This window comes from Harpia harpyja, chromosome 4 (genome assembly GCF_026419915.1).
Source record: "Harpia harpyja isolate bHarHar1 chromosome 4, bHarHar1 primary haplotype, whole genome shotgun sequence".
Classification (NCBI taxonomy): Eukaryota; Metazoa; Chordata; class Aves; order Accipitriformes; family Accipitridae; genus Harpia; species Harpia harpyja.
In genome coordinates this window covers 86,440,258-86,582,586 of record NC_068943.1, presented here as the reverse complement: position 1 = coordinate 86,582,586, position 142,329 = coordinate 86,440,258, and the positions used below count along the sequence as shown (strand labels likewise).

General features: G+C 41.8%; 5 protein-coding genes and 1 long non-coding RNA gene across 23 annotated transcripts in view; 2 read left to right on the top strand and 4 right to left on the bottom strand.

Moving 5' to 3' along the window:
* The window catches only part of LOC128141048 (uncharacterized), a 40,857-nt gene extending 8,110 nt beyond the window's left edge, over positions 1–32,747 (bottom strand). The window contains exon 1 of the long non-coding RNA XR_008234879.1: positions 32,556–32,747. This is a non-coding gene — a long non-coding RNA (uncharacterized LOC128141048). The remainder of the gene's footprint in view (positions 1–32,555) is intronic.
* Positions 32,036–52,291, top strand: ETV4 (ETS variant transcription factor 4). 3 transcript variants are annotated; one of them, XR_008234878.1, is made up of 12 exons: positions 32,036–32,588; positions 32,683–32,779; positions 32,988–33,035; positions 38,559–38,612; positions 42,287–42,413; positions 43,042–43,200; positions 43,600–43,844; positions 46,196–46,270; positions 46,370–46,545; positions 46,804–46,973; positions 48,045–48,146; positions 48,808–48,889. XR_008234878.1 is itself a non-coding variant. In XM_052785601.1 (12 exons), exons 1-12 carry the CDS (start codon positions 32,544–32,546, stop codon positions 49,027–49,029), a joined length of 1,416 nt encoding a protein of 471 aa, XP_052641561.1. In that variant the 5' UTR covers positions 32,054–32,543; the 3' UTR covers positions 49,030–52,291. The 3 variants fall into 3 exon arrangements, 2 of the variants coding, with proteins under 2 accessions (XP_052641561.1, XP_052641562.1); XM_052785601.1 differs by having other exon boundaries at positions 32,054–32,588; positions 46,370–46,438; positions 46,801–46,973; positions 48,808–52,291; XM_052785602.1 differs by having other exon boundaries at positions 32,056–32,588; positions 46,370–46,438; positions 48,808–52,291.
* Positions 52,292–59,471: 7,180 nt separating this feature from the next.
* On the bottom strand, positions 59,472–77,983 carry DHX8 (DEAH-box helicase 8). Of its 4 annotated transcripts, none has more exons than XM_052785587.1 (23): positions 77,772–77,983; positions 74,641–74,726; positions 73,967–74,039; positions 73,452–73,537; positions 72,722–72,831; positions 72,298–72,609; positions 71,856–72,000; positions 71,094–71,297; positions 70,485–70,572; positions 70,050–70,147; positions 69,353–69,500; positions 68,785–68,966; positions 68,165–68,359; positions 67,776–67,961; positions 67,057–67,267; positions 66,544–66,725; positions 65,621–65,761; positions 65,164–65,319; positions 64,162–64,299; positions 63,604–63,732; positions 62,375–62,571; positions 62,022–62,201; positions 59,472–61,472 (listed from the first exon to the last, which is right to left on the bottom strand). In XM_052785587.1, the coding sequence occupies exons 1-23, from the start codon at positions 77,806–77,808 to the stop codon at positions 61,253–61,255; spliced, it is 3,504 nt and encodes a 1,167-aa protein (XP_052641547.1). In that variant the 5' UTR covers positions 77,809–77,983; the 3' UTR covers positions 59,472–61,252. The 4 variants fall into 4 exon arrangements, 3 of the variants coding, with proteins under 3 accessions (XP_052641547.1, XP_052641546.1, XP_052641549.1); XM_052785586.1 differs by lacking the exon at positions 77,772–77,983 and adding an exon at positions 75,166–75,416; XM_052785589.1 differs by lacking the exon at positions 77,772–77,983 and adding an exon at positions 75,215–75,311.
* Positions 77,984–84,807, bottom strand: TMEM106A (transmembrane protein 106A). Of its 2 annotated transcripts, XM_052785599.1 has the most exons (8): positions 84,308–84,807; positions 83,399–83,629; positions 82,900–82,963; positions 82,340–82,499; positions 81,691–81,831; positions 81,078–81,121; positions 80,376–80,429; positions 77,984–78,481 (listed from the first exon to the last, which is right to left on the bottom strand). In XM_052785599.1, exons 2-8 carry the CDS (start codon positions 83,610–83,612, stop codon positions 78,361–78,363), a joined length of 798 nt encoding a protein of 265 aa, XP_052641559.1. In that variant the 5' UTR covers positions 83,613–83,629; positions 84,308–84,807; the 3' UTR covers positions 77,984–78,360. The 2 variants fall into 2 exon arrangements, with proteins under 2 accessions (XP_052641559.1, XP_052641560.1); XM_052785600.1 differs by lacking the exon at positions 81,691–81,831.
* Positions 84,808–85,679: 872 nt separating this feature from the next.
* On the bottom strand, positions 85,680–105,519 carry NBR1 (NBR1 autophagy cargo receptor). Of its 9 annotated transcripts, none has more exons than XM_052785592.1 (21): positions 105,275–105,484; positions 102,883–102,945; positions 101,538–101,556; positions 101,127–101,149; positions 100,049–100,267; positions 99,388–99,462; positions 98,025–98,242; positions 96,787–96,951; positions 96,094–96,300; positions 94,652–94,817; positions 93,854–94,141; positions 93,246–93,398; positions 92,703–92,778; positions 92,264–92,374; positions 91,601–91,762; positions 91,344–91,478; positions 90,369–90,735; positions 89,972–90,075; positions 89,335–89,413; positions 88,474–88,579; positions 85,680–88,086 (listed from the first exon to the last, which is right to left on the bottom strand). In XM_052785592.1, exons 1-21 carry the CDS (start codon positions 105,431–105,433, stop codon positions 87,910–87,912), a joined length of 3,072 nt encoding a protein of 1,023 aa, XP_052641552.1. In that variant the 5' UTR covers positions 105,434–105,484; the 3' UTR covers positions 85,680–87,909. The 9 variants fall into 9 exon arrangements, 8 of the variants coding, with proteins under 8 accessions (XP_052641552.1, XP_052641550.1, XP_052641551.1 ...); XM_052785590.1 differs by having other exon boundaries at positions 91,601–91,789; positions 105,275–105,481; XM_052785591.1 differs by having other exon boundaries at positions 85,680–88,083; positions 91,601–91,789; positions 105,275–105,481.
* A 248-nt stretch (positions 105,520–105,767) lies between these two features.
* Positions 105,768–133,337, top strand: BRCA1 (BRCA1 DNA repair associated). 4 transcript variants are annotated; one of them, XM_052785583.1, is made up of 23 exons: positions 105,768–105,894; positions 107,103–107,202; positions 109,331–109,384; positions 109,716–109,796; positions 110,308–110,396; positions 111,310–111,455; positions 112,155–112,260; positions 113,216–113,261; positions 113,731–113,873; positions 114,369–117,752; positions 118,421–118,506; positions 120,061–120,235; positions 122,494–122,626; positions 122,818–122,984; positions 123,458–123,783; positions 125,029–125,116; positions 126,639–126,716; positions 127,208–127,248; positions 128,603–128,686; positions 129,109–129,163; positions 130,386–130,459; positions 130,992–131,052; positions 132,123–133,337. In XM_052785583.1, the coding sequence occupies exons 2-23, from the start codon at positions 107,123–107,125 to the stop codon at positions 132,224–132,226; spliced, it is 5,601 nt and encodes a 1,866-aa protein (XP_052641543.1). In that variant the 5' UTR covers positions 105,768–105,894; positions 107,103–107,122; the 3' UTR covers positions 132,227–133,337. The 4 variants fall into 4 exon arrangements, with proteins under 4 accessions (XP_052641543.1, XP_052641542.1, XP_052641545.1 ...); XM_052785582.1 differs by having other exon boundaries at positions 112,152–112,260; XM_052785585.1 differs by lacking the exon at positions 114,369–117,752 and having other exon boundaries at positions 112,152–112,260.
* Positions 133,338–142,329: the final 8,992 nt, after the last annotated feature.

Genomic DNA, 142,329 nt, shown 5'->3' with positions numbered 1-142,329 from the left:
CAGCAGCAGCAGTAGCTGCTTCCCACTCACCACCCAGCAGGATAAGGAGCTAGCTGTGTTGCTCTATGGTTTCCCACACCATACTGCTTATAACAAGCCTACAACTCTTACCCACTATGAACAAAACAAAACACACACCCCACCCCACCCCCACCCCCCAATGAAAAAAAAAAAAAAAAAAAAAGGAAAACTGCATCACTGATCACAGCACGGATGCAAACATATGTAAATCCTGTGAGTGTATTCACAGAGGGGCATTCCGATTACTTCTCAGACCAGCCAGACAGATATTCAGCAAGTACTGTTACCCCTGGAGAGTCCACCTATCTATCTATCTGAAAAAAAAAAAAAAAGAAAAAAAAAAAAGTGCTTTGTCACCATAAGCTTAAATGAATGCTACATTTAATGCAAATTAACTAACAGTTAAAATAATTAGGAGTATGCATGTCATCTCTCTGAGCTAGGTCTACCCATGTCTCTTCAGATCTTTACGGTAAGAAAGCACTACCCTCAATTTGCTCCCGGGATATTTGTGTGTGAATGGTACAATATTTTGATGGGAGATCTTGGAGACAGGAAGTTATGGCCAGATCCCAGTTACTCCAGCAGCAATAAGCTGAGGTCTACTATGACAGAGCACTATTATTTGCATTACAAACCTGATGTTAATAACAGGTTGATAACCTCACTATTCAGGTTACATAAAACTAGTTCACTAAAAAAATTGCCTATACACAAATGAGAAGAAGCTACAGTTTACTGTAACTTTAAGAGCAGAAAATGTCTATGGCTCTGCTTAAACCTTGGTGCCTTCTGATTAAGCTTCTGACTAAACTCGCTAGTTTAGCTCTTGGCAAACACTGAAGAAAGCTGTTTTTGTGAAGAACTGTGGTGCTAACTCAGACATCCTACCCTCATGTCCAGGAACACAAAACACTGTGGGGCAGGAGTTCTTTGTTACTCATTTCCTTGTGAGCTCTTCAACCACACACTGTACACCACCTCACTGCCTCCTCCCCGTTGCGGTTAGAAAGTTTGCAAGCTGCAGAAGCAGCTTATTTTGTGATGAAAACTTTGGGGCCCTTGGCTACCAACATAAACCAAAATCAGCTCCTCACCCGGAAAGAACACTAATAAATCTTCCCTTTCAAGGAAGCTGTCAATGGTAGTATATTGCACCCTAATTCACTTAAAAGCTAGTCAATGGGATCTCAGTCCGTACCCATAATTACGGCTCCTAAACAGTTCTTGCTCTGGCTTTTGAGAAATAAGGTACAAGTCACCTGTGAGATCATTTTATGCTTAGGCAGTTTCTGCATGAAACCATCTGCTTATTCTAAGGCTTTAGTGTTTTGTGAAGGAACATTTCACTCCTGACATCAAAGCATTTGACCCCTGAACCGCTGGTGCCAAGAATCTTTCAGGCAAAGTCTGTCGTCTGGGAGTAAAATCTCTGACCTGCAATTATTTTTCACAGAAATACACATCAGGCTTTATTCTCCTCACAGAAGGGAAATAAGCTACCTGGGGATGTTTGGCAGTCCTTCCCATGCCTGATTCTCAATAAATAATCCAAGCACACAATCACCCACATAACATCAGAAAGGTCTGGCAGGTCTTCCACAGGAAGCACATGCAGGCAGAGAAGCAGGACTTTCTGCCCATATAAGGCCAGTGCAATAGCCCACAGGGAATGGGGATATCTGTATAAACACAAAAATATGTGCTGTAGCCCTTTGTATCTGAGTTACCTCTTCTAAATACAGGAAGAGAAGCACTTTCCTTAGAGTCATAGATTTTATAGACATTTTATCTACCTAGCCAGATGCCAACATAGCATAGGCCCTAATTTCTTTTACATAGTTTCTGTATCCCATGACTCCTCTGTTGTTGGCCCTCAGTTTCTCTGCATTTTTCTAAGGCATTAAGCTAGTGATTTTTCCAGTCAATGGAGCTACTTGGACAATTTAAAAATAACCCAAAGCTGACTAAGAAAGCATGTACTCGTGTGTGCATACACTTGATGAAGTCTTAGACGGGTCCACAAGCCCACTAGAAAAACTTTAGATGGTCCATAACTTTAAAGAATCACTGATTTGCAATGTCAACTACATCATCACCACCCCTAACCCCTCACCCCTCCAGCTAAATCAGCTTGGTAGAGATCAGGAGACTTAGCAGCAATAGTACGATTTTAGAAGATAATGCTACTATGAATTCCTGATCTAGTTTTCTAGCTGTTGTCTAAGAATAGCATTGCATGGTTTTTAATTGAGTAAACAACAGATCTAGACTTCTGCGATGAGCTCTCCAATTCATACACGAGTATGTATTTACTCATCTGGGGCTTTTTAATGATGTCTTATATGATTCAAAAGACACAGGTAAAGGGGCTTCCAGCAAAATAACATGATTCCCTATTGTCCTGGTTTCAGCTGGGATAGTTAACTGTCTTCCTAGTAGCTGGTACAGTGCTATGTTTTGAGTTCAGTATGCAAAGAATGTTGATAACACTGATGTTTTCAGTTGTTGCTCAGTAGTGTCTAGACTAAAGTCAAGGATTTTTCAGCTTCTCATGCCCAGCCAGCGAGAAAGCTGGAGGGGCACAAGAAGTTGGCACAGGACACAGCCAGGGCACCTGACCCAAACTGGCCAACGGGGTATTCCATACCATGGGACGTCCCATCTAGTATAGGAACGGGGAAGGGGGGGCGGGGAATTGCGGCTCGGGGGGACTGGCTGGGTGTCGGTCGGCGGGTGGTGAGCAATTGCACTGCGCATCATTTGTACATTCCAATCCTTTCAGTATTACTGTTGTCATTTTATTAGTGTTATCATTATCATTATTAGTTTCTTCTTTTCTGTTCTATTAAACCGTTCTTATCTCAACCCACGAGTTTTGCTTCTTTTCCCGATTTTCTCCCCCATCACACTGGGTGGGGGGGCAGTGAGTGAGCGGCTGCGTGGTGTTTAGTTGCTGGCTGGGGTTAAACCACGACACCTATTATTCACTCTTGACAAATTCCCTTGAGAAAGGGGACTGAGTTTTGTACTTTGAGACAATAAAGTAAGAAAAAAAAAAAGGAGAAAAAAAAAAAGGCACTACTGCAGTACAGACAGATGAACCCATGGTAGTTAGTTCAATGCCCTGGTAAGGTAGAAGGGAAGCACTCCAAGCTTGCTAGTTTTGTTATGGGTACTACATTGCAAGGACAAGACTTGAAGTCAATCATTTTTCGGCCAGGTTACATGTTGGAGAAAGTCTCTAGCTATTGCCTGGAGTTAGATGGTACTTATTCAGGAGGTATATTTCCGGAAATTTGAATACCTGAATGAATATAGAAGCTTGCCAAAGATAAAACAAAATATAAAAGCAATTGATTTCAAATGTCCTGGTCATTTTTATTTATTTACTTTGGTCATTTTTTAAGTCAAAATGTTTTCAGACACATTACGGTTGTCTCATGGAGATGACACTATACACCATCCAGTCAAGTGCTTCAGTGAAATTTTACAACAATAAGAGCTAGTATTAATAAAATAGATATGAAGCTAGTAACAGTTAACTGTCAGTCTAGCTGAATCTATGCACAGCTCTGAAATTACTATATTATTAAATTACAATCCCTTTGTAGTTTTCATGCTGGCCTCATCTGTTAACCCTCCAAGTGTTGTTTTCAGAGCTGAACAATAAAGGTTGTCTTTAAACACCTGAGACAAGCTTTATTCAGAATAACTGTTTCAAAAGAAATGATCATTTCCTTAGAAATAAAGTATAATGAAGATTGCACAGAAACAGCTTGGAGAAAGTAACTCCTCAGAGCAGAACAACATTCTGGTACGTTTCCTCTGCATGTGTGTCTTACCAGACTGTTACTATTATCAATTAAATAAGAAAAGGATTTAAGAAAAGGATTTTGTAGAGGAAACCTACTGCATCCTAGATCCAGAGACTAAAACTGGATTTTAAATATGTGCCAAAGTGCTGCTGTGCTTGGCTATATACCATCCATCTCTTGACAAACCAGATGTCTGCAAGGCCTTACTGTCATGCCAGGAACTCCAGCAGCAGCAAAAAGCTCTTCCCCTCTTTTGCTTTTCTGCAGCACAGACCTCTCATGAGAGAGTCCTGTCTGTGTTGCAGGGTAAACCAGTTTCTTCTATTTACAGTCTGGTTTAGTACAGGAGCAAGGAGAAATCCAGCAATAACGAAGGACAGGTATTCTTCAGGAATGGCTAACAGGGTAGGTGACCCATTGGAACATATTTTCAATGGTTTGATGATAGCAAATTCACAGTAATAATTTTGTTTCTTTTTTTTTTTTTTTGCTAGAACACACATGGTTACCAAAGCTCTTCCAGCCCTTGAGAGTTACCAGTCCTATAGTAAAGAGATATTCAGCAATCACTTGTAGTAAAGAATTTCTTCCTTATATCTAATCTAAATCTACCCTCTTCTAGTTTAAACTGTTGTCCCTTGTCCTATCACTACAGGCCCTGGAAAAATAACTCCTGCTGCTGTACATCTCTGTTTCTCTGGGAAGGAGCCCTTCTCTGTCAGGATTACAAGCTGGTGAAAGGCCTAAGGAATGGATACTTGCTCACAACTGCACTTTTCACCAAGGCTGGTAATAAAAGGTGTCCAATAAAAACACGACACTTCCTTTTTTGTAAGGTATTACTTAAGTGGATATGACCGTATTTCATTACGGAGACAGCAAAGCAAAATATTAGAAGCAACAGCTCTGTTTCCCTTCGAACACTTTTTAAAGCTGTGGCATATCCTTGCTAATGTTTTGTTAAACCACCTGCTCGTACTTTTCCCTGACAGTGTAAGAGGCAAAGATTGTGGAGGGAAGAGTTGTGCACCCCAAGGGTGAAACTGTTTGAATTGGCTGGCTGTAACTCAGAGAAAAGCTGTGATACCTTCTACATCTCCTCCAAGATGCTTATTGCAAGGGTTGAGAAAACAAGGCGCTAAGAGAGAGCAAGCAAGACGCATCTAGTGGCTGGCTGTCTGTAGGATTTCCTGAGCAGAACCACTGCTCTTTGTCCAAAGACATTTGTGACCCTTCTGGGGCAGATAATTATTCCCCTCCCCCTGTGCACAGCAAGTCTGAACCAGTTACAATCACACAACTAAACATTCATGACCTGCCTTTGCTGAGCTGCTTTTCCTGTGACAGCTTTCTCCTATGTAGTAGGTACTAAAGTTGTGGAAGATGGACAATGCCTCTCTTTATCACGTAGGCTATCTAGTACCAGCATTCAGAAGTGTTGGGGGTCGGGGAAGAAAGAAACCGGAGAACGGTTTTTGCAACGCATCCTCAAACCTGCACGACTGGGGGTTGAGCCGGCAACCCAGAGTCCCTTTGTATCTGCAGGTGTTGTAGAGGCTACAGCACTAGAGGGCCACAACTTGGCACTAGAGCCTCTAAGCATCTCCTCTTCTAAAGCCAGCCTCAATAACAGGGTCCCAGACAGTTTGACACTTGCATCCTGGGTCTAGTTTAAGATTTTAAAATAATAGACTACTCTGTTTTTATCATTTTCAAGCAAAGTGGAGCTATTTGGGGTTGGAGTTCAGTTTCAAGCTGTGATGTGTCAGCTCCAGCTATGAGATTGCTCCTGCTAATTAATTGCAACTTAGAGACAAATCTGATTTAGTCTGTATGAAGTTGTGAGCAGACAGTGAAAGTATATTAATTGACAAGCAAATTCAGTCACACAAAACTAAATGGTCGTGAGAGGAGCCTGTGTTCCAGTTGGCTTAATCTAGGGAAACACCAGTCATTTCAAAGATGAACAGATAAATGTGGCATAATATATTCAGGATTGATCAGTGGAAGGGTAAGTAGGACTACCACAGTTCTACTATTAGGGCAGTGTATCTTCTAGAAAAATATATGTTGGTGCAGATCCTTATAGCAGACCAATCTAAAGAAGGTCGTAGAGCTCAATACAGCTAATATGGATGGACAGAAAAGAACACACATTACCTTTTTGAAGCTATAATAATTATATCACCATCATAAAAAAACCAGCCAGTCTTAGAATGAGGACAACGAGGCAGTGCAGAGCTTAGTAAGTCTCAGAGAATTCTAAGGCAGTCTCAGGAATTTATGGCAAGCATCATTTTCCAGAAGCCTGAGACAGGTCTCCATCTTGAAAAAGAAGCTAACAGAGATTTGCCAAAGGAAATTTTTAACAAGTCCAAAAGGGCATCCAGAAAATGGTCAAGATTAGCGTTTTGGGTGCATCTCAAGTTTCCTATAAGGTTACGCTTAACTGCTTGCTCTCTAGTTTGACCTATAAAGTCTCTAATAAATCCTCAGGCAGTCTATCTTACAGAGGAAATGAAAGAAATCATACCATCCTCACTGAGCCAGCTGTTCACATTTGGGTGGCAGGCATATGAACTTTAAGAGGTTCTCTCTCTTTTGACATTATAAACAAAGATAAGCAGTATGGGTGAGCATTGCTGGGTACACAACCTGCATAAGAAGCTCAAGTTATCCCCCAGATTGTGACTTCTGAAAATGAGCAAATGGAACTCACACCTCTTCCCACACGCTACTTTGACACATTCCCAAGAACTCCATACTATGCTATCAGGTAGTGAATAGTAGTCACAAAATCAACATAATGAAAAGAATGCCAGCTATGAAGAAAACCTGTGAAAAAAACTGGATGCTTCTTTTTCTATATTTAATAATCTGGAAAAGCAATTTGTCAAAAAAAGTAAAATGCAAGGATGCACAGCAAAAGCATGATACGTATCTATACATAGGTACACATATCTAGAGAGAGCGAGCGCACACAAAAGATGTTTGGTATGTGATGACTTCTGGAATTAAGATGAATCTAATCTGCATAAAAAAAAAAATCAAAATCCATATTTCACAAAGACACCCTTCTTACTAAATTCCCTTTGAATTCTTTAGATAAAAGCAATTAAGTTGGCATTTCAACTGTTTCTTGTGACCTTTAATTTCTAGAGAAACAACATTGCAGCACCCTGTTTCAGCTGTTTGGAGTATAAAGAGATCTTTTCAAGATGAGTTACACAAATCTAGGGTAGCTACCTGCATGCACTTTCCAACAGCCTGGCCTCTCCTCATTATTCAGTGTTACTCTATGCTGGCAGCATTTATCTGCACTGTTTATTGCTATGGTAAGGTGGGTCTCTAGAGATGCACTGACAACGATAGCCTAAGCTCCTGTGACAGGAAATGCTTTGGATCAGGCCTGACAAGGCAGCCTTATTTTACTGAGTAATGAAAAGGAGAAGAGTCCCACACAGGATATGGTTGTGTTCTGTCAAACTTTATTTCAGTGCACCTCTTGGCCGAGACATAATCTAAATCTTCTGTTGTAGAGAGTTACTGTCTCAGCTGTTGCATATTTGGTTTCTGCGTATCTTTTCTCATCGGGCTGGGTGGTTAGCATTGGATAAAATGGTGCCAGCTCCAGCAAAACACACAGCTTATGGTTATACCACAGAACCATGGATTGACACTGTAAACACTGCTAGAAGAGCTATGTCTGAATTATCAGCCTAAATGATAAACATAAGCAAACATGCTATAGCCAACCATGCATGTGCACTGAAAAGGTACAAGCAACCTATGCCTTCTAGAGGAAGCTACCACTGTTCTTTGATTAGCTGTGCAGTATCATGAGATAATGCAGATGCCCCAGATAGCATGTCTAGATATCCCATATAGTTTAGAATATTCCATATTTCATTGCCAAATCCCACGGTCCCTATAAAAGCAATTGTGAGACTGCTTTTTCCATATCCAGGAGTAACACGTATCTTTTCTAGATCTAGCCGAGGGAAGCAGGTGTCTTACACTAATAAACAAATGATGCAGCAATTCTGACAACAGATACTTTACAGCTACTGAGTGTTGTCTGTATAGATGATGTGTGCAAGTGTGGCCAGAAAGGGAAAAATCTTTGGCACATGGGTTGAGTCCGTATACAGACACACACATGTCTGGTTGTGTCGTGAGAGCGCTGTCCTGCAACTCCCCTGGTTGGTGTTTTCTTCTTACCAATTATGAAAGCAATCCTACAGTTTCTTTCAGAATTAGCAGCTCTCCCTTTCCACCTCCTAAGGCCAAGTATGATCATGTCTTCCTGGGTCTAGGGGAGTGGCACCAAACATTAATCTCTGCTGAGATGCTGCTCTGCTGTAAAAACAACAGTCTGTCAAGGTAACATAGAAAAAAAACCCTAGCCTGCCATTTTTCTCTTCTCACTGGATACACCTTATCACATGGCTAGAAAAGCCTAATGTTTTGTTAAGGAGTGCAAAGGTTAACGCACACCAGATGGCAGAGAAACCTATTGCTGTGGAAGCTGGAGAAGCATTCAGCTGAAAATACATCAGGCTGGAAATCTAGGGAAGAACAATCAGAGGTTTCTCAGCATTTTACACAGGAAAAAACCCAACCCTGGTCTGAATGCAAACCGTTGAAAGTCCTACCGCCCCTTAAAGTTCTCTAGAGCTGCCATGTCTCATGGAGCATCACATATGTTTTACATAACACATTGGTCTATGGGCAGCTTGAGAATTGCCATGTGTATGACACACTGTGGGGACATGTAAAGCCCTCACTTAGGGCATTCTGCTAGCTGCTCCGCTCACACGCAGCCATTTTAGCTTTACAAAAGTAGCAGTCGGAATTATGTGCTTGTGTTTAGCAATTACTAGAATTTTAGGGAGAGTGAGCCATTATTACTCACATGAAAGCAGTGGATTTGGGGGCAGCCAGAGCTCCACTTGGTCACCTTTATCTGATGCTTGTATTGTCACCCAAAACAGACTTCCTCCCCTCCTAGCCAAGAACTCCTGTGCTCCCACCTTTCAACAGTTTTTCACACCCCAGCCACTGGGAAATGACTCATTTCTCCCCGTTCACAGGTGAAATGGGTCTGGGGGCACAGAGATGTTGTGTGCTCCCTGCTTGGCGCACATCCCAGCTGGCATGCAGGGTGCTGCAGGAAACGAGGCTGCACCCAGAGCACACAGGTGGCATGCAGGGTGCCTGGTAGCTACTGAAAGTGCACATTTCTTCTCCAGTTCTCCTCCAACCTCCCAGCCTGTCATGAGCTAATGAGGAGAGTCCTTAAAGCCCCCACACGTACAGTCCTCCTGATTGGGGGGCATGGTGTGACTAACAAACCAAACCCTTCAGTTCACACTGTCTGGAAAACAAGAGAGCCCTTTTAGGAAACACTTCACAGCCAGAGATTTTGACTGGGTCATATTCTACATGAGCAAAGCTTACAAATCCTACTTCCAGTAGAATTTCCTACACACAGAGACAAGCACACACAACGGATCAGGGCAGCTTACAGAACAGAGACACAATTTTTCAATTACCCCACTTTCTTCCCCTGCCTCTAGCAGTGTTCATATTAAGTTTCATCAGCCACTATCTCATATTTTGGGTAATTCCCTTCCCTTGAGGAAAGTGTACAGCCCCTTCAAGAAATATTATATGTCTGCGTTAGTGACTGGACTCTGAATACTGGATCCATGCAGCATTTCTAGGCAGATAGACAGGAAATCCATTTTCTTCCAGTGATTACAGTAGAAGGGCTTCTGTCTAGCTGGAACTTGCTTGGTGTGGCTGTAAAATAATCTCACCACCAGGCTATCGCCTTTCAGGCTGTATTTGTGAATTATGATGGGGCAGTTTCCACTGCAGTACTGGGTATGGGCAGGCATCTGCAGGGCCCTACAGCTTTTCCCCACTCTCCCCCCACACAATGCCACATTGTTTTAATTTCTATGTGCAGAAGGGTTTTCATACAGGACCAGACTTTTCCACCACTATTCCCTCTCTCTATACTGTAATTTTTAATTTTATTTATTTAAAGAACTTTTACACAAGGTTAAGCAGCCAGTTGTCTGGAAGCTCCTTTGGGAAAAGATTGCAAAGAGATAACAGGAGTGAGTAACAGAGAGGATGGTGACTTCATACCATGGAGGTTTGAGTCATGTTTCTTTCTTTCCTTCTCAAAAAAAAAAAAAAAAAAAAAAAAAATTTTTTTTTTTAAACCTCCCTCAATCATGCTGTGGGTCCCTGGCTTTGCAGCAGGAAACAGACATGTGAATTGACACTTAGGCTTTCTTACAGCCTTCAGCTTTTATTCCAGTGAAAGATTCCAATGCCCCACACTCATGCCCCATGATAATCTGTCACCCAGAATTCCACATGCAGAGTATTTTCTACACTTGGGAATTTATCACCAGGTGAGCATTAGCCCAGCAACACTACAGTGAAGTTGATGATGGGAGAGACACCAGAAAAAGGATTGTTTCCTCGTTTCAGTACTCACCACAAACATCCTTACAGTTTTATACTTTCATCTACTTTTCATTCTATAGTTCTATATTTTGACCCTTTTCTATATATCTACATTTCAACTCTTTCCATTCTATATTTCTCTCAAGAGAAGCGATGTAACTGATGAGGATCTGTGCACAGCTTCCAATTCAGAAAAAGAAAAACCTATCAGATCTAATTTCATTGCTTCATCCACTTTCCTTAGCTGCAGGGAGGGAGGAGGACAGACCTCCGGTCCCAGTGTCAGGGTCACTAACAAATCTGGCCAGGAAGTTATTTTCCAGGGAAAAGAAGTATCACTCTCCACAATAATTATTCACAATTGTTTCTGTCTGAAGTTAATTGAAAAGGAGATTCTGGGGAAAAGTGTAGCTCAAGAAGCTGTGCTTCATTCAGGTGTTTTGAGATTTCTTGCTCACATCAAGTTCTGCTTGCACCCAAGGTCAGCCCTACTCTTCTTTCCTTCAGTGTGACTATTTTAGGCTAACTTCAGTCTATGCTTGTGTATCATTAGCTGATTTTTGCTCAAGGGATCTAATTTAATGTACTCAGACCTGACTGCAATCTCCAGCTTTACACCTCATTAAGAGAGGAAATAATACAGCATTTCTGTGAAATTTATGGCAGGGAAACTCCTGATTTTCACAAAAAGCTGGAAGCAGGCCTTCAAACAAGACAAGAGCAAGTAAAAATAAAGAATACTACATTCCCAATAGGAAAGACCCAAAAGTTGCATTCCCTGATTATTTGGCTTTAAATGTTCTAATGGTTGCTACCCTTATTTGTGACAGGTAGAGTCCAGAACAGAACCCAAATGCAAGTATGAGAGGAATCTACTCCTACTTTGTCCTCAGGCAGGCAGATTTGTATGCTACCCTCTCCATGTCAGCCCTCAGGGTTAGCAAGCCTCACAGCTCCTCTGAGCTACAATTGCCACCATAAGCACTTGAAACACAGCACAGCCTGCCTCAAGTGCTCACTGGACATGCTCAGCCATGCAGGTATTATGTGCAGTGCATCATGGTTGGTGGGCATCTAAAGATTTGCTTACGGGCATGACCAATGGAGCTGTGTAGAGCCTGTACTAGACACACTGGAAAGAAGATAAGTCAAACAGTGGTCCGATCAGACCTGGCAGGGCATTCTCACATGTTGGGAAGGAGAAAGACAGAAACTTTAAGAGAATTCTGGCGTTACATGGCAATAAGAAAAACTTTTTAAAAAACCAAACAAACTGAACCCTCATTTTCAAGCGCTTACGCTCTGGTACCAGCATATCTCCTCTCCTTTTCTATCTTTCTGCAACAGCACTAGCTCAGATGCTCCCTTATGTCAGATTTCTCATGTACAATTATCAATATATTCTTTTTGTATGCTTCACATCAGTTTTTAAATATGTTATAGGATCAGTCTTCTCACAAGGAGAGAAGGACAACAGTGCCTCTTTCTTTCGCATGGTGTGTGGTTGGCTGCTGGCTGCAAAGACGGTACCTCTCCCCTAACTGTACAAGAACTGCTCATCAGCCCTGCCAGAAAGAGCAGAGGCAGCTGTGTGCAGCTCTAGGAAATGGCTCGGGGATTTAAAAAGGAAAAAAGAATTCCGAAATATACTCTTAGTCATAGAGCTGTTTCAGTTTAAACATTTCCAGCAAACATTGGATACATATGTATCCAATACCCTGTTCTATGCATTCTACCAAGAAAATTACACAAAGTAAAAAATAAGGCTTCTTATTTAAAAGGACTAGCAGCATGGACCTGTATCGGGCTACTCACTGCCTTCAAGTGGCCTTAATTTAGCTGGATTGAGTTATAGCAAAGTTATAATAAAGCTCTTTAAAGTATCACCTTAAAAAATAAATCTATTAAAAAGAGAATGAAATAACGAGATGAGAAATTGTCTGTCTCAGGGAAACATTTTAGGCACATCTCTCCCTTGTTTATTTGCAGAAGAGAACACAGACACAACTGGGTTATGTTTTACATTACACAACATAAGGGTTTGTGGCATTCCTGTCTGCACTGAAGACATGTTTGCACTGTTAGATTCCATTATGAATCTGTTTAATATCCTGTGAATGCTCAGAGTCCTTTGCACACTCAAGGCAGGAAGTCTTTAATGCACATACTGAGAAGACATTTCCAACCATTCAAACATTAGATAAATAAGCATGAATAGTCATTCTATTGCAATAATTAAATACTTTTCATGCTTTTGCAAAATTTCCTTAAAGAACAAGCCTCCCGATTCTAGCAGAGTTGTTCATAATGTCTGAGAAAGCCGTAAGGGAAACAAACTCAGTGGAAAACATTCCAGATCATTTACCCTTTGCATTTTGTAGCACCATGAGACATTAGTTAAGATCAGAGCCTCACAGTGTTCAGCTCAGAGCAGGCCTTGTCTCAAAGGCATTTTGTCATTTAAAATAGGTAAGTATTGAGAGGAAAGTAAAAATAGTCCTATGTACCCTCCCTCTCTAACTGTAAAGTGGGGACGTGTCCAATGCTGGAAGAGTGCTAGTAAGGGAACTGAGGCATCTGGAGCCTTTGTCCAGTAATTCAATGACAATACTCTTCTTATCCTGATGTTATTATAAGGAATGGCTCTACTCATCTTTGAGAGATCAGAGTCTGGCCCACAGCATCTCATTACTGCTTATACATAATTTCTTTTGTAATTCTTTTCTTTTTGCATTGTAAGAATGTCTCGGCCAGTAACAAGTTGAGAGAGCAGCTGGAGAGGAAGTTGTGCCTGAAACTTTCTAGAGCTGAAGATGAAACCACATGTAGGGGTCAAATATTCTGAGGCCAGTCAAAAGCTTGTCCTTTGGAGACCAGCCCCTGGATGTTGAGAAACAGTTAAAACAGTTGCAGAGGGATCTAGATAGATTCGAGCATTGGGCAATCATCAACGGCATGAAATTTAACAAGAACAAATGCTGGATTCTATTCTTGGGAGGGAGTAATGCCATACACAAGTATAAATAAGGAGAGGAGTCAGCAGTGTGCCCTGGCAGCCAAGAGAGCAAACCGCATCCTGCCGTGCGCCAAACATTTGCCCCACCATTTAAGGACATTAAGGTGCTTGAACCATCCAGAAGAGGGCAACAAAGCTGATGACAGGGCTGGAAGGAATGTCCTATGAGGAGCAGCTGAGGACTTCAGGCTTGTCTAGTTTGGAGAGAAGGATGCCGAGAGACAACCTCATTGCTCTCTGCAGCTTCCCAAGCAAGAAACATGGAGAGGAAAGTACTGATCTCTCCTCCCTGGGATCCAGGGACAGGATGCCTGGGAATGGTTCAAAGCTGCATCAGGGAAGGTTCAGACTTGACATTAGGAAACATTTCTTTACCAAGAGAGTGGTCAAACCCTGGAACAAGCTTCCTAGAGAGGTGGTCAATGCCCCATGCCTGTCAGTGTTTAATAGGCATTTGGACAGTTCCCTTAATAATATGCATTAACTTTTGGTCAGCCCTGAAGTGGTCAGGCAGTTGGACTAGAATGATCGTTGCAGGTCCCTTCCACCTGAAGTATTCTAGTCTAGTCTAGTCGCAGTTGCTGCACCATCTTTTGCATATGTGAAGAATATAACTCACCATTTGGAAAACAACACAAGGGTAATAATGTTGGATTTGGAATCTGTGTATAACTTCAAATATGAAAATTGGCTTGAATTTTCACTTTCCTTCACAGTTGCTAGGGCCAACTTGACGAGCATTATTTTTAGAAGAAAAATGAGCTCTCTTTTTACAGTCTTCTCTCCGCTGTAATTTCATTGTGTCTCTGCCAGAATCAAGATGAGATGATGCCAAGAAAAAGGATGAGCTCATTGCATTTAACAGTATGAGGTTTCACAAATAAAAACTATTGAGAAGTAGGCAATGGTATACAACTGGGTTAAAGGCAGGTAATTTTTATTGGAAACAAAAGTAAAATGCTTTATTCTTCAGAAGTGAAACTGGCTGCTAATGCTGAGTGTGCATTTCTTGAAATACCAAATAACCTACCCCACCACTTGCCAGACTGGCACACCACCCACTAATGGCCATATTTATCTGTCCTACAGCTGCTTATGGGAGAATGATGTTCAAACACATTGAATGTTGGCAGCTCTAACTTGCTTTCATAACATTTGTTTCTGTTTTATATAATTTGAAATCAGGCCATTGCTGAAGTCAGTGAAGATATAATTATAAGGGCATGTGAGAAGACGATGCATATATTTTAAAACACACCTGTGTACTTTATACACAGATTAAGCCTTAGAATTTAAAGTCTGGTCATGACTGTAAATGCTGCAGTGCTTGAGATGCCTCCACCTCCATTGCACCCTACTGGCAGCGTTGCAAGCTGCTTTTCTCTTGCTCTGGGGTGTCCACTGGGCTTTTAGGTGCAGAACTGCAGAATGTAGACCATAAATGTATTCCTTAGAATATCTGGGACTTTGCAAGAAGCTGTTCAGGCACAACAGGAAGAAGGTGGACTGGGTGCCTGCCTCGATTGTTTGCCAGGTACTGGAATTAGTGTTTAAGTGCATACTGTTGCTCAGTTCAGCCTCTGCTCTCGTCTCTGAGGATTTCCTGCCTCTGGTCACTTACGTCTTCTGTTACACATGTTAAACATTCTCTTTAAGGTTGGTTGTTCCTATCCCAGCGGGGGTGTAGGCAAATGCAAGTGACTGGTGTTTGCAGAGTAAGTTATGTGTTCAAATCGCTAACTTCCAACTCCCTGTGCAGTGGGTGAGGAAATGTTAGCATACAGCACCGCTGTTGTGCGCCAAGAATTATGTCAGAAAACACAACTATCTATTCACACTCAGCCTGAAATTTTTCTAGTTTTAGGACTTGCATGTAAACAAATTACAAATCCAAAATCTAAGCTCTATATTTCTACCCTGGTTCCAGTTTGCAAAGGCCCGTTCTGCAAAGGCTTCCTTTTTTCCATGCTCTGTAAAGTCTATGCCATAACCAGTAATATATTAATGAAGGATTTTGGTGGTCTGCTGCAGTCTAGGATACAAGCTATCTGCAAGGTAGAGGCATTAGAACTGTTGAACTTCAGAGAGTCACAGGCAGTATAGACATTTCCTTAGCTAGGGTCTTGTGCAGCTGTGATTCAATTCTGCATCTCTTCATCTTATCACATGGACTTTTTATGGTATCTAGGAAACTTCTCCTGCTGGTAGTCCTTAGAGAACTGATCCGATTGCCTTCCCATAGGGATGGATTTTCTGATTATTCACCATTATTGTATTGTTACTGCACTTTTACAACTTAATATTAAATGAACAAGATAAATGTTTTTGCTAAAACAACATAGTGAAAACAGTGAATTATAAGAAAGAGTAATTTGGATTTTCCTGTTCAAATTCAAGGTATAAATCTCAGCCTCTGGAATGATGGATTCAGCACCCTTTCCACACCTTGTTGATTTCTGGATCACACTGAGCTCAAAAAGTTCTTGTTCTACAGAACAATGGATCCTTCTCAATGGTGCTGTGCTAGTTCAGAAGAATCTCAAAGCTGTGCATTTTCTAAGAAAACCAGAGGCACAGTCTCTTATACAAGCTCCATGCAATCTTTGCAGCGTGTTGCATAAAAATGAAGGACTCTTCAACAAGGAAAGACAGTTCCGATATCTATAACATACATCTGCGCTCATGATGTGTTTGACTGGTTGGCTGGACTTTTGCACAACGGTTTGGACAGGTATGACCAAATCATTTTATGCAAGATAGGTAGCCATAGGTGTCAAATATTGCCTCATTCTCTATGTGACCAAAATTTAAATAAAACTTAAAGATATACAGTTTTCCTTTATCCTTTTGAAAATCCTTTAACTATGCTGCCAAGTATCCCATAGCTCCTATTTAGAAAGCAATAGGAAGATATGACCCATTCCATCACCTTCACTCTTCCTGCAACAGAACTGGATCACAGAGTCCCCTGTGACTTTCCCAGTGGTGTCTGCTCCAGTGTCTCACTGACACAGAATGACCTAATTTGTTATGGCTGGTAAGAACTGAGAGAAATGAAATCCAGGCTCTGTAGTTAATTGGGGTCAGGTTGAGATGATTTATGATCTGAGGAATGTACTCACTCTTGACACTATCATGCGAACAACGGTATCAACTGGGCTCAGCAACCTTTGGAATCAAATTAAAATTGGAATTTTCCAGAAAATGAGAAATAGCACAGACAAGACCTGAGAGAGAACGCAGAGTAGTGGGCAGGTGAGGCCATATGTGATCTACAAAGCCAGGCACCTTCTCTTCCCACACTGTCAATCACTTAATCTTCAAGTCCTGATTTATCATGATTCAGAGGACACATGTTGCCAGGAATGGGTCTATGCCAAGAAAATTTCATCCGTCTGGAATCTGATGGGGGGGGGGGGGAAGGTTTGGAAATTTCAGAGGAAGGCGGGATTTGTCCTAGTTACAGTGTCTGTGTTCAGTCAGCTGTCTCATGTTAGCAAGTTAGGCTCACTGAAAAACAGCGTCAAATATTTTTCCACCACTCAAGAACCTTGAGCCTGATCCCAAGTCAGCAGGCTGTGCAGTGTAACCCATGACCCTAAACAGCAGGAGCCTTCAGCAGGTTCCCCCGTGCTTTTTGCTCTATAACTTAAATCAACATCTTTCTTTTCTCTGTGGGCTTTAGAAAAGGATTACAGAAGAGTTACTCTATTTTCAAGTCCAAGGCACTTTAACACAATTCAGAAGTTAAATACAACATGAAAATAAATTCATTCAGTACTGATTTTCTTTGAAAAAAAGTCACTGGTGTTTTCTTTCCTAGTTATGACTCTGCTTCTCCATTCTTGCTAACTTTGTGTCCTGTTCTTAATTACACAAGATGCAACCATTCATGACCCCAGTGAAACCAGTGACTGAACACAAACTCTGGGCATACCCTTTTGCCCTCCAACACCAAGAAGTACTTTAACAAGCTTGGAAAGCCCAGCAAAGAGCCTGAGTCTTGCAATCAATCCTGAAAATCTCTTCTTTCAGGAAATACACAGCATTGCCACCAGAGCAACTACAAATGGCTGTGCCTTGTCATGTCACAGAAGAAAGGTGTGTGCAAGACTGACAGTGATCAGGTTTTGTAAACAGCCAGGGATGCTGTTCAGATTACTCCATCTGCTGCTCAAGACTCCTCCAGACATTAGTGCAGGTTTTAACCTTAATGCATTCTGCGAAGGTCTGGAAATATGTGTTATATTGAGTCTGCAACCATTGGGAATCAGTCTTCTGCGTACTGCTTTTATAAAAGACTGGAAAGGAAGCAGTCACCTCCTGATAGTGTGTTACTACTGAGACCTAAGCACTGTACACATCCTGAAGACTTGGGTTTGTTCCTTTTTCATTGTTTTGGTTTAGTTTTTCAATCTTCATTTTTTGTTGGTGTTCAGACAAAAGTCTATGAAACAAACTGTGGAGAGCAAAAGCACTAACAAAGATTGAGAATCTCACAGACAATGCTTTCCTATGCCTTCCAGCACTCACATACCTCCCAGATAGCAGGAATAAGATGTCATACTGCAGGTCTTGTACTATTATCTTGGGTTCTTTTGGTGTTTTGTTTAAAAAAAAAAAAGTAAAAAAAACCCCTACAGAATATGGAACTGAGCATTCATGTTGCTGTAGCCACCATATTGACTGAGATCCAGAACAGCATCTTTCATAGGTTTAATAGCTTTGTGTTAAATAACATTAGCCTCAGCTCAAAGGATTTGATATTCCATTTAGGAAGACAAATTCACAACTATTCTAGAGCTACAAAGTGCAGAGGAGCACCTTGAACCGGACAAGAATATTACCAGGAGAAGACAGGAGTCACGGGAAAATACAGAACACTCAGAAGACTAGTCTACCTGGAAGCAACCAACACAGCTAAACTCATTGTTTCGGAATCCGTGTTATTCAAGAAAAAAAAAAGAAAATTAAATAAACTCTTTCCAGCATGCCCACCTTTTTCTATGCAACCATTTCCCTAGCTATGAAATAGAAAAATTTAATCAGCACAGAATTCCTTTCATGGGAAAATTTTGTCCAAAGATTTTTTTTTTTTTTTTTTTTTAAACAGAAACTTCATCTCTATTCTGCTAATGTCTATCAAAATAGGCAGAGGAAAGGAAGGAGAGAAAGAAAAATTGTTACAAGCCCAGGAGTGGTGGTTATAAGAACTCTCCCTAGGATCCTGTGCTTCTTACTGAACTCAATCTTGCTTACACATACCTTCACCTGCTGGCTAAGTGGAGAGTGCATTAACCCTTCACCTTCCTGTGCCTTGTGAGGGTCTTTGCATACTATTCCACAGGGATATGAGCCCAAAACATATAAAGCTTGTTAGGAAAATGAATTATCACTATGGAGGAGTGCAAAATGCTGTATAAGGGCAGAGATGACTGACAATGCAAAAAACAGCCTACACTGAATCATCTATGCTATATCTCAGAGACTTCATCTAAAGGCGCATGCTGAAAGAGCAGAAGAGCATGAGACTGAGTCATCCTCTGCCCCCAGTGGAAGCCCAGAGTGATCCAATTCCAGCACAGGGAAAGCTAGGAATGTAACTTTGCCCTTATAAATCTTTCTGACTCCCTCTCATCTGCAAGATTGTCAGTGGATGCAGAGTGTGGCAATAACTGCATTTGGCTGTGCTCTTTGCTACCTGCAGTTTGACTCCCAACCAAGCAGACTGCAATAACATGGGGTATTTATTCAGCTGTGCCTCTCTTGTGGATCCTGGGGAGAAAAGATAGGTTGTGGCCTCATTAATCACTTCATTCTTTGCTGGAGTAAACAGGAGGAGCCACAGGGGGCTGCCTTTGCTCAGGAGGTTCTGCAATGCATAGGGTTTGCTGAAAGAGACACCTTCACTAAAAGAGCACAAAGTTCCTTCACTGGAAGGAGGGGAAGATGAGCTGGGATGACTACAGATGATAAAGGGAGTGCAAAACAGGACTGAGCAATGGTCCAGACAACTCCTTTCTGTCCCTCCCAACAGATCAAGCAGCATCTTGACTGGTATACCCTGCGCTGCACCCAAGGCGGGAAGTGGTTTTTGCCATACAGACGTCGAAAAGAACATGGATCAGCTACTCCCTGCTCTTGTCTGTGTCAGAGGAGCAAGGGCATACTCCCAGGCTGCAAAAGCTTCTGGGATCCAGGAGTTTGGGTGCGGATTTTTTTTTATTTCCTGCTCTAAAGTGCGTATCTTCCTCCATAAGGCACAAAACAGTGCCCCTTTCCATGAAGGCGTCTGACACAGAGGCAAGGACAGTACGGAGTCTTGTTTTTCAGGACCCAGACATACTATAACTTCACTTTTCAGACCACTGCAGGTGCCACAGGTAGGAGAGAACCATGATCCCTCTGAGCCTCACCTGCTGTGTTGAATGACTGAGATGTGTCAGTACTGGAGTGGTCAGGGCAACTGCAGCTGAGAGAGGCAGATGAGACAAGTTGACTCAGCATTTCATGGGAACCACCATTCCTGACCCCATTTTAGTCGGAAGCCTCTTAAAGCCTAAGAAGTATTTTTCCTTTGTCCCAGTCTGCAAAAGGCTTAAATGCCAAGGGAGGAGCAAACCTTCGGATGATGGGGAAGTGTATGTGGAGTGAAAGTTCAAAGAAACCCAGTGCTCTGCTGTGTTACTACTATTAGACACATGGCTTTGCCAGGCCCTGTACTCCATAACTTCAGCAGCTTTCAGAAGGGGCCATCACAGCCTTTTATAAAGAGAAGTGCTCTGAAAAGGAGAAAGGTGCTGCAACAACCTGACCAGATAGAGTTCCCCAAGAAGTATCTGGCCAGTACATCACCACGAATTAACACTGAAAACTCTGACAGATTGGTAGGTGCTTTAAAACATTGGCAGAGTTTGTTGGGAAATTGATGGGTTTTTTCTTGTGAGCAATTCCTAAAACATTCTTACACTGAAAATTATTATAAGGAAAAATAAATATTTATGTCAAAAACTTGGATTATTGTTTTTCACTTTGGGCTGATAAGAAAGAGTAATTTCAATTCAGTTCAGAGCTGAGGATTTTTTCACACTGTTGCTGCCCTTTACATGGAAGAGAAAGTACAGTGGGAGGCACGGGATCCGGCCAGGCAGGCAGAGGTGCATGAGGGCCTGCAGCTCCAGCAGGATTGTGGCCTTTGACCTGGTGGGACAAGGCTGTTTCTCTACATCTGCTGCTCAGGAACCTCACCATCCCTGCACCCCCACAGCATGCAGAGCTCCCCCCTTCCCAGCTCCAGGGAGGGCACACATCTTGGCCAGTGGTATCTCCTAGTGTCTTTACCATTATTTACAGTGGGGTTAAGAAGGGGATTCTCCCAGCTTCCCCAGATAAATATATCCACAGTCAGAAAAAGACGACACAATTTACTCCTTCAAGAACAAGAGTGGACTATTCTGTGAGGCACATTTATGCTGACTTAAAATGGCTTTCAAATAGCAAATTTAAAACTAATTTCATATAAAAATATATATTATATTTGTATATCTTTAGCTTTTCAGTATGCCATATACCAGTTTGTCTGGCAAAGCAGCGTGAACCCCACCCCGTCAGGGGCTTCATTCAGAAAATGTGTTGTGCTGTAAATGGATGACTCGCTGCTTCCCCTCACTGACCACCAAGTTCTCTCTGGCAAGCCTACTTGGCTAAACACCAGGACTAAACAGTTTATAAAGAAAACAAGGTAAAAATCTGATGTACGTATGATCCTCTTTTCAGACTTTCAGAATCTGGAGTTTTAACGTAATGGTTACTACAGGAAGAAAAAGCTCAGCTCCTGCCTTTTAGTCCCAAGGCAGCTTCTTTAGAAAATGAGTTCTCTCAAATTGTAATTCTATGGATTTTTCTTACTGTTTTTAAAAAGGGTATGCAGAGGTTACATGTGTTTTTCACACGTCTCCTGGTGTTTACAAGCTTTCTCCCTCCCCACCCCACTCCCTGCCCCTGGTCTGCCTACATGTAATAAAAAAAAGTCAGAGGCAGCAAGTGAAGAGAAAAGCAAAAGGGGCTAATTGTCCCAGGGGGCAGATTTGCTGTATTACTTCCAATACTTTTAAAATTGAAAATGTGGAAACAGATTTGACTGATACTTCTGCTTCCGCATGGATGTTCTTAGCTTCTTTACTGTGATTCATGTGCAAGAATAAAGTCTGTATTGATTGATCAAGACCTAGCTCTGGATAACCAATTTTCTTCGATACCTGACTTATTTTGCATCACTGAATTTCTCTTCATTTTTATGTAATGAATGGGGTTGGCAGATGATCTAGCACTTTGTAAAAATATTTTACAAGTTAATTGAGCCAAATTAAGCTTAGCTGGAATTTAATGCATAACAATCTGAATTATTAGATTTTCAGGAGGTCTGTGTTAATAACTTCTTTGAAGATGCTTTTCCCAGTTTTGTTGTGACTTAATCATGTTTTCATGTCTGTTGGATCCCTGTTTAGTTTCTGACGTAACAGAGCAATTTCCTGAGAAGAGGCAGTAGCAAGGCAGAGACTCTGCTTTTTGTCTTCTAGTCTTAACAATCAATCAATACTGTCTAAAGCTAGACAACGGAAAGCTGCTTTTGGGACCAAAAGAAGAATGCAATGAGCAATGGAATAGGTTTGGGTTTTATTCAACTTCTTTTGTCGGGTGGGTTACTTTGAATTTGGGTGCCAGAAAACCGCTTCCTTCATAATGCACTCTTGTGTCCATCAGATTCATCTTCTGTACTGTCCCAGGCTCAAGATGCCGTGCTGATTACTAGGCTGCTGGCTGACTTCCTTAGTACAGAAAAGCCGTCTGATAATTCTAGGTATACTGTGAATTGACTGTTTGGCAGGGGGAGAAATTAGTTCGAAGTCCTGCAAGATGAGCCTGTCACTAGACCAGTGATCACCATTATCACCACCCACACCGCAGAGTACTCTGCAATTCCCTGTTACAAACTTCTCAGCTGAGTCTGAAAACCTGACTGATTGCCCTGGTATTTCTGCTGCACCTCTTTCCACCTGACAGGCATCTCCTTGCCAAGGTGGGAATTACCAAGGTGGGAGTCGGGCTGTCTGCAGTGCCCTCCACTGGGCTACAGAAGGACAGATGGCCCTTTTCTGGCACGACAGCACTGGGAGGGTTAAAAGTCTGCTGTGAGTTTTGTGGCTTCTTTCCAAAAGGTTTCAGTTAACACCAAAGGTCCCCTTATAGCTCGCTCGCTTTAATAGATTTTTCCCATTGACTTCTCACTTTATAGACTATCATTTCCTTTTCTGCAGGGGAGCTATTTTCTGGGTCACTGATCCAACCAACTTAAAAGGGATTTCATTGATTAGGTTTTATTGGTGGTTACTTCAACCATAATGGGATAAGTTGCTAGTACCTGCTAACACCTATGTGTCTTGCTTTGGTACCCTGGCTCTATACTTCTACAAGTGAAGGCTGGGTTCCTTTCTCCTGCCTTGATTGAGTGCTCGATAATTACTAGCACCTTCTTTACCTCCTTACTACCTCAGTTGCTTTTGTCCTTTTTCATTTCAATACAGAAATTCAACTGCATGGCCAAGCGTTGCTGACAAAGTCCCCTACTTGTTGCACGTGGCACCTTATTCCAGCAGCATCTCTGTGTTTATCTCTGGTCATCCCTGCAGTCACACAAATTTCCCCCAACTGAAGGGCTGCCTACCAGCCAGCATCACAAGAACAGGTGAAGCCAGGAGATCACCACTTTCAAGACAAATCTGAGCAGAGTGTTTTAGGGCAGATTCTTTTTCTTTTAATTTTTTCATAACAGTGGAAACTGAGGAGTAGAGCAAAGAAAGGGAAAGAAAGCAGAGCTTGCAGATCTGACTACACTGAGGGGCCCTCCCCTTATACTCCTGACTTTCAGTGCTTCATATTGTTGCTTTATCCTATATGAAAGAAAGGTTGGGAGTCTTAAGGTCATGTGTCCTGGTTTCAGCTGGGATAGAGTTAACTGTCTTCCTAGTAGCTGGTACAGTGCTATGTTTTGAGTTCAGTATGTGAAGAATGTTGATAACACTGATGTTTTCAGTTATTGCTCAGTAGTGTTTAGACTAATGTCAAGGATTTTTCAGCTTCTCATGCCCAGCCAGCGAGAAAGCTGGAGGGGCACAAGAAGTTGGCACAGGACACAGCCAGGGCACCTGACCCAAACTGGCCAACGGTGTATTACATACCATGTGACGTCCCATCTAGTATAGATATAGGAATGGGGAAGTGGGGGCAGGGATTTGCTGCTCGGGGACTGGCTGGGTGTCGGTCGGCGGGTGGTGAGCAATTGCACTGCGCATCATTTGTACATTCCAATCCTTTCATTATTTCTGTTGTCATTTTATTAGTGTTATCATTATTAGTTTCTTCTTTTTCTGTTCTATTAAACCGTTCTTATCTCAACCCACGGGTTTTGCTTCTTTTCCTGATTTTCTCCCCCATCCCACTGGGTGGGGGGGAGTGAGTGAGCGGCTGCGTGGTGTTTAGTTGCTGGCTGGGGTTAAACCACGACATCATGTCTGTTAGAAGCACAAATTGGTAATCGAGTCAGGTATTTCTTCAAATGCCTTACAAAAAAGGTACATCTCCCTTTTGACTCCCAAACAATGCAGGCTCCATGCTCTAAGCTCCTCCAAGCTTTTCTCAGCATCATATTGTTCCTGCTGCTCAAGCTGTGTGACTCCCATCCAGCCTTCCAGACTTTCCTCCAAATCCATAACTCTTTGCAGGGTGATGGCCTTTTACCCGCAGTGATAGTGCCTTTCTTTTAAGTGGTAACATGTAGGTATTTAGGGAGAAGTTGCTGCGTTTTCTGCAATTAGAGCAATGAAGGTGCCAAACAGTATTATAAGAAAGCGACTGCTATGATTATAATTATTATAACCTTCATTGCAACAGAATTTAACCCAATCCTTTCCCTTTCTGGTCAACTTCAGTACTCTACAAGCACTAATTAATGATGCATGTCCAGTGCTGATGAAGTATACAAATACCTCGTCCTCCTGCAGACAAGAAACTGAGGCACAGAAGTTGAGAGCGCCCACCCAGATCCAGAAAGTGGTGGAGTTGCAAACAGGACTCCTCCCTATCAGTCCCCTGTCCCAATGCTCCTTCCAGCCCCAGAGACAGACTGGTGAGTTGCCTGTGTGCACGCATGCTCCTGATCTGCCCTGGGGGATGCCATCTGTGACCCAATATTAGTTTAGTTTTTTTGGTTTTGTTTCTGAGCTTCATAAAATGCAGGGCGGGACCACAGCAAAGGTACGAGCCATATTAAAAAATGAAGCAGAAGAGGAGGTACTGCCTGTGCATAGTGTAAAATCTATGAGTATCAGCAAGTGCAGAGTTATCTTCAAAGATTTTAAGAAACTGATTCTTCAGAGCAACAATACAAGTGATTTGCAACTTGCTACTTCTGGTTTAATTTCCTTTCCTCTAATACAGCTGCTTTCCTGGCCAGAAACTACATGCTTCTCTTTGTGCTAAACACAGTGCAATGGGCTCATGGGAAAGGATATAATTTTCTTCCAGCTTCTTTCACAAAACATCTGACTAACAGCTCAGGAGGGTTTGCAGATTCATGAGCACTCTCGGAAAGGAACAGGATGCTGGTGGCAAGGCTAGTACAAAGCTGCATGACTCCATTGCCAGTGTTGATAGAGCAACCTCCGTGCTTCTCCCATTTTTGGGATCCAATTCTGAAGCACTTCTGCTTCCCACATCACTGTCATGAGGAGAGCTCAATGTAGTCTTGCAGCATCAGGCCTTGGAAGCTGAAGAGAATGATAGGGAATTTCTCTGTACTTCATGTCTCTTCATGGGATACAGGGAAAAGGAATTGAGGGTAGCAGACTGCTGCTCACTCCCATTTCCCTAGAAGACATGTCCCTTTCTCTGCACTTAATCTCCATACATCCTGAGCAGAGACTTCTCTGTTTGCTCTCACAACTGCCCTGGTACATTATAGCGATATGACAATCAATTAACTGCTCACTCTATCACAATAAAGAAGCCACCCAACCTTATATAACTCTTTTTAATTGTTTTCTTACATTATAACATTTTGCTAAACTTATCCTGCCATAACTTACATCATTTAATTTCTCAAAGTGCTAATAATTTAATTGCTTCCTTCCTGCAGACAAAGTGCCTGAACTGTCTTCTCTTATTCAGAACATTATAAAAAGCAGCTGGCATGAATACCTAAAAAGGGGTATTTTATTCACAAGACCTTACAGAAAACTGTTTTCTCCAGAGTCTCTGTGTTGTGTCTCAGACACAAAGGTGCAAGAAACCTACCCAGACACTTCCTTGCATACTGGGACTACCTTTACTATAGAAAGTCACCTAGAGATGAAAAGCATGGCAAGTCTCATAAGCAAGTTCTATGGGCTAGTGGAAATCTCCTGTCATATTGCCCATATACAACATCTTGAAATTAAAACATGAAATTCAAATTACAAGTAAATAACTCATGCTACCATAGATCCTCTTGCAGATTCAGAAAGAGACTGAGCAAAAGTAATCTTTGCAATTTACATATTCAGGCTTGAGAAAGAGAACTTACTAGAAGGAAGACATACTGTGCATTTCAAACCTTGATCAATAACCCGTGTCTGCAATTTAGACTTCCCTAGTCTTCTGCCAGTTGTGTTGCCCTGTTTCTAGGAATATGGACCGATTATGCCAGATCTGGTTTGGGGCTTCATTGGGCATAGCCTTCCTTTCCTTCACTTTTTGTCTCAAAATGAGTTAGGATGGGGACACTGCCAAACTGTGGAAAGGGACCTGGTGGACAAGAAGCTCAATATGAGAGCGAAGAGTGTGCTGCTGCGGCAAAGCAAGCCAACAGCATGCTGGGTTGCATCAACAAGGGCATCACCAGCAGAGATAAAGAAGTCATTATCCCACTCTACTCAGCACTTGTCAGGCCACACCTGGAATACTGTGTTCAGTTTTGGTCCCCACTATAAAAAAAAAAAAAAAAAAAAAAAAAAGATGTGGACAGGCTGGAGATGGTCCAGAGAAAGGCCACAAAGATGATCAAAGGACTGGGGAGCCTGCCATATGAGGAAAGGCTGAGACAACTGGGTTTGTTCAGCCTTGAGAAAAGGCGGCTTAGGGCAGACCTTGTCACCATGTTCTAGTATTTAAAGGGTGGCTACAAAGAAGATGGAGACTCCCTTTTTACAAGGAGTCACATGGAAAAGAGGAGGGGTAATGGGTACAAGTTACTCCTGGGTAGATTCCGATTGGACACAAGAAGAAAATTTTTCACAATGAGAACAATCAGCCATTGGAATAATGGCATGTAACTTTATAAGCAATTATCTGATAGCATCGTTAAAATTCAGTCGTGTTGATGGAAGGAGACTAACTTCAATAGTTAAAGAGAATTAACACTTTTTCATCTTAATCTGGAAAAAAAAAAAAAGCACGGTTCAAAGATATAAAGTCATTCATATTACTAAAACAGATCATCAAGAACAGCTATAATACCCAAAAATGCTAAGTGATGGACACATTAGGAAGTGGATTGCAGAGTAATCCACATGTTACCGAGTGAAAACTCACATTTTCTGTTTCTGTACACCACCCCACTGTAGTCAGATGCTCAGCTACTAAGCTCCACACTCTTTTACCAGTCCCTTGCTGAATATGCTCATTTGGAAAATCCTCATTAAGGTTCTGGCCTGAGTCAATCTTATCAGACTGGATGACAGATTGCACACACTCCAGAGGCAAATGTCTTTGCCCACAGACTCATCGGCTGCATGGGCTCAAACATCCATAGCCTGAACAGCATTAACAAGAGGCTGCTGCATTGACAGTAGAATGCAACAAAGCTGTGATTGATAGGTTGCAAAGGCTTGACCCTCAGACCTTTCATGTCAAAATGCAGGTCACTATCATGTGTGCTACAAAAGAAAAGTATCTAGAAACACAGACAAGGCATTTTCTTCTAATGAAACAACAAGCAAGAGAATCTGCACATGTAATGCCTGTATGTTGGACTGTTCACTAAAATATAACCAGAGACATTCCCTCTAGGAATATTCTTTAAATGATGCTTCCTTCAATTAGCAGTCTCTTCCATTTTGCTTCTCTGCAGTGTAAGAGACCAGCCTGATGTTTCCTGCCACATGCCAGGCAGCGAGAGACAGAGAAGCAGTAACTGAGAGAAGAGGATTAGGACAGCTCAGGGAACACGCTCCTTCTCCCCAGCCTCTTCTTTGCACACTGTCATTAGTGAAGTTGAATTGGAACTACACACAACTATTCGGCAGGTATTTCCAGTATCAGGATTTCTGTGTTTTCTCAGGTATTGCATCACCTTACTAGGCAAAGATGGCTGATACCAACAGGCAATGACTAGACTCAGCATCTTATTTGTGATATTCCTGTCCAAGGAAGAACAGGGTATTGAAGAGCGGCTGGGCTGATTTCATGCCTGATGTTAAGAAACCTGAGCTCTTCATCCAGCTGTTTCTTTATTATTATTTTTATAAAACTGCAGGTCTGTTCATGCTTCATTCTACAGTACAGAAAGTTTTTTCAACGTTCAGTTTGTCACCAAGACATTTGCCATTTGTTTCTGTTTGTGTCAGGATCTATCACTGGGAGCTTTACAATGCACTAACCGTAACTGGTGAGGACTGCAAGGGATGCATCTGAAACTCAGGACTGGGTTTTCTCAAACCAGTACAATAGATGGAAACAGTTAAATCATGGGGGCGGACACAGGAGGGGGAGGGGGATTAGACACAGAACTCAATTGGTAACTAAGAAAAATAAGCTGTAAGCCCAGGGAAGAAACATCTCAAGCAGCATGGATTTCAATGTTGGAATAAATCTATTGCTAATACTTCATAAGCAAGAATCCGTTCCCGTCTGGTTTGTATATCACTTCTGAACTCTTCACACACTCTACGTTTTAAGAAAAAAAAAATAATAGAAGGTAATTAATCACACTGAACGTTAATTGCTGAGCCTGCAAAGAGAAACTCCAGAATCCTATTCCTACATCTGATGATTAGTCAGCCTTTGAAAACAAATGTGACGTATTTGTACAACAAGCACTTGAGGAATGGAGGAGAAACTATCAAGCAAGCAAGCTACGTAATTTGTTATGTGTAACTTCTACTAACCTTTTGCCCATCCTGAATATTTCCTGATATGAAGTCAGCAGCTTTCCCAGGAATCCAAGGCTTCTCTCATCTCTCATACCCTGTTTACAGACTCTGCATCCTCCAAATCATTAGCCAACAATATTTTTCCTATTTCAACTTTACGAAAACAGAAGGAAGGATTCATACAGATCACTGAGGAAAGTACAGAACACAAAAAGAGGTAGGTGAAGAGGCAAACTGATTTAAAGCATGATTCATCCCCCGAGGCCGTTGTTGTCATAAAGGGATCAATCAGAGACTAACCTTGCTCATGATCAGCAGCATCGGTTTCACCTTGTGATACTTAACTCACCATCAAGATCAGCTGTGCCATGATAATGACTGCCTCATTCTATTACTGCATCTCTTGTACTGTTGCTTAATGGTTTCTTTGCTTTTAAGGTGATGTACTATGTGCTTCTGTTTCCAGCCTAAGAGCTTGTGATGTAAGTGAAATGTGTCAAATAATTGGACTAAGTTGCCCAGACCAGTGGAGGAAAAATATTTTTTTTATTTTTGTGGATTTTATGCTGCTTCTTTCTTTATCACTAATTACTGCCTGGATATTGGAACCCAGAAGTAGCCTGTTGAATCCTACTCGGTGGAGTAAGAATGTTTCCTAGAGACAAAGGAACAATATATCAGTTTATATTAATGTCAAACCCAGCTAATGGAAACTAAAAAAACCCCTTCCCCAGATCTCTTGAAATTGACTCAAAATCATGAGGTATTTTAAATGATAAATTTAGCAATTTAGTTCCATGTGTCTGTTTGCTTTCTAACCTTCTTAGCACAGGGATTCAAGTGTTCCAGCTTTTTACTGCTAGTAAATTGCTTTGACAAACAAAAGATGCTGAAACCTGAATCTGCTCTAGGAGTTTGGGCTTGAAGGGAAAAAAGAGCTACAATAACATAAAAGTTATAATAACATGGCTTGATCTGGAAGCCCCAAGTTCTCGGTGATTTTCCCTTCAATGGCCAGTGTGTCTAGCCCTGGTTAATACTGTCCTTCTAATCAGGCTGCATGGCATTTTTCACAGGCTCAAAAGCAATAAAAAACTGGCAAAGTTTGTCCCAGATCCTGCCTCTGTGCAGCTCTCAAAAATAAGCTTTTATGTAGTTCATCTTCCATACAGTACTTTTATGGGTGTCAGGAAAATTTCAGGTATCCTACACAGGTATGCACAGACATAAATACACATACATATGTAAACAGGTATATACGTTCACATTACAGAAGGGTCCCAATACAAACAGGGGTGAGTTGATCTTAATTTAATTAAAATAAATAGAGGAATTCAATGATAGTACTGGCAACACATCTCAGTCACAGCAAAAAAAATAGCATTACTGCTTGGCTAGCAAAAATGGTGACTTTGCTATGTCAAATGCACGCAGTCACTGTAGCTCATATCTACACTGTGCCTTTCTGCTTTTTCATTCACACATATGCACTCATAAACTGCAGTGACCACTCTGACTAGGAATCATAGAATCATTTAGGTTGGAAAAGACCTTTAAGATGAGTCCAACCTTAAACCTAACACTGCCAAGTTCACCACTAAACAATGTCCCTAAGTGCCACATCTACATGTCTTTTAAATACCTCCAGGGATGGTGACTCAACCATTTCCCTGGGCAGCCTGTTCCAGTGCATGATAACCCTTTCAGTGAAGAAATTTTTCCTAATATCCAATGTAAACCTCCCCTGATGCAACTTGAGGCCATTTCCTCTTCATCTTATCACTTGTTACTTGGGAAAAGAGACTGACACCACCTCACTATTAACTCCTTTCAGGTAGTTGTAGAGAGTGATAAGGTCTCCCCTGTGCCTCCTTTTCTCCAAACTAAACAAGCCCCGTTTCCTCAGCTGCTCCTCGTAAGGCTTGTTTTCTAGAGTCTCTAGTCCCTCTTCATAGTAAGGGAAGGGAAAAGACAACTGTGCTGAGACCTAAGTCTCCTCCTACATCAGCATTTCTGTTACCGCCAGTTGGATGGGAAATTAGAACATCATAACGCAAACAAATGTTACAGTAGAAAATCCCACCCAGTTTAGAGTGCAGAGCACAGTCATATATTGAAATCAGATCTAAAGTAACAAAGGTTCCATTATCTCTTAACCAGGAAAGGTAGCACTAGTAACTGAGAGTCAAACTGCCATTTTGCTATGATATGTACACATAAAAGTGCAAAGCATTAATATCTGTTGACACTTAGACTTTGTAAGACATTTAAGGTATAAATTGCCTAACAACAGTCTGACCAGCAGAAATATTCTCCTTCAGTTCTCTAATAAAACTAGATTAAAATTAACAGCCTGAATAGATTGTTACAAAATATATGGAGCAGAAACAAGTTCAGTAAAACTGAAAGTTCAGAAGGTTAACTCGTATGCTTCAGTGATCTTCTCAAACCAGAGTAAGTTCAAATTCCAGTGCTGCATTTAACCACATGTCTACAATGTTTGGGGATGTGGGACCAGTTGCTGGATGTAAACTTCCTGACAGTTAGCGTGTTTTCATTCTGCTCTCATAGACACGTCAGAACTGTGTTTCCGTCAGGTGTCCTGACACAGTGGGGTCCTGGGAACACTGGAGCTGTAGTCTGCTAGCAGAAAGATCAAAATATATATTGACTAGATACTTAAACATGTTATTCTGCATAACAGATACCCCCTTCATAGTAAGCATATCAGTACATCACAGCGGTGGTGTTAGCTGTAGAGAAAATGTGAAAAATGTAGTTTCCATTTAGCCTTAGGGATAACTTTTCCCTTCTTTTTGAGTATCTACTTCTCTTCTAGGAGATGACATTCCATGAATGATTACCTTATTATTGCTGGGTCCCAACTGTTACTGATATTTTTTGTAGGACAAATAGGACCAATAAATATTAAATACGATTATGGAACTTTAAAGGAGAAATTTGAAAAAAATAACAGGATGCTTGCACACGGCACAGAAGACAGCACCCAGTAGGCATAAAAGCACGCAAACCCACTTATTTGGTGTGCAAATCCCAGGACTTGATCTTTATTTTATGTTCTTGTCCCTTAAAATTTTAAGAGTAAGACTGATTTTGGCAGCCAGGGCTTTAATTATGTTCACTCCAGATGCATGAGTGAGATTTTTTCCAAACCTTGTTGAAACTGAAAGAACTTCCCCAGAACAGAATTGAACGTACCTGACGACTGTTTTAAAATGAGTGCAGTGTGCGTGAGAACGGGCAGGCCTGGTCGTGTGCCACACTGGGTGGGAGTCTGAAAGTGCAGGCTAAGCATACTTCTGCCATGCACAGTAGGCACAGTTGGAGCGCCTTTGCAGCCTCTAGTGAATGAACTTCGGAAGGTTTTTTTTATGAATGGGAGCTCCGTCCTTGAATGAATACCAGAGGACCGCGATCTGATTGGCCCTGAAGGCTAAAGCTACTCCCACTTTTCACTGGGTGAGGGCCAAAAAGAGCTGGGATTGGCGGGCGTGTCCCGACCCAGCGCTTCATTCACAAATTCGATGAAACAAAGGAGCGGGCGAGCCGAGGCAGCGAGCGAGGCGATGCACCAATGGGAGGCCGCCCCCGGGCCCGCAGCGGCCTGACCGCCCGGGCGGGGCGGGGCTGCTCCGGGCTCCGCGTGGGCCGCCAGCCGCCGCCGGGCGAGGGACGGGGACCCGCCGGGGCGGGGGCGGCTGTCCCGGGGCGGCGGGCGGTCGTCCCGGCTGGGAGCCAGCGGGCTCGGTTCCCCAAGTTTCGGCGACTGCGGCGCGATCGCCGCCTCTGCCGGGCTGCCGGAGGGCCGGGGAGCCGCGCCGACCGCGCTGCCCGCCCGCCCGCCGCCGGCTGGGCTGTCCCGCCGCGGCCGCTGACCTCGGCAGGTGGCGGCCGCCGCCCCCCGGGGCCGCCCCCGGGGCCGCCCCGCAGCCACCTCCCCCTGCGCCTTCCCCAGGAGCCCGCCGTGAGCCGGTAGCCCCGCGCCCGGGCGGCGGGATGAAGGGGTACCTGGATCAGCAGGTGCCGTTCACCTTCCCGCAGGTGCGTGGCGCCTCCGCCGGGAGGCGGCGGGGGGGGGTCTGGGCCGGGGCCCGCTCCGGTCAGGGACCCCGCGCTGATCTTGCTCCTTCCGCAGCAGCCGCCGGGCCCGGCGGCTCCCGGTGGCGGAGCTCTGATGGGCGCTGGGAAGAGACCCGCGGAGCCGGCCTTGCCGCCGGCGCTGGATTCGGAAGGTAAGGGGGGCGGGGGGGGGTGTGTGTGGAGGGACGGATGGGGACGGTGAAGGCTCCTGGGCAGGGAGCAGGTCCTCCCCCTGCGCCTCCGCCCCCACCCCAGCGTCCCGCCCGGCACCTCCGTGTCCCGCCCGGCACCTCCGTGGCCGGAGCATCCCGCTGTCCCTGCCCAGCGCTCTGCTGAGGAGACCTCTCGCTTCTCATGCAGACCTCTTCCAGGACTTGAGCCAGTTCCAGGAGACTTGGCTGACAGAAGGTAGGCTCCTTCCCCTTGCTCTGTTTCGTTTTGTTCCTCTTTCAGTTGTTTGTCTTTTGGTGTTTGTACTGCTCCTTGGCTTTGTTTGCCTAGCTCCAAACATGAAGTATTTTTTTCAGACTTGCCAACCTCTGGCTTGTGTAAACGAAGACGCACGAATCACACTATTGTGCTGGGTATTTGCTTATGAATGGAGCTTGGCAGTTGGCCTGCTTTCCTGATTACAATTTTCGTTTCAGGCTACTTGTAACTGGTTCGATTTTATGCTAATTTGTCACTTATCTTTGTTGGTTGCCGGAGCGTTGATATTAACCCTAAACAAACAATAAACTATTCTTTTAATTTGGGGAACAAACTGCTTCTCTTCTTTTTTTTCTTTTTTAAGATAATTTTTTGAAGGGACCGTCCTGGAATTTACACACCGTTCAGTTTGGTGTCTAAATTGTTTTGCCTTTTGACTTCAAGGAAGAGAAAACTTCAAATCCCAGGGAGTCCCGTTAATTCCAAGTGAAACTAGTTTTAAACAGAATGGTGAATTTGCTCTAATTCCAGTACTACAAATGGTCCATTTTCTAGACAATTTAAAACGTATTCTCAAGTACAGACTCTTGATAAATATAAAAGTACTTGCTGTGATATAAGTACTTAACAAATATTTAGCAATAATAATATAAAAATATGCACGGCATTTTGAGCAGGGTTATTTCCCCTAATTTTACGACAAGTGAAGGATGGTCCTGTCAAAGAGTTCTTTTTTTAAGCCTCCAAAAAGGTATTTGACAATGAAGCAGGATTATTAAGGGAAAAAAAGAATCAAATGTTTTATGTTTACATCAAACTGAAATGAAATGCCATTGATCAGGCAGTGTTCAGGAATGTGAGGATTGTAAGGATGCAAGAGGAATTACCTGGAGACTGTTCCAGGATTGAAACACTCACCTAACTTACATCAGAGCAGAAAAAGAGGTATTAATTGCTGGTCATCTGGTAGATCTGCTGAATGTGTACACATGCTTGAGACTGGTTTCTCTTAAATCTTGAAAAATCTTGAGCTGCCAATAAGATAAGTTTGCCTCAGGATTGATTCCTGGTAGACTTTCAATTTTAGGCTTTCTAATGCTTGATAATATTTTTAGCTCCCTAATCTAAAGAATTTGCATAGAACCTCTTAAAATTTGTTTGTGAGTAGCAGAGTGTTTGTAGGATGAATTCATAAGTACCCTGGGGTGAAGGGAAGGTCACATATCGTCTCATAGCACTGTATAGAAAGAGGTAATCTGCTGTTACACGTGATTAGTAAATGATAATGCAAACCCTATTGCATGTTTTTAGAATATAGGCAGATATATATTTTTTGTATAGCTCATAGCACCTAGTCAGAGTCCAAGTGAAATCTGGGAAATTCAATTAATGTTTTAATATTCTAGCTTATTATTGTAGACTGCATACATGGGGAACTAATTTCTCCCACAGTAACTCCCATTTCCACACTTTTAACAAGAAAAATTGCCTTCTGAAGCAAACTATCATTTGTTTTTCTGTATTCACCAGTATGTCAAATTATTTTCCTGAATGGTGAAAATACTTGTTTTCATTAATGTCTTGTACATGTCTATATGTTAGCATTTGTTCATGAGATGAAGGCCACTGAAAACTTAAGAGTACCTTCCTAAACAATGCAGAAGAAAAAGAAAATAAAGTGAAAATATGAAATATGTTATTTATTCTCTGCCTCATTTAGTTAAGAAATTTAGCTATTATTTTATTTACAGTTCTTGGTGTTATTTATGAAATAAGAGAAACAAACCTAGGAAGGAAGCAAACTGGAAATATGAATTCAAAACAAACAATCAGCTGTATGAAAAATGTTGACAAATTTAAACCACATATACACGTGTGTGTATATGTGTCGATATATATATTTGTGTGATTTCATTCATAGGGGTATCTCTTTGTTAGCTTCTTAGAATATTGTTAATGGTGTCAATTAACACCTGATTTTTCCTTTGCAGGGTAAAAGAATAATGTCTGCATTCAGATGACTCTTAAAAGAAACAGATGCTGAAAAATCCTAGGCCTTGTTGCTAAAAATCTAAAGTTTCCCTCTACACCATTTTTACCAGAATTTGTTAGAATGCAATGATGTGAAGCTGGCAATTGATAACTGTATGGAACTAATTTCAAGCCAATATAAAAGTGATTTGGCATTCAGAGAAACAAAAATCTTCCTTGGAGAAAATTTGCACAGGTAGTTTATCTGTGCTGATTATGAGGAGGAGAGAGATGCACTTTGTGTATCCTTAGTCAGAAAGCTTTAGTTAAGGTGCTCCAGATCTTGAAAGCAGTGTGGGAGATAGTGAGGTGCATGTTGATGCATGCAGTCTGAGGGACTAAAATAAGCCCGCGGTTGGGCTTTAAAAGTCTGATTAGGTATCCCAGTTATTTTAAGTACAGATGCTGGTTTGAGGATAACAAGAAAACGTCTATCTGTGTTGTAACTGTATGAAGTAGTTAATGAATATAAAAATCTAAATTTTCTTCTGGCACTTTAGCCTTCTAGTACGGGACTGTAGCTGTCTGCAAGTATCACTGTCCAGCAGCGAGGCTGTGTGCTCTCACTCCATCCATGCCCTTTGCTTCACATCTTTTCTGTGGTCTGTTGCTTTTAGTATGTAATGCTCTTAGCGAGATTGTCAGCAATGCGATAGACAGTACTAGCCTCAAGGCAGTAAGTAGGCTGTGAAATCCAAACTCAGCTCATACGATGTGATCCCCATTATTTCTTCTATTACAGTGTTGCTTTTTAAAGATAATTCATAAAAAGAACTTCATAAGGTTTTTCTTTCTGTTCCCCACCTTTTATCATTTATATTTCCAGTTTGTTGTCATACAGGTTATTTTAAGGAACAGTGATTGCAGTGCAAAGATCTTGGCTAGTTCCATTCTAATCCACTGCCTGTTGTTAATGCAGTGTTATTCCCTAAGGTTTATTTTTGGCATGTCTTGTCTAGCAGAGCTTCAAGTGACTGAGATTAGTGGGCTTCCATTCCACATATCCCTTTTCTTTGACTACATCACCTTTGCTTTAGAGCTGAGAGAGTGCAATCTTCTGTCCACTCTGCAATAGCAAAAACTCTAGGTTTGTCTGTTATGTACTAGCAGCAGCACTTCTTTCAGCAATAGTTTGTGAGAGATTTTGTGAAATAATCTGCTGCAAGCTCTCCCTTCCTTGCAGTAAAAGGGACCTAAAACTAATTGTTAGAAGTAATAAAATATTCTAACACGACATGTGCTATGGTTAAGGTTCTCCCCACAGTTTCTGCCAGGGCACACCCAGAAGCTTAGTTCTTTGTCAGACCTGAATTTACCACATTATTTGCTGTCTCTGGGTAATAGAGGATTGCTCAGGTGGTGGACTGAGGCCATATCTGAACTAGGCTCTGAGTAATGGAGAAAAAATAGCTATGTATTAAAATACAGGCTAAATTCTGATTAGTAATGCGTTCTGTACATCAGGATGATGTGCGTCTCCTGCTTCCTTAACACCTTTTCTTTCTGTGGTGGGGAAGAATGCAAAGGTGTTTGTAAATGAATACAGATGTCGCTGTCAGGGAGAAAGCCAGATTGGATCACCTGCTTTGGTGTCCTATTGCTAAAGGAGGTGATTGTGAGATGTGCTTCAACAAAACCCTATGTTCGAGACTGTGTGCAGGCTGTCCAAGAGTAGTGTTCTGTCTTGCTTATATAGCTCTTGCAAAGGAAAGATAGGCACAAATCATCTTGCAGAACAGGGCAAGCATGCACAATTATATTTACAGTTGGAAAATCGGAATGAATTGTTCTCTCTATGAATGTGCGAGGGTGATGTTGATTAAAGCTTTTCTCAGCAAATAAGGGAAGCAGGAGCTAGAGGAGACTATGTGTAGCTGATTCCTCTGTGAAATCAGAAAAGCACTAATGACATATACACTGTTTCAGCACAGGAATTATAGTATAATAGCACTTGAACTATTACAACATTTGATTTTGTATGTTGGAATAATCTCTCAAGGATGCACCTGTGTACCTTGCTGAGTCAACCTGTAGGTGAAGGAGGACAATAAAATTCTTTTTCTTCCACTGTGCCGTTTTATTGTTTTATTATATATTTTGCAGTGGCTTCAATGCAACTCAGACATGGGCTAAGGCCACATTGTGGTAGGTGATCCGTGAACGGAATGATTTAAGCTGGAGATAAGAAAAGGCAGGCAGCTATGTATAGGCAGATGAGGAGTTTGCACAAATGATGTCATAAGGGTCAGCACAGCTGCCAGCCGTCACTAGATACCAGCATCCAACCACTGTTACATCTTTCATAGGCATCACAGAAAGAAGAATTCTGATATTTTAATTTAAAATAAGTACTTACTCCAGGAAGTGATAAAACATACTGTGAAGTACATAGTGAAAGATTCTTCTAGTGCATCCATTTTGGATGCTGTGGGAAACTCTATATTTATGTGGGCTTTACAGCTTTTGCGAAGTCTAGTCTTTCATTTAAGTCAGAATAAATATGACCCCATGCGTTATGAAGAGGCATCAAACACACATGAGTCTCACCAGTTAGTCTAAAGGAGGTGTTAAGCGTGAAGCTTCTTGTCATTGACATGCTAATGTTGTTAACTATTTTACTGCTTACCACATTCAGCAACATCTTGTTCCAGGGAGGTAGGCTGTTCCACAGTAAATGAGGCCTCTGCAGATTTTCAGATATCTTTATTAGACAGTCTTTGAAATATTCAAATATCTTAGACCTTGCTGTTATTCTTGGAGTTTTACTAACAATGCTGTCCACAGGGCAGATGCCTAGAAATACGCTTTACTGCACTGATTTGTGGGGAAAGAGCAGCTGTTTGCTGTCAGGTTCTCTATGACTACACCAGCACTTCCTCTTGCATTTCCCATTTGCGAAGTCACACATACATGCAAGGCACTATTAACCATTTCCCTCTCCTGCTACCGGATAATTTTATTTTTTCTTCTGAAATGTTCTCCTTCTGCTCATTTACAAATTCTAGCCTATACCACTAGTGCCAAGCTATCCGCTGCTTCTGGAGCTACTGAAAAGATTGTATATGAAGGCATAGATGCTTCCTGTTCTGCTCGTCACTTTGGCATAGCCTTTCCAAATTTATCAGTTGGTAGTTGTTTTTCCTACGCTAAATGCTTAAAAGGCCCTGCATGTTATGTTTCTAATGAAAACTGTGAACCCTGAGCTAATAAAGTTGCTCTTGTCCTTATTTCCAAGGTAAGGGAGAAAGAAACTGGCAGGCTGTTAAGGGGTAAATCTGCAGGCAGAAGAACTGTATTCATTAATCCTAAAGGGAAACTATCCTTAGTCACTAAAGTGCATTGCAGCAGAAAGCTCAGATCTTTTCTGCATAGACTTATTTCTGCCTTACTGTTAATTATAACACAAAGTGCCAAATCTAATTCTCCTCTCTCTCTCTCCCTCTCCTTCTGCCCCCCCCCCTCCCCTGGCAGCTCAGGTTCCAGACAGTGATGAGCAATTTGTGCCTGACTTTCATTCAGAAAACTGTAAGTAGCATCGGGGCAATCACACGTCTCAGGGGAGAAGGGCAGGATACGCTTAAACCAAACAAATACGGAAATGCGACACACAGACATTGAGGCTAAAGTACTCATTTTAATTGTACATTGTTGTGAGACTGACAAAAACCCCAGGCTAACTGTCTGGACAACGCAAAAGTGTCTTTGTGTGGTGGTTTCAACAGACATGTATTTCGGTTGCTGTACGTGTGAATAATTAGGCACCCCTGAATAGCTGAGAAAATGCATTACTGTGACACTCAAAGGTAAAATTTGTGCTATTACTCCTTGTAGAGCAAAAGAAATTGGACTGTACATGGAATTATGGGTGCTGTGTCTCCTGCGAGTGCTTGGGGCTCTGCTCACCTGCATGGCCTCTGTGAGATGATGGTCCTGTCTGCTGCCTGCCACAGCATGAGGGCACAGTATCCCTGAAGAGATATGCTTGCTAGCCTGCTTGCTTTCTGTTCCTGGGAACTGTGCATAGAACAAATTGCATGTGTTTGCACAGGAGTGTAAAGACTGTACCACAAATGTTTGCTCTGAGAACTAGTCAAAGCACTTCATCTTACAAAGGAGCTGAATGTTGCACAGGTACAAGTGTACATATAGGAGCCTTCCACACAATAGCCATGCAACTCTGCTTTTCTCACGCTGGGCCTGCTTCAGCTGGTCCTCACAGCATGCCACCGTTTCATTTGGAAGCTGATGCTGGGCTAAGACTACATGCCTGAAGCGAATACAGACTGTTCTGAATAGCTCTGTGTTGCAAGCAGCTGCAGGAACCTGGAGCCTGACTTTTGACAGGCATGTCAAAGCTACAAGAAGATGCCTCACCGTTCCCTGGGCCTATACATGGCACCTAACTGAGAGTAGACGTGTTCATTTAAAGCTGGTGCAGTCAACTTTGGTGCCCTTTCTATGCTGATACCCCTCTGCCCAGGGCAGTTTTCCCCATGAAGACAAAAAAGAAGCACTTTTACTGTTTGTTCTTGTCTACCTCCTTTCTGTGGACTTGGCCCTGCAGCACAGCTGGGCTTGCTCTCTGAGTCATATATCTTGTTTCTTCCTCTTTTTGACCTAGAACTGAGGAGAGGGCTGGTCCCATGTTTCACTCTGAATGAATGAATAAGCCAGTTGTAATGTGATAGCCTGTTCCAGCTATTAGGGGCCGGAAAGAATTGGCTGCTCCTAGCACATCTAACTTCTTGAAACTTCAATGGAGTTCAGTGTACTGGACAGAGCTTTTTTTTTTTTTTTTCCCCTGAGACTCAGCTGACACATTGGCATTTTTAGATGGGTTCTATATATCTGCTTACTCCATACACTGAAAAGAGCTGCTGCAGACGGAAGGGAAATGGATGATGCTCCATGCATAGAAAGACCCTTTTCTCTTTTGACCCTTCCCTGGGCCTGGGGTGTTTGCACAGATGCGGGAGTGTCATGCTTGGGATACTGAATCCATCCCAGGTGTGGAGCAGGCCTGCTGGGTCAGTGCACTCACACCTGCCATTGGTTTGGACAGTGCCAAGAGCTGTTTGTGAACAGGCCCCTCTGCTATGATTGATGGCAGCCCCAGGATTGGTTGTGGGAGCTAGTTGTCTCTGAGAAGGAGTAGGAGCCAGAAACAATATGAGGCTCTGGTATCTTATTGTTTTATTTATTTATATTGATTCTGTCAAGCTGTTTGGATCCCTTTGGGTGCTGGTGTGATGTAAAGAGTAAAGATGGGCTTTTCTGGTGTAGGCTGAAACTGAAGGCAGACAAAAGGAGTCAGGCTTGGGGTTTTTTTTTTCCCCTCTTGCTGAGAAAATTAATTCTGGGGAGGGATGTTTGCAATAGAAAGTGGCCTTAATATCCTGTGCTGAGAAAGACAGGAGCAGCCCTTTCGATAGCTGCTTGCTGCAGCACTTCTGAAGGGACAATTAGTCCTTTATGTGAGGGAGAACTGGCTTGAGCGTGGTTGGTGCACATACAGTTCAGGTCAGTCCTGAAATAAACTCAGCAAAAATAGAGGTATTAACAGGTCAGGGTGTTACTTTCCATCCTTAAAACTGTAATCACAGCTCTGAACATCCCAGGCTTTGTAAGCAGCATCGTGTCAGCTTGAAGAGGTGGGAGTAAGCTGGCGAAGAAGGACTGAAGCTACCCTTATTAAAAACTTACAGTCTTGATTTGGAGGGCAGATCTTTCCCTTGTTTGAAAAACAAGCCTAGATCTATGTACCTTTCTGGGGTTACTTTTCTTTCCTTCCTAAGTGTTAGTGACCTCCTAACAGCAGCAGCAGAACCCAGAGGCAAAGGTAGAAGAGGCTTACCATGTTCTTCAGCCAGGATAAGCTTTTCCAAGGAACTAGTGAAGGAAGTTTTGCTCCCTGCTGGATTTAATTAAGCATAAGAAGTAACAATACCCACATCCTGCTTCCTGGTGCTGTAAACTGCAACCCACATTTGTTATTCATGAAATTCTGAAGAGCCCAGAAGTATTCCTCCCCATCTGCATCAGGCCATGACCAGAGACCAGTGCACTGAAAATGAAAAGGAACGTTTTTACTTTTTCCTGTACTGTCACCTGGTGTTTTGGATGAGCAGAGTGGTTACGAGATTCCCCCAATCCCACATTCAGAGATGCATAGAAGGAACAGCATAGAAGAGATTCAACAAAAGGAAACATGCATTTGGAAATTTTACGGGTAGCTGCTGAGTGCCAGCGTGGCAGCCTTCCACCCAGGAATCACAGTATGCTGTAGAAGGGCCTGGCCTTTTTCCTGAGTGCTGAAGTATAAACCTGATACAATTAATGAAATTAGATACTTCAAAGGGAGGCTATTGAGAGGACTGCAAGCTGCTCTTCGAACTTTGAAACACAAAACTGTTCGCTTTTCGAACGGTGAAAGCAAGGACTTAGAAGTCAGAATTCTGTTTCGTACTGTGCTTTAACACTGATGCAGTTGCTTTGGAAAGGGGATTTTAGCTATCTAAATTGGTTAGGTGCTTCTGAAAACACTACTTGTCGTAAGCAAGTTAGCCTGGTGACAGCCTGTAACAGTATGCAATACATATAATAGTATTTTCCCACAGAAAACCTTCAGCTTTTGTAGTTGTGTCTACAAAAACCTTACATTTGTTGTCCTACAGGACAAACAATACTATCAGGAAATCTACAATGTGTCATCATATTAATGCATTATAATTTAATGCAGTGCTACATGGTAATGCTACTCACAAGACATGCTTACCAGGTACGTCAATGAAAGAGCATTTTGCATGATGCAAATCAAAACTTTGCTTTTATGTCCTGAAAAATAGAGTATGTGCATGCTACCGCTTATGACATAACAGAAAATAACTGTTCCAGCCCTGAACAGCTTAGGAAATACCTACTCTAAATCCTTTTCAAAGTGCTCTGGATTATCACAGAGCATGTTAACACTGCCTTAGATTTGCTCTTTTAAGGTTGATGTATCATACAAACCTTACTAAATCCAGGGCAGAGCTCAGGCAAGTCCAGTGAACAGTTGTGCATATTGGTATTTTGTTTGTCTCGGAGCCATTGAACTAGGACAAGGTGGTGGCATCTCAACTGTCTTTTTACTGGCTGATAAAAATATGCCTCCATAAACAAGAGAAGTGTCAACTTGGTCTTTCATTTCTCTCCCACAGTAGCTTTTCACAGTCCTCCTGCTAAGATTAAAAAGGAGCCACAGAGTCCCTCCTCGGACCCCACACTGTCCTGCAACCATAAGCAGCCATTCCAGTACCACAATGGCAAGCCGTGCCTTTATGCCAGGTAACACAGCTTACACAGGGGAGGGACAGGAGCTGTTAGGAAATCAAGTGCTACTGCATTATTTAACAACGAAGTGTTATGACAACAATCTGGTCTGTCTGCTAGGTAAGGGCAGTGCACACATGCTGCAATACAAATTAACCAGTGGGTCAGCTCCTGGCAGCCTGCTCAGACTGCCATTTATTGCACTGGATAACTCAGACCTGTGTAGAGTAGATCTGGGCTTGCCTCTTTTTTTCTTCTCCCTAGTGCTGTTCCTCAGCTGTCCTGATGCTGAGAGCAGTCTTGACATCTGTCACGTGCCTCTCTCTCCCCATTGCTTTCCAAAATCTGTCCTGCAGGGAGCTCCCTGACACCATTCATTGCCCATACTCCCAGCTACTTGCCTGAGTTATAGTATGGCTTCTTCAGTACAGACACCTTCTCTGGTTTTCTGCTTGAAGGGTTATTGCTATTGTGCATGGGGGCAACCAATAAACGGAAAGGAAGGAGTTTATGCTGGGAGTTTTCTGGCGTCGGTGGCTGCATAGAGGGACAGCGTGTCTGCCTGTGACGCGTTCTCCCCAGGTGCTGCCACAAGTCCTTCTCGGAGAACTGTAATGCTCCAATGTCTGTTTGACTGTCCCAGTGCCTATGATCAACCCAGACAAGTTGGAATCAAGTCCCCCAACCCAGGAACCCCGATACAGTCACCGGTTCAACAGTTCCCTAGACAGGACAAGAGCTTCCTGACCCCTGCGGGGCCACCCCACTCCACATCCAGCTGTGGATACCTCAACGAAAACAGGTGAGTTACTGCCAGGAGGAGGCAGCCACTGGCAAGAAGGATTGCCCTCCTCGATGATTCAGGGAGGAGGGGCTGCAGCATCCAGATTAAAGTGCTCAGTTTCCAGCAATCACAGGATCTGCCCCCATCCAAAGTACCTGGGACCCACCACTGCTGCCTAGGGGTTGAAGACATCTATAACCTTAAGCCCATCAGATTCTGTGAATGATGGGCTGTGTAGCTGCCCTTGGAAACATCTTTCATTGGGGTCCCTTCCTTGCCCCACCTATTTGTGCAGCTTCTACAGCCCTAGCAACAGGCTGAGGCGGAGGAATTTTCTGTCCCTCAACCAGCCCTGCACCGGGGCCAAGATGAAAGGGCCAAGAAAGCAGCCATCCCATATCCTCTCCCCTTTTCTAGCTCTGCGTACCAGCCGCCTGTGGAGATGTGCCATTCCTTCCCCTCCTCCCAGGGCATGGCCCAGGAAGACCCCACTGCCTACCAGCGCCAGATGTCCAAGCCCTGCCTCCAGTACCCTCATCAGGGCTTCAAACAGGAGTACCATGACCCACAGTATGAGCAAGCAAGCCGGGTGGGCAGCAGCCGTCAGTACCCGGCAGCTGTGGTGATCAAGCAGGAGCAGGCGGACTACGTGTATGACTCAGGTAGGCAGAACTAGCTCTTTCTGACTGCGTAAACCAGGCATCAGTGGTGGGGTGAGCAACCTCCTGGGTGAACATCCATCACTGGTGGTCTTTGGGCTTTGAAACAGTACTACTTCATCTTCAGGAGCATGTGTGGTGTGGCAAACTGGCTGTGTAGCAGGAAACAAACAGTTCTGGCTGTCTACTGCATCCAAGAGAAGGCTGGGACATTCACTTTCCATACTGTGTTCTGAGAAGGACTTTCTGGTAGATAGTGGAAAGCTTTAACAAGAAATAGGAGCTAGAAGGTGATGTTAAACCCATACAAACTAGATTAAAGGTGTGCATTTTTTTCCAAGGGAATAAGTAGCCATTGGGGAGACTCTCAAAATTCATAATTAGTCCACTCACTATCAGAAATGGAGAAAAGAGTGTTCCCAGTTTCACGGGGATTTTTTTGTCTTCAGGAGGATGTGTGAGATGGTAGGTTGTAGAAAGGGAGAGAAGTGAGGCCAGCATTGAAAAAATTATACTGAAAATGTTCTGTAAATGGCAGCAGAAGGGAGGGGATCAAATATCTTGGAGCTTGTACAGAAAAACTGTCTCTGATCCCTGCAGCAGGAGGGGACCTTCAAGCACTGGCAGAGGAAGGCTGTTCTGGGTGCAGGGATTGCATTGCACAACCCCGAGCAGCAGCTCACGACACTGTCTGGCCCTGTGCCTTTTCCCTGACTGGAGGCAGAAGAATTTAATTCACAAAATGGAGGCAAAGCAGCAGCTCTCCCAGCCCAGCTGGTGGGTGTCAGCTTTCACTGCTGAGGTCTCTCACCAGCAGCTGACGCCCACTGGAAACTCGCTGCAGCAGGTCACAGAGAGCCGATGCCCCGTTTTGGAGCTTACCGTGCAAGATAAACAAGCTTTGTTCTGACAAACAGATCTAAAAGTCTAAAACTAAAACAGTCTGAAGAGACTTGGGTGGCTAACAACAAACTGGCCAATTCCAAGGACAGGAGTAAGCACAGAGTGGGGTCTGGGTTGACTCGGCTAAGTGCAATTGTGCTGCTCTGTGTCTCTTGCAGTGTAAACCTCCACCTGCTACTTCCCATAGAAACAGGGCACACAGAGCAGATAGCAGAGATTTCAGAGGATCACAGGAGGAAAAAAGTTTATAATTCCAAAAATAGCTCTCTAGATACCAGATCAATCAGGTAATCCTCTTATTTTTCCACAGGGAATAAATGTTATTTTTCAGCAGACCCGTCAAAAAACTTGCTACCCTGACATCAGAATGCCCTCTTCTAGGGGGAATGTTACTTCTGGTTTCCTAGTATTTTAATGGACATTTTGAGTTATTTCCTTTAGCAGAAATAAATACATAAATAAAAAGCTTCTATGAGGGTATAGAATCCACCACTGTGGCTATGCTGATATTACACTTTCACTGGGTCCTTCTGTCCAGACAGGGGAAGAAAATGTGCAAACCCAGAAGAATGCTTTTTGTGAGAGTAGTTTACGATTGTAATAACACACAGTCTGTCAGCTCAGAGTACGCTTCTGCCCTTAGCATCAGCAAAATGTCTGCTGAAAGCAATGACTATACACAGGAGTATGAGGGAAACGTAAGGTAAATCTTTCCAAAGCTCCCAGTTACAGCTTCCATTTCAGCTGTGGATGGAAAATAGTTTTGATTCAGAAAGTGCAGGGTTCAGAAAACACCAGATACAGAAGATATAAATTGCGGTGCCGAGGCAACAATATATGCTGCACAGAGATCATGAAAAGACTTTCCGCTTGCTTTCAAACTCAGGCTGTTTTTTCCTTTGTGTTTTCTCAACTGTTTGTGAGAATGCCCTAACATGATGTGAAAAAGCCAGGGAGACTTAAGACATCTGAAATGCCATTTGTGAGCCACTGTCTGTAGTAAACATTCAGATGCTGCTGCTCTCCATTAACATCATCAAAGTACCCCTGGAAAAATGTAATCCCTTCTCACCTGTGAAAACAGTAGCAGAGCATGTAGTTATTTTAAACTAAGATGAGGGATAGATGCCATGCAAATTTAGCCTATTGTCCAAGATTTTGTACTGAGTGGTGTATAGGTGAACTGACTGGCTATCCTGGCTACCCTGAAGGACGTCATGTGATAGTACCACAAAAATTTACTAGTGTAATTCATGACTGAAAACATGATGAAGACAAAGTCGTGGTGGGATGGCTGAGACATAAAAAGTTATAAGTCTGCCACTAACCCTTTAGGAGGGCCCTAAGAGGACATTGGTTAGACAGCTGCACTTACCTATCCACCTCTGGAGAGCAAGATCATCCTGCCTCCTGTGCTTTTTAATTAAACGAGTTTGTTGATTGTTCTGTAGATGTTCCTGGCTGTCCTTCCATGTACATAAATGTTGAGAGTTATCCAAGCCATTCAAATACAGAAGAGACATTAGGTAAGAAACTCAGTGACTGTCGTCTTTTCCCTGCATTGCATTGCACTCTAGTACTACTCTGTCTTTGTCTATGACTGCCTATGTTGCCTTCTCTTTCAGGCTGCAGCTATGACAAGCAGATGAGGTCCTTTACTGATGATGTCTGTGTTGTTCCAGAAAAATTTGAAGGTCGGAGAAAGAATGGCCCGCAGTTTGGGTGTAAGATAGGGTTATCCAGCATCTTTGCTAGCCACTTGACCACTGTCTACATAGTTCGTTACACTGTGTTCTTGCAGGTGTGTTAGCTGTGGTTCATACCTGGCTTTTTGGTATCCCATTTCTTGAGCTTTTTTAGCAGCAAGCAGGCCTTCTAGCATAAATGGCTTAATTGTGAGGTTCATCAGGGCTCTTCTTGGAAGAGCTGCTGGTGAATTGGCCACTCTAAGTGAACTGAAATATTCCAGGTAAACATTTGTGAAATGTGCTTTTTTTTTTTTTTGCAACTGTTTTTGCACTATTACCCTTAGAAACACCTTGTTTGTTCTTCTCAGCAGGAGACATCAAGCAGGAAGCTGGAGGGTACCGGGAAGGACCTCCATACCAGAGACGGGGATCTCTCCAGCTCTGGCAATTTCTTGTGGCTTTATTGGACGATCCGACTAATTCCCACTTCATTGCCTGGACTGGTAGAGGGATGGAGTTTAAGCTCATTGAGCCAGAAGAGGTGAAATCATTTAGCTTCTCTACTGGCTCAGGGGGAGTAGCCACTGTTTCTGAAGCTGCAAATTCCCAAGTGGCTTTTCCCCTGCCCTGTGAAGGCTCCTGCCTACCAGTAGTACTCAATACACCCTGCAGCAAGTCAAGGTTTTTAGAAGAGGTCAAAACAGTCAGGTGACACAAATATCAGGTTTAAGAAAGGCTTCTTGTGAGTTTAGTCTCAGCAATGTAGTGAGCCAAATTACCCACTGCCTACACTTACCTAGACACTTCACTCTCAAGCTTGCAGTGACCTGTGATGTCTTATCACGCCCCGAACTTGAGGCTGACATTGAAGTTTCGAGTTTTGAACCCTACTAATTGCAGAAGTTTTCATTAAAATCCGGAAGAAAATATGTCCTAGTCTAAATATATTTTTATATGAAAATGACATTAACTAAGGTGTAATTTCTAATGCTGCCATGTTCCAAAAAACCCAGTGATATCTGACAATATATGGGAGATGTGTCTGTAATATCTGTTCATATCTTGCTCCAGTTAGAGCTCATTTAGCACTGTTCTTGCTACATATCAACCTTTACGGGCACTTTCAGTGCAGATGAGTTGTTTTCATGGGTTGACATACGCATACAACAGATTTCCGAGTCTCATGGACAAAGCTGAAAATCATGTAGTAGGAGGAAGAAGGGCACATGGATCTTCAGTGGAGGTGTTCCCTCATACTTGGGCTCCTGGTAAATGTGATCCTTGAGGATAAAGTGTAGCATAGGATGAAGGAGCCCATCAGCATTGTCAAGCTTTCAGAGTACTGAAGAGAGAGAAGAAGTGGTGACAGAAAATGAGCTCTGTAGTGGCAAGGAGAATGCCTCTCTGATATAGGGTGCTTCAGTTTGAGTTCTACTCTTTTTGTTGAAAAGCTGCTAAATAATTATTGTTTGTGTCTTTTATTTAAATGTTGTAAATGTTTGTATGTATGTCTTGTGGTACCGTTCCTCAAAAGATAATAAGCTGGATAATGTTATTTTGTCCTTCGGTTGGGTTCACAAACATTCATGCACTTTGGTGCTTTATTTTACAGGTAGCCAGGCTGTGGGGTATCCAAAAGAACCGTCCAGCCATGAACTATGACAAGCTGAGCCGATCCCTTCGCTACTATTATGAGAAAGGCATCATGCAGAAGGTCAGTTTGCAAACAGGTGGAGTTTTTATGCCTTTACTAATGCTTCTCTTGTTTGAGACAGGAAGTCTTACAGGTACAGAATGCACTTGAGCTACCCAGGCACTCTGAGCTTTCTTTCCCCATAACTTACTTCTCTTTGCAGCAGTTAAATGAGGAAGGTGTAAAGAAGCTGAATCTAGGCAACATATGGGAAATAAAACAGGGGAATCATGATTGCTTTCTTTTTCTGTAGATATCTGCAGTCAGAAGAGTTGGAATTTATGCAGCTGCAAGGACATACAATCAGTCTAGACTTGTTGGTGAGAGAAAGGCTGCCTGGGGGTTGGTACTATGTGGTAGGGATGGTCTCTTCCAGATCCAGGGCACTGGAGATGATAACTGAGAGTGTAGTTACGTCACAGTACAGACTGGTCAGGGACTGCTGATGCTGTTGCTACCTGGACAAAGAGTCAGCTGGCAGCATCCCACTGCCGAGGAGCTGTTCCAGGGGAGACCAGAGCAGCAGAGAAGCAGGAGGACAGCACAAGACGTTTACAACTCTGACATCTCAGGGCAATGGTCTAGAGCAGCCAGATGGTTTTGCAAGCCTTCGCCCCTGCTGAGGACCATTGCCTAGTGGTGCCTGTGTGCCTGCAGCATTCGTCTCCTATCTTGCCTGCAGGTGGCTGGAGAGCGCTACGTGTACAAGTTTGTGTGTGAGCCTGAAGCCTTGTTCTCTCTGGCCTTCCCTGATAATCAGCGGCCAACTCTGAAGGCAGAGTTTGACCGGCAGATCAGCGAGGAGGACACAGTGCCTCTTTCTCACCTGGATGAGAATGCCGCTTATCTGCCGGACCTTGGGAGCCTCCCTCCACAGCTTTACAGCAAAGGCTATACATACTAGCATTGCTGGGAGCATACTGTGCCACCCTTGCTTGTGTATATAAGGAGATGTCTGGTTAGCATTCAATCAGTATAAGCATTTTTCCAGGGCAGCCTGGGGCGGCACTAAACTATGAATACCTGCTTTGGTCAGGAACAGTGTTCAGGTACACATGTGGATAATCACCTGACAGTTGACAGGGCTCTTGTGTGCTTGTGATAAGACCCTCATAGTTGTCAGGATGAGACTTGTTCTCAGCAATGCATACATCTTCCGAGCAGCGGAGCTGCAGCTTCAGCAGCATATCGGGTAATTGCTGCCTCTAGCTGGAACAAACGAGCCTGTTGCAGTCCCTCTCTTAGGCAAGGGAGAAGATGCCGTCCTACTGGGCTTTTTTTCAGATATAAAGATGCCACAATGCTGCTGCTGACTCCATTCCTCCAGTACACATACTGAACCTCTGTATAACCTGCTTTCAGCAAGGGATGGCTCTAACCCACATGGACTCACCTCTGCAAGGCCAGTCTTGCCTTCTTCCCAGGATGGCTGCATCTGCAGTGGTCCCAGATCATATGCCTTCTGTGTGAACTGCTTTGTGGGAATGGGGAATACTTGTTGTCTTGTATGTGCATGCTCCTGCCTTATCACCTCCTTGCTGCTAACACTTCACACCAGGGCTATCTGGTATTTAGGCACTCTGCCTAAGCAGGGTAGCTGGAGGCACTGGCTGGGATTAGAGCAGTCCTGGAGTACACGTCACAACACACAATTTAGTTGTGGCTTTTCCAGACTGAACAACTTTAACAAACATCCTCAGGACCTTTGAAGACCTGTCAGGCTCTTGAGTGTGCCTATCCTGGGCTTTGGCTAGAAAATCAGCTGAGGCAAGAAAAGAACCTGGTGGAGGTGTGTTAAGAAAATGCTTTAGAAAGCGACCTAAACCGTATGTAGTTCTTAATATCTGAATTTAGACTTAACCTCCACAGATATTTGCATGCTTGAGGGAAATCCTGATGTGTTGGAAAGGCAGCTATCTCTGCAGCCCAATGCAGCACATGCAACTTCACTAGACTTTGACTGGTTTTCTACAATAGTGAACGTTTATAATGGGCACCACATCCTCCTTGAGAGGTGCCTCACTTTTTAATTAGCAGCGACAACCATGTGCCCAGTTAGACAAGGAGCAGTACATTGTACCCATACAGAGAAAGCCTGTTTCCTACTGCTTCAGATTGATGTTCCAGCTGCTGAATACAGAGTACTGCCAATCCTGCCAATGAGGTAGCCTGTAGAAGAAATTCTATATATTGATTGAAAGCCTGATCTCCCCCGATGACTCTCCCCTGCATGGCTAATGCCAACCCTCCCAGCCTTCTCCCTGGGCATGAGGACCAGGAAAGGCAGCTCTCCCTGCCTAAGGAGAGGCCAGATACTCAAGAGCAGCCCACTCTGCTGATGCCTTTGCATGCCCTGAGCAGTCCAGAGACTTGGTGTTCTGGCAGCTCCTGGCCCTCCTGCCTTGCCCTGCTGCTACCTGGCAAGCACACTTCCTCTGGTGTCCCAGAAGTGAGGGTGAAGGAAAACCCTTCCATTGGTATAAGCTGCCTTTACTATTTATGAGTGTAAAAATACTATAATTAATAAATTGGTCTATGTCTTTGGCCAGTGCACCTTCATTCAGCCCCTGGCTAGTCCTCCCTTACCTTCTGAGCTTGCTTTGCCCATCTCCTTGGCACCAGCTCGCAGCTTTGGGTGGCTGATCGGGAGAGTTCAGGGATGCGTATTTACTTCTGAATCATGGTGGAGTTCAAGAAACGAACATTTCACCCCCTTGACATCCTCACAACCAGTCATACAACCAGGACTGAAAGATCACAATGAAATATGTAACCTCCGGCTGCACCTGGTATCAGGAGAACAGTTCTCTGCACCTGCAGAGAACATTGCCTATGCTCCCACACTGACAGTACACTGGCCACTGAGCCAAGCTCCATGGATTTAATTAGCTTTTCCCTGAACTTCATCTCTCTCTTGAGCAGTGGCACTTCCAGGTTGCTTGCTAGGAAAGTGAGCGTGTTACTACCTGCTGAGCTGGTAACGTGATCAGGGTAGCACAGGGCATGCTAGCAATGAGAGTGGCACCCTGTCGCAGGCAGCAGAGCTGAGAGCACCCTGCCAGGACACAGCCACCCATGTGGGCCTCAGCAAAGGCTACAGCAAGGATGGGAGTTACCCTGAAGTGGAGGAGCCCTTTCACACTGCACATTCCTCAAGAGAATCAGGTGCCTCCCTAAGGGAAATCTTTATGCCTTCTGGAGGCAAAATGTAGGTGTGGGTTGTACCCTGGTGCAACACTATGTTTCTAATGAATGAGACTAGTAGCTTGCTTTTATTTGATATCTCAATCTGCAGGATTCCCAAGGATTTTACATTTATCCACTATTCTTTGGGCTACCCTCTGCCCAGCCAGTCTTCCTTCCAGAAAGGAAATTCAAGGAGCTAGTTCACATTTGGATGATATTTTATCTCCATGTTTCACTCAGGTTTGTCAAGTCAGTGCAACAGATCGATAGCTGCAGAGCAGTTCTGGGAATCGGGAAGATCAGGTTCTCATAACTGAGAGGCAGTGACCTCCAAAGGGCAGAGATTTATAACCAGATCAGAGGGCTGGGAGTCAATAAATACACTCTGTGTTTCCAGTTCAGCAAGACAGAGAGGCAGCTGATTAGGGGAAGATATTGGAGATAACAGACAAGTGTCATAAATTTCTTAGGCTGGTCCTGAAAGTGCCAGCCCCATCTAACCACACAGAAGATGTTTCAGCTTTGCCATCTAGTCACTCACACTCCTGTTCATACAGCAAAGTTGAAGCAGCTCTTGATACAGACAGCAGAGCTGTCTTCCCGAGCTGAATGCTTTTGGCACTTTAGTGGGGCGAAGTGCATGTTACTGTGTGACAGCATATGCAGCTGGTGTAACACACCTTTAAGTGAGTATCCCTTCACCATACAAATTCACAGCTGAGCTTTGCTCTACATTAGGCAGGTAAGAAAGGTCAGAAAGACATTGTTCTTCTTCATGGAAAAGCCTCTAAAGACAAGAGTTCAGCTCGTGACAAACACTCTGACATCTGGATGTAAATATACCTAACGTTCTCATGGTTTTTTACTATTGTTTACTCATTATATTCAAGATTTATTCTGGTGGCTTATTCCTCAGGATGTGATGATGCTTTGGGACCAGCCAGAAATAAATTCTCAGCAGTCATTTCTTCCTAATGTAATTTTTTCTAGAATTTTTTTTTTTTCTTCCGTGTGGTTGCTATTATTGCAACGGCTTTGCTGTTACTCCTGCTATATCAACAGTACAAAGCCCAGCAGGAGACACCAGAAATCTATTACCCAGAACATGATGCGCAGTTCCTTTCTGCTCATAGTAAATAATTAACATGTAACATTACAGCATGTCCCAGGTGTACCCTTAGAGTGTACTGTCTAGGGCAAAGGAATTACCCCTAGTATTAACGGGTTTCCAAGCAGAGCTGAACTATCTGATGCAATGTGCTGAGGCTAACCCAGGAAATACTTCTACTACCACATTCCATACCCTGAAATAAGTATGAATAGTGATAATGAAGAACAACGACAGCAGCAGCTCTCACTTTATGGAATGAGCACTGAGTGGGAAGGCAGGAGAGTTACTAGAAAGAGCATTCATCTTTTTCAGGCTGTATACAACACAGATGGCTGATGTCATCTGGCTAGGCAAAGCCTTGACAATGTGCCTAGGGCCTGCAGGCAGGTCAGAAGGGGCGATGCATCATTCCTAGCAGTGCTAAGAAGAGTGCCAGGATGAGATCTGCCGGGAACAAATTCTGGCCTGGCCAGGTCAAGGCTCCAAAAGCCACATGAACTGAGCAGTGTCACCTTGAAAGATGAGGAGAGCAGCAGATACCCTTTTGCCCCTTTGGTGCCATTCCTGACCCACCACACAGAGCCTTGTGGGAGCATCGAGCTCTCTGAACCAGACAGATGCTCCCATGTACAGCATATTTTCACTCACACCTATTTATGAGGCTCAGCAGAGCAAAGGAAACCAGAGCTGGCCATGACCCTTTCTGGTCAGTACTTTTAACCTGAGCCCAAGAGGGACTTGTCTTCTTTGCAGCACTAAGCCTGTCAGTTACAGTGTGGGGTCAGCATGTTGGACTCGCCAGCCCCCTGCTCTGGTGAGCCACAAACCTTTGGCTTTGCCACAGTTGAGCTTCCAGGAGGGAGATATGCAGCTCCCACACAACCCTGTAAAACACTCCCATGGAGGTTTCCATCAGACAGAGTCCCTCATGGTTTCAGCCCAGCCGGCAACAAAGCACCACAAGGCCGCTCGCTCGCTCCTCTCCCCATCGCCGTGGGATGAGGAGGAGAAAATATAAAGAAAAGCTCATAGGTCAAGACAAGGACAGGGAGGGATCACTCACCAATTATGGTCATGAGCAAAAGACAGACTCAACTTGGAGAAAAAACAACATCAATTTCATTTACTACCAATCAAATCAAAACAAGGATAATGAGAAGGAAAACCAAATCTTAGAACACCTTCCCCCCACCCCTCCCTCCTTCCCAGCTCAACTCCACTCCCGATTTTCTCCACCTTCTCCCCCCCCAGCGGCGCAGGGGGACGGGGAATGGGGGTTGGGGTCAGTTCATCCCACCTTGTCTCTGCGGCTCCTTCCTCCTCACTCTTCCCCTGCTCCAGTGTGGGCTGCTCCATGGGCTGCAGGTGGGCTTCTGCTCACCTCCATGGGCTGTAGGAAGACAGGCTGCCATTTCACCAGGGACTGCAGGGGCATCACCTCCTCCCCCTCCTTCTTCTTCACTGGCCTTGCTGTCTGCATAGGGGTTTCTCTCACATCCCACTCCCCTCCCCTACTACAGGTTTCCCCTCTTAAATACATTCTCCCAGAGGCACTACCACTGTTGCTGATGGGCTTGGCCTTGGCCAGAGGCAGGTGCAAATTGGAGCCTGGGAAGCTTCTAGCAGCTTCTCACAGGAGCCACCCATGCAGCCCCTCCACGGCTACCCAGACCCTGCCACACAAACCCAAAACAGTCTTAGGAAGAACTTGTGCTTGCTCTGCTCCCCATTCAGGCTTGAAGATGAGGTGACTCCGACAGGAGCAGTGTGTCGTTTAAACTATTAAGCCAGCCACAGGGGAGGTAGGTAACTCCAAGGGCAATAACGTCATGACATTTCACTCCTTGTAATGTTTTCTGGAGGTATAACACTCCCAAGAAGGACACTGGCATTAGTTTTGTTGATACGCTCAGAAGAGTCATTCCAATAAATGAATTGGCCCTAAATGACACCTGTACACATCTCTCCATCCTCCTCTGCATTTGAATCACAGCAACATTGTAGTCTACCACAAGGCTGGAAACCATTTTGCACAATGAATACTGATCTCTTTATGCCTTGACAGCTGACACGTTGATGAGACGGCAGAGGGGGAAGCGCTCATCAGCATGCTGAACACAAGAGGCAGAGAAGAGCAAAGCTAAACGCAGTGGAGGCCTCAGCCAGTTTGGCCTCAGCAGGAGATGACCATTCAGTCAACCCTGAGGGCAGCATTTACTGCCCCAGAGCAGGATTCACCCCTCAGGCTGGCAAGGAGAGCACATTCCCCTCCCTGCTTCCTGCAGCCAGGGAGGGCAGCCATGCACAGCCCTCCTCTGCAGCCCACCTTCTGTTCTTTCTGAAGAACGTGTCAACAGATACCAGCCTGTGTAAATTCCTGTGTCTGGTCTCTGAAGAAAGAGTAGCTGAACAAACGGATTCCTTTGCACCGCAGAGAGTCACTGCTTAGTCAGGGCCTCTGCTTAGGAGATTAATAACCATTCTCTTGGCCATTATAGAGCTATGGACAGGTATCAGGTGAGAAAGCAAAGGAGTAGAAAGGGAGGTATCTCAGGGGAGCTTATTAGCTGAAATAGCTAATGGGACCTGAAGTGCCTCTGAGGTTCTTGCTGAGCTGCTGCTTTGTGGCACCTGTTTCCATTTCCCTGAATTAGTTTCAAGTGTGTTTTGGAGGCACTACCATTGCTGTCCTTTTTGCTTTGATTCTGAGAGACAGAAACACAGATCCCACCTCAGCCAGGGTTACCCATGTCCCACTGGCTGATGCTGCATCAACTAAACTGATTTCCACCTATTTGAAGATTTCCACATAATTAAAGAATCCCAATACAAATGAACTAAACCCCATGAAGGGGAAGAGTTATTGAAGGAAAAAATGCTTTTAAACAGTCCAGCGGATAATAGTGTTTTAAAAGCCCTTGCGAGAACACAGAGCAATTATTGAATCTGCCTACTTTTGTTAAGAGAAACATAGCAAGAAATCAGCACAGCAAGCTGCACTAACATCTCAGCAGAAGCTGAGGAGTGCCTATTCTGACCATTTATATCTGTAGGGACCAAGAGACCTCGCCAGCCGGTACAGTCCCTGGGAGGTCTCCCAGGTGCTGGTTCTGGAGTGGTTTCCTCAGGGTTTGTTCCTAGAGCAAGAGGTCAGTCCTCTCTCCCTTACCAAGTCGGGGTCCATGCCAGCCGGAGACTGCTTCACCCCAGCTTGCCCTGACACCATCCACCACCTCAGCCCAGCCCTGTGACAGGGAGAACAGTGGTAGTGAGGTAGTGAGGTGCCTTTGGCTGCCCCAGCTCAACACCGGCACTTTTAGCTGAACATCACCCCCACTTCTCAACACACAACAAATACAGTCCCGAGTGCCTTACACCCTGCGTGTCCTTTCATAGACTATATGCTTGTGTTTGCAAGTAGCAAGGGCTCAGGAGCTGGTGTGGCCTGGGGAAGCACCCAGACTGGAGGCTTGTGCTGCAACAGAACAGGCTCTGCACACTGCAGCAGGAGACAGCCCAGCCACGCTGCTTTGGCACTGTGCACTAATCCAATGCTGCTCAATGACACCCTGACGCAGGGCATATTCTACCCTGACTGCCCCCAAATCCTAAGGCTAATTAAACACAGAAAAGACCCTAGACACCCAACAACCCCCAAGATAAGACACATAGACAACAGCCTCCAACCAATTCCCCTCTCAGAGTGCAAGGGCTGGGAACTCTGCTTTCTATGCTGGCAGCAGCCACCTGTGTGCCCCCAGGGCACCGATCAACACCTGTGTCACCCAGCAGGTCCTCATCCCTTCACTGGCTCTGTTCAATTCAACTGTGCAAATGACTGCTCCTTAACTCTGCTATACAAGAGCTTGCTTGCAACACAGCATGTGGCCTTAGCACACGGCTTTCTTGGAGGGCAGGCTACCTGCAGTCCTGTGGTTGGTGACAGCGGGTGTTTTTCTGAACACCTTAAATCCTGGATGCAAAAGTGGACAGGGAATTCCTGCTGATCCCGCTTTCAGAGCGAGGCTGAAAGCTTCATGTCTGTAGAGAAGAGTTCAAACATGAGTGCAGACCAGAGGGTGGGGGAGAGAAACACAACATTCAAATTACTGAAGTAAAAAACAGATCCACCTCAGGGCTATGAGTCCACCTCAACTTTTCAGGGAGCCAGGCTTATGTGTAGGGGGATAGGGCAGAACAGAAGCTTCTACAACATGCATCTTTAAGTCCTAAGTGGACATGGTGAAGAATTAACCAAAGGCAAGAGAGGCATAAGAACGTATAAGGCTTCTCCCCACAGCTCCAATAGATTTTCTTCAAGTTTAGGAAACAAAAATCTAACACTGGATTTCCATCAACAGGCTTTTCAGACACTCTCTGTGGCAGACCTAAATGGTAGAAACTAACATTCACATTCCAAAATAGCCAGGATCTGCCACTAAGTATGATCCAGTTCACTTCTACCTCCTTGCCTTTCTTCTAGTAGAAGTGAGCTAATATTGAACTCAAATAGACTTTTCTACACTCAACAAAAAAACCACTGCTTTCAGTGTAGCTTGCAAAGCAGAGCTGTGTTTGGACCGACCCACAGGCCTACCAGCTACAAGAACTACAAGATCATTTTTGAGCCAAATAAACCAGCGTATCCAGATCAGTGCAGCCCCACTTCTCCACCTCCAGTGTACGGACAGACCAGCCAGAGGATTTATGTAGGTTACGGAACATACACATACAAAACACATTTGCTAAAATCAGATACTCACTCACTGTATTCCCAGCTGGCTTGAAAGAACAATACGTTTCATAAATGAAAAATTCCATGAAACTGCTAATGGGTCAGTATCACAGCCTTCTGCAATTGTCACAGAAATCTCATGAAAACTGAATTACTAAAAAACAAAACCCTCATTGTGTAAGTAGCACATTGCTGTCACACTGGCTCTGGTAACAAGCCCATTAATGAGGTTAAGGTAGTTACTATAACAGATGGAGCATGTGTGGGGCTGGCTGTAAAAATCATATTTATCTTTCTTGCATTAAGGGCAAAAGGTTGGTTTTGGATGTGTGTGAGCGTGTGTGCGTGTACACATGAATGTGTGAGTTATTCTTTTGCTGTGAATCCTTTGCTTGTGACAATCAGCTAACATGTGGAAATCGGCCTATATGGCACATACTGCTGGAGTTTGAGGCAAAGGATTGTTTGCTCCATCAAGGCAGAAAGATTCGTATCTCAACAAGCAGAATGAGGTCCCCAGCTAGGTGAGGGACACCACGTCAAACTCTAGGGAACCAGAAGGGGGACAGGAACCAGCAATGCTTAGTCCATGCTACTTGCATTAATGTTCCACAAGCCACAATGTTGTTGAGGAGTAGAGAGATTCACAGATGGCTTGGAATTCATCAGAGGAACCATTCAGCATTTCACATAGCTCCTTGGTCTTCCAGGAGGGGGGCAGGGAGGAAAGCAACTATAGCTTGAGCCTTCATCTATACCCCCTCCACCTCCCCAAAGGCTGGTGCCATTCTGCCAATATCTTGTGGGAATGGCACTCATTATGATCCTTCAATTTACTCTTGCTTAGTTATTCTCACACTGTCTGTATCCGTTTTTCCCCTCTGTTCACTTGTAGCTAACTACTGTTAGTTTGTTCTCTGCCAGCAGGTATAAGAATAACCCCAGTGCTTTGGCAGCCTAAGCTTTCCCTCTTAATTAGAACTGAAGCCTCTTTTCAACACCTTAACCAAATATTACCGGAAGCAAGGAACCACCCAAGCCTGAGAGAGGGCCTTTCAGTGACTGTATTTGCTCTTGTTGCTGGCAGTAATGACACTGGAGATAGGGCAAGCACATCTGTCTCCTCCTGGCATGTTTATAGAAACTTCCACTCCACACTAGCACAGTGTGCAGCACAAGACCTGCTAAAGGTAAGGAGGCTATTTATTGCTGACAAAGGGACACATGCAAAGATTGCACACACACATACATACTTACATTACTCAGGGAATTTTTAGCAGTTATGCTAAACATTAACACCTCCAAAAACATTCCAGACTAGACACATTGCCTCTGCTGGCAGAATTTTTGCCTTTAGGTAAGAAACCTGTGTTACCAGTCCTAGTGCATTAACTGATGTCCTGGTTTCAGCTGGGATAGAGTTAACTGTCTTCCTAGTAGCTGGTACAGTGCTATGTTTTGAGTTCAGAGCGAAGAATGTTGATAACACTGATGTTTTCAGTTGTTGCTCAGTAGTGTTTAGACTAAAGTCAAGGATTTTTCAGCTTCTCATGCCCAGCCAGCAAGCACAGCCAGGGCACCTGACCCAAACTGGCCAATGGGGTATTCCATACCATGTGACGTCCCATCCAGTATAGGAACGGGGAAGGGGGGGGGCAGGGATTCGCCGCTCGGGGGGACTGGCTGGGTGTCGGTCGGCGGGTGGTGAGCAATTGCACTGCGCATCATTCGTACATTCCAATCCTTTCATTACTGCTGTTGTCATTTTATTAGTGTTATCATTATCATTATTAGTTTCTTCTGTTCTATTAAACCGTTCTTATCTCAACCCACGGGTTTTGCTTCTTTTCCCGATTTTCTCCCCCATCCCACTGGGTGGGGGGGAGTGAGTGAGCGGCTGCGTGGTGTTTAGTTGCTGGCCGGGGTTAAACCACGACAACTGAGTACAGTCAAAATGAACCAGCAGATCTAGAATTTATACCGTTTAAAATAATGCAGTTCATTAGACAGAGGCAGGCTGGCAAGTGCTTGCACAAGCACCTCACACAGGAGGGCTCAAAGAACACTTTCCCCAGCAAGGGGCTAAAATACCTATTCAGTTATGTAAGTACTGCCAGAATAAAGCATTAAGTCTGTGGTTTTATCCTAGGACCAGGCAGCTTATTTTCAGTTTGGTTTTTTTTTTTTTTTTTTGTACACAAGATAAACCAACTAAAAATCCCATAAACTGTAGAAGACATTAGGATGTTACGCTCAGAAACCTCAGGGCGGTAACAGGTTGATAAAACTTGCTTTAAAACAAACATGTAAGCGGTTCAAGTTTGTAAGTCAGCGTTCCAGTTTCACAGCCTAGTTTTGGATGTGGGGTATTGCCAAAGAAAGCAGCTGAGGTCAATGTGGAAAAGTTTCTGTGAATTAACTAAAGGACATTACTGAAAAAATTACACCAAGGAAAGAAATAACACACACAAAACAGATGACAGTTGTTCACTTAAAAACAAAACAAAACAAAACAAAAAAAATCCTCTCTGTTGATGCATTTTCCCCTACCATAAGTCAGAAAGAGGCTACACTGGAGAAGCAAATACAAAATTAATTTGGAACAGAAATACCTCAAAGTATGCTGTACAACTGGGACTTCCACTGTGTACATTTTCTCTTTTACATTTTTCATGTGACTTTTGAAAGTCAAGTGCAAATTTTTCATAGAAAACAGTAACAGATGCAGCTGCAGAGTTCGTGGAAAGAAAATACGCTTGGAAGAGCATTCAATAAGACAACCTTCTCTGCCTAATGCCATAATGAAAAGAGCCTCCAATTCTATTTAACTTTATGAAGATGTAACACTATGGGAAAGCTCAGGGCATTTATACAACATAATAAAACAGTATATACAACATCCCTGCCCACCTTTGTACAGAGATACAGATTTCCAATATAGCTACTTTTCAGTGTGAAACATTCTTCAAATTCACTGAATGTAAACCAACCAGCCAACTTCATTCTACTCACTTCAACAATAATTTTAGCAGATGTCCCAGCTTTGGGGAAAAAAAAAAAAAAAAAATATTGGGTATCTGCAGCTATGGAGTCAAATAAGTTTCATCTGTTTCCAACAGAAAAAATAATTTACAGATAGCTTCAGCATGACATAGCACACACTGGATAGCCAATTTCTTTTTAAACAAGGAACTGTTACACAATGTTTTACAGACATTTTAGCTGTAAAAGCATATTCTATTAAAACAACCCAACAGTTGTGATGTCACCAAACATTGTAAGTGGAAATAAAACACATGACACATTGTATAGAAAGTCTAAACATCTGTAACCACTTATGTTCACAGACAGAGCCGTGCTACAGAGTGGATGTGGTTAATTACTGTTTGATATACTAGCCTTCAGCACACAGGAGACGGTGATGAAGGATAAGACTTGCAGCCTGACCTGTGCCGCTGTCCAAGTATAACTGACATTCTAGCTGGGTTTCAAGGGATCTTTCCTGCCTTATCCCAAAGCCACAGATACTAAGTATCTCACCACAGGCAGCTTGCATAAAAGACAAATAGTTACACTGAACAGGAAAATGCATAAAATAGGAAAAAATGGAGAACAAGCAGCTTCCAAAAAAATAGCCACTGTCCAAGAGCATAAGTAGAAATAAATCCCTTTTACCAGGGTAAAGAAACAAACTATTCCAGCCTCTATTTGTCCGGTCATTCAGAACACAGTTAGGTTGGTGAAGAACTATTTTTTAATCATTACCTTTTTGTTGTTGCTCAGTGCCCAGATTTCCGAGTTTTAGGTTTTGTCTCTTAAGAGCGGAATGACTAAAGAAGTGCTTTAAGAACGTTTCTAAAATGATGCAACACGCTGAGGAGACCCAGGACATTTGTCATGCAGCTGTGGAATCTGAGGGGCAGCTGACATGAGCACACATCGCCCCCTTGTGCTTTTGCTCTGAAAATACTTACTTTCTGTTTATTTTGTAGGTAAGCTTCAACTGAATGTCCTTTTTTCCAGGACACTTGAAACAGTGCAAAAATCACAGTCCCACAAATATAAAACCAATAAGAGTCCAGGAGGAAACAAGGCTCATCGCCGTCTGAATGCACGTGATATCCTCCAAGCATTGGGCTCCTCATAGCGATTGTACAGGGGTTCCAGTCGCTGCTGCTTTTTCTGTTTGCTGAGCTTGGTTGGATCAGAAACCTTGAAGAAAGCTGGTGCAAATTCCACCAGCCAGCGAGGATCAATAGTCGTCACTTCACGCATATATTCCTTGGTGGTTAGCACCAGTTCGTGATACACCACCCTGTAAAAAGGGACAGCAACTCTGGAAATTAGTTTTTCCAAACAAGAAGAGAGAAGGCAAGGGGCTGGAGTATCTAAGCTTGCCCCTTTACCTCTGTTTTACCCTCCCTCAGCATAAGGGTCCTTATAAGCTCCAACACAGGCTCCAAAAGAACCATCCAGAAGAGCTACCTTCTTTTTCCTCTCCTACTTCACAACTACTCCTCAGCATAGAACTACTTCATTCCATTTAAAACAATTCTCTCTCTCCTCACTCCCACCCTCTCCCTCAACACTCAGTGTTTTAGACTCACTTCCACAATACAGAAACACAGAACTGCGGGCTTCAGGCCTGCCCTTGGCTCAAAAAGTAAGTCTCATCTCTGCACAGGCACTAATTCTAGCAGCAGGAAAAGCCAAAAGCAGACTTGAAACTTTTCTCACTCTGCTCATTAGTGAGAAATCGGCAGCCTATACTTTGATCTGTACTCCACAAATCATGCACACCACAACCTTTTCAGTTATACAGTCTGAACTGAAATAGAAAATTACAGGACACTGCCTTCCTTACCATTCTGGCTGCCTGTTGAAAAGAGCACTCGATGGGTGGATATAGACTACTTGTTGATCAATGAGTGTCCGATAACCTTCCTGGGGATCCTTCTTTGCTGCATTTCGGAAGAAGCCACTACAGATGGCCTTCTGGACTCGAACTGTTGCCTTCCCACAGGATACCACATCCAGCTTGTGCCTGACAGACAAGAGGTAGAGAGGGGAAAAAAGAAAAAAAAAAAAAAAAAAAAAAAAGAGTTCTCCAGATTTGGGTGCAGCTACCAACATCAGATTAGCAAATTTTGTTTAGCTACTACAGTGCAAGAACACTAAGAAAACAAAGTCACTACTTGTCCTTCTAGGCGTGCTCACCTGTCCATAATGCCCAACATCTGCTTGCGGATGTCCTGTGCCCTGCGTAAGGACCGGGCCTGGATAAAATTTTCATAGCACCAGGGATTTGAAAACTTATTATTCTTCCAGGAATTGTACACAGCCAGCAGAGTGAGGTGGTCACCTTCTGTCTGATGGAACTTGGCTTTCTTTTGATCAGCAAGTGCTTGTTTATCCTAACACATAAAATATGTATCAATCAGGTATCTACATTGCAGAGACAATCCTTGTGCAACGTGAAGGACATGGGCTCCTTGTCATTCATACCATGACTTTTTAAGTCTACCAAGGTAAGACTAAGAAGACAACACAAAATTTTCAGTGGTGAGTGACTAAGGACCAAGTGATGAAAATCCAAAGGTCACTGGGACTGCTCTCACTAAGCCAAAACTATGCCTGTATGAAAGGAAAGCCTAGAACTGTTTTCACCAAAAAGAGATCTCATGTAGACTCTTCTAAAGACTCTCCCATGGGTGACAAGGACCTGACTGAAGAATTCTTTATTCAATTTCAGTCCTGTTTTTGAAAGGACACTTCAAAGTAAATGGCTTATTTATACTGTAGGCAGTATATGCATGCACTGAGCTAGCAAGCTTTTTATTGCTCTAGAAGCAACCTCAATCACTCATCAACAAAGGTGCTGAAGCAGTAGCTTTGACCCTGTTGACCTACCCACTTCTCCAACCTGCAGATAAAACATTAATCAAACACTGTGGCTACATAGATCAAAACTGAAGTTAACAGACTAAACTGCAGCAGGCCATCATAATGAAGAAATAATGGATTCAAGAGTCATCTGCTGTTGAGGAGTCCTACCACAGCATAGTCTGCTGCTTGCTGACTTAAAAGAAATCAGCACATGATAGGATTGCCATGAAGAAATACATTCTGTGTATCTGAAAATGACAAAGGCGTTCTGAACTCCAGAGCTGGCACTGACTTAGTTTAGGGTTGTATGTGTTTACTGGGAAATGCAAAAGGGAACGTGAAACCTCTAACTTCCATCTTCCCATCTGCAAAGAAACTACCAACATCCACAGCTATAGGGTGTTTAACCAAAAGGTACATCAGAAATGTAATGTATGAGCAAACAGCCTTAACCAAGCTACAGGTTTATTTTGGCAAATATGCTCACTCTCTTAACACCTGAGGCGGGCACACAAAACCATCCTAACCGTACCACCGCTGCTTTTGGCTGCATTCCTTACCTTTGGCCTGTAGAACACATTCTGTACAGAAAGCATGGAGACTATTGTCAACATTTCCTCACTGCATCCCAGATGTACAGACATGATCAACATCTTACACAACATAGGCTCCAAGGGGAATTCTGCCATCTGCAAGAAACCTGTTTCAGGGTCCCCTGCAACATCTTGGAAAAATCTTGAGTTCTCCCCATGCAAAAGAGAGCAATGTCCTTTCTTCTGTGCTTCCTTTCCAAATCAGTGTGCTTTACCCAGAATAACTTTGCTCAACATGAAGCAAATTATTTGTCTATATTCACTATCACAAGAATATCCCAATACTTACAGGAAATTTTTAGACATTAACAAAAGTAACCTTACGAATAAGGAGAAAAAATAGCTGCTGCTTAAAAAAGCAGAAGGTATGTAACTATGGTAAGTGAAAAGCTACCAATAAAACATGAGAGAATAATAGGAAGAGGAAACCAACAGTGTTAGGCAAGTCCTTGTACAACTACTCTCACGTCACCCCCTAAGTATTTGCAACCCAGCCACTGCTAAGAAGTATTCTATTTTGCCTACCCTGCGCCCAAGTCGAGTGAGCAGTCCCTCATCATCCAGAGCTCCCAGGGTGTAGAGCTGCTCCATGGCAGTTATGAGAGTTTCCATTGGGGGAGCATCCATAAAGTCAAAGGAGAGCAAATCATTGATGCCCATAGCCTGAACAGAGGGAGTGGAGAAAACCGAAGTTAAAACACTGCAAAGGAAAACACCAAACTCCAGCCAGAGATATATAACCATCAAACCATGCGGCACTACAGAACTTTAAGCAACCCTAGCCTCGTGCCCTTATCTTGACTGTAACCACAGTCACAAATACATGGCTGTATTTCTACACTTGAGATAATCCACATTGACCCATGTCTTTCCCCACCATTCAGTTTTCCAGTCTGTTTTCTTTGGTACTGTTCCATACACCTCTCAAGCAAGATGATTTAGTCAAGGAGACACATAGGCTAAATGCTGGTTTTGAGGACTTCCTGCCTTGTAAACCAGTGTGGCTTGACAGCTGTTGGCTTGTGGCTGGACACTAAACATGTCTGCAACCTTCCCCTTGTTACCAGAAAGGAGGAAAAGCAGCAGCTTCCCCAGCTGCTATGTACTCAGTTACACCCAGTTTGCGGACTCCCAGAGGAATGGTACACACTTAGAAGATGCATATGTTTGGAGATCAAAAATCACTCTAAAATGGTGTGCCTTATGTGTTAACAACAGAGATGTACCTTACATAGGAAAGGTGTACTGCCCATAAGATTCCTGTTTCTCAAACCTGCAACTAACTGTTCTGTGCAGCTGAGACTTGTAATTTACGTGGATATTCAACATTATAACCCCCAACAGAAAAATACAGGAGCAAGCTCAGTGCCTGAGAATTGCATTTGATGCAGTCTCCATTCCAAAATACCTCTGTTCACTAGAAGGATCTGAAATTGCAGAAGTACTTCATGAGGCTCGAAGGCAGAGATTCATTTATTGAAATGCTTACGATCATGTTGGCTTGCTACAAGTTGGTGAAATACCCACCTTCAGGGAAAGTACTGTACTGGCCAAATTTGTTCTCTGGATTTCAGGCACATTGGTGGTTAGCATTTCATCTCGATAAGCACGCTCTGTATACAGCCTATAGCATTTTCCTGGTCCTGTTCTCCCAGCCCTTCCTGCTCGCTGCTTTGCTTGAGCCTAAAGGTATCAAGGCATCTTAGTGAACAGGTGCAAACCGGCAGAGGAGAAAACAATCAATTTATTTTACTTAATTATTCACAATTTTACTAGTGTTAATAGAAAGAGACTTCCAGTACAACCCAGGAAAGTATATATTCCTTAGGCACAGCCTCAAGGATTCTCAGGGAGTCATCAAAAACACGGTTTTGTCATTGCCTCACTTCGCTTCCATGTGCTTGGACACCACATCATCAAGATACACTTTACCAGGAAGAAAAAAACCAACCAACCAAACTAACAAAAACCACAGAATGCCTACTTGTGAAATTGGTGTAACAACCAGCTGGTCAATTCCAGTCTTGGAGTTATAAACCTTCTGCTTCACAAAGCCAGGATCGACTACATAATATATTCCATCAATAGTCAAAGATGTCTCAGCAATGTTAGTGGCGATGACAACCTGCAAACAACAGTTTGATTCAGTACCAATTCTGTCTCTGGCTGCCAAGCCAACCATACTGCTGAACTTGAACAATCCATTCTACGTTATACGAGCAGTTTGTTATAAATGCAACTACTATCATTTAACATCAAAAGGAGAAATGTGTTCACAAAAGAACAGAAAGAATCGTTATCTACAGTCAAAGATGGACAGGTTTTAAGTATCTACACTTGTTTTAGATTTGGGCAATATGGTAAAAGAGCGTGATAAAATCTGTAATTAAAAGCAAGTGAAAGATCATTTTAAGTTTGTAAGCAGACTGCACTGACTTCAGGGAGAATTTTTGCCTATCACTCAAACACAGTCCATATTTAGAGAAGAACCTTCCAGAGATTATATCTCTAGATATTCGCTAGCTGTTTGGTAGGAAATTTACATCCATCCAACAGGAACCGCATTTAGATTTCACTAAAGTTAATATCCTTGAAAGGCAGCATTAAAAAACACACCAAGAACATTCCACACAGAGGTTTGCTATACAAGATGTTTTTATATACATTTTCAAAGGCTTAGATAACATCTATAGGCATGGACACAATCAAAAACATGCTCTAAGCTACATAAAAGCCACCTTTTCTCCAAAACTACATAATTTTATCTGAAGTTGTAACTAACAGAATCAGAAGTGCTAAAAAAAAAAAAAAAAAAAAAAAGATAAAAAGTAGTATGATTAGCAGTGTAATGCACCCCACTATTAAAATGTATCAGCAGAAGACGAAGCCACACTTAGCTGAAATTACCTTTCTGCTTCCTGGTGGGGCTGGGTCGAAGATCCTGGTTTGCATTTCACTGGGTAAAGCTGAATATACTGGTAGGATAATTAACTCTGGAACATCAGGTCCTAGAGATTTCATCCTCTCATAGAGGATTTCACAGGCAGTGTCAATCTCTTCCTGACCAGTTAGAAACACCAAAATGTCACCTACACGGGAAGTAAATTAAAACATCCCCAGAATCAATTCTGTTCAATACAACTCCTGCATTACCACATTTCTATGCCTCACCTTTTCCATTTAAAGCAGAGGACCCCAAACTTTTGCTAGCTCCTGGGCAACAACTCTTAGCCAGAAGCAACATACTTCAGTCTTTCACCCAACTTTTTCAGCGTTTACTGTATTTGCAAACAACAGAAGATAGTGCCGAGAGCATTTTACTCATGTTACTAATACATGATCCATGACTTATAGAAAGACCTTGCTCATAGGTATCAGAGTCCCTGAATCACCAATAACCCTAGACCATTCTCTACTCACCTGGTGGCTCTGTTAAGTGGATCTGCATTACTGTAATCAGACTGGCATCCAAATAATCTGTCTCCGGCTCTTTCGTGTACAGAATTTCTACTGGGTATGTTCTGCCAGGAATTGTGAAGATCGGAGCTTCGTAGAAATACTGAGAGAATTTCACAGCATCCAGTGTTGCTGATGTCACTATCAGCTTCATATCCTGCCGTTTCTGCACTGTCTATAGCAGGACAGAAAGTTCAAGTCATTTATTGCCTTTGGGACTATTAACATATGGCACTTGACTTAAATCAGAGAAATATGACCAGTAATATCAGGCGTTTTAATGTCTGTGTAGAGGGGCAGCTCATTCCAGTATCCAGAATTTCAAAAAATTGACCACTAAGGTCACACTTCAAACCTTTCTTAGCAGCACCTATCACAGAAAGCCTTTGTCAGAGAACGAAGAGCAAAGCAAGAACACTCCTCTGCTCATCCATCATTATAAGCATCCTGGACTGCCAATTCTCATTGTTTCTGATGAATTTTGCTTGCTTTGTCTTCACAGAGAGGCTCATCTTAGGAAAAGTTGGGCTACAAACCCTTATGAGCATTTGCTTTGCTTAAGAAGAGACTCTTGGAGCACACAAATGAACTTGACTTTTGTGACCTTGCCTTTCCCTGTGTGCTCCTACCCGTAAGTAGCACACAGAGGACACTGAAGCAATAAAAATCAAATGCTACATTACCTTCTTCAGGAGTCCAAAGAGCACATCTGTATGTATGGTCCTCTCATGGGCTTCATCCAGCATGATAATGGCATACTGGGTCAGATCAGGATCTATCAGGCACTCCCTCAGTAACATACCATCTGTCATGTATTTGATAACAGTTTCAGGGCTAGTGCAGTCTTCAAATCGAATGGTGTAGCCAACCTAGAAAGAAGAGTTGCACAGAAACTGAAGCTACAGAATTAAGTTATAAGCACCATTAATTCCCAGTTTGATTATTCTGCAAGCTCATTTTACAGCCTACAAGGAAACAGACACATGGACACACAAGCAAACTAGCTCCAGTACTGATTTTTCCTACTTTTCCTCATGCTTATTTTGGCATGTTCTTCAGCATGGAAATTCACCTCTTGTCCCAAGCAGCAACCAAATTCCTCTGACACCCTCTTCGCAACAGACATTGCAGCCACTCTGCGAGGCTGAGTACATCCAATCTTTCCTCTTGATGTATACCCCGCCTCAGCCAGGTATTGGGTAATCTGTGTTGTTTTCCCAGATCCTGTCTCTCCAATAACAATCAGAATCTGATTGTCATGCACAGCCTAGGAAAGATCATAATAGATACACTTGTCAAAATTTAAAAACAAAAACCAAACAAACCAACCAAACAAAATCAACATAGTATATCTAGGATTAGACTGAGCACCTACTGCTCTTGCTCCAGCTGACCCAGACCAAAAATCATACAAGTGTTCTTACTGATCAAGTCAGCAAACTGCTTAACCATTTAGCTGACTCATCCCTTGCCGACATGATCCTACTTTCAATTTTGACTTATTACAACAAATATCTGGAGCTTTATTAAAATATACAGATATATATAATCCTTTAAAATAATTATTCCAAATATATACAGTTCTGCACTTAAAATTATCAACTGGCTATTCACCTGTCAACAAGCTAAACCAAGAATATTTCTTTTAAGTTATTGCTTGCTCAAACAAGAATGCCATTTTGAGAGTCTTACCTGTATCAGCTGCTCCTTCAGTCTGAAGATTGGGAGACTCTCTCTCTGCTCAATAATGGAAAGCTGGGTCTTCTTACCGTAAGAAGCTTTGTTGCCACCAAATGCATGTTTCTTCCACTCTGGGATGTCATTGGGCATCATCCCAATACCTCGCATGTTTGCAGCTATTTGTCTTCCATCCACTGGAAAAGAAAACAATTTTACCATTACATCTAGGCTCACACAGCACAGACCCTGATGACCCTGCTCCTATTGTTCCACATTCTGTGCTTGTGTTTTTAAGTATTTTTTTAAGTTCTTAAATGTATACCCCCACTATTACATTAAGTTCAATGTAAAAAAATTGCTTCACCATCCATTGCACCTTTTAATAATGCATCCTTGACAGATCACAGGATATACCTGTACATTTCCCTTGACATTCCTACTTCCACTTCAGTAGAAAAGCATTTCTTCTTTGCCTCGCTTTTAAAATGAGGCAGACAAACACAGTATCAAGACATTTCTCCCGGGTTGCTCAACTATAACAAAAAAGGCACAGTTCACACTTAGATGTGTTCAGACACACCATCAGGGAGAGGATCCACCCAGTGTGTGTTGAGTCCCATGGGGATAGAATCCATCTCTGCTTCTCTCTGGGCTTGTTTAAGTTCTCGTCTTTCTTTAGCTAAAGCACTCTGCATCATTGCAGCCTGGGACAAGGAACCATCTGGATTCTGGAAAGCAAGAAAAAAGTTTAAGATTTCAAGCACTCCCAAGCCTTCAACTTCAATTATCTCTGTCATCACTGTCCTTTAGAAGTGTCTTCTGAAGACGCTTTAAAAGATGTTAACTTTTTATCTATTTGACTTCCAGGATATTTCCATTAGCCCAGCCTCATGAACTTCCATGGTCATAACTAATATGGAGCATCCCTACACTGTCCAGTCAGAAGGATTATGGGCACAACTAATGAAAAACAAGCATTTCTGCACCACCTTCTACTTTCAAAAGGTAAGAAAAAGCAGAACAGTGGAAGTATGTTCTAACACGCTTATGTGAAATAGTTATTGCTGCAGGCTAACGCGCATTTCAGTTCTATGATTCCACTTCACTGTCACCAGTTAAGTAAGAATCCTGCTTTGTAAGTAAAGAAAGGATCTTCAGTTCAGTGGTAATGTTTTTCAGGGCTCTCAGTAATGTCCAGGTGGAAAACTGGTTATTAAATTCCTAAATACTTATTTAATTAAATCAAGTATATTGGTTTTAGTTCTGGAATCTCTTACCTTTACTATTTTGATGGGACTCATATCCATGCTCTGTTTAGTATGACCTCGAAGGAACGGTGGCTCTTCTTCAACTAACTCAATCTCAAGGTCCTCATCTAAACCCACAAGTGACAATTTTTATAGAAAAATTAAACATCTTTTTTCAGGTACATAAAAGTGCCTTTTCAAACAGTGCTTCCTGTGCACTCTTGATTGTGATGTACTTATGATAGTTTCAAAAGTGAAAACACGACAAGTAAAAAGAATGCACAGATAGGGTGCATCCAAATGTCACTAATCACAAGGCTAGAGCAACGCTAGTTCCAAATGTTTAAGATGACAGCAAGTTGTGAGCTGCTTCACATCCACTTATATCATCATCTCTTTTTGAATCACAACACCTCCAGAAACACAAGGAATTTACAACAACAATAGACTACTTGGAAATATTACCTTCTTCATCATCAACTTTAGGAAGAATCCCAGTCTCCTCATCAAAGTCAGGAAACTCCTCCTTGGAAAGCACATTAGCTGCAATCATCTGGGAAGAGAGTGAATACAACATGAGTTTGTCCCCATGAACAGAACAACTCATGCCTACGAGGTCTCAGTTCTAATGCTATTGCCAGACTTGTAAAACAGGAACAAAGGAATGTTGTGATTTCAGAACAAAGGAATGGTCCTATATTCTGGCACACCTCTCCCCAAGTCATCCAGTCTCTGAGCAAATAGTCCTTTTGTTGTTCTAAATACCATCAGTGTCAGACAGCTGGCTTATACATGGCAGGAGTGCACTAATAAACAAATACCACCTAAGTGTCACTGGATAAAGATCATGATCCCCCAGGTCAGTGACCTCTGGAGGTTACCTAGTCCAACCTCCTGCCCAAAGCAGGGCTAACTTCATAGCTAGAACTAAGCTAGAAGTCCCAAATAGCAAGAAGGCAGCAATTCAGAGGTAAGGAATAAGTTAAACAAACAAACAATCAAGGAGCTGTATTCTAGTTCACGAAACTCCCTAGTAACTGACTGACACCCTATTTACCTAAATACAAAACACACCTGTTTTATTTCCCATTTCTCTGGGTCTGAAATTCGGGTGAGGCGTTTCCGTTCAAGGCTATCATCCTCCACCTCTGGGGCATTCACCAGGGACAGGTGACTGGGTCTGTCCGGGTTTCTCATAGAGGTTTCTTCATTGGTTTCTCCAACCAGGTTTCTCCTCCGGTTTGGGTTCAAGTCTTCCCCAGTGTCTTGATCAACATCCTGCATTAGGTTAATTAATCAATCAGCTCTACCTGTACTGCACTTCTCCTTATCTATTAACACCGGTGCTTCCTCTAACACCAGAGAAAAAGCAGAGTATATTTCTCAGAGAAACAAGTGCCAACAACAGCCCATATGCAGAAAATGCTATTTTGCATGTGGTTTTTTTCAGCTGGTATTGTGAGGTAAGTACATCCCAAGGCCTGGAACACTCTACTCTGCCTTGGCAATGGCAGTGATTTCATTTAAAATGAAATGCTTCTCTCATACTGAAAAAGGAAGACAAACATAGCAACAGCTTGAGGTTTGCCTTGTCACTTAGCTAACACGTCAAGTCAAAAAATTGAGAGGAACATTACGTCAAAAACAAGAACCTACAGAAAATGAGTAAAAAGTAATAGGTCACAAATAAAAAAACTGAGTTACTGTTCTGTTACTCCCACTTGAAGGGTTATGTATTAGTTTCCATCAGAAAGAGCAAAAAATAGCAGAGAGGCGTAATCTTTAAAAATTTTGGTGCCACAAACTCTTATAAGCACTATAGGATGTCTTCCATACCTTCATGCTCAGGCTGGTTTTGGATCCAGTAAAGGATAACACTTTGACTTTCACTCTTTGTCCTTTGCTCACAACATCGGCAACATTGGCAACCCGTCCTTCTCTTCGAAGCTCTGAGATGTGGACTAAGCCCTCCCAACGCTTCCTGTACGTGAAACAAACAGAGGGGCATGAGATGTTGTACATTATTACTCCAACAGTTCTTCAGATCATTCAGAGTCTGGATTAAAATATTTTATTGTCAACTGATTGTTTGTGTACATTCATGAACTGTTTTTTATACGGAGAACATTCTCTACTGTCAAATTCATTTTTCTGAAACAGACCTTAATTTTGGCATCAAAACCCAGCATATCTTATTGTAGCCTCATAACCTCTTTAAGATACTAGCAGAGAAGTCAGATGGAATAGTACCAAATTTATTGTGAACATCAGAAGGTACCTTAGTCCTTCCAGCTGCACAAAGCATCCAAATTGCATTATACTGGTGACTTTGCCATTGTAAATGTCTCCAATGGAAGGCTCCTCAGGTGGCGGACGGTCTATGTGCTTGTCTCTCCATCTCTCATTGCTCTTCTCGACGTACTTCTCTCGATCCTTACGGTCCCTACTGGGACTCTGACTCCTGCTCCTTGATCGGTATCTGGATTTTCCCCTGTTCTTATCCCGAGTCCTAGAACGAGACCTAGAGCGAGATCTGTGCCTTCGTTTCCTGTCCCTGCTACGACTTCGACTCTTCCTCTTTTTCTTCACCCTAACAAACAAACAAACATTACATATTTGCAGTGAGATTGCACCTATGAACAGAGTAAGCAGGCAATACCAACTGCCAATACCCATCCCCCAAAGACATACTAGAAACCTACCGGTGGTCACTGCTCCTTTGCTTGCCTTGCCTGTCTGCACTAGGCATCAGAGCTTCAAGTTCTTTAAGTGCATCAGCTGCCACCTTCACGTCATCTTCATCCAGCATGTTCTGCAAGAACAGAGAATCATCCTGTAAGGAGGCTGATAAGAAGCGTGCCACAGAGAATTAATCTACAGAAAGGATAATCACATGCATCTCTATTTAGAAGGAATGTAAGATTAAAAAAAAATCAGACAGAATAGGTGATACAGGAAAAAAAAGTAAAAAAGCTATCCCCCTATTTTGCCAAAACATTGAGACAATTCTGCTTTTATACAAGACAGCCTCATCTCAACACCTCAAATTATTACAGAAATATAAAATGCAAGTCCCTCGTAGCATCTGAATGCCCAAAATTTGTATCTAGTTTGTAACCCATCACTACTTTAAACATTACGTGAGAAAGGCCAGGCTACAAATTTCATGTCACAAGACCCTCATCTTCCAGGTATTCTGCAAAACAGCATCAGCATGGCAATTGCTGTAACAGCTATTCTTGATAACTACATGCAATAATACCAGCCTTCTGCCTTTTCTGCATTTCATTTCTCATAGTCCACTTTTATCTACACATTAGCAGGAGACACTCACATTAACACAAAAAAAACTTGAAACTAAATGGAAAAAAAAAAAAAAAAAAAAAGATGTTTTCATCTACTCACAAAAGAAATCTGAAAATATGACCTTACCCTGATGTTGGGATTGTCTGGCCTGCAAAGGGCTGGAAACAATTCTTTCAACTTTTCCTTCTCCGATTTGGGTTTGACAACTGTCTCTGATTTTGAGATTTAAAACAAAAAACAGACAAAAAACCCCAAAACTTAGAAGAGCTAGAATGATTCACTCTTGATTTTTTCTGTAATTGAATATAAAGTTTAACTTTCATCTGAGTGCAAAGGTTGATAGAGATTTTACAAAGATTCAATTCAAAGATTACAACATTACCTTCCTACTATTAGTGAATCTGTGAAATACATAATACTGTAAATAGTGTACTCAGTATATTTTTAGTGCCTAAACAGCTTTGCTAATCTACCACTAACAGAGAGACTCCCAGTGCAACAATAAGATATGAAATCTTGCCTTACAAGACTAGAACAGTAACTACATCAATCTCACCAAACATGTCCCAAAACTATAAAAGACTAAGAGTTTTGTTTTTCTTTTTACACTGAACCAGTAAGAGGGACAAGATTAGGCGTACCTTTGCTCGTAGATGGTTTTGGTGGAGGCCGCATTGTCTGTATGAGACGTAGTAAATTACTAATAAGCGAATCCTGAAAAATTTAATAAAATACTTCAGTCTAAGAAATTACTGCAACACTGTTTTTCATTATTAGAAGGCACACATGAGGGTTGATTAGCAGGTCAAAAGAAGCCCAATTCTGAAGATGGCAGGGTCATTTTTAGAAAGTATCACTGGACTTCATGTACATCCTAAAAACACATAGTAAGTTGAATCTGAAAATGACTACAAGAATTCCATTTCTACTTGTTATTTTTAATCACCTATTTAATCAAACTACAGTTATTTCCGAGGAACTCATGAGCCCAGGACCTAAGTATCATAGACAGACTTATGACAGCATTTGCCTTCAGGAAAAGTTGCTTCTTCCATATTTTACATGCTCAACGAGACAACAAGCATGCTGTTCAAGTCCTCAGAAGGACGTTTTGCAAAGACTACAAAAGTTTTTCAAAAAGGAGGGAGGGGGAGGCTTGGCTTGATGAGTCAGGAATACTCAAAAGCTAATTAGCGCATCGTTTTCCAATTGAAGAAAACCAATAATCACTCCTCACACCTCTCTCTTCAAAACAAGAAGCTCTACAAAATCTACCAGGACAAGAACACATAAATAATCTTCAGATCCAACTTACAGTGAACTCGGCGCCATTCTTTAGAAGAACTGCCTTAAACGTGTCAAACGTAGTATTTTTCTCAGCGAGACTTATCACAAACTCGGCTGCAAAGAGCGAGCAGAAAGTAAATTAGAACAAACAATTAAAAGGCAGTATAAGTACTTCGTATTTGGGCAAATGCTGTTCTCCCGGCAACCTGCTCGGTCCATCTAGCTACGGAAAGGCTGTAACGCTGCTCGCAATAGCAGCGGCTTCCTTTCCGAGTCCTTTCGTAGGAGCCCCGATGGAAGTATTTTCCCACGCTCACGACAAGCTTTTTTGGAAGAAAAACCGCGGGGGTCTTCTGAATTCGAAAAGCCCCTTCACCAAACGCGCCCCGGCCGGCAGAGAGGGCTACAACAGCCCTTCGCGCCGCTGCCGTCGGGCCCGTAACGCCGCAGGCGGGCTGCCGCGCCGCGGGCCGCGCTCGCCGCGGAGATCCCCAAAGGCCGCGCAGCCCTCGGGCGCCCGCCCCGCTGCTGGGCCGGGGCCCGCCGCGCTCACCCAGGTCCTTGTCGTTGATGCCCAGGTGGTTGTCCAGCTCAGTGCAGACCTTGGAGACCAGCGACAAGTACTCGAGCTTCGCCAGCTCCTCCGCGGCCACCAGGTCCGCCATGATTCCGCCCTCAGCCACCGCACGCCCCCACCCCACTTCCGCATCCGGGGCGCGACGGAAGCGGTGAGGTTGCCGCGGGCGGGTCGCGTCGGCACCGGTCGGCGGGAGGGCCCGAGGCGCTGGGGCCGCTCTGTGACACCAGCTCGGTGATCCGTGGCGGACGAGGGAAGCGGCGGGGCTGCGCCCGCTCGGCGCTCTTGGCGGGGGGCGGCAGCCGGCCCCCCTCAGCGGGGAGAGCGGGCTGCAGCTAGGGCGGCTTTCCAGCTCGAACGTAGGGCGAGCTACTCTTTTTCTTCTACGGGGATGCTTGCATCCACGCGTGGCAGGCGCGGAGCGGGGCGCAGCCGTCCGGTTCGGCCGCGGGCAGCGGCCAGGGAAACGCTCGTCCCTGGTTTGAGCTCTGCCTCTTTCTTCACGTCTTCTCCCCGCGGTCTCCCGTCTGCCTCCATGCTGAACGAGCTGCTGTGCACAAACAAGTCAGCCATGGCTGGTTGCCCAGGGCCCTTTAGTTGCCAACAGATGGCAACGGCTCAAGTGGGTAACAGCAGTATAGAAGCACAGCTGGAAACTCCACGGCAGGGGAAAGAAGAGCATAGCAGAATCAACAATTTGGCTGAATTGGCTTTGTGTGGCAAGGTTGGGGGGGGGGGGGGGCTTACAGGGGTGGCTTCTGTGGGAAGCTGCTGGAAGCTTCCCCTGTGTCTGACAGAGCCAATACCAGCCGGCTCTAAGATGGACCCGCCGCCGGCCAAGGCCAAGGCAATCAGCGAGAGTGGTAGCACCTCTGTGATAACATATTTAAGAAGGGAAAAAAAGGTTGCTGGGACAGACAGAAACGGCAGCCAGAGAGAGGAGTGAGATGCAGACACCCAGGTCAGTGCAGAAGGAGGGGGAGGAGGTGCTCCAGGCACCGGAGCAGGGATTCCCCTGCAGCCCGTGGTGATGAAGACCATGGTGAGGCAGGCTGTCCCCCTGCAGCCCAGGGAGGACCCCATGCCGGAGCAGGTGGGTGCCCGAAGGAGGCTGTGACCTCATGGGAAGCCCGCCCTGGAGCAGGCTCCTGGCAGGACCTGTGGATCTGTGGAGAGAAGAGCCCACAGAGCAGGTTTTCCGGCAGGACTTGCAACCCTATGGGGGACCCACGCTGGAGTGGTTTGTGAAGAACTGCAGCCCGTGGGAACGACCCACGTTGGAGAAGTTTGTGGAGGACTGTCTCCTGTGGGAAGGACCCCACGCTGGAGCAGGGGAAGAGTGTGATGAGTCCTGCCCCTGAGGAAGATGAAGCGGCAGAAATAATGTGTGATGAACTGACCGTAAACCCCATTCCCTGTCCCCCTGCGCCGCTGGCGGGGGTAGGTGGAGAATCCAGGAGTGAAGTTGTGCCTGGGAAGAAGGGAGGGGTGGAGGGAGGATGTTCTGAGATTTGGTTTTATTTCTCATTACCCTACTGTGGTTGATTGGTAATAAATTAATTTTCCCCAAGTTGAGTCTGTTTTGCCTGTGACAGTAATTGGTGAGTGATCTCTCCTGTCCTTATCTCAACCCACAAGCCCTTTGTTCTATTTTTCTCTCCCCTGTCCAGCTGAGGAGCGGGGAATGATAGAATGGCTTTGGTGGGCACCTGGCGCTCAGCCAGGGTCAACAAACCACATTGGCAAATACAAAAAGCACTGTAGAGAGGTGACAAGCAGGGAGGATTTCAGAACGGGACATGGAGCTGCTTCATCCCAGCTTCAGGGAGGAAGCTGACTAGTTACCATTTTAGTGTGATCTCAATGGATGATACAGTGAGGAGCAACACTCTGCAACAGCTCTGTAAGAGGTGCTGGTTTAGGAAGCATATTTTGAAGACAGGATCAGAGACTTTCTTCATTAGTCTTCAGCTAGTCCGATGCTTTGGTTGTGTCCTTCAGCGGGACAGATGGAAGAAAATGCTGAACTGCTGCGTAAAAACTTCAGTCCAGCAACTCCCAGGCTCCTATTTTACCATCTAGAGTGCATCAGGCAGCATCTAAACTAGAACCTAAGGAATAATGTTTAACACCTCTGTCATTTGGGGGATATAACTGCCAGCCCTGGGAGGAGAGAAGGCTGCCAAGGCTGTTCCTCCTGTAAAGTCTGTTGGGTAGTTTTGCAGCTTTAGAAGAAAACCCAAACAAACAAACAAACAAAAAAAAACCCCAAACCCACCCCCCAAACCACCACCCCCCAAACCCAGCTGTTTCCTGGTATTTGTAAACTAAGCTTTTTTCCAGTCAGAGATGACCTCTCTCATGCTTGTTCAAGCTGAAAGCATTAAATGCCAAAGCATACAAGAAAACGATGCAACAAACAGCATGCGCTCATCACCAAACACCACTGGCGGGAAAGCAGCAATCTTTTTAGTTTGTGGTACAAAATGCATTTTCTTCTCACTGAAATGGATGCCGTTAAGCAACAGCTAGTGGATGAGCTTGCTTTAAAAATACATGTATGCAAAAATGCATATTCTCACCTGCTATAGTGGACAGCTTAAAACAGCAGTCACCCATGAGTCACTCTCACAAGGTGTTTTGGCATGACATGCAGTAGTTTTTCTTAAGGCTCAAGAGATGGAGACATCAGTCCTGTTTCTTGCTCTCGTTGTGCAGGTTGTGCAAATGTCGTTAGATTCTGGTGATGCAGATGCAATCCAGCCAAAAAGTCTCATCACAGTCCTTTTTCAATTCAGGACAGAAGTGCAAAATTATGCAAGGAGGAAACAACTAGTTAGTCTGACTAACAGGGCGCTGCCTCCAAAGTAGCAGTGTGTGGTCCACTCTGATCAGCCACACAGAAACACCCTGTGCACTGGTCACTCTGCTGAAGCATCAGCCATGATAAAGCACTGAAAAAAGAAAGCTGCAATCTGAGGGCAGCAGAGTCCACATTCACAAGGCCAAGTATGTTACCATCTTTGCATTAGAGATGGAAGTCTTATCCAGGAAACACCAAGCCTCCTGTTGAAGGCATAGCTTGAGAAGAAGCCCCAGAAGTTTGTCTCCCTGTGACTTGCCTTTGTGCTGGAATATGCTGCACCCAAAAGCTCTGTCAACCTGGCCCTGTCATGGCACACGGTGGTACAGTGGGTGAGGTAGCGTGGCATTCCCCCGGCAGTCCACATACTGGTAGTCTTCAAAAGCCAGCTGCTCTGAATGACACAGGTATGTGCAGGTCAGGGTACCCCTGCAAGGCAAAAGCAGACCAGAACCGCACTTGAGATTGTCCCAGATGAGACATCTCATAATGTAAAGGTCCCATGGTGAGCTCCCACTGCCATCCTGTTTTGTCCCTATTACACAGCCCCAGAACACAACAGTCAAGATACCCTCGCAGCTCAATTTCACATGTTGGAGAGGGAAAGCATCTTTCAGACTGCATTAAAAAAAGCCTTTACAAGATCACTGCCATCACAACAGACGCTTCGGCCATTCTAGAAGCCCATTAAGACCTCCTAACCCAGCATAACACTCCTGTGCCATTTCACTGTTTACATGTTCCCAAAGTGCTAGTACAAGTCACAGTGGGTGGCCATTTATGGAGTTAGCTAGACAAAAGCATGTATCTTTCAATCACTATCTTTCTGTGCCACCTCAAGAGCTGTTTGCATCAAGTAGTTTCTCCTAACGCTACACAATCCATCAGTGGGTAATATCAGCTTCTGGCTAATGGAGAGCTTGCAGGTAGAGAGAGCAAAGGTCCTGTCAGCCCACAGCATCAGCTAAGAAGGACAAAGTTGCCTTAACAGCCAGAGCCATTCACTACGCTGTCCAAAATGCACCATTTTTACCGTGCTTCGAGTAGCGTGGGACTTCTTTGCATACTTTACCTGTTCAAACTTCACATCACTCAGCACCAATTACAGTTAAAACCTGCATTAAGACCCATAAAACCAGAAACTTGACAATACAGCCCTTCAAATTGCAACAGAAGACCAAGATTTAAACACCTGTGTTTTGGGAGATCACCAGTGACATTTCTTTAGTGACCTGGGAGAATTCCAGCCTGGCATGCCTCCAAGAGATTCACACACTTTCTCCAATCACTTTTCCTAATATTCACGGTCCGTTTCCAGAGGCAGCAGGTGAAGCCCTTGCTTTAGACTAGCACAAAAGACCATGATGCAAAAGCAGTTCCTCCTTCCTGGAAGAATCATGGACTCGGTGACAACAATCTGCAGATGGTGAACCTAGCAGTCCATCTTCCAAGAGTGGGCTCACAACCTGGAGTCTGTCAACACAGATGTGCAGGGAGATCTCTCTAGTGGACACAGGCTACACAAGGAGACAATTTCTGATGCAGAGGTTTCCAAATTGGCTTAAACTCAGCTAATGAAGACCACGCTTTCATGACTGCATGGAAGCATTCTAGCACTGCTATACCCTGTAAAAGCCTCCCTGTCTCACACACCAGATTTAGCTCTAACTCAGACCAGAACAGTAGCAACCTGTCCCAGCAGGAGCTATATTACAAAACTGCAGTAGTGCTCCTTCCTCCCTGGCAGGGAGGAACAGCCAACCTGAATTTGCTTTCCCAGCAGGGCCTCTCGTACTCTAAAACACAGTCAAGCTGAGCATGGTCCATCCCCCGAACAGGAGCTGCCTCAGGCAGAAGAGTCTGCTTCGTCCCACCTTGCTCTCGGCAGCTGCTCTCAGAACACTTGGAGGCAATCATCCACACATCTGCACAGAGTCCAGGCTGAATGAGTCTGCCCCCAACACCACAAGGCAGGTAGGCATAATCAAACCAGTCAGTACTTCTAGTTCCGGACTAAAGAATTACTTCCCAACAGCTACAATCAGCATTCCAGAAGGAAGTTTGCCAGGCCAGCTTGCCTTAAGCAACAGTGACAGCTAGAGCTGTCAGTAAGCCTGAATCCAGGGGACTTCTCAGAGCAGCAATGGCTTTGGAGAATTACCTCCTCCTCACACCTCAGCACACCTATCTGGGTAACAGCACATACACACTGTATGCAGTCCTGGTCTTGAAGAACAGTGACTGCAGACCTTCTTGAAGGGAGTTGAGACACAATGTAGGTGACATGCATGTTTGTTATAGCTCTGAACCAGGCATCACTTACTGTATATGCAGCAGAACATTGTGAACTTTGACTTTTGTCCAGGTACAAATGTTACTACAAGAGAAGAGAGAGAGTTAATTTCACAGGAGCTGCCTGCACCATGTGTCTCCTGTCCTCAATTATTCCATTGCTTTTCTGCTTCTCCAAAAAGGTCTGTCTTTGCAATATTCTGACAACAGCTACGCAGGCAAAGTTCTTCAATCACAGCAGTATCTACACCAGTAAAACATGTTTTTGCTGGTGTAACTCTAACTGTGGATCTAGTAAGCATGGGCCTCAAATATGCAATGGACTACCCTGTCTGCACAGAAGCCTTTGGTTGCTATGAACTTCACACAGTTTGCTGGTCATTTGCAGAGAAATGCAGTTCGTACAAGGTACCTTTAGGTGCTCACAAATAGAGCATTTAAAGTTGATAACCTAGACATTAAATTGATGTCATCGCTTACTCATCAGAATGTATGGAAAACAACATTGTTGAGCCAACACTAAGCAGAAAATACCAATAAATAGAAAAGGAAATGAGTTTAAAATGGATGTGCCAGACTTATATCCAGATCAGCTCCACCTATTAAACTGAAAAGGGGACACTCACTCAGCCTCACTCTACAGACAGGACCAGCACAAGAAATCTAGTCATGAGAAGCCTATAAGCATTAACATTGCTTACTAAAAGGGAAGAAATCTTCTAGAATTACTCACTAGGTGTTGTTGTCCAATATCCTACTGGCCACTGTATAATAGATCTGCAGATACAAACAGAAGAGAAAGCAGGAAGTACACAAGAACTACAGTCAGGTTTCTATACAACTCAGAGACCTAAAGTACTAAGAACTGGACTCTCATTAGGTGTCTGAGCCTGAATTTCAAGATCTAGCCTAACAATTATTTTTAACAGTCGGTAAGAAAATAGAATCAGAAATTATATCTAAAAAGGCCTTAAAAAGGTTGTCTAGGCCACACACCTGATCTTTACACCAAGAATGGATCAGCTGTACTCAAACTGTTCCCAACAGGGTTTTATATAACCTGGTTTTAAGCTTGCCATCATTTTAAGGCAAGCACACAACCCAGCCCACTACCTGAAAAGCAGACAGATGTTCATTGCCCAGGAACGTATTAGCTTCAAACTCAGCAACATGTAAATTCTTACAACACCCCTTCCTGAAGTGATATGGGGAAAGCTGCATGTGGAAGAGCTTTGAGTATTTGGCAGGCAGATGACAAAGAAGTAGATCAACCATACAATAAGCACCTCCCTGTCCAGGACATCCAGATTAGTTCAGGAGAAAATGCAAGGAACAGCAGAGCTCACCTGGCTGCTCTGCAAAGGGCTCATATTCAGCAGGGTTTTCATGGTGGTCTTCCCTACTACTAGGGACTGGTGCAAAACCTCTATGTCTAGCTGCACGACAGTGACCAGGTAGAAATTGTTATTAGTTATGTTCAGCATGTTCTAGGGAGAAAAACAAACAAAAAAAATGAAAACACAAATCACCTTGCAGCAGGGCCTTATCTTACCGTTGCATAGCTACTTTAAAGATATCCCTGCTATGACCTTACAGCAACGCTGGACGACATGGTCCCTTTCAAATCCTCAGATGTACATCCAGCCTGGCCACAAAGGCATGTACGCTGCAGTATCTCCCATGACCGTCAAAGGGGGACAACCAAGCAGCTCAAGGATGCAAAAGAACAAGGATTCCCAGAATTAATCACAGTGCTGCTTCTACACAGCCCCTTTGGCCACTTCGTGACTTGCTCACTCACAGCCAGGCCAGCCACACCTCTGATGCTGTAACACGCTCTGGACATTGATTCCAAGCAGTCAGAGAGTGGACCGAGACAGTGGGAATGGCAAGACTAACTTCAGACAGTGATCAGTTAGCCTACACATGGAGTGGCACAGGAGATAAGCAGGGAACCCTTCACATCCACCCTTTAACTGTGAGCTGAGCACTTACCGTCATGTTGAGGCATATACTGGCAGTAGTGGCATTAAAGCCAGCGGAGGAGGCATTCAGCCCTGCAGGCAGCACAGTAACAGAGCGAGGAAACAGGAAAAAAATACTGAGAGATGTTGTCAGCAGGCAAATTGTCACAGCAACACATACATAGAGTTTCCTGCAAAACAGCACCAGGGCCACAATCATTCTCTTGGTTTGTCAGCTGCAAGCACCTTCAGTTCTGCTCCAGCTCAAAGGGAGGAGACAATAAAAGCTTGGGTGCCAGAAAACTGGGATGGGTTTGTGCAGAACTATTTGCCAGCTATCAAATCACAGCAGAAGCAGGGTAGTCCCTCACACACTGACATGGTGCATTACAGTACAAATTGCTGGAGATCCCCAACAACTGCACACAGAATACTGTCCAACATCTGCTATTGCTGAAAAGACACAGCAAACACCAAACTTAATGCAAGACAGACCACAAAGAGCAAAACACCCCAAGGACTGAGGCTTTCCTTCATATGCACAAGAAACATTCAAAAGATGAGAAAAGGGGAAAATTTAACAGGACTTACGTTCGTCTAGGCTTCAGCCTCTGGTCACCATATGGAATCAGTGCCACCAGCTGCTTCTCTTGCTCTGGAAGAGGTGGCAGCAGATCAGAAACCACACTAAGCACGCAAGTAAAGCAAACTGCATTGCAGGATGCTGCACAGCAGCCTAGTGTCCATCTGCACTCGCTTTACAGGTGACACTGTCCAATTAGAAGGCAAGTGTGATGCAGCTAAGATTTCAGTCTGAGCATTCCCATCTCTCGGCAGAAACAACAATTCTCCAGGGGCTCCAGGGTGGACTTTGAGTAATCACCTAGAAACAGCACTACCTGCCTTCCCACCCCATCCTCCTGCAATAGAGGCAGCCCACAGAAGTCACAAGTGAGCTGGAGGTACCACGACAGGACATTCCTAGACTGGATACAATAAAGATCAACTGATTCAACAAAGGTCTTTAGGCAAAGAGACATGTACCAACCTCAGAAGGCTCAAAAAGCACTGACAGGGAAGAATCACCTACCCCTGGGGATCCTTCCTGTTCCCTGACATGTTGGACAGTTGACACAGCTTCGACGTGCAATGCCCACACAGGGTGCACAGGATGTAGCAGAGTCATTGATACTAGCATAATTGGCGATTTCACCTTCAGCATCCAGTTGCCTGGGTAAGATCAGTTTGCCTTCCCTCTCCTTTTGGTCAGGTGTCTTCCAGAATGGTGAAAGTTTTCCACCCATGGTTGAAAGAATTCTCACTAGGTGTCCAACACAAAAATGCATGAAGAAAATTGTCTCTGTGAACCAACCTCCAAGAGCAGCACCATTAGCATTTGCAGCAGATCACAAGTATCCTAACGTTTAGCAAGTTTCTTAAAGCACAGCTCCAATGTTGCTTTAAACATTCAAATTTAAACATTCATATTTTAAACATTCAATCTTCTAGACACCCTGGTTGCAGAAAAAGTGTCTGAGAATGCCATGCTATAGAAGAGCATACCAGATTCTTCTTTATCTCTTAGTATTTTGTAAGAGAGGAGAACGCTGACTCAAAGCTCCTGAAGGTTTCAAGATGACAACATAGCCCAGAAGAACTGCCAAGTTCTTGACTGGTCATTATTCACCTACATTCAACAAGGAACTCACCTGAACATCAAGGCCTTGGCATTCCCAATCAAGCACAGTGTTACTAACAATAACAGTTGCCTGACTAAAAACAAATAGTGTGCAAACAGAATCTAAAAATAGATAAAATAATAGAATCTAGTCTATTTTAAAAGTTAAAAATACAGTTGAACTCATTTTCCTAGGCTCCTGACAATCAAAAATTTTTACATCAGCTCCTAGTAATCCTCCCAAAAGCATTAACGATACCAAGCTGAGGAAGAGCAACTGTATTTTCATCACAAAGACATCAGCTGAATGCAGTTTCCTACCTGTGCCAGTCTTTCCTCTAGGCAGTCTTGTTTCAGCAACTCAGATATAGGTAGGATGTTTAGCTTTGATAAACCGCAGCTTCTACATTTGCCCAGATGATCCAGAGGCTTTGCATGAGTAACTCCTCAGGGCCCTATTATAAAACATACTGGGGATGAAAATCACTATCTGGCAGTAGAGAGCCACCATGACAGAGTTGCAGAGCATAGGGCTCACTCCATAGTCCACAAATCCACGCTACAACGGCAGGACATGGGCTGATCCCAGGGGCAGCTGCTGTTCTTGCTGACGAAGGAAGAATCAGGATCTCATTTAACTAGTAGAGGTGGACATGCCTGCAGGACTGCTCACTCAGCCCTGGAGGACCACAGAGGGACCTTTCAGCAGCCCAGTACCCCAGACTATGAAATTCTGCAAGACACTGTTTGGAGGCTCAAGGTAATTCAGTGTTCCCCACCCTCTTGGGGCATGCAGAGGGGAAAGGAAAGACAAAGATGCCTGGAGGGCATTTTCTGGGCTTGGGCTTTTCTAACACGGGAAGGGCCTCATTATATTGTACCACAACGTACCACAAGTCCCCATCTCTGCAGTCTCTTGAGGGCCCCAGGCAGCGAAGCTGCAGCTTTACCTACACCCTCAGTTAATGTTTACCAGCTTTTCAGAAACAAGCAGTGAGGAGGAGCGGCAACCTTTTCACAGAACTGGGACAAAAGCCAGGAAAGTCATGAGTGGGTATCAGAGAGACCAAGCGAAGGGCACAGTGGGTGGAAAAGTTTAACCCCTTCACGTACTGCCCTTAAGAAGTCTTTCAGGTTCACCGAACCCCTACCACCCCCCTGCCTCACGCACCACTCTGGTACCGCTGGGGCGAGGCCCGCAAGGGGAAGTGGAACCCAAAGTCAGTAACGAACGCGAGCTTCGACAAGGACCGACCGGCGCCCTGCTACCACCGAGCACTCCAGGCGCAAGGGCCACCACCGGCTCCCGCAGGCCCGGCTCGACCCCGCCGTTCGCAGCCTGCTTCTCTGGGCCCTGCCCCTCGCGCCCCCCGGGAGCGCGGCGCCGGCGGCCCCCCATATCCCGGCCGCAGCCGCCCCGCCGTCCGGGGCGGGCGCTGCCGGGCCCCTCCGGCCGCTCCCCGCTTACCGAGCGCCCGCGGGCGGCGGCCGAGCCCAGCGAAGCGGAACCGAAAGCGCCGCAGGGCGGCACGGCCGGGGCCGAGGGCACGTGCTCCGGGCGGAAGCGGGGACGGCGGCGGCCCGGGGGAGCAGAGCGGGCCGGGCCGGGCCGGGCCAACCACGGGCGCCGGCGAGCGCTCCCGCCGGCCCTGCCGCGCCGGCCGCCGCTTGGAAAGAGCCCGAGGGACAGCCGGAGGGATAAAGAGTTTTATTGTAAGGACGGAGGAAGAGGTGGTCCTCCCCCTCATCACAGTTGACTTTAAAGTGCTCACCCTAAATAAGATACAGAGGTCATATCTGCACTATAGAATATAAGATAAATTATACCATGCATCCATTAACAAAATATACAAAGCCAACAGAAACAGATCTTAAGCGTACATTATCTAAACCCTAGTAAAAAGTCACCTAGAGAAAACGGCATTTCACACATCACATTTCAGTCTGTAATGAAGTGTTCCTCCTCAAACGTTTTAGTGTTTTGCTAATTTATAGAACACAGTAACATTCCAAGTATGAGGGTACACACAGAAAGAACATGTGTCCTGCTGGGCATTCCAGATCAAAGCAGATAACCACACCATGCTTAGAAATTTCACCAGCTACTGCACTTCATCCATGTCATTTCCTCCTCCTCATTCTAGCATAGGCATAAGCGAAAAGATACTCAAAACTATGCATAAATTAAGGTGGGAGAAAAAACCAGTGGTTTCAAGTTACAGAAAGATCTTTATCTGGTCCACAGCAGACAGCTGTACTGGCGTACAGAGAGATGGGAAACACTGCAAAATAGTTCTACTGTATTTCAAAATAAACATTTAAAGAGTATATCTTCCACAATCTATAAAAATAGGTTTAAAACAAAAAAATGGTATGATTTTTTTTTCTTCAATTATTTTAATGGTATCTTATCTCTAAGGGTATTACCTCTTTTAAAAAATTACTACTACTCATCACCTGGTCAGTCACAATACTGATACTACTTCAGCTACATTGTGACAAAACAGGAACACCTTAGTTTGAAGCAGCAGTAATATAAAATATTTTAGGATCAATGGTCTCTTACTGCAGCAAGGAAAAAAGTTTGCTTAGAAGTAAGAACATAGCCAACACTGCTGTCACCTTCAGAGGGACTGGACTCTGAAAAGTCATCTATGAATACACCACTGCACAGCAGTATATGTTGCTTGTTTCTTGCGATTCTTCAGAATCAAATCTCTCTTAGCACATATAGAAGGGAATTCTTAGATTTTCAAATTAAATATGGGCATCTAAAGCAAAATCTTGTGGGAAAAATGAATCCTACAGAAGTGTCTATGGAAAAATGGGAGCAGCTAGAACCATCACAGGAGACTGTACACTTAAAACTCCTTAAGTTAATGCATTTTTCAAACTATAATTGTAAGTCACACAATCCCTACCTCAAGCACTCTGCCCATTCCTAAACATTACCAGAGTTTGTACTCCAATTCAGGTCTGGGTTTCTATACATTCTTCAATTCTTCTATGTGGTATTAACAGAATAAAAGGTTTACACTATACTGAAAAAAGGTAGTGGTCAAATTTTTAACATTTTTACAAAGAGCCTGTAAAGATTCTTAGAAAGGCCCTTCCTACTCTTACACTCCATTTTTAACAAAATATTTTATGTAGGCTGTATTTTCCTGTTAGAGATATGTTTTGCACTATCATTACTAGAGCTGGTTCAATTGCTGCTGGTAAATTCACTCTCCTGCTTCATTCTGCTACAAGAAACAATGACTTCCCCTGGCATTCATCAGTTTAACAGTGGTTACACTTTCAGACTTTTCAAAAGTTGTTTGATGGTTCAAGATGGCTTTCATGTATGAGCAATGTTTTTCTTCTAAGACTCATTTGTAAGATTGAAGTCTGTTACATTACTATCATGCATTGGACACATCAATTACTAAATTGTATCAGAAGAAACAACTTTTTAGTTGGGGGCATCTCTTGTAAATTAGGCAAGACTACATTTTACAGCAGCATTTTACATTGGTTCCTATTCCAAAGCTTGTTATAAGGTCAACAAAACAAGTTTCCAGCTGCCTAAAGAAAAAAAAAATCTTACACACAATCAAAGGGGAAGTTCTTATCTGGGTGGAAGTTTAAATAATTCTACAGGATTCCCTGATAAAAGGATTCAGTATGAAATTAGAGACTCAAAGACTACTCATTTATCTATGAGGTCCAAACAACAGTTGAAATTCTGGTCTCCAATTCATAAGATGCTGTGACAAGCACTGTTTGACATTTCCATGAGAAAAAAAGTCAAAAGCTCAAAGAAAAGCCAAAGTTTTAGTCACACCTCCAAACAGAAAGCAGCTGAGGAACAGCCTGCTACTGTTGCAGTGTTTAACGAGAGTTTATTCAATGAAGACAATTCCTCCTTCCACCAGGAAGGTTCAGCATCTACTGCTGTACCAGTCACTGTTAGTGATCTGAAGCAATTCAGTTACCACTTGAACCATATTATTGTTGTGTTTCTTCAGCAGTCGCAGGTTTAACTGCCTGTCACAGAATCCCATCTCACACAGACTGGATAGAAGAGTGGCAGTGTGCTCTTCTGTAGCTGCAGGCTGCTGAAAACAAAAAGATAGTGAGACAAGCTATAAAAAGATCATTTATTTTTGCCATTCGAAGCAGTGGTCCTACATTATACTGGGATGTAATTAAGGCACAGGGGCCCTTTTGTCCACAATTAAGCCATTTATATTCACTTTCACTGTTCACTTAAAGGTGAATTACTACTCTTACGTGATGGTGTAAGAGATATGCTTCTATCCCCATGGTATTGATTTCCCTATCTGCTGGTAGAGCAGCATACTTCAAAGGGATGCCATCAAGCTTAACATTTTACTGTTGCATGAAGTCCTATAGAAAATACTGATACATTTATAAAACATGCACCTATAATTTTAAGGTTGGCGTTCTATGAAACTCACATAGCATACAGGAAAGACATTTACCTGTTGTATAATGGGTGGTCCAGCAAATAATGCTTTGTAGGCAGAAGCAGCAACTGACAAAGCTCCTTTAACTAGTTCTCCTGCAATGCTGCTTCCTTGAGGGTATCTGTGAAGAAGTCAAGCATTACTTTAGGGTCAGTAAAGCCAAGCGTTTGTTTCATGCGAAACGCAAGTCTCTCCCTGTTGATGTGACAACTGAGATTTAGTTCTTGTTGGAGAGAACAACCTATGATACAAAGGAATCACTGCTGTTCAGTAATGGAGCCATGTAAGAAGCCCATTCCTTCGTTCTTGATACCTTCTATTAAATTATGGTTTTATGCTAATGTACTTTAGTTTGCTTCCATAACATGACCTTTTGTAAAGAATTAAGTATTCTCACCCAGAAGAGTACATCTATACATGAAAGCTGTGTACTATGACACATCCATTCAGGCCAGAGTAACTTCCGTTTGTTTTCCATCAATTCTTAAGTCACTTAATATTCTGCTCAATGCTTTGTCTTATTCCTTCAGTCTCAGTGTCTTAAGATGCTTAACTTTGTAGCTAACTTACAAAACCCCTATTTTAAGAATCCTGAGATTTTCCAGAAAAACACCACAGAATTTTTAGAAGGTTTCAGCTTGAGCTCTTCATACACTTTTGCTTGCCAATTCTGCATCCTTCACTTTCCTAAGTAGAAACCGAGATCTTATGAAAATATAGCATTATATAATTCAGCATATGTTTCCTTTAAGGGAGGCCTTTCTCCAAAATATTGACTACACGAAATCTGTAAGCCAGTGCTTCTTCCTAGGTGCCTAATTTAGCAGTTCTCAGTTTAAAACAGTATTTGTGAAGTCACAGCTTCAGTTTCATTACCTTGGGTATTCTGAGCACTTCTGTTTACTAGTTAGAAATCCAGAAGATCCTGGTCCATGACTGACTTCACCACCAGGTTCTAGAAAAGCAAGAAAAAAAAAGAAAATATCATATCAACATGCCCAGTTAATGAAAAGCTGAAGAGATGCAACATGTACATAAATGGGAGTGGGATTCAGTCCAAAATTAATACTTTCAAGTTTAGTTATCCAGACACAAACTAGATATGCAAGATTCTCACTGCAGTCAAAACAATCAAAGTATTTCAGAAGTCATTTGGCTGATTAGTCAGCGGGTGTTCACTTTAACATGAGATGAACTGCTGTCTGAGCTCCCAGTCACTTTAACAGCAGCTTAAATACATAGCTCATTAATTCCAGAACAAGGTAATTTTCTAGATGCCTACAAATACTTTTGAGTACCCTCCTACCACTTCTAATGAATAGATGCTCTTAACTGATCCGCAAAGCCAATTATTTCTTTATTCAAATCTTCTATGTAGTAAAATTTCAACACCAGAGAAAAAACAATCATTACTTGGTAGATTTCCGCTCTCCTCAAGAATAACAAGACATCAAATCCAATACTAGGCATAAGGAATAGGCGATAACAATAGGATGAACCCTTCATTAAGTACCGTCAATATCTTCTCTTATTTGATGATGAGGAGTGGAAGAGGTATTCTCCGATGCCGATATGTTTGGTTCTTGAAAGATACGATTCTGAAGAGATGCAAGATTCCTGAGAACATAAGGCAAAAAAATTACTTTTACTACTTTCATTCTACATGTACACATGTAGGTAGGTCAAGATCAACAGACAAAAAAAAAAAAAAAAAAAAAGCTTCACATGCTCCCTTCTTTCCCTCTCTTGCATTCACCTAATCAGTGAGTACAGGCTTTAGGACATTCACTCCAGTACGTGACAAAACTTTTGTTGCAACAATTTCTGTTTGGACACTGAACTTTAGCACAACATTGCAGACTCTACAGCAACACTAACATAACCATTTTGTTCTTGTCCAAGAAGTATACCTTTGTGTCTGGGGTAAGGTGTCCGCAGTCTCTGGGGTTAGCGGTACTATAGCCAGTGTCTGTGAAGTTGTCAAAGTATCACTGACACTGTGGATCTGCAGCTGGCTTCCCCCTTCTGGATTCTCTGCTCCTGTTTCAGGTTCTCCTCTCTTCTCCAAACTGGGCTGAGAAAGAGCTGAACTATACATAGACTCCCCTAAAGGACGACTGGTGTCAAAACACTCAGGGAGAATAATGATATAATCTTCTGACGAAGCAGAGGAGCCTTCACTTTGAACATCATCTTTATCATCATCATCTTCCTCCTCATCAGAATTGCCAGTATCACTACAGGGGCTTGGTCTCTCATCAGACAGTGGAAGGTCCCCTAACAGGAAAAAAAAATGGTAAGTATTAACAACTATCCATTTTGTATGGATAACAGCAAAGACAGTATTGTCCCAGACATGAGAGGCAAGTATTCAGAAACAACTGTAAACCTTTGCTACTGATATTAATGGTATATATTGGGGGGGAGGGGGAGGTATAGTGTGAAGGAGTAATACATCTTACTGTTAAGCCTATGCAGATAGGCTGCTGATATATATATACTGCTTATAATAAAAAATAGGAATAAGAGCTACACTGAGAACTTAGAATAGCAGTTTTCAGCTTCTAAATTACATGCATCAGAAACAGTTCAAAGCACTAACTTCAAGCTACATGTACAAAATATGGAAACACCAGCCATGTTTAACATATGAACACTTATTCGAATATCCAATTGGAACCTTTATGTCTCAGTTTTGCTTTTTTTTAAAGCAGCTCTTAAACTAGCTGCTTGTTCAGAGTACTGACATCAATTTTCTGACATAATAATGATTCTCTTGACCTAATGAGGATCAGTTTCCTAGAACAGTGTCAGACCTTTTTACACCCAATTTTTTTTTAGCCCTTATTACAGCTTTATCTTAAATTCAAACCTATTTTACTTACCACAGTCATTTTCTGTCATTGCCTCTGACTGATGACTCTTTGCTTCCTTTTTGCAAGTGAAATTACTTTTTATTCTAGGAGATTCTTCATTTATCATACTGCAACTGAAGGTGTCTTGCAATGTTTGTAAAGAGTCTAATAAAACAATCAGGAAAAACAATTAAAGCTTGTCACCACCTGCAGTGCAGGGCAATTTGTGGCCAATGTCTGATTGCAAAAAAGTAAAGCCACAGAAGCCAGCTAGAGACAGTACTTACTCTGGAGGATTTTCTTTTTTTGTGGGGGCTTATGGTCAGGTGCAGCATCCAGGGTTAGAGAGCGAATTACAGTTTCACAGACAAACTGAGTCCCACTCATATCTTCTTCCCCTTCCTCCTGGTTCAATGGATGTTCAGCTTTCACTTTCACTCTGCAGGTATCTGCAGGAAAGCAGGCTTCTGTCATTCCTTTGAAAGGGAAGCACAACAGATAATTTTAACGCTACCACAAGGAAATACAAGAAGAATTTTTCAGGCTAGCCAAGGCTAAATTAACTCTATGTGTTAATTCTTTTTAAAAATTGAAAGATTTGGGAATTCAGTTCAAGTTGAATGTGAAAGTGATTGAGAAATATGGGGGCCACACCTGGAGTGTTTGAGTGTAATCTAGTCTATGAAGGGCAAATTCTTAATTCTCCCAACAATTCTAGTGGTTGGACAAATCAAGAGAAGCATTTGCATTTCTGAATTCTACATATATTATGCTCCAGACATACATATATTACACATCAGACTACTGGTTTGAGCCAAACAACTGTTTGTTTTTCCACAAAAGGGAAAGACAGGACTTAGAATTCTTTTTAAACATCAAGTCTGCTGACTGCACAGAAGTGACAATATCCTCCTCCCCTCACCCCCAAGCTCCCCGTGACTACTGCTTACCAGGCACTGGTTTAAATCCACTCCCCTCATTCTCCTCCTCTATCTGACCTAAGCCAGGTTTCTCCAGCAAGGGGCTATCATGTGGCAAAGGGGACATGCAGGGAGTCATGTCTGAAAAACAAAGGCAGCAAAGATAATTGGCACTAAGGCAGTAGGAACCTTCCTTCCTCCAGGAGGCAACCTTTTCAGAAGTTACCCTTTTTTAAAGCATATTTTTCTAAGACTGAAGAAACCCAGTTATCTTACAAGATAATTTGGTGAAATAAACAGCTAGCTCAGCATTACACTGGCACTAGTTAAGCAAAGAAAATGGCAGCGTTCTTCAATGTCTGGAATCTTATGGTCTTGGGGGTGTGAAGCTGAAAAGAAGCCAAGACTGAAAAATACAAAGGATAGCTCTCTCTGCTAGAGACAGCACACGGATATATGAGAACCTTACCAACAGGAGTATTGTGTGGCACTCGCTCCAATTCCTGCACAATATTAATGTCCAACAGCTCAAAGGACAGCAAATCCTACAGAAAAAAACACCACAGTTTTCATCAGCAAATGCTGAAATGGAATCCTATGTTGTACTTCCCAGCATCAGATCCCAGGAACTTACAAATAACTCTATTAGTTACTCAACATGAGCTCAGAGGGCAGTTTTCCCATAACGTACATTCACATCATAGAACATGGTACACAAATTAGGGCAGCAAGAGGCAGAGCTAAGTACTCCCTTGTTAGGGGCCAGAGAAAGACCCAACGCTGTGACTCTTTGAGAATCTTAAGTCTGTCCTGTGCATACCTTCAACATAATGACAGTCCCCAATACTAATTTAAGAAAATAGTTGTGCTATTTAAAATGCAATATACTCTTCCTGAAAATACAGTAGTTATTTTAGAGCTCAGAAGCTTTTTATTCTTATGGATGTCTATGTACCTAGATATCAAACCCAAGGTGGTTTGTTTTATCTCTATCTGAATTTTAGCACTTTACCTGTGCAGTGAGGAGATCAACTGATGGGATATAAAATTCTCTCTCACTTGGCAGATTTTTGATCTTTAAAGGAATAGTTGGCAGAGGTATTTCAGCCTGCTCCATGATTTCACCCATCAGTTGAGCACCTGCTTCTGTCTTTAAGGAAGCATCCTGCAAAAGCAAAAAAGTAATGTCCCAGAGTCCCCTTAGGCAGGCAGGAAATAACTACATGAAACGTAAAGCCTGAATTTTGTGTATAAGAACACAGGTAACTTGGAAAGAGATTCAAATCAACTAATTTTAGAGCCAAAAGGACAAGATCTAACATAAATATAAATCCTGCAGTGCTTCAGTTCAATCAAAGAAGCTAGACAAATAGCTGCAACACTCATAACTAATCCCATGCCTGTCAAAAAGAATGACAAAAAAGAATGACCATTTCAGAACTTACAAATGCAATAAAAGTTGTTTCTTTACTATTAAAAATAAAAACTAGAAGCAAGTAACTAAAGAGTCCCCTGGAAATCAATATAGTTAGGGATGCTACACTATTGTACCAAACAATATACATTGATCCTTCTACTAGGCAATTCAGAACTGACCCAAATACCAAATTAATTACTTGCCTGTTTGGTGCTGGAAGCTTTATCCTTCTGACAGGAGTCAGAATCCTTCCAGTTGCTTTCTAGATAGTCAGTAGCTGGGGAGGGATCCACAACAATACTGCACCAGATCCTGGGCCCAAACTGTTCCCCTCTGTGGGACAGTCTCCAGTGAGAGGTGTAAGTTCCTTCTATATTAGGAGCTACAAACTCAACTGAAACGGTTCCTACTTGTCCAGATGGAAGAGATGGCACTAACACATCTTTTTTTTCAGAAGATGCCAAGGTCAGATTTCCCCACATAAGTTTCAGCTGAAATGTACAACAGAAAAAGCAAAAGTTAACTTCACAAGCTTCTCTGCAAACTGCGGGCAGTAAGGGGCACTTAAAGTTCCTCTGCTGAAAGGCCTTGTAGATACTAGGCATAGAGAAGAGAGGCTGCTAGTTAACATTCTCACATTAGTCACTATCACCACAAAGAAAGATACCCCCATCTTTCAACATGAACACAGTCACTCACAAAAGAAAGGCTTTTTGAAGTCAGAAAAGCAACACACCTGTTGTAAACAAGGTTGAACTGCAACATCATAACAGCACTAGACCACATGTTCAGTGATGTTAATCTTGATTGCTTTCCTCCTATAGTCTGCAGCTGTAAAGAGCACCTAGACAGCTTATTGCTCCAGAATTCCCAGCTTGTGAATTAACAGGCCAAATGAAATCCTACACAGGTTCTGACAGAGAATTCAGATTCCCAATGCATACAAATATTATCTTCCAGAACTATTTTAGTGTGTAAAAGCAATAGCAAAGGCAAGTTACCTTTGTGTCTGAGCTCCATTCCACATTGCCAGTATTCTTCATCCGCCAGTGTTTGATAAACTTTGTTCCTGGTTGCAAGTGAGTCCCATCTGGCAAATTCTCATCCACAAACACCGCACTAAGTGTTGGGACAATTGCTTGGAAGGGTTGACTAGGACTCCTGGGACTGGGGGGAGGAAACAAATAAACAAAATACACCAAAACACTACCAAAACTGAGGAAGTCATTCAGCTGCTATTTCACTGGCTAAACATGGAGGCAGCCATTTAGTTTGTCTTCTTTTTCTATCTCTGGAAGCATTTCAAAATTCTTAACGTTTTAGCTACTGTTTTCATCTTAAGCCTAAACACTACATAGCAGTTCACTTTCCTTTGCTTAAGGAAAAAAGAAACACATCGAAACAAGATTTTCTTATTTGGAAGAATATTATTACAATTACAGAACTCAGGTTTAACAGAGAAAAGCTCACTGTTCTTCACTTGATTTGATTTAGTCTGACAACACTTTGGGCTATGTTATTCTGCCAGAGAATGAAGTCATTTTTATGATGTTGAAGCAAAAAGATTGTGCTCTGGTCTAAGCACTAGTGTCTTACTTGGCCTTACAAGCAACATTTTTCAGTAAGATACCAGGTTTTTTGCTTGAAAGGGACTCAAAAATAGATTTAATCCAAAGCTTTACTGTTAATTTGAGCGCACTCAGAGAGGACTGGTGAAGCAGCTCATATGCATGCCAACTTTAGAAGAGCTAAAAGAAAGAATTCAGACCTAAATTAACATTGGTTTTGTTCCTGTAACACGCCTGTTCAGCAAGAAGGAAGCAAAGATAGCTGTTTCAAGCTCCCCACAAATCTAAGTAACTGATTAATGTTAATTTGACTTTTGAATGCCCTAAACGGAAGGGATGAATTAAAAAAAACTAGAACTATACAAGTTTTACACCTGTACATTCATTAAACCAAAAGGGAATGGAAAACGCAAAGTGGTTGCCTGCAAAGGCTGCTGTCTAATGAGCCTTAGCCTAAGAGAAAAAAAAAAGGCACTGAACATAAGCACACAGAATGTACTTGACTTTATGCAGAGACACTTAATATAGCAGGAAGATACAGACTTTTTTAAAACTGGCAATAACATTAATTTACACTGTATGCACATGCATGTGTATATATGTAAACCTAGGCATTCCCCTTCCGCCTAAATCTATATAAATCTGCAAGTTTCTGGTAATAACCATCAGTTGCCTTTTTTCTTCTCCTACTTTCCTCCCAAGTAGAAACACTCCACCTTGCTAATTCCATTTAGACAAAATTCTCACAGAGTCTAATGACAAATGATACTTTAAATCAGTAATTTCATAAACTTCCTCCTGTTACTTTAACTTGGTCCCATCACAAGAGGTCAGACAGCACAACTAAGAAACACTCAGCTAACAACATCTCTTACAGGAAGGTATTAGGTTGGAGACTCTCAGATTTCAGAGCAGGTGAGCCATTAGTTTCCAATACATGGACCGAGTTCCACAGATTAATTTTCCTGTGCAATTTTAGCTGCTTTTTGAGCTCTCGGACCTCCGCCTTCCGCTGTTTCTTCTCTGCTCGCAATCTTTGCTTTTCTGCCTTCAGAAATCTTTTGTCCATCTGCTTCTGGAGCCTGCAGAGAGAATATCCACCTTGTTACAATACACTAAATTGATTAGAATTTAGCTTTAGCCAACACAGTCTTAGCCTCAAAGGGAACACTTCAGGAAATATCTTATGCTTCTAGACTGGATACCAGACAATTTTAAAAACATCTTCATAGTTGCTTGTGAAGGTATTTTGAATGGCATCAGTGAAAGAGCACACTTGAAGGCAGATTACAGTACGCTCAAAGAAAAAGCAAGCTCTCAAAGTCTGTTACCCACCTATAAACACAAAATTCTGTCTTTTCTACTTTGTTATTAAAAACACTGTAAGATTCATGGCTTGGGCCATTTATTAGTATTTAGCTATTTTTAACTACTCACAATACAGTTGGAATACCATTTCCATTTCTTGTTATCTCTAAATCTAAAAGCTGAACATCAACCCCAATACAGGTGTTCCCACTTTGCTATCAGGATAATCTTGTCAGGTACTGACAGGCACCACCATTTACCTAACTTGCTCCAGAGTAGCAGGCAGGCGAGATGAAAACTCTGCAAGGCTGTAATTCTCAGCAATACATAGTACAGGTCTTCGCAGCTTTAACAAGACATGGTTAGGATCATGTGCATATGTTCCTGCTTCACACTGTTCACAGATATTGTACGCTGGACAAAGGCTGAAAAGCAGAAAAGGCAGAAGGTTACCAAGAGGCAGACAAAGAATTAATGCACTAGAAAGAAACACTGAAGGATAATTAATCCTTACATGTCTGCAGAGAACAACTCTGTATCATACTACCACTGTAAGCAGTGCTTGAGTGAAACAGAAGCTGGTTCTCTCACTTATACATCAATATTTGGAGCCATTTGGAATATCTGGATCAGTATCTCTCTTCTTGGCAGAACTGCAACATAGTTCCCACTTCCTTCTTGAATACACATTGAAAAAAACCTGATGCTTCCTTTAGCACAAGTGACTAACAATTGTTGCTATAAAGGATAAAACAGTATACTGAAATCCAATGCCAGAAACAGCATCATACTTATGAAAACACAGAGGATAAGTCAACTAAAGGATTCAGGGATGTAAAGCAGATTGGTCCTGCAGGAACAGGACTGCTAAAAAAAACAGACTGTCCTCCTGCCGGCAAGAAAAATAAACATACAAAGAAAAACCCCTGTTGGCATTCCATTCACTGCTGCTGTCTAGTCCTAAAATACTTACTTTTACAGCAATTGCCTCATTCAAATAAAAACCTCACTTAAGACACTCAGCAAGACCTATTTCATATTATTAAACTGACAACAGTGAGATCATTAAAAAAAAAACATGACCTGCCTTAGTCTCATTGAGTGTCAGAACTAAATAAAGCACTGTTATAGACTGGTGGTTTTAAGTTTTGCTTTCTTCTTTCATTAACTGAACTAAACATTCTCCTTTACAATTACTGCATGTTATACGCAAAAAAGGTAAAGGAGTGTTTGAGTGCTATGAAGCACTCAAAAACACTCTCTCACTAACAATCACGTTTTCTCAAAACAGTATTAATCTTGCTTTTATACAGATAAGGTCTAGTGACCACAGCAGAGAATATAAGCTGTTTGTGAGACACACACTAGACATTCTGAAACGTACAGCATGCTGCAGATTAGAAATCTAGAAGTCTACACCACCAGGATAGGTTCTCGGACTCATTCACACACCCTACATGTTAGGTTTCCCATGCTCCCATCTCTCATCATATTCTACCTGCACTGGTAGCGAACTCCAACAATTCGGGCCTGGCAGTTGCAGCAGGAGATCAGCCAGTCACACTGGTTGCCATTCCCTGGTTGGCTCTCTGAAGTTGGAGGTGCTGCTGTAATAGAGGTCTCAGAAAAATCTGGAGGCTGACTGTGATGAACAAGCTTCTCATAGAGCTTCTGCTCCAGTTTCTCAACAGTTTCCTTAACTACTTGTTCCCTGAACTGGAAAAAAATAACCACGGATGAGACCCACCCATGCACCTTCACAAGTTGGATTACATTGTCCCAAGTCTCCCAATCCCTAAGTCATAAAGCAGTTCAGAATCCACTTCCCATCCACCCAGCACATTCCAGATGAAAGTTAACAAGTATCACATTCCTCAAAGAGGATTTGTATTTTAGAAAATACCAGCCCATAGCTTTTGACAAGGCAAATCAAAAATCATATACTCATGCTTACAATATTAAGGTGGTTCTTCCATAGCACTGCATGAAGGGAAGGAAACTAATCTCCAAGACAGTTAACATAACTCGCAACAAACCCCTCTGGAGTCTCTATTATTAAGTCCTGATTTTGTCCACCAGGGATGTTCTAAATACAACTATTAAGTTCCTCTATCTTTAGTTTGTATAAAGAGGTGGCAAAGGAAGGGAGGCTCTAGAAAAAAAAAAGCTTAAAGCTAAATGCGTATGCTATTGTACACTCTACCTTTTAGTTTCAAGAACTCACTAGCCAATTAATTCTTAGCATTCATATCTAATTGCTTCTCAGTGATGTCTATTAGCTGTTCAAAACAAGTTAACACCCACATCTAATTAACCTACAGGTTATACTCAATGGCCTCAATGTATTTTCTTAAACTGAACAATCAAGAAAAGCAAGGTCATCAAATGCTATGCTTCAAATCTCAGGAAGCCTTAAGTATTACCCTACTGAAACTGGTCAAACAAGAGTCTCCAACAGCAACATTGTATTTCATGCTCTCTCTCATGATGAGCACCCTGAAGTTCCTAGGACCATCTGGAGTGCAACAAGTATTCTGTCATGGGAGGTACTTGAAACTACACTCAAACAAATCCAAGTGCATAAGCCAAACAATCCACTTTTCACAAGAAGTGGCATGTATCAAACTTTTTTTTTTTTTTAAGGTAACACCTACACTGCACAGTCATAGTTAGACATCTAGTTTCCATTTATCGCCACAAAAGCAAAGCGATTAGATGCCTAAATGCCCTTTAAGATCCTGGTCACAAGTACTGAGAGGAAGTGTGATCAGATATAGAGAGTCAGGCATCACAGGTATCTTTTCCACCCACAGCCTGTATTCCTTTAAGAATACCAAAATTCAGAAGAAAAATACACTTACTGTTTCCAAGTAGCTAGTAAACCATTCTGGAGGATTTTCATTTGTTCTTCCTTTTCTAGTGTGATTTAACTTTTGCTGGGGAAAAAACCAAAACAAACAGAAAAACATACCATAAAAATAAGTCACAAACCTTAAGTGTGCAAAGCTGAAAAAAACCTCAATACAGCAAGTTAACCACTTTCAAATAGCTCTCCCCTCAAATGTCTTTACAAAAAAAAAAAAATTTCAAGTTCTTCAGAGAACAGTGGAAAAGCAACACAAGGAAGCAACTGACATTTGCCTGAAAGATTTCTGCCTTACTCGCATTTGAGTATAATCATACATCAAAGCCAAAGAAATCAAGCCAACCAGAAGTTACTAGACAGCAATCAGAGCTTCAGGAGACCAACTGCTTTGTTTATCAAAATACTTAAGAATGGTAAATATGAAAGAATCTGTATTTCTAAATGCTGCATCAAAATAGCCTCTTGAAGACAACCAAACAATTTTGCAAGCTTCGATGGGTGTGCAGGTAGCTGAAAATGAAGACCAACTTCCGAATTCAAGAAGTTACCCATACATACCCATTATGTATGGGTAAAGATGACGATCAGTCTATAAAGTGAATTACACTTATGAATTCTTTGTTTTAATGAATATTTAATCCAGCTCTGCATCCTACCTGAATTGTGAGCTCCTCTTCATTTTTTACGTCTTCCTCTAATCCCTGAGCTAGCATGGAATAGTGCAAAAGAGGTTTCTTCTCATCTTTAGTAAGTGTCAACTTTTCTGTCACAGTTTTTTCATGTAGTTGCAAAGAACAAGAATACGAAGTTTCTTTCAGAGAAGAGTTTTCTTCATACACATTCATCTGAAGTTGATTTCCTTGTCTAACTGCAATCTAAATAAACAGTACACACACACCATATTTACTCCACTTGCAACCAACATACAAAATCCTGTAAAAATACAGCACTACACTATACTAGAGAGGTTGGGGAAAGACCAACACATACAAAAAGAAAAATTGGGTGAAATGCCAAGGTACGGTCAGCTGATATTCTATTCTGCCTTTCTTATAAGGTTACCAATACGCTTATGGCAAAGTTTATTATAAGCAAAAGAATACTTATGCAGATATTCTGCAGGAATTTTTCAATCTACAATAAAATTGTTCATATGGGCCAGTAAACAATAGAGATTCTGTCCAGGAACTTTCAGTAGATTTTAATTTGTCATTATTTTCAAATTATTATCAGATTTGAGATTCAGACCATGAGCAAAAAGTTCTGAAAGCATTAATATTGTACAACTGAAATTTAAAGGAATGCAATTCTTGTTTTGCCTAAGTAAAATTAACTGCTTATAAAGTAACTAAGCATTGATACCAATTGAAGTTTTAATGTTGTACTCTCTGGCAATAGAGTCTACATGGCAAGATTTTTGAAGGGATCCCATTAGAGCCCAGTATCTCCAAACATGGGATTACCATTTAAGTGTTTGAGAAAGCCAGTCATTTAACCAATGAATTGGCTGCTCAGGGCCCCGAATCACAACTGTCTATTCAACTAATTTATACAAATCAAGCTTAGCCTAGATGGAAAAAAACATTGTAGCAAAACATTCAAGCTAGTGTCCAAAGCTAGAACACCAAGTTATTCTGATTTCCGTGGGCCAGGTAATGTTTTTTTTTCCTCAGCTACACCAATTTTAATTGGAGAAGGATAAATATATTGAAAAAAGTCAAAGAGAGCATTTACCTTCAGAGCTTCTTCATATTCCTCTAAAGAAAAAGAGAAAGAAATGTGAATTTTCCCTGTCTCAAACAACAGATATAAGTTTAGCACACAGTATTTAGGGACCCTTACATCAAGCAATTTCTCCCATACCTTCTGTAAATTCTTTTAAAATAGTGCTACTGAAAGAAGAAGTTGTATATATGACAACAAGCAAACATGCTTTCACAGCCTAGAGGCTTCACATTCCATTAATTTAGTCATTTCCAATTTGTTCCTATGGATCAAAAACTCCTTCCTTTGGGAAGAATTTGATGTCCAACCATACATAAAATGCAAAAATAGAAAAGCAAGCATTCTCAACTGCTTCTCCAAAAACACGAACAACAGTTGGGGTCTGTTTACTGATTTCACTTCAGTAAAGTAGCAGCTCACCTTTGCTATTCACAGAGACCTGCAAAGAGAAATAATAGTGAGTAATAGCCACTGATATATTTTTGCGATTCTCTTAAAATTAACACGCTTTCAGAATAAATGTACTTTTATTCAGAGTTTCCAAAATACCACTTCTGCAGATATTTGTTATTGCTGCCATGTTTAATCATTAATCAATGTTGTGGTGTTCCGGAGTAGACCATGTCCTTTATTAGATTTGCACAATAAGCAAGGTCTCTGGCACCTACTAGCACCCAGAACAAGTGTGGTCTCATCTACTGGAAGTAAGCTGCAGCCAGTACCACTGGGTTTGCTATAAAAGTACACAGATGTTGTATCCGGTTGCTTTTAATGCTCAGCAAAAGAACAGTTAAGTGTTTCATGATTTAGATACAAGCCAAGCCCATCTTCCACAGGTGTTCATTTATCAATTTTTCATATAGAAGTTACTAATACAAGAAGCTATTTAATCACTACAGCATTGCATGAATCTGAACCATGTCTACTCTATTAGTATTTGAAAAAGATCTTCAACAGATGCATCTATATATTTATACAGATACAGGCTGGAAAATACAGGGAGAGTCTTTCCCTGAAATGTTGCTGCAAGCATCTTGACATTTCCCCTTTGTTTTTATTTTTTCCCCGCCCTAAGATCCCCATCTCTGCAATTTAGTAGAGCTACAAACCAAGTAGCGGAACACTGAGTTTGCAAAAGTTACCTTCTGTTTGAGAGCTAAATTCTACTCTAAATCTCTAGATAAACAGAAAGAATATGAGAGGGTGAGGTTACACCAAGCTGGAAGTTACTTAGCAAGGACAACCAGAAGTAACCAATTTGTTTTCCAAGACAGTAATCTGCTTGGAGATTATAGCATTTGCATAAAACAAGCAGAGGATTTGAGTACACCAGATCACTGAAGTAAACATATGCTAATGACAGGGGACCTACATTTTCCAGAGGAAGGAGTGTAGATTGAAGAGACAGGGCTTTACCATGGCTGCAAACACAAATGGTTACAACTACCTTATTCTCATAAAATGAAAACTAAACAGAAGCATCGCTCCCTCAGAGCACACAGAACCACTGGCTGATTCTACGGGGTGGGAAAAAGAAAGGCAGTAGCTTCTAAAAATAATATTATTTTAAAATAAGTATGCTACATTAAGAGTGAAACCACAAGACTAACAGCTATTTTCTTATCAAGGGGCAAAAAAAAATCACCTCTGATCTGCATAATAGACACTCCTCAAGGACCCACTACAAATTATCAAGAGGCAGAAAGGTTCACACCAGACATATTTTGGTAGACCTGTTGGGAGGGTGGGGTGGCAGATATTTTACCTCATCATCATCTTCATCAATGTATTTGATCTGAATGTTGTCCAGGTCAAATGAAACTTTAACCTGTAAGAAAAAAGAACACAAAACCACAGTGAGACTTAATAAGCAAGATTATTAATAGGGAAAAATATTTTAAACCTTCCACCCCTCTCTTCAGTTTGTCAGTTGAAATAAACACAGTTTTACAAAATCCATTCTTCTGGAGTTGAACAACTCTCCCCAGTGCCTTGCCTCCAACCTTTACTAACTTTCCATAAGAAAACAAAAAATTCATTTCTTTAATGTTTCACCTTCCCCAGTTAATGTTTACCCCAAAATAAATAATAATAACCTTTCCATTATAAGAGGACTAGCTCAGGGTTAACCAACTCAGTCACAGCAAACACTGCAATATACAGAGGCTAAAGCCAACAATCACCGAATGCCAACTTCTACATTAAAAAGTACCGGGAAGACAGCTCACACAGGTGATCAGCCTTTTTTCCACAAACCTACTTGTGTTTTGAGAAACTAGGATTAATTCAAATACTAAAAAGAGCGAAGTATCTCATTCTGCTACCACTGGCTGATGCACTGTACATCTGAACATATAAATCCATTACAGAGATCAGAATTAGGAGAATAAAGCTGAGCAGCTATTTTGTATTTTGCATTAATAAGGCAGAACGAACAGCATCAAATGCACCATAAATGAAGGCTGTTGTTTCCCTATGTTGAGTAACAGTCTTTGAGGCTCACATGCATTTTTATATCATTTACCTACACAAGCTGTATTTTTCTTAACAGAAACTCTCTCTGAAAAACTGATATACCCAAGACATTCTGCTAGCCTGGACCTAACAGAGGAACACTACTAGCAGCCTTACAAGACAGCAGATGGTTGGGACTTAACATTCTGCAATGAATGTGCTACAGGCAGGTTCTTCCAGTGATATATCCCAAATTAAATTTGGGAGTGCAGCAATAAAACCAACTCAGCTTGTCAAGAAGAGACTGTGGTCCGTATCTACATTGTCTAGCACCACAGATTGTTCCTGCAAAACTCAAGCTAGAACCAGAGATTGGGTTATCCCTTATGAACACCAAATGTTTAATAACACATTAAAACATAGGAAAGACACAGTTTAACTGATACTACCTTGAAACAGTAAGTCACACAACATAGCGCAGAGACACCCAGTGGTACTACCTTGGTTAGAGAAACATTATTATAATAGAACACCACACCTTGAACTGAACAAACACACCCTCACTTTCAGACTAAAGATGAAGGGCAGCACCATGCTTACATAGCAATCTGCTTCCAGCTTTGATGCAAGTAGGATTCTAATTCAGACATTCCTGCAGGGTCTACTTACCACCAAGTATTTTAAGCCTGAACTAGTGCCTCTTCTAGAAGACTTAAATATGATGAGTGAAGATGATGCAGTTTAAACTTTGAAGTTGAATAATTTACAATGCAAGAACCTCCTACAAGGTACTAGAATATGTTAGCTAAAAAAAAGAACTGAAAGAAAGAAAATAAAATACTGGCAAGATCTCTTAAGATGCAACTTTGAGAGTAAGCAAAAAAAACCCCAGAACAGTTGCTACAGAATTAAAAAAAAAAATAAATCACTGCAGCTTCAACATAACCAAGGGAATCCTTACTGCACAATTTCAACCTCAGCCAATACAGGAATTTTCACTAAATAGCACTAGAAATAAACATCCAAACAAAAACTCTTCAATATACCAAGTGCATGATATACAGACCTTCATAAGCAACTGCCGATGCATGCATGGCCTAGTAACAAAAACAGTTATAACCAAACCAGCACACACAAGATGCCAGGAAGCAAGAAACCAAAAATATATTAGTGACTCGGTACACCCGACAGCAAAGATAAGTCTGCAGGAAAACATTCTATAAGCAACAAAAGAGTGCTACTTCACCTTATCTACTTCAATGCATAAAAGAGTGGGAAATAAAAGGAACAGACTGTACTTTATAGGGGTACAGTACCAAAACCAAGTATCTCTAACTGTGGAAAAGAGCAAAGCACACAGCTAAGGACACCTGCTCACACAGAAAAACAAGCGACCCATAAGAAGCTTTATCCAAAACAGGCTTTTCATGCCACTCTAAGTACATAAACAGGAGTAAAAGTTACTGTTAAGGCTAAAAGAAAAACTGAGACAGCAGCAGAATAAAACACCAGTTCTAACAGCCTGTGAAATGGGGGACATGGTCTAGGAAGACGAGAGAGAAGATGCTGGGGCCTCAGAGAGGCGCTTACACTCCCAGCACCTCACTGACACGGCTCCCCACGGCTGCGGCAACCGCGGCTACGGCAGCGGGCCCTCCGCTCGGCCTCCCGTGGCGAGTCGGGGTGGGACAGGCAGCGCTCACCATGGCCTCCACATCCGCCCACGTCGTGTGCGCCGAGTCTGACACCAGGAAACTTTGGGTCTCCCCACGGCAGGTGACACGAAGGTTCACCTGCGGCTCCATGCCGCGCTCTTGAGGAGGCAAGGGAAGCCCTGTCAGGCGGCCCGACGATCCTAACATGGCGGACAGAACGCGGCCGGCCCCCCCACCCTCCGCACGATACTATTGGCAGTCCCGCCTGCCACTCATCAACCTCACCACCCTGGTTGGCCAGCGGGGGCAGGGCCAGACACTGTGGAACCACAACAATAAACAGAGCCGGGGAGCGCGGGGGCGGGGACACCGCCAGCTCCCACGCACTTCCGAGGCCATACCGCAGCTCCCACAATGCACGGCGCCGGCAGGCAAATTAGATACGTGCGGTGGCGTCACGCGGCAGAGCCAATCAGCCATGCCCTTTCCTGCACCGCCCCGCCGTGGCAGGAGCGGGAGCGGCACGCGACTGGAAGGAGCTAATAAGAGGACGCGTCTCGGCCCACGTGCTGTGGCTGAGGTGTAGGATTGGCTGCTCAGGTGCGCTGTGTCCCGGCGTGGCGGAAAGGGCGCGAAATGTGATGCGGCCGGGCGGCTCCTGAGGGCGGGTGAGTGGCTCTGGGCCGGGCGGCCGCGATTTGCCTTTGCCTTTGTCTTTGCTTCGGTAGTGTCCCGGTGGGCCGCAGCAGCGGCGACCGGCTCTCCCTGCAGCGGCGGGATGGTGGGGGCCGGGCAGCTAGAGCGCGGTAAGCCGGGTGCTGGGCCGCTTCGCTTCGGCCTGCTGATAGGCCTTGCTGCAGGGCCCGTCCCTGCTCCCGAGCTGCCGCTGCGTAAAGGTCAAGCGGTTTCTCTTTCCTTTCAGGATTTGTGGTACTTGCCGCGGTGTTATCAATTAATATGTATAATGTGATTGGAATAACTAGGGAGCTGCTAAAGTCCTGTGTACAGCCCCCATCAGTTAATATTTAAAATAGGGAAACAATAATTAGACGTGATTTGGGGTTTAGGAACTAACTACTAGATGATGGAGCTTTATGTTTATGTCAGAGGAGGTAATGGATTGTGGTCTGGTCAATAAACCTTGAAGAACCGCTTGGAACTGCCAAGATTAGGGAAGAAGTAGGTAAAAGGTAATCCCTACAGGGGGAGATTGCAACCACTGACTCATTGACCACCTACTCAAAAGAAGACAATGAAGGAAAAAGTCTGCGCACTAATTTACATGAGGGGTGAAGAAGAAAGAACCAATCATTGAAGAAAATAACAATGAATATGTATTAGTTAAGTGTATAAATGTGAGAATTTTTGAGACAACGGTGTGCTGTCTTGAGACAGGCACCTATTCATGCGCATCAATTAAGTTAATTTGAAAATACCTCGACTTTGTGTGTTATTGGCTTGCACACCGGGTAAACGAACCCTGTTTGTGGGACATCAGTAGGGTCTTGCCTGTGCCGGTTGGTGTAGGCAGTTCCCAGGGTCCTTTGCATAAGCACGTCTGCTGTCTCCTTTACATGCTTTTCCACCTAGGAAGCTCCTTTTTTTTGCTGTTATGCTTGTGTATGCCCTTGCTGAATTTCTGCTGAATGTTACTTCTGTAAACCCTTTCAGTTTGCCTCTTTGACTACGAGAGACTTGACAGATTTTAACTGTAAACATTCAGAGTAAGAATTCCAATGCTGTAAAGCCTCACTAAAGAAATAGCAGCTAAGTATTCAATGTTCAGCATGCTCCAGAAAAGCCATACGGGAGAAGACATAGTTATGAGATGCAACAGATCAGAAACAAAGCTGATTACTTTTTTTTTTTTCTGTAGAGTATTTTTGGATATGAAGGATGGCCTTCTCAGTGATTGCTATTGGAGATGTACAAAATGTGCTTTCAGCTATGCAGAAGAACTTGGAGTGCCCAATATGGTATGCCAGGAGAATAATGTGAACTCTGTATTAGTATAGTTAATGAGTCTTTTTGGTTTTCTCTCCCTCTTTTTTTTTTTCTTTTTTTTTCCAAATGCTTTGTCAGTTCTATGGGTTATCAGAAAGCAAAAAGAATTCTGTTTTAAGGCTAAGTATATTGATGTTTTGTAAGGCTCAAGTGAGGAAGTGCAAGACAGAACCTGTATTTTGCTCTTATGTTCTAGTAAATTTTGCTTTTCTATTACAACCTAAATGTGTCAGTCCTCTATTCAATTAGGAAAAAAATGTAGCTGACTGGATTAGAGTATTGTTTGTAAAGCAGCTTGGATCTTTGTCCTTTGTCTCTAAAAGGTAACTGAGGTCTGTAGTTCTTTAATACAAACAAATGCTGAAATAGCATAGATTCTAGTTAAAGCCTACATACCTAGAATGTCTGATGAGCCTTTGAAAGACTTTTGTTTCCATTGAACCAAACTGCTGAAGTTTATTTTGTCTATGGTGGCAAATGTTTTTAAATCCTTAAATTTCAAATCCATTTGGAAAGATTTTACTTTACTGCCATTGGAAAACCAAAATAATTTCTGTGTTGGTAATAACATCTATTACAAAGGCACAGAGCAGAAAGCATAGAATGTCTGTATCACTACGCAGAAAACTTGCATCCAAACTTTTCTGAAGAGGCAGCATGCTTTTTACTGAGGTATCACCATTGGATGGTTAGCTTGGTTATTCATTGGCTTAACAAACAATGTTAAAAGAGCTAGAATAGAAACTGTTTCCTACATCTGCTGTTCTTTATTGCATGTGGAATGTGATGGAATAATGAAATATCTCAGAAAGTAATTTTACACAGTCTGGTGCAGCTGATTGATGGGAGGAAGCTGACTTCAACATGGAATGGAGATTTTTTTTAATGTCTACTTTTTTTCGTATGTGTGCATTAAAGATCATGGAAGTGTGTACTGTTTAGGTTAAATAGCAAGACACATTGTGAATGGCAGTTCAAAACCAGGATTTTAATGCACCTAGCAGTTTTGTTTGTAATTATTAACTGGGTAGAAGGCTGTGAATATGGTGAGGTTGGGCCTGTCTCACTTTATTTCCATATGTGACACTAAGGCATAAAGGTATAATCTTACTTTTGTACTATGGCAAATCAAAATGTTAAAACATACCAAAATATGAATGAATGATATTGGGGAATGAATAATGCATGCAAAAGTAATGCTGAGGCTGCTTTTGGCTCTTGGTGTATATTTTGCTATAGGCACGAGTTAGACTGTTCCGCAGTAATAGCGTTATATTTGGTTTGGCTGTTTTCATCCAAGTTATGTTGTTTAATTGGAATTCTTATATAAACTTTTTTACCTACTACTAGGTTCTAGACAGAACACAGTCATGGGGAGTCTTCCTTATATACATACACAGTCTATGAAACTCATGAAACCTTTCCTACATAACTAGGGTTTGTAACAAAATGTATGCCTAAATTAGAGCAGTATTTTTTAAAATGATTTTTTGTTTGTTTGGTTTTAGTATGTGTTCAAGGTAGATTACTTTTAAGGTAAGTTGAACAAGTGAATTGGTTAGAGGTTTTCTGAAAGCCCTAGTATTAAGTTAAATGTTAATTTTCACACTGCTAGACAGGAATGGGTTTAGAATAGAAAACCGGGGGGGGAAGAAATAACTTAAGTATTTATTTGTGTTGACACATCTGTGCATTTGGTTTATACAAACATAATAAGAGTCCAGTGGGCTCCTGAACCCAACAGAACTACACTGTCCTTTATTCTTGTCACAGGAGGTCAGCGTTGAAAAAGAAGACATTAGTGTTCTAACACCCAAGTTTCCTGCTCTGCTGAACTGGCATTTCCAAAAAATGCTGTCTTTTTGCCAGAGGCAGACAAAGATTGTGAAGAGCTAGTAGATATGTATATATCACATAATGACAGTGTTTGTTACTGTACCTGGTTCTCAAATGAAAAATTGTCAAATGTGTCCTCCTCTTCCTGATCAAGATTATTTTTTTTTAAGTTCAGAAAAGTGACTATTTCTGAATCTTATTTTGTTGTTCCCATTTTATATGTAACTTCTGTGTTCTTGTTTTCCTTCATTTTTCTTTTTGTAGCTTGGATGTGGTAGAAGAGCCGGTTTCAACAAAATGTGATCACATATTCTGCAGGTAGGTTTGAAAACTTGTAATTGCAATGCTTAGTCAATCTGTTCTTATTCTCCATGTAAACTTGTTTTCTTTAGTGCTAATGATGTATACTCTGTTTTGATAACTTAATGTGTAGCTATTTTAGGGGGAAAATCAATTCTGAATAAGAAATAAGTGCAGTTTCACAGATGTGTCGAAGGGGATTGATTAATTCATTGTAACACCAGAACAAGAATACAGGCATTCAGCTTGATAATGAAGGATTTCTACTAAGTGGTGCATGCCTAGGCTCGATTTTAAAGAAAATAAAATCCTCCCTTTTGTTACCGTTGTAATTATTCTTTTTCCCTAGGTTCTGCATGTTCAAACTTCTCAGCAAAAAGAAAAAAGGGGTGATACAGTGTCCTCTGTGTAAGGCTGAAGTTACCAAGAGGTAATGCATCTTTGCAAGTGGACTTGAGGATGAGAAGTTTGAACTCTTAAGGAAAAGCTAATCATTGTCTTAAAAATGTCTTAGCAGAAGAGAGAAATAAACCGGAAAAGGTGGTTATTAAGTAAACTGTCAGTTTCTAAAGCAGTAACTCTTTAGTGCCTTACCTCAATATTAATTTTTTTCAAGTGATTGCAGGTGAAGACACCATTCTTAGCAAATGTTTGTGTTATCAAGTACAGACTGTATTATTGTTCAATCATTACACTAGTTTCTCTGTGCTAAACCTATGTAGGGAAAAATATGAAATTTTCACTTTGTGGTAGTTTTAATTCCCGTAGTAATGGTTGTTTTGGGGGATCGTGGTTTTATTCCTTGGCAACAGTTTCTCATTGTCTCATCTTCCACTTTGGAGTTCTACTCCTTTATTTGTTCAGCCTAAATTCTAGGAGAATTATTAATACTTGACCCATACATTTGTCTTAAAACAACTCATGTGGTGATGTTATTTCAGAAGTCTGAAAGAAAATTCCAGATTTAAGCAACTAATTGAGGGATTGTTGGAAACTATCCATGCATTTGAGCTTGACACTGGAGTAAAGTGTAAGTGTTGTGAATGTATACCCCCGGGGTTTTTTAAATAAGATTTTGGCATTTGTATCATAATTATTTGCAGGGTATCTCATTTACTGTGCAGTACTCAATATGGGAAGAATTATAAAATATTTTTTCTTGGATGTAGAAGCATAAGTTCCATTAAGTTCCCAAGGTTTTCCTACGATAACCTCTTGAACAGTCTTAAGGGTTTTTACTGTGCATTTGATGACTCCAGCCAATCTTATTTTCGGTTCCTGAAATACAGCTGAATGTGTACCAAGTAATATTTAATCTATAACTCTGTGGCAAAGCCCTGCTCTTGATTATGCCCAACCTTGCAGCTTTAACTTCTTAGTCTAAGAGCCTGAATTAGCAAGTGTTGTGACAGTGTATGTTAACTTGTCCCATTCAGGTGTATCCTTTTGGAATCCAAATTTATCCTTACTAGTACTCAGTGTCTTGTAAAGGGTATTGGCAAGTCAGGCAAATGCTCTTTTATATTTTGGGAAACAAGATGTTGTTGCGGGTGGGTGGTGGTTTGTGCATTTTGGTTTGGTTTTTTTTCTTAGTATATTGTGCTATAAAAAACTAGACTTTCTTTTCAAATTCTTTTCAACTTGTTCAGTCATTTTAAAATCACTAGTATTAGATCCTGTTCTTGCTAGATTAGCTATATAAGCAAAATTGGTTGGGCAAATTAGTTGGCAAGATCAAGATTCTACTTAATACTTGAAAAGTACTCAAAGAACAATCAGACTAATAATCCAATTGGATTTCTTTCTTCGATAATTGTATTTTAGCTGGATATGTGCCAGTTGCATAGGGTCTATGCAAGGCTATTATATTAATATATAATACCTGTTGTCGTGCTCAGTATAAGAAAATGTTTTTGCTTTTATTTCCTGTTGACATTTTTCAGTTTTAAACAGTCATCACTTTCCTAAAACATCCACAGAAGCCACTGCTGCTGAGTTCCTGTGTAAAGAAAGTTCTGTCATCCAAAGTAAGGGCTTCAGAAACAGGAAAAAAAGTGCTAAAGAAAATGGACAAGAAAACTGCACCTTGGTATTGTTTTTTCACCCAATTTGTTTTTGTGGATAGTTTAGTGTTTTATTTGAAATGTGTATACATGCATATACATAAATGAATGGAATAGGAGATTTTGGTTTTCTTTCAGATCACTGTTTGACTTCAATATTATTCCAGACAAGGACATCTAAATATTTTTGTCTCCTAACCTACTTTAAAAAGTTGTTTGTGTAAAATGACCTGAACTTAAAGATAGTATTGCTATAATGTATTCTGTTACCGAAACTAGGATCGAAAGCTTTTTTGTACTGCTTGTTTAATGAGGCTGTCTAACTATTGGTAGGCTTCTTACTTTTGTAGTGGTAAGACCATAAATCTGTTTTAAGAATTCTTAAGACATTACCAAACTTAAGGTGATTGCTGTGTGTATGAGGTTGTTCATGGTACGTTGTTTCTTGTCTCATCTGCTTGATGCTGAATAGAAATTTAAGTAAGATCAAACCGTTAAAAGATTTGAGCTGTTAAATGCATGATAATTGTTTCTATTAACACATTCCATTACTGATAGCAGTATGATAAATTATATGTATTGGTTTTTTGTATAGAGGCTGCCAATTTAAATACTTAGTTCATATGTATCAGCCCACCCTGCTGTAGTTCAAATAATTACTATTTATTTTTTTGAAATAGCCTACTGTTATAAATAACTATTCCTTTCTATTCTCCTGTCAGCAGGAAGCTAATGTGGATACACAGCTTGCAGATACCGGGGTCAAAAGGTGTCCCCTAAGAAACAAAACCCAGAAATGTGACTCTGAAAAAGGGATTTATATAGAGTTTGGTAAGATCTGTTGCCTGTGCTAGTTGAGCTTATGTATAATGCTTGCAAAGTAATGAAGGTTGATGAAGTTCAAAGTCTTTATAAACACTAATTTCTCCTTAACACCCAAAATGAGAACAAAGGGACAAATGATGGACAATTCCAAGTTGGTAAATCAAAGGGGTTTTTACATAATTTATTATATTGTAGGAAGTAACGCTGCTGTAGTAAACATTTAAGGCTCAGTGTACAAGATCCAAAGAAGACAAGATTCTTACAGGTGTGAAAAAAAGTTGTAGTTGTTGTAACTAATGATAACTACTGTTTTTTAAAGAATATTAAGCCTTGTTACCAGTGCTTGAGGGTCTAGCTAATAACCAGAGATAAGAATGAATTCTAATTGAGAAAAGAATATTTCATTTCTGTCTATCTTAGATTTTCAGAACTTCCTTATTATCTGCTGCTGACTGCTGCAAGAAACAAGACAGATGCTGTGCATAGTTTATTTTCTCCCTGTTCCTTCGAGGAAGGAATTGCTTCTTTTAACAGATAGTGTTCATTGCCTTTTTTTTTCCCTTACTGCTTCTTCCAAGATCAATCAAAGGATCTGAGACAGATATTCAAATATATTGCTCTGACTTCCAGTTCAAAATTCTAAATACTAGCAACTGTTTCATGTATAAATTTAGAAATTGGAAACTAAGTCTTAGTTAATTAACTCTTAGTAGCTCTCTGTTACCAGTCACTGTATTTAAACAGAATTTTATGCTGGAGCCATGTAGATATTTATATATAGAAATCCTTATAATTAGGTAAAATACTGCACAACTGAACTTGATTTCATCTGATAAAAGTTGAAAGCATCTACCTCTAGAAAGAACTAAGCATGCATGCTTCTGTGATAATAAACACTGAATCTGGCAAGTCATCTTTCTCTGAATCATTTCAACCAGAGTAACAGCTGATTTGTCTTTAGGCTCTGATTCATCTGAAGAGCTTTTTAAACAGGCAAGCAATACAGGGTAAGTAAAGGTGATTAAGGAATTCATATTTTCTAAAGACAATAGTTCAGTATTCTCATTCCTATGTTTTAGTTTCTTAGCATAGGACTGATAGAATTCTTCAAGCTGACAAGTGATTTTCAATTTCAAGGGCATCAGGGTAGAATGGGTAGCTGACTCCCATGAGTTTGTCATATAATATGCTTTAAAGCTGTTTTCTAAATGTTTTGTTGCTTACACAGACATTAGATCTTAAAGAGAAAAGCATCTACTATGCTTTAGAAAGTAAATGTTAAATTCAGGAATGTGGGAGGGGATCTTTTAAAGGAATGGCCTGAAACTCTGAGGGGATCTAGTTGTGAGTGCCAATCATGCAGCCTGACTTCTCCAAAAACTATTTCAGAGAGCAAAAAGGGAAAATTAAGTATCATCTTCTATTATGTCTATTGTGATTTTCTCTGTAATGAAAGTAGATTTCCCTTCCCAACAGGTTAGAAGACAAAGAAGCACTTCAGATTTCATCTCAAGAAAAGCCAGAAGAACTTAAGAGTGCTGAGAAGGGGAACGAATGTTCTTGCAATACACAGCCTGACAAGCTGGCTGCTAAAGAAATAATTCTACCAAATGTCATAGGTGTGTTTGTTATTTTGGTGACAAAAACGATTAAGCTTGAAAGAAAGACAACAAGTTAACAATTTGATTTGACATGATTAACTATGTATACTTGCAGTCTTGTATGTTGCAGTTTTGTTGATGCCTACAGCTAGTGACAGTATAATACAAGACTGTACCTGTAGACTATTTAAAACGTAGGTATTCTGTGCACAGGAACAGAAGGGAAAAAAGTAACTTTATCAACGTGCAAAACTTATTCTATTCTACATAAGCCATATTATCCTTTTTAATACAAGTTGAGAGCACTGTCTGGTAATTCATGTAAGAAGTTGGATGAACGTATGTCATATGTAATTTGATCTTTCTCTAGAGGGATATTTGTGCAGTGTAATATTCTGTTTGGGGGGGGGGAATAAGAACAGTTCTTTTAAAACAAAGTAGCCATGAAGCTTGTCATTGTTCTTGTGCGTGTAAAATAGGGCTCAATAATTTATAATACCTATAAATCTTCAGGTGAAAGCGATTTCTCGAAAGAAGGCTTGAGCAAGAAAAGCACTCGGAGCATCACTGAATATGCCAAACCTGGCCAAGTGACTACGACTGAATACCAGAGTTCTCCTTTAAGTGTTCTTGCTGTAGACCTACTCACAGAGCAGTCTGACAGAATAGGTAATGCCAGTCCCTTAAGGAATGGGGACACATCTTTCTTTAAGAACACAGAAGAAATGGATGCAGAGCAAACTCAGTGCAATGGTAAAAGCAAAGAGTTTGACTTAAAAGATAGCTCAGAGAGCAGATTGGATAAAAGCAAGGGAATAGGTACTGTTGTACAAAGTGTGGAAGCTGTGGAAATATATGAACCTGAGAATGATTCTTTCCATGAAAAAGAACTTCCTCTGGAGAAACTGCTTCAGCCAGGAACGCTTCACTGTCCTACCCTGAATCAAGTCTCTAGGAAAAGACTGAAGCGAAGCATTCAGAAAGTCAATGAATGGTTTTCAAAAAGCAATGACATTCTGTCTTCCAATTCTTCGCAGGATGATTCTGCTGGAGCAACTGATATTTCAGGTGAAGGAGATAAATATTTATCAGATAAAGATTCCTGTATTTCAGAAAAGACTGACCCTATGGTAGATTCCATGGAAATTGCAGTGGTTGAAGGAAACCAGAGATGGTCAAAACAAACAGCAGATAGCATCAAAGACAAAATATTTGGGAAAACATACGAGAGAGAGAGGAAGTCAAATCCCCCTGTTAGCTTGAGAGACATTTTACCTACTACAAAAAAGGAAGATATGGCTGCTGATGAGAAGTGCTTGAATAATTCCAGCAAAGATGGACTAAAACGAAAAAGGAAGACTGTCCATGTCCTGCAACCTGAGGATTTCATAAAGAAAAAAGATATAGAAGAGACAAATGGGTGCCCTCAAAGTGTTAACTGGTGCCTTGGAGACAAGGAAAAGAAAAGATGTGATGAAAGTTCTGCTGTTAATGAGAATCACCTCTCTGAGAATAGAGAGGATAACACACTCACAGAACTTGAGGAAGGAGGAGGATCTATATGGAAAAAAGCTACTGAAAAGATGACTGGCAAGCACAGTGATGGGGAGCTAGAACGGAATAACTGTGATCAGAAAAGCACTAAAAAAAGAAGTTCTGCAGCAAAAAGGTGCAGGCGTTCTACTAGAACCATGTGTACTCTACAGTTAGTGGATAGAAACTCTGTTTCCCCTGATCCACCTGAGCCACAGATTGATAGCTATCCAAGCAGTGAAGAACCAAGGAGAGGTGATTCTGAGCAAAGACAAGTCAGGCGCAGCAGGAGGCTTCAATTACTTTCTGAAGAAATGACAAAAGAAACAGGAAAACGAGTAGTAATTAAGGGAGCAAGAAAGTATGACAGTGACCATGAAGGGTCTTTCTTTGGAGTCCAAAGGAATGTGTTAGTTCACACTTTGGAATGCCAAGACTTGTGTGAGCCCCAGGATACGTTGAGTTACAAGCCACTCGCTAATCTGAAGGGTGGTGATCTGGAAGCAAATGAAATACAGATTAGTCTAAAGAATTCATCTGACACTGCAGAAACTGGAAGAAGTCTCTTCAATCCTACATCTTCATGTCAGCATTCAAACTGTAGTTCCTTTGCACCTGATGCAGTTTCTCAAGAAGGTGAAATACTAGGTAGCCCTTTCCTCCTGCAGTCTCCTTCAATGGCTGTTGTGCAAACTGCTTCCCGCCTGACTGAAAAGGTGACTGAATCACGTACTACGTTTCCCAGGGATAGTGCACATGATAAACAAAATGTTCCAGGGAACTTTAGAACTGAAAAGTTGCCAATGGCTAAAAATGTTTCAGAATTGACCAAGGAAGCTGAAGATAGTGAGTTAGACACACAGTATCTGCGAAATATATTTAGGCATTCAAAACGCATATCATTTAGCCTTTATCCTACTTCGATGAAGGCGTGTGCAGTAGAAGATGCTGCTTCTGAAACTTTAAAGAGATCATGTGCTGATCAGGTAGAAAATAAGCATAGAAAATATTTAAAAACAGAAAACTTGCAAGAAGAGAAAACAACTGCTGAAAGCTTGAGTAGGGTTTGTGAGAAAGAGAGGCTTAAGATGTATGAATCTGCTTGTGTTAGTCCTGTGACTTGCTTTGTCGGCAACACTGGATATATGCAGACAGGGGAACATAAAGATGATGTTTCACAGGTTGCAAATCAAGGGAATCTGACACCATTAAGAATGGATGTTGCTAGGACTGAAGACAAAAACAGATCGCAAAAAGGAGAGCAGGGAAATGAAAAGACACTGTCAACTGACACAGGGATAGAAGATGAGTTGAGACAGAATCCAATCAAAAGTAATAGAAGCCAAAGTGATCAGGATAATACAGAAGAGCACATTTTCAGAAGAACCAGTTTAAACACAGTCGATGAAATATGCTTCAGTTCAGAAAGCAATCAAGCAGGAAAGGCCAAAGTTGTTGATGGAAAAGGACCAGTACTACATCTTCAGTCCAGGTCAATGATTTGTCCTGCAACTTGTCAGCAAAGGCCTGCTGAATTCAGCTGTGAAGTCATTGGGAAAAAAGGTAGCAAAAGAGAAAGAAAACAAGTAAAGGGGAATGAAGAACAAGCAACCCAAACCACTAGCACAGTGATGCCTGAGTGTTTAGTTACAGAGGCTCTAGAAGAACCTCTTAAAGGGAATAGTGATTTTACAGGTTTGTCTGAAACCCCTGATGGCTTACTGTGCTTTGATGATGATATTGAAGAGAACAGCAGCTTTTCTGAAACTGATAGGAGAGAGAGATCTGCTGTGTTTGTAAAAAGACGAGACAATATGCTGGTAAAAGAACTACACAATAGAAATGTTAGTTCTAAGTCAAGGTCTCAGTGTATTCAAAGACCTCGAAGAAGAGCGCAGAAACTGCAATCTTCAGATGAAGAATCTAGTGAGGATGAAGATTTCCCATGTTTTCAGACATTAATATTTGGCAAATCAGTAAGCACACCTTTGCAGATCAGTAAGCAAGTGACATCTGTGGTAGAGTCTTCAGTAAGTCCCATCACATTGCCTCACAGTGGAAGTCATGATGACAATAATATGCAGAAAATGCCTGAAGCCGCCCTAAGTAATAGGTGTGTTTCACCAAGCCAGGAGTCAGAATGCTCAGTCAACTTATTTTCTTCCCAGTCCAACGTGTCTGAAGAATCAGTTGATGGAGCACAAGAGCTGAAGAAACCTTTAATACAAGTTCATACATCCAAACAATTGAGCAATGTGAATGAGAGTAAAGAAGCTTTTCAGAGTTGTAATGGAGGGCTGAAGATAAACAAAACTAACTTCAAAGATGAATGCCAAGACGACCCAAACATGGGAGCAAACCTAGGTACAAACCAAGATTTTTATCTCTGCAGCTGTGTTTGTAATGTCATTGCACCTAGGTTTTTGGTGTTTGCGTGGGAACTTTGTTCTGTATTTAGGTGGTGTTTGGTCTTTTAAAACAATGTATCGGCTCTAAACAATCAAACAAAAACCCTCCGTGGTTTATTTCCTGAAAATTAAGTTCTTCCAGTATTCTCTGTTCAGAGCAAAAATGAATAGACTGGGCACTAGAGGCAAGACTGAGTCTGTCTGATGGGAATTAATTTTTGAGTGAAATGCTAGCTTTCTTACTGCAATGTGATACTTGCATTTATCAGCAAAATTTCATAAAGCCTACCTAAGCTCTTTCCCCAGGTGAAATGTTTGTTGCAATTGGATGTAGAATCTGTAGTGCTTATTTTGACCTTTTTATGGCTTTCATAAATATTTAGGACTCTTTCATCACTACTGAAACACTTTGAGTTCTATTTACTTTGCCATATGTGTGACAGGGTATTCTTCAAAATGTTCACTTAAAGTAGATCTGTGCTTCTAACTTATGTGTTTTCAAAACTTGTCACTTTATCATTATGGTTAACAGTTGACTGAAAGGTCTGTGTGATAAGAGATTATGGATGATCTTTGGTTTGGTTTGGTTTTTTTAACTAACTCAGATTTTTTTCCACCTTCAAGGTGAAGCATCTGGATATGACAGTGAAACAAGTAATGTAGAAGATTCGTGTGGACCATTCTCTCAGGGTGAAATCCTTACTACACAGGTGAGTGAGTTTATGCACTAAATTCTAAAATAAGCTGCATCTAGGATATAAGCAAGTACATGAAAGCTGTGAAGTCAGTGTAGTGGGAAACTGCTTTAATCATAATTCTTTGTGTCACTAGATTACTTCTAAGAGCATAATTAATGAAGAATTGCAGAACTGCTTCTATGCCATTATTTGTCCAACTTTGTCTTCCATGGTAACATCACATTCTAATGGCCATAACTTGTTATGTGGTGTTGATTACAGTGCTTAATTGTGGAAGATGCTAGTTAACAAATCTCCACACTTGACCAATGCTGGAAACCTCAGCTTCCTGTATTTAAAAGCTTTATTGATAGGAATTTATAATGATTGGTGGTTAGGATTGCTACATTATGATATTTAGAAGCATGGAGGCTTGCCTTCTAAGCAGAAAGATGAAATCAAATCATTCCGTATTAGAATATTTTAGATACAACACCCAACAGACAGTGTCCAATGAAAGGTATGTCTAGCACAGTACGTTTTCTCTACTATTTTCTGATTACTGCTTAATGGCCTGACTTTATGTATTGGGTGATTGGCGTGGGGGGGGTTTCAGTTGGGGGTTTTGGGGTTTGTTTTGTTGGGGGGGGGCAGGTTGTCCTCTAACTTCAAGGTAGGTCTTATGCCAAATCTCTCTCTTCAGGATTAACAGCCCTGTGGGTTTTAATGTATGTCAAGACTGAAATGTGGTCAACTGGCAGGACATTGCACCCTGATGTAGCTTCACTGATAGAGATTCTAGGATATACCTGGGTTGAATGGAATAGTGGCAGTATGGATTGGTGGGGAGTTTTTTGGTTTGTTGTGTGGTGGGGGTTTTCTGTTTGGTTGGGTTTTTTTAATTGATTCAGTAACAAGGAAGTTCCACATGGTGCCAGTGCTAGAGCTACAAATGTAGTATTCAGTGCTGTGGAGACTGCTTTATCCTGTATGGTGAAGGTTTTTGGTTTTTAAAAGGATCTTTTGAAGCCCTGAGCTCTTCTTACAAGGAGGTGTATATGGCATGTTTTTAATAGAGGGTATTGTAATTTTCGAGAGAGAAAGTAAGGAAGAGTAAGATGAAATATTTTATTCCTTTTAAAAAGTCTTTGGGGCTTTCAGTAATGGTGGAAAGTGCAGAGACTCAATACTTGATGTTCATTATTAAATTTTAAATTAAGTGGCTAATGCAAACTAACGCAGTTAGGACAAAATTACTTTTAAGGAAATCTGTGCAGAAGTTAGGGTTTTTTTGTTTGGTGGGTTTTTTTTTTTCCTGACTGATTAAACTCTGCTGAGCCATCTAAACTGAAATAATTTGAACAGCAAAATGATTGTGCGGTTGTTTTGGGTTTTTTTGCTTTTAACATAGTGTGTGTGCATCATTTGTTAACAGTAAAAGCACCACAGTCACCTTTTGAACACATGGTAAAAAACTGATTCAAAATAATTTTGCGCGCTCTAATTTTCAAGCGTTTTTTAAAGAAATTAATCTTACTGTTTAAAACTGAGTTTGCTAATGTTGGCACAACTGTGTATCCTTTGCAGCAGAAGAATGCTATGCAAAATAACCTAAAAAAACTTCAGCAAGAAATGGCTGTACTTGAAGCAGTGCTAAAGCAGCATGGAAGTCAGGACTGTGCGTTTTTACCTATCCATAGGGAACTGCCACGTTCCAGTAATGAAGGAACACTCGAAATGGAACAAATGAGACAAGAAAGAGGTAAATAGTAATGAAAACCTTTCCCAGCTTTCTTAGGAACAGTTGTGTGACTATTACTAGTCCTTTTTCCCTCTACCACAAATTATAGTGTTAATTTTAAATTGATATATTAGCAGAATTTTACCTAAATTCAGCTGTTCAGTGAGATATACATGTTTTATTTATAACTCAGCTACTACACTTAGTCTCAAAAACTCCTGTTACATATCTGTGTGAGATTACATGATGTGATTGTATAAATGGTGTGAGTAGGCCTTGTGGCTTGGCAGTGCTAATCCATGTTGCTGTTCTGTCAGTTCTAGTTGTACTCTTCTTTTCTTTCACTGGGATGGGTAAGGGACTGGGAGAGTGGCTGAATGCCCAAAAGGACTTGGCCTCTATTGCTGTGGTAGAAATTGTTCTTTAGCATATCAAGGAACAAGACAGAAATTAGGTTAGGTATGGTTTGGCTGTCAAAAGTAATACAGTATAGGTCAGGGTGCTGATCGGCAAAGAAGAGGAGAAAACCTATAGTGGTGTGTAAATCCCCTGAGTGGGACGTGAATGTAGAGTTCCTAGCTGGAAAGTGCACAAGGCAATAAATAAATGGTGAAGAATACTTTAGTAATCGCCAAAGGCTTATTGTATATTGAGGATAAAGTGAGTTGCTGCCAGCTATGTAAGTAATAGTGGGAGAGCTTTATTTAAGTTTTTTCTTTAAGGCAAGGCAGATGCTGATATTACTGTTCTGACAACCTGTCTGCAACAGACCATAGAGCATTCTTTGAACAAAGCCTACAGTAAGTCCAGATGTTCATTCTTGAACTTCTCAGTGTTCTAGAAAGGCACCCAATGCTGATTACATCCAAAGATGTAATGCTTACTGAACTCTTAGATAAATTGTACCAGTGCTTTATTATCCTACTTGCTGCTAAAAATTTATTTCTAATTCTGTCGTCTTACTTAAGTCAGTTATCTTTATTTTCTGAGGGCAGCTAGAATAACTTAACATCCTGAAATTCAAAGTTATGTAGTGTCTTATCATGCCTTTACTGTGTATGGTTTTCACTGTGGAGTCTTTTCTGTCTAAATTCAAAGGCTTTCGTCACTGCTGTGGGTGCTAGTCAAATATCACAAAATGATCTGTAGATTGCTTTAAATCTCCTGAATGATGGCATTGTACAGTGTGAGGTATGGACCTTTAGATTAACCTCTATCTTAAAAAAAGTACAAAAAATGTGAAATTGTCAGCCAATATGGTGCAGCTATACCAATAGGTCTCCTGCTTGTGTGTTAGTTTTTGTTGTCAAGAGTGTAGTCTGCATCAGGAAGCTCCTTCGTGGAGAAAAGAGAGGTAAGACAGGAAAAGTGAAGAGGTTGAGCCTTTGAAAGGTACACAGTGGTTTGTTCAATTGATTCAAAAATCTGATGTAACAGCATCTTTCCCTGCTGCTGCTTTGATACCTGGATTCCTGACAGGAAAGTAGGGCCATTTCTTGTTGAAGAAACTCACTGTGATCCTATTCTGATTTTGTGTTACTCATTTAACAGCTGCACTGTGTTTTCAGCCTTCCCTCTATCTCATCTTTCGGACATCTTGAGCCATTAAAACATTAACAGTATACTTAATACCAAGAGACTGGTTACAATCCATGCTTAGTTAACAAAGCTGGTTGAATTGCATGGCATTCAACCTTACTACAGTTTGAGAATATTTCATAGAGAAGGCTTTGAAATGTGACATTTCTAAGCATAGTAGGCCAAATTCGTAAGATTAACTACAAATAGACTGCTTGAAGATTAAGTCAGCAAATCAATGATTAGTTTCCTTCAGATGGGAAAACTACTTAAAATAATTTCATTAATACAATGCATGTTTACGTTGTTATGCTAGAATATGGATTTCTGACTCATAAAAACTTAAACTGATTAGAGTTATTGATGGTTTGATTAAAAATTACAAGCATCTAGCTATCATAAACAAATTGCACTAAATAGTGTAAATTTGCCTTCAGCCCATTTTACATCCTACTTTTTCCACCTAATACACAGCTGATGTGTTAGTTTTGTGGATGATTTAATGTGTGAAATAAAATGTAGTTGTTAGCCATGTTTCAGATGGCTTACTATTTTGTGTAGATTTCTGGTTTGGGACACTTGCCTCTCTAAAGTGCATCTGGATTGAGATTTTGGAGTATGCTTGACTTCTTACCAGAAGAATCAATTAAGAACAGTTGCTTTTATTTTGCTTGTTTAAGAATTATTTTTCTTTATTGAAGGGGCAGAGTCAACCTCAGAAGGAAATTTCAAAAATCATAAATGCAGCAGTTCAAAGGGATTTTCAGCCAATTATTTCCATATTATGCCAAGTGATTCTCTCAACAGTAAAATCAAGGAGTTAGAAAAAGAAAGGTAAATTTGGTTTGGTTTGGTTTTTTTTTTTTACTTCTAATCTTGTATTAAAAAAAAAAGAAAAAAAAAAAGAAAGTCTTGAAATAAACACCTCTCAGCTTTTGAGCAGTTATGATAGCTTAGCTATTGCTACATGGTTCTGATACTCAGAAGAGTAAGAAAGGTATTAAAACCGATTTCCCTCTCTCAAGGTCTCCGGAATTGTTGCTTCCATCTTCTAAATCCTGTTTGTTAAAGAGACCAGATTTGGAGAAAGCCCTTCAGTGTGACAGTATTCTGAAGAACAAAGCTCCTTCTGAAAAGACAAAACCTGTGCAGGAAGCAGTACAAAAATATAGTCAGTGTCAGCTTGAAGCAGGTAACGTCTAAGAGGGATCCAACGTATTTTGATTTCTGCTTTTTTCCTGCTTTTTTCATGTTTTTACATACCAGCAAGATACAACTCTTTCTTGTAAATAATGATTTTAATTTATATATTCCTGGTTAATTTAAAAAGATGTTACTTCTTTTTTGGTTGGTTTTGTTTGGTAGCCCAACATATAGCTGCCCATCAGGATGGAGTTGGACAACATTTTGACAGTAATGGGAGTTATTACCTGTCTTACATATAAATTGGTACTTCCTGACAGATACGCTACTAAAATTTTCACAGGTATTCTAGCATCTCAGCTATAGATCATGAAAAAGTAATGATAGAGGCAAAGATAAAGTAATAAACAAATAAGGAGAGGAAGTGACTGCAGCATTTAAACTTAAAAGGTAGAGAAACAGTCTTCTACCATGACTACAAGGATGAAATTGTTTCAAGGAGTAATTTCTCTTTTCCTTCAGAAAACACAGATGAACAGAAATCTGGGACCAGGCTAAACAGTGCATCTGTCTTACCAAATCTCTCTGGAAATGTGACCAGGAGTCCAAATAACACTTCCTCCTCAGTAAGACTTCTTAACCCTCAAACTGCAGAAGCCACAAATAGTTCTGTTGTAGTTCAGAACGCTAATAAAAGCTATGCTCAAGAATGTAAATCGAAGAGGAGTGTGTGTTTTCCTACATCTGTTCTGTACAATGCAGCTGGGAAAGAAAATGCTGCAAGTCCAGTTGTGAGTAACAGGAAAGAAATGTCTGTTGTGGCTTCAGGTCTAAATCAAAGTGAACATGTAAGTATATATCAGAAGTTTTAGAGATCACTTGTTAATTGTTCTGATTACCACTATAGTCCTCAACATAGAGAGATCTAAGTGTCGTGGAAACCAATCTTACAGGAATGGCAGATTAGTAATAAAGCAACTCAAGTCAAACTTTTTCACTCCTGAAGATATGAAGAATGCTGCCTGTAAACAGCACTAAAGCTTAGTGAAGTTTGAACTTTTTAAATGACTGCCTACTGTCTAGGGGAAAAACACATTATTCCAAAGCAAGAGGACTTTATTTCTAGAAAGCCTTGGGGCTTGGAGGGGTGGGGGCTGTTTGGTTGGTTGGTTCCCTTAATGTTCTCAGATGCTGCTGCTTTACCCAAATTCTGATCCATAGTGAGGATTTCTGTAATTAATCAATTCTGAATTGCTAATAAGCCTGTGTCCTGGTTTCAGCTGGGATAGAGTTAACTGTCTTCCTAGTAGCTGGTACAGTGCTATGTTTTGAGTTCAGAGCGAAGAATGTTGATAACACTGATGTTTTCAGTTGTTGCTCAGTAGTGTTTAGACTAATGTCAAGGATTTTTCAGCTTCTCATGCCCAGCCAGTGAGAAAGCTGGAGGGGCACAAGAAGTTGGCACAGGACACAGCCAGGGCACCTGACCCAAACTGGCCAACGGGGTATTCCATACCATGGGACGTCCCATCCAATATAGGAACAGGGAAGTGGGGGCAGGGATTCGCTGCTCGGGGGGACTGGCTGGGTGTCGGTCGGCGGGTGGTGAGCAATTGCACTGCGCATCATTTGTACATTCCAATCCTTTCATTATTGCTGTTGTCATTTTATTAGTGTTATCATTATCATTATTAGTTTCTTCTTTTCTGTTCTATTAAACCGTTCTTATCTCAACCCACGGGTTTTGCTTCTTTTCCCGATTTTCTCCCCCATCCCACTGGGTGGGGGGGAGTGAGTGAGCGGCTGCGTGGTGTTTAGTTGCTGGCTGGGGTTAAACCACGACAGCCTGTTTCTACGATCTGTTTCCAGGATGATATGGCTTTTGGTTTATAAACTACTGACCAAGAGCTCTTGTTTACTTTAGCCTGTTGAATGGTGCCAAAATTATTGACTTTTAAGGAAATGTATATTCTGCGTGCCAAAACAAGTAAAACCATTACTTTGAAGTAACTATCTTATGTTATACTCCTTTAAATTGGAGTTGTTGGGGTTTTTTAATCTGCTAGCTGTTAATTTTCTTAACTACTTTTCAGTTGATGGTCCAGAAGTTTGTGAGAAAAACTCGGAGCACTTTATCTAATCACATTACTGAAGGAACAACCCATGTCATAATGAAAACAGGTTTGTGGGGAGCTATGTGAACAAATCCTATATTTACACACTGTATAGAATTTTAACTCTAGGCTAACCAACAAGCAGACAGTTCAGCAATAAATTTTAATAAGTTTGAGGAGAAGGTATTAATTGTTTTCTTCTCTATCATAATTTTTTAGTTTAAACTTGGCAATCTTACTCTATTTCACAGAACCAGAGTGAGGGTATGTTTTGTTTCATTGTGTGATTTGAATTTAATGTTACTTAATTTTTTTTTTTTTCCCTCCAGCTGTTTGGTCACGTTTTTGAGGTGTTTACAGCACATTAACATGAAGTAGTTCAGAACCAACCAAAAAGAAAGCATGATGGTCCCTAAAGAAATGGGATACAGACATTCTGGAAATAAGATGATGTTTTGGTTTCCTAATTCCTTGCAGGGATTATAAGTGCTGTTTCATTTTAAATTTTTGAAAGAAACTTGTCTTTAATAGAAAACTGGAAGTGGGACTTAACTGTATGTATAACTGATGGTAGTTGATAGTGAAGGCATGCTTCCATAGGAACAAAGCAGCCCTACCATTTCATTGTAACTATTATTTGCGTGCTTAATTAAGGTACTTAAATTAGGCTTTGCTCTTTGGTGGAGCGCAGGAATCCCATTATTAAAAGCTTGAAGGAACTTTATAGAAACTTCAATACAATACTACAGTTTCAAATTTGACAAATGTATTCTGAAACAGATGGCATTATATTGACTTCAGGAAAGTGTAACATTAATCAGTAAAATTAAGTTATTATATTGCTGTGTCTAGGCATATGTTATATTTAGGCTCTCTACTGAACCCACCACCTAGCTTTTTAACCAACGTTTTCTTAAAAAGCAAAGTATTTTGAGCCAAATCTGGGTGTGGCTATGCTATATACTGTGCTTGCATTTTGCTTCATGGAAGCACTTCTAGCTGGCTCATGTTTGGATACAATCTATCACATAAGCCTTTCTTGCTTTTGAAAACCAACATAGAAAAGGAGCCAGAAAATCTTGTTACTCCACATCTATGGACTCAATTTTTGCCTTTTTCTTCAGGAAGTGTATCATAGACACCATGGCCATATGTTTTTGGAGAGGTAGATCATTCTGTCTTCATACAAAATGCAGATAGGACAACCTGCCTTCTGAAGTTATGCCTGTTCTGATAGAGTAGAAGATGATCTTAAATGGCTAGTCATTTAAAAGTTTATGCCAACATTAGGCACTGAATCCTACTGCTAGTGTCCTCTGTCTTGACTAGTATTCATACTTTTTCTTGCCTCTTATCTTTACTGAATTACTAAAAAAGGGTTCAGAAGCTGTACATGTGATTAGTTTCTGCTCATTTCCTTCAGTTTAGTAGAATCAGGACACTAGAATTTCAGAACCTTTGTATGGATGGTCTTGATATTTTGCTGCTGCAGTTACCTAAAAGCAAAAGTTTTTTGCTGCCGATAACCTGAGCTGTTTTTTTCACTAGTGGCAAAACTGGAAGAGATCTTATTCTTGTTTGCTCTGCAGATAAGGAGCTGGTGTGTGAACGGACACTGAAGTACTTTCTGGGTATTGCAGGAAGAAAATGGGTAGTTAGTTATCAGTGTAAGTATAACTTGGTTTGGAGCTAAATGGTTTCTGCCCTTCTACCACAAATGTACTCTTCACTTGTTTCAGTAAAAAAAAAAAAAAAAGGATCTCTTCAAGTCTTGGCATCTGATGTTTTGCAGAGTTTCTTCTAAATACTTTAAAATAAATTTAAAAATTCCAAACAAACAGCAACATCAAGCTTCTTTCTCTTCTGAATACTTTTCCTGCTTTCAAATAACCACATTGGATTGTTCCCCACCCTGACAAAAGCCTTTTCTCCTTCTTAATTTAAATCTGTGAGATGCATGGCATCAGTTAGTGCAAAATTAATATTATTTATAAAAGGTAAAAAAAATTCTTTAAGTTATTTCAGGCATCATACCATATTCAGTTTCCCTTAATACAAATACCTTCAATTTAATATAGCAATGAAGTCAGACTATTGGCAGCGGAAGAACAATTTTGCTGGATAAAATGACTTGTCCTGTTCTGATCTTTTTGTTTAGGGGTAATTCAGTCCTTTAAAGAAGGAAGGATACTGGATGAGGTAGGTTTTTTATCTTAAGAGTGAAATGTCAAATGTGTAAGCAGTGCTGTTATGTCGATAGACCTATTAGTAACCTCAGATATCGTCAAAGCATTTAATATATGGAAATATGGCACTGAAAACTGGGATTCTAGTTTTACCAAATGCTAGGACCAAAAGCCACACCTAGGCTATATGTATTCGTTGTTATTGAAGACATAATGGGTCCCTATTGTTTTTTGGAACAACTTATAGGCATACTTTTTTATAAGTGTTCCTACTGATATTGTCGGATTACAGCATAGAGGAAAAGATCTGTTGTTTGCTTACGGAAATAACGTTGGAACATAGCTATATTCATAGTTTTGTTTTGTTTTTAAACTTTAGAATAGCCAACTACTGAAAACTTGTGCCAGCATTTACTACCTTTCCTAGTAGAAATGGCTTATTTGATATGACCCTGATTTAGGTGGATTTTTGTATTCCTGGGTAGTAGTTGGAGTTTCATTCTCTAGTACAGATTTTTGGAGAATGTCACATTAGTGACACAGTATGGGTTTCATGTATCTAATGAGCAGAAATGCCCGCTTCCTGGTATGAAATCCATATGCCCTTTTGTCAAGCTAAGGGTGAAGTAGAAAAATCTTACCCCTTCCTAGGGCCTTTTTGGGGCTATTAAAGGCTCTCCCATGCTTGCGGTGAAAGGGGGAAGTTGCTACAGAATTGACTGGGAATGCTAGAATATGGGACAGCTGTTAACATTGTCATACGCTCTCACATTGCTTTAAGCAAGGAGAAGAGCCTCCAATTATAATGAAAACCAAAATTTTTTTTTTCAAGTAAACTGAAAATATGCAGCTGTTCTTCATACTCTTGTAGCAGGTTAGACTGCATGGAAGTTTTTGAGAGGTTTCAATAAAGTGTTGGAGAAATGGGAGTTTGAGTCAGATGTAGGCCTGAAATTATCAAATGCAGCACTGTATTTGTTACTAATCTATATACTAAATGAATGCCTTGAAATAAAACAAATGTTGAAGATCTAGAGGTTATGTACTGATAATAATTTCTATCAGATGAGACTTTACTGATAAGTTAATTACAGACTTGGAGTGTGCCCCTTCTTTTATACAGTTTCCTAGATTACTATACAGTCTGACTATAATTTGTTTCTTTAAAAATTATCTGATGCTGCAGGGGTTTCATTACTGCTGTCCATAATTTTTCTTGAAAAGTCTTTTAATTAATTTTCTGCACACACTTAATTGTAAGGTTTCCAGTTTTGAAATCTGACAACTTCTTCCCGTTCTGGTGCAGAACTCTGACCAGGAAAGCATTCTCAGTCTCTAACTTCTGATTGCTTGTTATTATGTTGCAGGAGAACTTTGAAGTTAGAGGAGATGTAATCAATGGGAGAAACCACCAAGGTCCTAAGAGGGCTAGGCAGTCTCTGACTGAAAAGGTATGAGCATATCAGGGCTGAAAATCCTGTCCTGCTGTGACTGTTTCAGATATGTGGCTGTGCTAGCTGAACATCTGGAACTTCTTCCAATTTCTCTGCTGTTCTATATATACAGAGTTGTACAAATTAAGCATTTTTATACATGAAAGGTGAGCTCTGTCAGCAGCGGAGCAGATATGCTCAAGTGACTCACTATGCTTAGAGTGAATGCTATCTTTTTATAACATCGGTATAGGATAGCACAGGGTTGCAGGTTTTTTATGATATTCTTTTCTTTTGTAGGTTACAAAGAGCTTCAGATATACTTTGTGAAACAGTGATAGCTTGATAACCAGTCTTAGAAGTGCAATGAAACCAGCATATTAAGTATTGTCCTTTAAAGACACTGTATGTACTCTGTTAATATGTTCCTTGTTTTTCAGATCTTTAAAGACTTTGAGATCTGTTGCTATGGACCTTTCACTGATATGACTACAGGTGTGTCATTTTAGTGGAATTAAATGAACTCTTAGCATAAAAAATATATTTGGAGGGGGATTGTGTGTGTTCACCAGAGTTTTACATTTGACCTCTTCTTGGATACTCTTGTACCTCTTTTACTCTGAAACTTTCAAAATACCTACGTGAGGTATAGTGTAGGTAAAGAACTTTATCCATTTGTATCTCCTGATAGAATGGAAGTGGTGTTCTATTTGGATATCCTCAGAGAACTGCTCTGGCAATTTTGCTGTATTTCAGAACAGGCCGTTTATCTAGTTTATCTCTGATTCTCTAGCAATGAAGGAAAAGCATTAATATGCTGTCTGGTAATTGCTTTAGATGCTGTTGAACACTTGTATTTGAGCATTTTTTTCTTCTGTCTTAGTAAACAGTTCCTAAGTATCATTTTTCTAGCAGTTGACACATCCTCAGTGCAATCTTCTCTCTCTAGCAGCAGATGTTAGAAGTGAAACGCACAACAAAGCCAGAAGTTTATATACAAAGAAAGAGCTGGGCAGGATAGCTTCTTTTTGTTAGTTTAAAATTGATTAAAGTATAGTAGATGTTTTGAAAATTTAAGCTACAATTTTTCTACTTAAAATATTTGTACCTCTGTTCCCATTTTTGTGGCTTATACAGCAGGTACTTTCTGATTTGTCTGATATAACTTTATTTTTGACTGGGTGAAATATCTTCATGTCTCTTGACATTTACATTAATTACTACAGAGGATGCAGTGCTTTCACCTGCTGCAGTGAATCATCAATTATTGCTCTTACACTTACTTATGGCTCTTAGACTTACTTACCTACTTCACTATCAATTCAACAAATTGGTGGAAATTAAATACTTTGGTTACTTTTGTTAATGAGAGATAATCACAGTTCTAACTTCTGATATTTAATTTTAATTTCGTGTCTTACATGCTTATATGAGGAAATAAATTCTTAGTGACTTCAAGTTTTGGGTGTGTGGTGTTTTGCTTTTTCAGAGGTTTTTTGTTTTGTTTAGTTCTGACTAGAGGGTGAAGGAAGAGAGTGAGTTGATGTTCCTCAGCAGGCTAGAAAGTGAAAGGACTTATTCTTTACTAAGGCTTACATTTCTTTCAAATTATGATAGTTTATATCTTGGAACAAACACATGAGGACTTAGGGAACAGTATCAGTTTCAATGTGATATAAAACATTGAAGTAATAGACTGTTTATCTGATTTCTTCAGAACATCTAGAATGGATGGTGGAGCTTTGTGGTGCCTCTGTCGTGAAGCAACTTCATCTGTTCACACACTCAACAGTAAGTGTTAATGAATGTTACTCTTAACATAGTGAATGGTCTATATTTATGTGATACACAGCATGTTGAAAGATTATATGGCCTTCATGGGCTTGTCAAAGACTGATGCATACAGGTATGTTAGAGAACTGTCTGCACAGTAATGATGCCAAACTGCATGGTAACAGTTCTTGTGTTCTAGGCTCTGGCCACTCTGTGTTAGAAGACAGGCTAACTTGTAGTGGAAAACTGATCAGAGTACTTTATGCAAGCCAGATAGCTAATCTCTCTTGAAATCAGCACTGAGCCTCACTTGCCAGTGCAAAAAGCCTTTAGTGCCTTAACTAAGTCACAGCATTCCTGGGGAGAGATCATAGAAAAATCTTAGGAGCTAATGTCTTTCTCCCTCTACTACCACTTCTTAAAGTCCTCCCGGAAGTGATGCACTGAAGCAGAGTTAGCCCAGTTATCACTGTCTGCAGGTAGGTGTGAGAGTGATTTAGTGACAGACAGATAACAGTAGTATTTTTATTTTCTTATCTTGAAATCCTAGAATTCTACTGCTGTTGTGGTTGTGCAGCCAGATGCTTGGATGGAAAACACTGATTATAGAGGTAAAACGACACACAGTCATGGACTGTTTTATGGTACACATTGAGTGTCTCTATCACCTCAGTCCTTTTAATAGTTAAATATCAGGGAGGTTTGTAGAAGAATTGAAATAAAATCCTACTGCATCTGGAAATGGAGGTATGTCTTGGAAGAAAAATCTGGATGGACAAGGTATATTATCTCAAAAATCAGCAATAGAGTCTTAAAAGGTAGTCTGGCATGCAAATCCTATGCTTGGCTCAGTTGTCCTGCATATCATCAGCTTTACAGAAACTTTTCTGATTGGAGATAGTTTCTAAAAGGTGGGAAAGCATGCCCTTGGAGGATTAGTAAGATCTAGGAGAAAGCCTCAGATGGGACAAGATTTTCTTGGTCTGGAAAGAATATCTAGCTACAAAGCATTAAACTGATATAGCTTTGCAATTTTTTTTACTTTTAATCAAAATGCTCCAGAGAAACCATGAGACTTTGGTGCAAGTGTTCCAGACTAACGTACTTTTAAATGAGATAGTGGGAGTTAAGGGATGAATGGGAGCTAGTTAGGCTACAATGGAGTTCAACAAAAAAATGGAGCAGGAGGATGATATAAAAACAACAGCAGTTTCCACGGCACTGGGAAAACGAGAAAATAAAGAAAAAGATTCTGAAATGGTGAAGAACAGTCTGGCAGCACTTCAGTATTTTTCTGTTGCTTCTCTCTTAATGAGACTCATTGCTTGTCACATACTCAGTATGCCTCAGCAGACAGGAACTGAGGCTCTGTCACCGAGGTCCTAAATTAAAAGATAACAAGGACTGCACTCTTTGCCTTTAGTGTTTATTCTATGGTGTTCAAAACTTCCTGCCTGACCATTTGCCAAACAGCTATTCTTTTTGGAGCAGCAATATTACCTGCATTGTTAAAAGGAGTAGTAGTGCCACATTGCTGTTTTTAGACTCTTGGTTTTTATCAAGGCTTTTAAAATGTCAAAGATAAAGCAAATAGCTTAATCTCAGAGACATCAGTAAGCTCACCTTAAGCTTGCTTTGACTCATTGATAACAATTTTATCGTTTGTGTCTTTGTCTTACAGCAATCCAGCAAGAGAGCAATGTTACCATGGTGACTCGAGAGTGGGTATTAGACAGTGTTGCTTGCTATGAGTGCCAGGAGTTTGATGCTTACCTTGTGTCCTAAGGGTGATCTGCAGTTCTTTTTCCATTGCTCAGAAATTCTCATCAGTGTTTATGGTTTAGTAATTATTTTAAGGACCAAGAATTTTAAGTCACTTATGCAGAGATTATGTGCATGTAGTGTTCTTGTTCAGAGTAAACTAACTACATTTTTATTAACAATAAAGTTACTTAAACAACATTACCATATAAAGATGGAATTACCCACTGTTCTTTAAAGATTAACATTTCTAATTTCAAAATAGTCCTTTAAATTAATGTAAAACAAATTTTAAAAGTTAAAGTGTAGAACATGGCCTCCTCAGAGAAATGGTCATGTATTATTTACCATTGCAGCCAGTTCCTGTTTCTATACTTGACAGTTTGGAGACATTAATTTAAAAGAGTAATATTGGGCTCAGGGCTTGAATCAAAAATGTACTTGCACTCCTGAGCAACCTCCATATTTTCATTTTGCATAAATACATACCCTGAATAAGGGTGTATACCAATACAATGGAGTATTATTTTGTGATGACTAATGCATCAGCCTGGTTAATCTTAGGCCATGGATTATAGTTGTGTTGAAAACTATACAAGCAGCTCTCCTGTTGTATATCAAAATGCCAGCTTGCCCTAACCAAGAAAATTATCCACAAGTACAATCCCTGAAAAGCCAACACTTGATTCTCAACATAAACCAATCCTTAAAACCACAAGCCTATACCAATGTTGTGTCAGTCTTGTTTCTGAGAAGTGTATGTGGCACCTATGAAGATATAAAAAACAGATGCACTTTAGTATCCCAGTGACCTATAATAAGCCCTATAAGAATCTGCTTCTAATAGTCCCTGCCTGCAAAATGAGACTGCAAAGAAAATAAATTGCTTTTTATGGAATAAAATATGTTGCTTGTTTCTGTTGCCAAGCAATTCAACTTCATAAATAATTTTGTACTTTCAGAGCAGAAAGAGAACCTGTTTTCATAAAGTTATTGTTTAAAAAAAATTGTAGCTAAGTTCAGAGAATTGGTCAGTGCTCAGATGCTGCTAGGTTTTCTTGGAAAGTTATAGAAAGTTATGTCTATAAATATTGGAATGCTCAAAGGAAATAAAATTATTTTGGCAAGTATTTTACTTAATTGTTTAGCTCTTCTTAAGTGAATCGGTCACTCAGTCTCTGCATTGAGGTGTATGTGAAAAAATATCTGAAGTCCAGCCTCCTGGAATGAGGGAAGGGAGTGGAGACTTACTGGAGGAGGTAAAAAATGTAAATTAGAATTTCAGAGCTGGAATCAGAATTGTAATTTCCATCAACCTGAGAAGCAAATGTGTTATCAAGTGTCTTGCATTTGCCAAGTGGAGACAAATGTAGTCTAACGAGGCATTGCTACTGGTAGTGTAAGTGCTGGAAGGATTTGCTCAGTTGACATACGTTACCGTTTTCTTCTATGTGACAATATTTAATAACTATCGAGGCTGCTCAACACAGCCTCACCTTCAGACTGATGCTCCTCTTATCTCTAGAGTCCATATTGGTTGTTCGTGGGGGTTTTTTGTGGTGGTTTTTTTTTGTTTGTTTGTTTTTTTATAATCTACATTTCAAAAGATAGCTGAGGGGGAGCGACCAAATGCTGCCTGTTAGATGTGAGTAAAAGGCCAAACAAGACTGTTTTGCATCTGCCATTGTGAAATTGTCCCTCAGATCTTGACACAAAGGTGGTCCTTTCTAGCAGGTAAGGTACTAGCTCCAGCTAGATAATTGTCTGTCGGAATGACACCAGTGACATTGCCCTTCTTCCTTGGAGGCGACTAGACTGGATCTGTGGAAACTCTGTTTCTAATAAAGTAAGTATCATCTATGAACTTTTGTAGTAATCTTCATCTCATTTAAGATTTGAATGAAGTAAAACGGTTTGACTAAACAGATAGCTAGGTAAAGGAAGGACATGCTTCCAGAGAAGTACAGTTTAAGGGGAGCTGATGTGGCCTCCATCATGGAATCCATGTTGACTTCTCTAGTCTGACTTCCAGCTTCGGTAATAAAGCCCTAGCACTTAGACCTTTACAGCAACTATATGGGTTGGAAATGCCATTTTATACATGAGGATCGAGCTGCATTTCCTCACTGTTTGCTCATATGCAAGAGCAGCTTGCTTTGTGACGCTTCCCAGGGTAGGAAGCCTCTGAGGTGAATGCATTTTTGAGATGGCTCGGCCATGCTGTGCCTTTTACAGTAATTACCTGAGGGTAACAAGTAGCAGAATCAAACATCATTAAAGAACTAGAGAACTAGTTAAAGGGGCTGCATACAAACTGTCCTAGTAAGCAGCATGTGCCTTTTCTACTATCCACTAGAGCGGGGAAGAAACAAAGGCAAGGCTGGTGCTTGCAGTTAGGTTTGCCTGAAGCTTTGCCATCAGTTAAGTACTGTATCTGCTCTGCTTTTGTAACTTAGCAGGAGCTTTTCTCAGTGCAGCAGCATATCAGGGTCAACTTCCAAGAAACCTGAGCTCTGCTGTTGTTCAGTGTACATACCCCCTCCCGTGGTCCCAGCTGCAGGAGGAACCTATTGGACGCAGAGCTTTGAGCCAGTCTTTCTGGTCAGTACTTTCCTGACATCGTGTTCAAGCCATGCTTTCTCTGAATCAGTAGAAGCTGGTGCATCAGAGTAATGCTTTACTGTACAGAAGTTTTCAAAAGTACATAAGGGGGTGGGTCAACTGAATTATTTCCTTCCCCTTTTTCTAGGCTGTTAAATGCTAACTAATTCCTAATGCAAAGGGAAGGAATTTACTACTTTGGGGGAAGAAAGTATATCCTGTGCTAATGAGAGCTAACCTTGCACTGGGGCAGTAACAGGCTAGCTTTGTCTTGCAGCCACTGCACTAGCATTGTTGCAGCCCATCCCTTTTTCCCCTTAAGGTGTTGTTGAGAATTCTTAGCATCTGATTCTGGGTAATGCATTTTGCTGATGCCTGGCTATGCCATGCATGGTTTCTATTCTTTACTTCACCAAGCCTTCAGCCATGTAGAGTAGGAATCACAGCTGTAGCGCCAGGCAGGCTCATCCAAAGCATTTAGCCTGAGTCCTGTCTACTATAGCATCTGAGATCAGGCACAGCCCAAAGCTTCAGGCCCTGCAGAGGTGTTCAGGGGCTCTGTTCCTGCTTTTTCAGGCCCTGCAGAGGTGTTCAGGGGCTCTGTTCCTGCTTTTTCACCAGCACAAATGAATTGAAGTATTTCTGTGAGGCTGCCTTATTTTACCAGATAAACTATTAACAAGCCATGGGGGGGCAGAAGCTGTCCAGGGCTTATTTTCTAATATATGGGAATGGATTCCTGGTTAAAATTCATGTATGTAAATTAAGTATAGCTTTGTCTTGCATCCTTATCAGCCATGCTGATGTGGAGGCCAGCTGAGAGTAAGCAGCCTGTTACCAATTCAGACTGTCCTTTACATTCTGCTGCTAGGCAGCGTGGAGTTATGCATTGACAGAGCCCACTCAGGTTACATTAATGTTGTTGGAATAATGTGTACTTGCTGTTTGCTTCATAGCTATTGTGGAGGCTGCAGACTGAAGCAACGGGGAGAGGTTTGTGGACTGTAGGGGGTAATTAAGCATCAAAGTAAAAATATTACTCAATAGTTAAAAGCCCTTTGTGTTTGGCAACACTGAATTTTGACGTAGGATTCTACTGCTTCTCAAAGTGAGTTTATGCTCCTTAAGAGAACAAAACAGCAGACTTTCTCCTGGAACATGGTGCAGCGCATCTATATCTAAAATGTTTGCGCAGTGCCCCTGATGCCTTTCTCCTGGGTATACTAGACACTTCCCACATAAGGGGGTGAGACTGAACCGTGTTGTCACTCCTCTTTTTCCCTCCTTGGTCCAGTTCCTTGCTCAGAACTCTTTAACATGCAACCACAGCTGCTGCTGCTGATATTGGAAACACCTGCATGGCATGAATGTTGAAGACTGATATGCTGGAAGAGTCCACATGCTAGAAATTCCAGCTGGGTTTGTTTAGACTGGAGAAGGTTAAAGCAGTAGGGGGTGGGGTATAATTGCGAATCCCTTTTAATACAGCTGCCAAATTATGTCAGTTTTTACTACAACCTGAGCATGCAGGATGGTGCCAGCACACTGCTTTTTCCACCTCTGACTCTGCATCCTGATTTGTAGACTCACAGGGTAATTGTTGGTGGTGGTGGCTGTTTGCTGTGGAACACCCTTTACATTCCTGATAGGTTATGGATGGCAGCTTCTGCTCAAAAAGGAGGTGAAGGGAGGCTTGCTCTCCATGCTATAATGTAGGGATCTTTAAATGCAACTACTAGCAGAGCCTTGTAGTCGTTATGCATTGTAAATGAGCTTCTTTGAGGCTCGCTATAAAAGAATATTAAAGTGGCAAATCCATTTAACATGTAGGAGGCAAAGGAAGAAGACAGCAGCTGGGATTCCCACAGCAGGCTCTGTTCTGATTGGGCTGTACAGAGATCTCCCTTGTTCTTTCCTGCTTGGGGTTGGGGGGGGGGGGGGAGCGTGCTCTATAGCCTGCATGCCCTGCCTTGCCACTTCACTTTGTCATTATTGTTTGGAAAGGCACTTTACTGCAAAAGTGCATCTTTAATTTATTTGAACTCGAACTTGCCTACCTCCTTCCCTCAAAGGAGTGGTAGCTCCCTGCTTACGGGACTGATGGCAGAATTTGGTGTGTGTGTTACTGTGGCACAGGGCTTCCAGAAGGAAAAGCTGGATTCCAGTGGGGATGCAGCGTTGTCTGGCTGGGGTCTTTCTCTACTCAGCCCCACAGCGGAGCAAAGATTTATGAGGCTTCACTGATTTATAGAGAGTGCCTGAGCCTTTTTTGCACTGGGACTGGGGCAAGCTGACTAAAGGACTGTGGACTCTGGCAAGCATGTTGTGCTGGCACTGCCTAGATTACAAGGGTCAGTCATACAGCAATTACATTAAATAGTGGATCTCAAAACACTTCACAGATATGATTGATCCTTATCTCCTGTTCCCCTTTTGCTTGAGGCTAGATATTACTGCCCCTAGTTTATGAGTTGTTTCTGGTCCTAGGTAGATCAGGAGCATTTTTGTGTACAGGCTGGAGGCATCTCAGCCATAGACAGTGTCTGTTTGCCAGACCAACTGCTCCTTCCCTGTGAAAGGAGACTGTGACAAGGGCTTGATTGTGGCTTGGGATGGTAGGGATTTCTTCAACAAAGTTATCTTTTGCAGCAACTTTATTCTGCTGCCTTAGACTGGCTTTTCTGTGGGTGCCTTAAATTTGAAATGTTCCTTTTGAATTCTGTAAAGTTGTATGTATTTCAGTACCTGACCTACTAATACTGCTGATGAGCAGCAATGACTACATGTATAGGGTTTTGCTGAAGTAGTTTACTCTTTAAAATCCTCCCTCTGCATTTGGATCCATACACAAAGAGTTATTTCCTTGCAGATCTGAAGCCATTTATAAGAGAGCAGCTTATTCATGGATGCAATTAGAACACTTGTCTGACTCATTACTAGAGTTAATGGTAAATCAAAGAAATATTCAGTATGTTCCTATAATTATTCTTGGTGATTTGCTGGATTGTTTTCATCTTGGGTCTGGTGTCAGTTTTATTTTGCTGATATTATGAATAAAAACCTTGCGCATAATCTGTAATGATCCATCTTGGTAGAAAATGCCTATGAATTCACCTGGTTCACAAGACAGATGATGCGAGCTGAGGCTAAGCAGTGAAGGGTAAGGGCTTTGTCCTCCTCTCCCTACACTGTTGTGGGTATTTGCTGGCTCTCCTTTAGAATCTCAACTATGCTCCTGAGACTGTAAAAGGACTGTTCAGACTCTCCAGGTTTTGTGCAGGGATTCTTTAGCACGAGTTGCACTACATGCCTTTCTTTGCTGAAGTTGTATGTTAAGCATTTGGCTTGGATCACAGTGGAGTCTGCTGAAGAAGATTAATTTGATGTAATGTTAATTGTTTGGAGTATAGGTAACAGCTTTTCTTGAACAGGTAGTAAGAACTGACACTTTCTCAGAAAAGAGGTGAGAAGGGCTTTCCTAAAGAGATTTCAAGACTTGTGCTTACAGACTCAATGCAGCACTTCCAGACAGGTGGGGGAATGTGTGTAGGAGCTACTTACAGGGTAAGGCCAGAAGGTGTGGAGGCCGGGGGTAGAGTACAGGCTCTGTTCTTCTGGGGTGGCAGAGGCAGTTGGAGACTGTTCTGCAGTTCAGAGGTGGGTTCATAAGGTACCATGTTGGACTCCTATGAGAATGCCTGCACATCGGGTCTTTGCTTTAACAAGTCATTCACTGGTGAAGCACAGCAGTGCGTTTTCCAAAGGTCAAAAAGTCCTGATTTCTGTGGTGGCAGTGTGACTGTATCCTGTAAAAGCTGCTGGAGCAAAGTGAAATTGTGTGGATTGTCACTTGTGCTACCCATCAGACTCTATGGGCACTGCAATAGAGAGAAGAGCCAACACACAAAGGAGGCTGATTGCTACTCAACCACCTCTCCCAGAAGCAATGGCCTGAGTTTAGGAGTCACTTAAGAAAGCAGGGAAGTAGTTGGTGCTGACAGTCCTTCCAAGCATTTGTGTGTGAACTAATCTCTTCATCCTGTCCTGGGTAGGAATAACAGTGTCTTTTACTTTGCCTTTTGCCCAAAGCATGGAGATAGTCCATCTTCAGTTGCAGCTAACTGCTGGGTAGCAGCAAGATGAGGGCTGAAGATGAATTTTTATTCCTTGCAGTCTATGAAAGGGCCAGGATCTGAGACAGGTAATTTTAGCCTTGGACCAGCGTATTACCAGGAGGTTACAGAATAGAGGAGGGTGGTACAGTTGCTCTCAAGTCATACACACATTAGACTCTGAACTCATTCTTATCTATGCAGGTTCATCTCGATTTGAAAGGATGTGCTATTTATTATGTGCCTACCAGCAGCTTATAAGCCTTAGCTTAGACTTGAAAAGCATCAATTCTTGTTTGCTTGTTTCTTTGATGTAAAGAGCACTTCTGCAAAGCAGTTCCTTGTTCTGCTGTGGAGCAAAGACATTCACAGCTCATCAGGCTCTGAGCCTTTAATGTTGAGAACGCTGGAATGATAGTGTTTGGCAGGCAACAGGTACTTATCTTCTCAGGCACATGAGGGAGGGCAGGTTCTGAGGCTGTGACTTATTCCCGTGTTGAGTGCTGCTGCAACATCTAATTAAAAAAAAAGCTTTCAGGGTATGATTTACTGTAAATTTCAGATTTTTAGCAGAACACAACGTCTTTTTCCCTAAAGCAGGGTGCAAAGCAATTGTACCTTCATGTACCTGATCAAATCAGTAGGCAGGCTCTCCGTTCTATGTTGTTTGCTGCCATGCCTGCTATTGCACTTGGCCCTTAGAGAGGTAGGAGATCTGAATGCAACTCAGGATAGGCATCTGGCTTGACATGGACTTTTGACGTTAAGGTGACATGGACATGCAGCCTGCCTGCAGAGGAACAATTTGAGTACTGAAGTTGCTGTTGGAAGTCAAAAGGTTGCAGGAGAAACTGTTGCTGGGATTTTTTTTTTTTTTTTTTTAATGAGCTGCAAGTCTGGTTATTGCAGGCTTTGAAATGAAGTACTTAGTTATACAAAGATTTTACAAGTTCTTTCTGTGAAAAGCAACCTGTGGTCTGACTGGGTTTTTTTTCTCCTTCCCTGATCAGTACCCAATTCCTGGGTGAAAAGCACAAAAGAAAGGCTGTGCTCAGTTGGACCAAGCTGCACAGTGAAACAGCTCTTTCCTTCCAGTTCTCTGTGGGGATGGTACCCTACAATTTGAAAGCTGGCTTCCCTATATCTGCCGAACAGTGCTACTGTTCACAAAAAAAAAAATTGTTCAGATGCACAGCTAATTCTTCTGACTCTCTGGAGTACTAGCTGTCCTGGCTCATTGTGCCTACCATGCAAGGGTTTGTGTTCCCATCAGACAGGATGGGCATGTAGCCAGTACACTCATGCTCATTACAGTCCTTTCTGTTTCTGTCCAGTCACAGTCCATGCAGCAAACAGATTTCTGGATGCTATGGCTTTATCCACTAATGAAATCTGAGACTGTGTCTGGGCATCTCCCAAGCAACCTCTAAATTCTCTTCCCTGTGAACCAAAATGTCCAGAAATACTAATGCTGCATCATTACCAAAGAGTTTCCATGCATGCATCTTGCACATGTGTACAGCGCAATCACCTGTGTTCATGTGTATGTTCTGGGTGTTTCCAAGCTAGTTGATGAAGACACATCTGCAAACAGAGGCTCACAATATCAGTGCTCTGTCCTAAAGATGGGGAGAATTGCCCTAGCTGGATTTGGGTGGAGGCTGTGGCTGGTTTATCTGTGGGCTCTGTTCTAGCAGCCTGTTGAAGATTTGAAGGGGCAGTACTGAACCTACAGTGGAGGAAGTGCTTCAGTCAGGGCTACACTGCAGTGCGTCTGTGTTAAGTAGGGAAGTTGGATGTGTCACACTGTGCCAGGTTTTACTGAGCAGAAAACCCTCATGAGTTGAATGGTGAGCCAAAGATAGAAAAACTATCAGCATGTGGCTGTGTCCTGCTAGTGAATCCTGCTGAAATGCAGACTGTAAGGTAGATAAAAGCACCATTTCAGTTCAAGCTGGTGTTAGTGCAGAACACGGTACTTACTGTATGCTTGCTACTTGGAGCTAGCTCCTTTGCGTAGTGCAGGGTTGTCAACAACGTTAACTGTATTAGGGTCTGGCTTAGCTCTTCCAGCCAAGCCAGGCTATGGGAGCCTGTTTGGTGGAGAGGTGCAGAACAGGAAGAAACCCTGAACTTAAGATTGAGCCTTTTCCTGAATCTGGCAGAGCAGCTGCTGAGATACTTTTCAAGCATTTACCAGGCAAGATTTGACAAAGGGCAGACTGATCCAATGTGAATGCAGTGAATCAGGGCAGCTATTTATACTACTCCTGCAGGGATGCTGGGTCAACCATTTCCCACGAGCTCTTAATTCCTTTGTTCATTTTCTCCTATTCGTAAGAACCTCTCCAGAAACTTTCTTAGGAGGTATGTGGAGACTTTCCCCTCTGCTTGCACTCTTACACATTTCTCATTCCTGGCTTAGAGGACTCTTTGATTCACTGAGGCTCTTTAAGTAATCTCTTGGCAAAAATCATCAGTACTGGTGAGAGAAATGCCTCAAACCTGTTCAGAATTAGAGAAACATAGATCAAAAGCTTATACTTTAGAGGAAGAGGAGTTGGTGCCCAAAGCCTCACCATCAACCAAGTACTGACAGACTGTCATTGTGGCTAGAACTGAGTGTGTGAGGGAAATCTTCAAAGAATTTTCTATGACCTGTTTCTGAACTGGTGATTGTGATTATTTGTTATGGCAGGGAACTAGAGCCTTTACTTGGATTGGAGGGCTTTCACATACAAGGAACTCCAGAAGCTGATGGTGTTCCCGTCCCTCTATTCAAAGCATCAGGTCTGGCCTGCCTTTTTGATGCTGGTCTGGGGAACTAAGTTCTTATGTCTAGTGCATCTGATCCTGTAGCCTATTAGGATGGCCTTTTTCCTCACCAAGCTTTTGCTCTAGTTTAGCAGATGAAGGAAACCTATTTTCCCTTGTCCCAGGAAGAAAACTCAGTGCTGAGTCCCTATAAAGAATGCAGACTTTAGACTGTTCAGTGTATCATATAGAGTTCTGTACCCATTCCTTGAGAACTGCTGAGCACAGAAATACTAATTTTAATTTGTAAATTACTGACTTTTATTTTTCATATGGCCAGTCAGTTGTACAGAGGTTTGTGTGGTGTGTCCTGCAGTTAATACTCGTCTTGAAAGTTGCAGAGTAGGGGGAAAGAGTGAACGATCTCTACCCTTAGCCAAGCAACCAGACATGCATCTGTGCAAGTGTGTGCTGGCAATACTAGTCAAAGAACTGCTGGCAGAGCCCTGCCCAGCAAACTCTCTGTTTTATGGTAGCAGCTTACTCTTTTGATGATCACCATGCAGTTTTCTAAAAACCACTGACCCCTTCTTAATCTTAATTTGACTCTGGCAACCAGACTAGAGGGGTTGCAGTTTCCCTGCCACAGTCCCATAGCAA

Bases quoted from the DNA above. Each gene is read 5' to 3' on its own strand.
- ETV4 (XM_052785601.1), top strand. From the start codon at position 32,544: ATGAAGGGGTACCTGGATCAGCAGGTGCCGTTCACCTTCCCGCAG. The intron at 42,414-43,041 runs GTAACACAGCTT...TGACTGTCCCAG, and splicing joins AAGCCGTGCCTTTATGCCAG to TGCCTATGATCAACCCAGAC. The intron at 46,439-46,800 runs GTCGGAGAAAGA...TGTTCTTCTCAG, and splicing joins TGTTCCAGAAAAATTTGAAG to CAGGAGACATCAAGCAGGAA.
- DHX8 (XM_052785586.1), bottom strand. From the start codon at position 75,277: ATGGCGGACCTGGTGGCCGCGGAGGAGCTGGCGAAGCTCGAGTACTTG. The intron at 65,320-65,620 runs GTAGGCATTCTG...TGATACCTTTAG, and splicing joins TTGTTACACCAATTTCACAA to GCTCAAGCAAAGCAGCGAGC. The intron at 61,473-62,021 runs GTAAGGAAGGCA...CCCTTTTTACAG, and splicing joins TTCAACAGGCAGCCAGAATG to GGTGGTGTATCACGAACTGG.
- TMEM106A (XM_052785599.1), bottom strand. From the start codon at position 83,612: ATGGGTGGAAAACTTTCACCATTCTGGAAGACACCTGACCAAAAGGAG. The intron at 81,832-82,339 runs GTAAGTGCTCAG...TTTTCTCCCTAG, and splicing joins GTATATGCCTCAACATGACG to AACATGCTGAACATAACTAA. The intron at 81,122-81,690 runs GTGAGCTCTGCT...TTGTATCTGCAG, and splicing joins GCCCTTTGCAGAGCAGCCAG to ATCTATTATACAGTGGCCAG.
- NBR1 (XM_052785590.1), bottom strand. From the start codon at position 105,433: ATGTTAGGATCGTCGGGCCGCCTGACAGGGCTTCCCTTGCCTCCTCAA. The intron at 96,952-98,024 runs GTAGAATATGAT...TCTGCTTTTCAG, and splicing joins GGAGTTCGCTACCAGTGCAG to CCTTTGTCCAGCGTACAATA. The intron at 90,076-90,368 runs GTATACTTCTTG...TTATGTTCTCAG, and splicing joins ACCTTACCCCAGACACAAAG to GAATCTTGCATCTCTTCAGA.
- BRCA1 (XM_052785582.1), top strand. From the start codon at position 107,123: ATGGCCTTCTCAGTGATTGCTATTGGAGATGTACAAAATGTGCTTTCA. The intron at 107,203-109,330 runs GTATGCCAGGAG...TTCTTTTTGTAG, and splicing joins AACTTGGAGTGCCCAATATG to CTTGGATGTGGTAGAAGAGC. The intron at 117,753-118,420 runs GTACAAACCAAG...TCCACCTTCAAG, and splicing joins AAACATGGGAGCAAACCTAG to GTGAAGCATCTGGATATGAC.